At 40.4% G+C, this 144,179-nt stretch overlaps 1 protein-coding gene across 3 annotated transcripts; it reads right to left on the reverse strand.

Moving 5' to 3' along the window:
- Window positions 1-4,728: 4,728 nt before the first annotated feature.
- On the reverse strand, window positions 4,729-75,290 carry mafa (MAF bZIP transcription factor a). 3 transcript variants are annotated; one of them, XR_016114490.1, is made up of 4 exons: window positions 73,324-75,289; window positions 66,811-66,876; window positions 10,599-11,757; window positions 4,732-6,097 (listed from the first exon to the last, which is right to left on the reverse strand). XR_016114490.1 is itself a non-coding variant. In XM_088992647.1 (3 exons), the coding sequence occupies exons 1-2, from the start codon at window positions 74,346-74,348 to the stop codon at window positions 66,849-66,851; spliced, it is 1,053 nt and encodes a 350-aa protein (XP_088848773.1). In that variant the 5' UTR covers window positions 74,349-75,289; the 3' UTR covers window positions 4,729-11,757; window positions 66,811-66,848. The 3 variants fall into 3 exon arrangements, 2 of the variants coding, with proteins under 2 accessions (XP_088848773.1, XP_088848774.1); XM_088992647.1 differs by having other exon boundaries at window positions 4,729-11,757; XM_088992648.1 differs by lacking the exon at window positions 66,811-66,876 and having other exon boundaries at window positions 4,729-11,757; window positions 73,324-75,290.
- Window positions 75,291-144,179: the final 68,889 nt, after the last annotated feature.

Genomic DNA, 144,179 nt, shown 5'->3' on the forward strand with positions numbered 1-144,179 from the left:
GGTTCTTGAATTCAATTTATAGGACGGCCATTGAAGATAGAGTGTGGGTGTGTCTGAGCAGCAATCGGGGTTGCATGAAAAAGGGGTTCAAGTACTAAAAAACAAGTACAGCTGTGTACTTCAGCATGTAATTACATATGATTCAAAACATATAGGGGTGTGCCTGCACTCAAATCCTTTCACCTCACTAACCTTTCTCTTCACGGCAGCTTTTGAAGAACACATACAAGACTTTACTGAGCGACAGTGACAAACTTTTAACTTTGATGTCAAGTAGTAGGGAGCAAAATATCACCCTGCAAATTTACAGTTGCATTTTTTTTTCATAAATCGCGATTATATGTCGGTTAAGAAGATGTAGCGAAGTGAGAGGACTGACAAATATTTTAGGAAATTGAAGTAAAGCGTTTCGATCTCCTGAGATGTCTACTAAAGATGACGAAGAAGCTTTGCAGCATGTAATAAATGAGACGTCTGTGTGGCTGAATTACCACTATCGCTATAAATGGTTCGGGTTCCAAATGGGATTGAATTAAGGTTAAATTGTAAGGTCAGTACTGTTACTCGAAACAACTTTGCAGATTCGATCTCCCAGCTAGTTCCCTCCATGCAGATCACATTGATATATATACAGTAAAGTCTCGTTATATCGATATCGGATATATCGATAGTCCCGGTTATATCGATACTATTTCTATGCACGCACTGAGAAAAGGCGTTATCGTGGGTATAGCGGTCCCGAGTGATGGAAACATCAAAAAGAACGAACTTGAGAAAATCGAGAAATACCATGGGCTCAGAGATCATCCTTAAAATCCGAATATGATACAGGTCGCACAAGGCGCATAATAAATACGATCACGGTCGCATTCACCTGTAGTCTGAATCAAACATTTGACATCTTTACAAATGTCGCTGTTTGATGTTGTTGACTATATTCAATTCATTGTTCAATATTTGCCATTTTACGTATCACGATTGCAAATTACTGGGCATGGTTTACGACAAGTCATATATTGTTGAAAAAAAATGCTCAAGTCTTTAAGTTCAAGTGACACTTGATATTTACTCAACATTTGGGTAAAGCTTTATCGTGTTGTATATATTGTCTGCAAGTTGGGCTCAAACCATGTGAACCACACAGTAGTTACTCACATATCCTTTTTTTTTCCTAACCGGCTGTAGAACCCCCAGAGAGTGATTGTGATATCCGTGAACAGTGACTCCTGCATGCTCCGCTGACTCTCCATAACCAAGTAAAGAACTCTGGAGAGACATCAACAATTAGAGTTCCATATCGGGTTCCATTCCGGCTCTGGCCTTCCTGTGTGGAGTTTTCATGTTCTCCCTAGGCCTGGGTGGGTTTTCTCTGGGTACAAGAGTATTCAGGGGGGCTTAGTGCACACTTTAAATTGGACCTAGATGTGAGTGTAAGTGTGGAGGGTTGTTTGTCTCCGTGTGCCCTGCGATTGGCTGGATTATCCCTCACCTACTTCTCAAAAAGAGCATGCCTTACGGCCTTTGTGATGATAAACGATTTAGAAACTGGATGGAGGAATGTTATTGATGGTTAAGTTGGTATCGTCTTGCAATTTTTATTTCATGCTCCCTTCGTCTTTCGCAGTGTGACAATAATTACTGGGATAGTTTCATTTTTTTCTAACAGCTTTGCTCCATACTGTAATTGCCTGAGCACAAGTACAGTATATATGTACAGAATAATTGTTTCCATTTTTTTCCTCACTCTTGAAACGTCAAAATAAACATTCAATATTCAAGCCGTTTCCCAGATTGGGCACAATAGGAACCCATAAAACCTCTGCTTATTACAATTGCATGTTTATCCCTGTTGTGGCTTTGTTTTGTAAGGGCTCATTTGTGATGGCATTTATCTCCCGAAAAGACGCAAATACCTTGCTGTTGTCTGCAAGAAGAGTCATTTACAATCATCTACATTAACAAAATTGTATTTTACCATTACAATAAGTGCACACAATGGCTTATATTTCCCTTGTTCATTTTTTTGTGCAGAAAATGAATAGAATGCAAATGCTTCCAATGTTCTGAGAAAAAAACATGTGCATGCATCACCATCTGTGCTTCCTTTCTATGTAATAGATAATGAGGAGGATGCTGATAAATTTGACAATACACTCCTCTCTTCATTGCTAATACTTCATCTTCAGTATTGTCATGATTACAATTGTAGGGTATTATTTCTCATTCAGTGCCTAACAACCATTGAACCATTGGCAATTCAGAAGAAACCTCAGATTACTTGGGTGGAGCATTGAGGACAATGATAGCTCTTTTCGGTAGCTGCTGAAAGAACGACTCAGCGACAATTACATTTTATGATTGTTATTTTTTATTCATATTTTTTTATGCAGAAATTGCCTGAATTCAAACGGATGCTTCTACGAGGATGCTTGCTTGGTGCATACGTGTTACATAAAGATGGCCTAACTAGCTATACACACCTTTCAGGATGATGACAGGCAGACAGAATCTAATTGTCATCAAATAAGTAATCAAAGACGTCAAAATGAATTTATAGGATTTCATTAAACAGTCTGTTAACTCTTTCCTCCCTAGCAGGCATTTTGCATTTCTTCCCCCACAGCCTACAGAGCCTGCAGCCTAGCTTTGTAGTGTGTCCCTGAGTGGCTTCAGCAGGAAATTCATAACTAACATGTGTGTTCAAATAACCTCTCTATTTATTGTTCAATCTTTATGAAACTTTCAGTACACTTTCATAACATATAATGGAATAAGATAACGTTTTTTTTTGTCAAATTGTGTGAAGTTTTAGAAAATTATTGCAATGTTAATGAAGATTTTTTTTCTTCCAAAACCTGCAAATTACAACAAAATGCATTCACAACAAGTTACATATGCATGAAATAAACCTAGAATGCATTTAAAATAATTCAGGATGTTTTCATTTGTGGTATGGTTTAAAACATGGAATGCATAGGTTCACCTTGCATTGCTCACAACCTGTTCTTGGCTCGCGACAAATTTTCTTCTTTGCACACTCTTTACATGTTCTCTTTTTATCCAATTCTACTGTCAAATGAAGGAGGGCAACAGTGTCATTCTCCTTCATGCATTCTCTTTTTCTTTTCCTTCTGTAATTGCCAAACAACTGATGAGCCAAGTTTGTCCTGAATTCTAACTGAGTCCTTTTTCAAAGGCGATCTGTTCTGGTTTTCACTTGATGGTTTCGAGAGAGTATAATCAGTCTAAATCCATTGCAAATACAAATATCCACTAGAAACCAGAAGAGGTATTTCCACCATTTCAGTGATTTCCTGGATATAGCGTGTGTGTTCGACATACTTGGCAATAAAGATGATTCTGATTCTGACTCAACGGACAGTTAGGACGGCGGAATAAATTTATTACCGCCCTACCCACTCTCGAGGACTTGCACACTGCAAGAATCCAAACAAGGGCGCGGAAAATGCTACTGGACGCTCCAGCTACTCCCCTCAGGCAGGCACTATCGATCCATGCGCACCAAATCCAGCAGACATTTAAACAGCTTCTTCCCCCAAGCCATTAACTCTTTAAACAGTAAATTAGTAAATAGAACTGTATAGTGCCTCTTTGCAATTTTTGGATGATGATACTAGTGCAGCGTGTTCTACCGGAAATACATTCCTTGTGTTTTCTACATACTTGGCAATAAAGGGGATTCTGATTCTGATTCTAAATATGTTGGCTTTTATAGGTGAAACTAATTGTTCTTAGATCCCCTACCTATTCTTAGCATTCGAATGGGACCAGCAAAGCTTACGAAATGGCATAGTTTCACAGTGTCTGCACAAGTACTTCTCATTTGCTTCGTTACGCCTCCTGCTTTCATTCTCTGTTTCACCATACACCTTTATAAGCACCATCCCCCGTTCAACGCTCTCCACTCCACTCTTGCCTGGAGAGACCCATACTTGCATGCCAAGAAGCACCCTTCAGCCCACGACAGCCCCCACCCCCATAATTCACACACACATTGTTGTTTTTGAGTTCCTATTCAACTGTGACACACACCACTTGACAGGTGACACCGTACACTTGATGTTATCGGGTCCGGCCCAGAGATTTATCCTCTTGAGTGATGAGAGACTGTCACTGCATTGTTTATCTGCACTGCTGAGTGAAAGTGGGGAAAATGACAGTGAGTGAGATGGTTCCTTTGTTGGTTTTTGAGGGAAGATAAGTTATCAAAATCCCACATTGAACAAAATCAACAGGTGAGAGATTTGGAAAATTTTACATCTGATCCAAAGACAAAAGGTATAATCTTTTGTGATGTATAGAATCGTAAATGATTCGCATTTTTGGTGACAATTTGATTGATAAAAAACAAATATAGATATAACAAGCACATAGGTAAAAGGGCATACATTTTGAAGTTTGTAAAATGGTGTTTTCATGTTTGAAGATATCAGTTGACATTGAATTAATTTGAAGCAGCGTTGCATTAGCCTGTGTTTCAAATGAAATATCTTTTCATTTTGTGTTGACCCATCAAAAGCATTTGCTATACTGCTCTGAATATTTCACCTTACGGAAAGGCTCTGTGTATGAAACTGCTTTTACTGGGTCATGAGAAACTTTTCTTTCAGTCTTTTACATCTGTATTGCACACTCAAGTGGGGTTTGTGCAACCTGAAAGGACAACGCAGAACAACATAGCTTCATGTTACAATAAGTATTTATTAAAGTTAAAATATATTTTGCACCGGTTAAAAATTACACAATTCCTTCCTCCATGAGCGCCTTGGATTTAATGTGTTTTTTTACATGATTGAAAATAAACTTTTCAACTCATTGAAATCAAACATTTTCACCTGACATTCCCTCATTGCAATCACATTAAAATGTGACATCCAAGTTACCAGGGGAGTAAAATTTGACAGACAGAAACATGGTTGAAAATTAAAATTGAAATAACAAACTCTCTTGACATTTTGTTTCGACTGCCTTCACTTGCAGCTTTATTTATTTATGTATTTATTTATTTATTTATTTTACATTCCTGTATCAGAGTTTGCCTTTTTAAAAATAGCAGCACACTTAACAGCTGGTGATTATTTTTGTTCCGCCAAAAGTATTTAGCTTTTGAGCTAAACTGTATTCCATGGCATTTTATCATTTGCAAGAATCTAAGCACAAACAATTAAACACCCTTTCGAAGCATTTGTAGACAAATGTGGCTTTTTCTCACCCACACAAATTTTAAACAAAAAAAAAAAGATTCATGGTCCTTTCTTGCCTCAGCGATAAATTTATGAAACATACAAACATGGATTAATAATACAAGCAGAGGACTGAAAATGTCAGACCAATGCATATTGTAAGAAAACATCAACTGTAAATACATGTTTTCTTGTTTCAATCATTTACAAACCATACACTTTTACACTTTTCAACATTTCCTTTTACCCCTTTTTCCCCTGTCCATGCCATATGAGAATTCTGGATTACAAAAGTACCTGAACAAATTGCTTGTATACTAGCATGCATAGCTATTTGAGATTTACACCCTATTTACATACGTGTACTATGATGATTGGGATCTGCCTTTAGTTTACCTTTTAGTTATGGTTTTTATATGGTTTTAAATGCAGTTGGTACCGCTACACCCTCCAGAACATGCACATTCATTCAAGAGAATGTTTCGATGGGCTAAACATTTTTTATTCCGTTGTTGGTGTAAAAGGAATAACTTAATTCTATAACAGGCGATATATGTGACCAATGCCACAACATTGCATAACATTTTTTTCCTCTTTTTTATTATTATTATTATTTTTTTGTTTCTATTACACGCTGGTCTATGTACACGGGGTACTTGGAAAAGTTAATTTATGATGCTAACTGTGCCGTGAAGGGAAAAGCAAATAGGAAAGAGCATGCACAGCACCACCAGGGAAGGACATTAAGCTGAGGCCATATCTTTCTCCCTCTGCCTGTCCAGTGAAAACATGATGTAAGAAGACACATCACCATCCATCATCGTAGACAAATCAAAAGGGTCTTTCAGTGGTGATCCGACTCCTGGCAGGTACACACCTCTGACACTATTCGTCTATTGAAACACAAAGCAAGAAAAAAAGGCATTCTTTGGAAATTTGTATTTACAAAAGCAACGGAGGAAATAATTTTATCATTTAATCAACAATAACAGGAAAATATATTACAGTGGGTTATATTGATATGTACATTTAAGCATAGGTTACCATCTCGGTAAGGAAGACATGGATATAGTTCATCTGCAGACCGTGTTTATGATTCATGGCTCGGTCACCTCATGGGGTATTGCAGTCACAAAAGATATTGCTCAGTAAGGAAGAAAAACATCAGAATCATAACCTCAGGTCTCCTCACAAGTACAGGTCCGTTGTTCACACTCTGCCTCTCTGAGAGGCAGTCCTGTTTCCTCACTTGAAGTCCATGTACACTCGATTTCACATAACCACCTTTGAAAAAGGAGGCAAGTGACTCCAGGAGCATGTTAATGTGTTTTCCCATGAAACTTATCTCAGATGAGGGTCACAGAGGCCAAGTGGCAAGGGGCTGATCGCCATTGCAAGAAGCCGTTAGTGCAGTTTACGACCCCTCTGACGATAACGGAGTTAGCCCAGGGCCTACTTTTTTTGAATAATCAAAGTCTTCATTCAAACCCATGTGGGAAATAATATCCACCTTTACAACAGTATAGGGCGTACTCAAATTAACTCTGCTAACTGAGATGAGGGCCATTTTGATATGATGTGAGGAGGCGTAATTGTCGGCCTGCAGCAGTTTTTACACTAAATACAGTCCACAATCCCAGTGACCCCTTAATCAAAACTGTTTTCATGAAATTTGAAATAGAGTGGAACACAAAAGAAGTGTTAAAAGTAAAATTAAAATACACAATGAATCTACAACACAGGTGTCAAAGTCAAGGCCCGCGACTCAAATCCGGCCCACCACATCATTTTTTTCGGCCCGCGAAATCAAATCAAACTTGTTAAATTCCATGATGATTGCTAAAATCTGAGCCAAAATTTCATATTTTTGGATGTCAACCACAATAAAAGTCATTATTCTTAACTTCAGATTTGAAAACGAATTATTCATTAATTTGCTGTGTGCTCTATATGTAATATTTGAAGGGATTTAAACATTCTAATGGGTTCCCCAAATTCATAACGGCCCTCGAGAGGAAACCATAACTACAATGTGGCCCGCGGCAAAAAAATGACTTTGACACCCCTGATCTAAAACCAAACACAGTTCGATCCACCCCTCCACGTTTTGATGTAAATTGTTTCAGTCATTTTTTCATAATTCTACTCGCCAGCTATCATGATTGAAATTGAAAAGAACTCCCTGGCTGTTAGAACGAAGCAATTCCAAGGAATGTGGTAGTCATATCACATCACACGTGTGTAAATGTATATTCCTTTTTCCAGTCCGCACCACTTTTTTTGTCAAATCCGCTGATGGTCAGTTCATTAAGTAGACTGCTTTGTTAGCATGTGGTCGTCCCCTGCTGACCTCTACTTTCTGTTGTATCGCACAGGAGTAAAGGATACATGTATCTTGATTGCTACAGACGTTTCACTACTCTCAAACTGAAGGATTACGGCTTGTTCACAGCATGGAGAATAGAGCGCATCTGACCCACTACTCTTAAGCCATTTGCCTCATTCACATTGTGAATCATGAAGTCTGGTCAGCAGTTCTAACATCCTCTGATACCTCCGACTGAATAGGAGCAAGGTGTCTATGCATAGCTTTAAATAAGCCAGTCTCAGCTGCCAGCAAGTCCATTTGATATTTTTAAATACATTAGCTTCATCAATTGTGCTTTAAAGCATGCAAATAGCATTGTAAATCAACCCTGTCAGAAACCAGACTGTTACCGCTAACCATTCCAGGGTGGAACACCACCTGTCTGCTACTTATAGCCATTTATTTTGTTTCAACAGCAAGATTGTACATATTCATAAATCCGTCCGTTTTTGCTTTGAACAAAGTCAATATGTTGTCCTTGATACTGTAGTTTTCCTTTATAGCGCTTCATAAAACAAAGTTAAAAGCATCTGCTTTTCAGCCCCTTAAACGATTTAGAGGCTAAATATTTGGTTTACAGTATTTAATCAATGACATTACTTGCAGGTTCACTTTTTTTATTTTATTTGTTATCTGATTCTCAATATCCCTCCTTAAATCTTCTTGGGCAACGACATATCAGCAAACGGCTTGATGGGTAACCGTTCATAACAAAGCTCAAAGTGTATGTGCTGGCGAAAATAAGGAGGGAGGATGGGCTTTAAATGCCCTAATACACATCCCCGTCATTAGCTGTACAGTGTGGTCTAAAGCGGGATGCTCAGTCTTAGCCGCTTCATGTAACTAATCTAATGTCTATATGGCTCTCGTCTGTTTGTATCATGATCTTGAAAAATATCATATTTTTATAAGCAATTGCAAAATAGTGTCAAATGTATGTCAACACACTTATATAGCCTCGGAAGCCATCTGTTTTTTTATTTTTATTTTGCCCAAGGTAATGGTTAAAAGCAGTGCAATTGCCATTAATTGTCACCTTTGACCCAAACATGTTTGGCTTGACGTCACTGTTAATTGCGACACCCCACCAGCCACCAGACATTTAGCGTCCATGTGAGAGACAATATATTTTCATTACAATGCAAGGTCATGGTTTTACAATTATTCTTGTAAGTGAAACAAATATGTTGTTAAAAACCCAACCAGGGGAGTTCTTGAGTACTTGGATTGTCACACTTATTCTGTGACTTCCGCTCTGTATTAAACGTTTTTGAGGTTGCTGCGCCCCTGCAAATCAGTTTCCGTGTTCAATGAACCCAGCGGCATTGTGATCTTTTGATTGATGTGATGTTTAGACACATACTTTTCAACTTGATGAATGAATAGGTAAGATCTTAATCAATCCAATAAAAGCCACATAAGTTAATTAGCTGACCGTGCACAAGGATAGACAATATCCTTCATGTTAACTGACACTTATGGACTCCCTGCACGTAAAAGTGCAGCTACAACGTGTATCAGTAAACCCATCTTTAGTAAATATAATTACACATGAGCTTGTTTGAGGGGAAGATTAATTGATATGTTTATTTACTGATAGTTAAGAATGATACAAATTGTGTTGAAATTGAGAGTGTAGAAATGCCAATCAAATCCAGAAACATATGGTCAAGAGATGGGTGAAGATTCCGTGGAGCACAAATGAGAGAAAGGTCGACTTGTGTTTGACTCTACATCGAAGGATGCCTATCATTTACATGCCAACCTCCCACCCACATATCCATCATGTTAATACACCTACGACATCTGTTCTGTTTACATACTGTACCGCCTTGCTTTTTAGATTAGTCTGTGTGCATGTGTGCGTCGATGTGTTTGTCTGTCTGTAAATTTTTCAGATTTCAGTTACTATATATTGTTCTACATATTTTTCGCTCTACCCTTTTTGATTGTTGACATATTGATGCTTGCAGGGTCTTGCTCAGGCAATTCTGCCAAATGGTCACGTCAGGAACCTTCTGTAGATACTGTAACGTACTTTAAAAGACAGTGTCTTTAATTCACCATTTACTGACACCAATCATTATAATGTGTAATCTGACAATGTGATAAACTGGCCACCGGAGTGACCACCATTCCTGAAATAGTTAAATGGTGGTAGGAAAAACAGAGTGTCACAGTTTGGAATCACATATGCAACATGTGGTTGAGTTAATGACTGTGCTAATTGTCATGACAGCCTTAGATTGTTCGCAACACAACTTGCTCACAATTTAAGTTAAATGGGGAGTTGAGCTCTTCAATATTGCTGTTGATATGTTGCAACATTGCAAACAATTATCTTTCGGGACAAAGTTGGATGGATGTTGGATGCTGTTTCACTTTAGAATTCTACATTGGTTATGGACTGCTCTGGCAGTATTTCGACTCGCTGAGATGTACAAATCTCTTTGATGTTGGATGAATAGACAGCTGCTGGCAGAATGCCCTGAACCACTTTGTAAGCTGCCATTTAATTGACGCGCCCCAGTTCACTTCTCTTCCCCCGCCCACGCTCACTGTGACCAGGTTCTATGGAACATCAAAAATGAGGTTATGTTTTCTTGAAAAAAAAGGTCAAAGACCTAGGTATCTGCTGCTGCCTATTTGAGTGCATAGCAACATTCACAATTTGAATAGGTGAGCTGAAAGTGTATGAGTTGTGTCACTTATGAGGAGACGTGAAGAGACCAACGGTCTGTAGTGATCAAGTTCCCACACAACATGCAGCATCTCTGGCTACACATTGTGGAAATACTGTACATATATACAGTGCTATATTTGAGCAGTACTGTGTTTAGTTTGTGAACCTATCCTCTGCAGCTTATTTCATTGAGCATCCAAGTGAACTTTTGTTTTACTTCCTGTAGTCAAATGTCCGCTTGTAGCATCCAACAATGAGCATTGTTCTCATCGCCTCATGCAGGAGGGAAGCAGATTGAAGGAGTCGGAAATCAGTGACAGATGCCTCTGTGCAGATCACTTACTGAGGTAGGGGGTGTTATTTGATGGACCTGCAATGTTCAGGTTCCCTGTTGACCGTGTAAAGTCTGTCTTTCGTGATCACTGAGGTTGTCCGTCCACTGGCCAGGCATTTGATCTGTCAGGCCGTTGGGTTGTCATAATAGTCCACAGAAGACAGAGGTGTCCTTCTTTACATTGCAATCAAGGATGTTTTCTTTGCCCCATTTATTAGGTCAGGATCAGAGCAACGACATCCATAAAAAGAAAAAAAGTTGCTACCTCAATGGTGGCTTGGGCAAAATAATGGCATCATCTGAATCGCACCAGCATGAAGAATTTTTTTCCAACCCATGTTGAACAGACCTTTTCCTTTCACTGTGGTCTCATTTTTACAGGTGGAAATTGTTTGTGACTTTATCTTGTAACGTCACAAGCTTATCAAGTTTTACCTCTATGTAAGATCTTAATGCAGTGTTTGTATTCAAAAACAAGTTAACATTTTCTTGGAAATAATGTCTTCAAATATCCACATATGAAGATTGACATCTAAAATATAGTACTGAAGAACTGCTGTGGATAGCATTTCATGCTTTTGTCTTCATTCCTCTCAATTTACATGTCCGAAAGAGTATACTGAAAGGGGAAGACCATGCTCGTGATAATTAGAAGCAACTTTTGCTCTTTTGTTTTCAGTTTCAATAAGCCAGCGAGAAATGATACTGGAAATGATAATTACACGGTGTCTGGAACGAGAAGCATAGTGGCTTAATTTGGAAAATGGTGGACCATGAGGACTCTACACAGTTATGAAGGTTTATGGGATGGTGAGAACGACTTGGTATGCGGCCTACATGAGGAATGTGGATACGGTTTTATTATGATCTATTTACACAAGCATGCATTAGTGAGGTTCCTGCCGAAAGGAAAATCGTCCTCCTGATGTCACTGTCTCTTGAATATAGTCTTATTTTCTTGTTCTTTATTCCCCTTTTTCGCGTTTTGTAAGAAAAAAAATCTGGAAGCAAAATATCAGCAAAAAGTCAAAAGTCATAAATTGCGGGCGATCGGCCGGTAAATCTTCCTTCCTTCTGATGAAGACATTTCTGAATGTTGTGCTTTGTTGGTGTCTTCATGTGATCGGCCGGCCGCTCTGATGTTCTCACTGCTCACTTGTGGAGTTGTCTGGAAAAAAAAGTAAGAAAGGAGAGAGTGGGAACACACACAAAAATAGTGTAGTTACTAACTGTGATTCAGACAACCACATTGTCACACATGTGTTATAGTGCTTTCATACAATACAATTCCATAATGTTGAGTTTGAAAAAGTGAAGACCACATTACGAGCTGTATGGTACATTTGTCTCAGCCCTGCAGGAACTGTGGTGACATACAGTGAGTCACAGTCACATTGTATGTGGGATGGGGAGGGCTCTGCTGTCACAAATGCTGGTGCAAAAACAAAGGCAGACTGACCACCCTGTGAGTGTACACGGCAAGCCCACTTGGCAGAGATGCAGAGCGACAGTGTCGTCTGCATGGGGGTTGACTCTTCATTCAGCTTCAATTAAGGCCAAAGGTAGATGAACGATCTTAACATTGGCATCCCTCCAAGGTGTCCGCGTAGCATGTTCAGATTAGTTTGTTGTTGTGTTTCATGCTATACATATACAGTAAAGTTTATGAAAAACACAAACGGGCTATGTGATATTCACTGCACTGCCTATTCGTGGCGTGTTTTTTTTGTCAGTTCTTGTAACCTTTGACACTGATCCTTGCTGTCAATGCAGGGTTTCTTTCCAGCTTGGCGGAGGTTTCCGCTTTATTGAGGGACATCCCAGGTTTTTGCTGTGTCATAGATACAGCCATATCAATTGCCTCACTCCACGTGGTAATCCCACTTCTAACCACAAATTGCTAGAAGCACTCCGTCGCTGCAATGTCCACGTTTTGCACTGCAGAGAGCCAATAACCTCACCACAGGGATCACAGCTATTGCCCCGGGCATGCTCCATCCACTCTGAGAGAAAAAGCAGCAGTCAGGACTCCGTAGCTCTTCCAAGAGTCAATGTGGTCCCAGGGTGTGTGATAACAGAGTATGTGATGGGAATGCAGGGCCATTTGGACCTGCAAAGCCAGGTGTTAGCACTTTAGCTCACCGCCTCATCAATAATTGACAGAGGCAAACCAATCAGAACAATTTGCTCCCCGCAGCGAAGTGCTAGAGACAGCCTAACATCAGTGAATCATTAATGAGGCAATTAGCAGAAATGGTACGACAGTTCGCCCTCACTGGCGACGCTCTTGTGACGCAACGACGTATTGGCACTCCGGATGATGGAGTGATGTGCACACCGACGCAAGCACAAGATTGCTTCAAGACGGAAACCAAGCGAGCCATCTTTGACTGCAAGCATAGCTTGCGGTAGTCCCTGTTCACCATCTGTTGACCACAGCTCAGAGCGGCAATAATGTGAACAAACCCAATTGGCTATTACCATGGGAGATTGACCTTTATTGGCGGTTGTTACCATTGTACAGACCAGCAGATGCAGTCTCCTGGGTGATTCAAGTGTGGGAGAGCCCTTATGGACATGGATAAAATCGACCTCGGTGACATCACTCAAACATGCAGGGGAGCAAACAACAACAACAACAACAATGACATCAAAGATGACGGTTGCGTTTGAAGAGCAGGGATCCCAGACTGTTGTTTGAGTGGAAAATCAAAGCCCCAAAGGAACTCCTCACAAAGCCTTATTGATCGACTATATTGGAACCATTTTATAGTTTATCAATGCTCCTCTGTCCGCTTTCTCAGCTATGGGTCTAGTCCACGCTCAATTAAACCAGCCACCTTGATCTCAAGAAGAAACCGTAAAAATGCAAACTGCTTCAAGGATATTTTGGTGGAATCATAGTCTCCATCTTAAATGAAGAAAAAAAAACAATGCTGCATGGAGTTCACTCAAATTTACTTTGTCGTTCCGTTACACACACAAAAAAGAAACATAGTAAATATGTAATGTTCTTAAATGGATTAGTATTCAGGTCATTTATTTCGTTCAACCACTTGCAATAATAAAATTACGCAGATTAAAAAAAAATAATTGTGTAACATCCCACATTGACACGCCATAAAAAGAGTGTTGTGCCTTAAGAATGGCTCCTCATCCAAAGTTACCTAGGATAGGACATTCCTTCTTGGTACATTCGCGTTATAAAGTAAGAAAAGGGGAAAAAGTGTCGGTGGGAGGATACATTTTGATGTCGTAGTTGGTTGTTAATAATGTGCTTCCAACAATGTAAAAATGAAGATCTGCTACTAATAATAGTGGAACTGATCCATGGATCCAAGTGGCTTTATTCGGTGCTATAATTTGACCAAATAAATTTGAATCAATTCAGCAAAAACCTTTTTTTTTGTTAGACCAAAATATCTGCTCAGAGGAGTTGCACAACATGGACAGAGACATCAAATTTGTACATGCTCAATGCTGGCATCCAAAAAGTTCAAAGAGAGATTATCCTATCATATTGAATTTTTTAATCACTTTTCTGTTGTCTTTGCATTTTATGAATGACTTTGAAACCCAGCCGCACATTATTGATAAGAAGCTTGCTATAGTGCTGATATTGACATGTGTCTTTTTAATGGTTGCTATCCACGTTTATAGCCCTCTCCGCATGTCATTGGGGAAAACAGGAAATTTAAACTTGAGAGAGTCATAACCCCGGCGCCTTTGTGTTTTGAGATTAACATGTAATTAAGATAGTAAATCCATTTTTATTAAACAGGTGCAAAACAAAGGAGTGCTGAAGTTTGTCATAAGGCTTTTCAATAGCCACCCACTGAAGCTTGTCTTTGCTATAGGTCAGGGGTCAGGAACCTATGGCGCGAGCCATATATGGCTCTTTCTATGATTGCATATGGCTCGCCAATAAAACTAAATACATATTCTCGTTTTTTCGCTGTTAATTTCCTGTTGGGGCTGCAGTTGGGGGAAAGCGCGACTTTGATTGGATGATACTGGCCGTCAAGTTCAAACAGGTAAACGCCCCTTTAAATGAGCCCAACGAGTGCACTTCAGCTTGACTGCACCGGAGCATTCGCCTTCGAGGAGAGAAAACGTTCTGATTCTAATTTGGAATGAAACAATACCATCGATGAAACAGTTGAATGTCAGTGACAATTTAACAAGCCCCATGTTAACGTTAGCATCAATATACTTCTGCAAGAAGTATATTGCAGATAGCAAGTGTGGAAGCTTATGAGCCGTGTGCAGGCTAGCTAGCAGTAATTTCGCATACGAGGAATGGAAAACCATTCAAGTTAACGGTGAGTACTATCACAAAGTTATTTTAAATAATACATTCTGACATTTGGTTGAAAAGTATCCGCGCGTGCGTGTATGCGTGCGTGTTTGCGTGCGTGTTTGTGTGCGTGTTTGTGTGCGTGCGCGTGCGTGCGTGTTTGCATGTGTGTGTACGTGCGCGCATGCGCGCGTGTGTAGGTCCGCGCGCGCCCCGTGACTGGGTGCGCGCGCTCGTGTGTGTGGCTCTCACTGAAAAACATTTCTAAATATTTTACTTTTATGGCTCTCTTAGTCAAAAAGGTTCCCGACCCCTGCTATAGGTGATGACTTATTTATCAAACCTTGAGAAATTACCACTTCAGACTTCAGTCTGAAGTGTATAATGTTCTTAGTGTTCATAATAATAATAATAATAATAATAATAATAATAATAATAATAATAATAATAATAATAATAATAATAATAATAGTTTGTTTTTTTTTTACATTGAAAAGATGCAAGTGCATTGTTTGGAGCCCAACTGGATCAGGAAATGGATGGTTGGATATATATGGAACTGTCAAACTCATTCAAATATCTTTAAAAAATACAACAAAAAGGTAATAATTCATTCCTGCACCATACAGCGTTGAATCAATTCGCAATCCCACTCAGTCCTGCCAAATGAAATCATTCCACAAATTAAACCGAATTTTTACCCACCCCACCTATCGAAAACTGTACCCAGCATTATTTTGTGGAGAGAAGGACACCCTGATTTTTACACACACACCCCACCAGCTTTCTTTTCAGTTTTCCCATTTTATTCAACCCTATTAACCCCAGACCCTATTTTAAGCTTTTGTACAATGCTTTGAAACAAGAAGAAACACTAAGTACCTCTCACACAACAAAATCAACTCTACATGTTTTCCAGCATTTACTAGAAGAGAACAAGGACGAGTCATGTAAAAGCTTTAATAGCTTTTTTATTGTTTGCATTTTACTCAACAAATACACCGCTGAATCAAACATTGGTTGACCTCAACCATGCATTGAAAATGAAGTTCTGAGCCAGTGACTTCATAATTAATGCTGGCTACCAAGAGCATGCGGGCAAATGGTTTTGACTCTTTTGCTGATGTTTTATCTTGTATTGATAATGTTTCATCCAACAAGCCTGCAAAGTCTTGATCTGTGAAAGATGGAAAAACGCATCAGGGGTATTGGAAATCTAATCCAATTTTATAAGAAGTGGAAGCTCCATGGGTTCATTGACAGCCATAATGGGAAGATGAAAACACCAGTAACATGCTTGGCGAGATGATTTATACACTCCTATTTTTTTCCACAGTGAATAGCTATGTTGGCATAAAGTAAGATGCCATGCACACACATGCACACACATCTCTGAATCCACCAATTTTCTTCGGGCATGTGTCATTCCGCTTCATATTTTTTCTTTAAAAAAATGGCTGGGAATAAAAATTAAATAGAAAAATAACAGTAACATTCATGATGAGATCCAATTTAAATGCATGTTCATTATTGACGAGTTTATTTCTAAATGTTGCCTTAAAATCAGTCAATTATCTATTTCTTGTTAATTTCACCAAGGGTTACCACAAGTCCTTTGACAGAATGAAACCAAAATAAATGAATAATATAATTTTCCTTCAGACATTGTAGAAACTTGCTTTTTTTGCACCGCTGTGCAAATGGGAATCATCTAAAAAGCCATTCAGAACGCGAACGAGTAAAAACTAATATTTTCAGGAAGCACTGACCACAGTTATGAGTCCATCACCCAACATAAAGTTTATGGTTAAATGTATCTGTCATGTTTAATGCCTAAATATGATTGTTTTCCATTCATATATTTTTGATTGATAAAGCAAAACATTTTATAATATTTGAATTATGTCACATTGTCCCAATTTAAATGCACAGCTGGAAAACATTTGAGTGGGTAAATGTTATGATTCTTTCATGAGTTTTCTGAGAGTATTTTTTTTCTTCTTTGTCCAAAATAGTAAAAAAGAAAACACTGAAATTGAAAGAACGCACGAAAATGCTTCATGGTGCTTGATGGGCAATAGTGTTTTTATTTTTATTTTTATCCAAATGACGTACAAACTTGACTCTTTATATACTTCAGGCTTCTCAAAGAAAAAAAAATCATTGTGATCATTGGTTCAAGGAAGCACAGTTTTACAGGTCAGCAGGTCAAGTGGGTTGTGACTCAGTGCGCAGCACTGTGGAAAATAGTCATCATCATTTCTTTCATCGCCGAGTAAAAAGCCCTGTGGTGAAAACTGTAATCAGATACAACGCACACACATCGTCATTCATCACTTCTTGATAATAAAATGTGTACATTATGATGGACTGCTGTGGAAATTCTCCAATAAATGAAAGGGGTTTTTACTTGTTAGTATACGTTTGAGTGTTAGACTGTGGAGAGACCCAGACTGGAGATCGCATGCACATCTTATCACAAAACATTGTGTTTTTTTTTCATGGAGTGTGTCACAACTCTCCCCTTAAAGAGGTGTGAATGTGACTAAATTTGGAAAATAAACTTAAAAAAAAAGTGTTCTGTCTTGCGGTGGGGGGGGCGGGGGGGGGGGGGGGGGGTGACAAATGTGACCGAAAATGCGGATGTGACATTTTAAAAGCTCAATGTCGGCTTTAAATAAAAACAGATTGCGCGAGACAGACAAAGACATGGTGTTCAAAGGAAACAGCAGAAAGATGAAACTCAGGCTGCAACGAGCAAGTCTGTGAAAAACTGTATGCCCATGAAGCCCCATGGCGACTCTGAGCCAGCAACCGGACATGATCAAGTACCTGAGAATATCTTTTTAAGTGGACAAGTTACGCATTATTTTTTATTAGGTTGCACTTCAAAAAGAAATAAAGGACATTCGGTCAAATAACCACATTACACTTTATTGAATCCTTTTCTGATTGGCACATTCCACCCGTCTTTTAAGGTTGTGTCTTTTTCACCTGCAAATAAACAAGTGGCACTCAACAAACCAATGACCGTCCTTCCCACTCCTTCACAGGGAGTGTTGTCACGTGTGGGTTAAACGCGGCGGCCTGTCCTCTTGTCTTCCAGGGTCCCATAATGTTCGCCTCTTGGGATCAATACCCATCAACCCGCTAAAACAAATACGTTATCAAAGCCTGATAGGTGTGCGCTGTACCTCGTAGGTGCAGCGTGTTACATCAGATTGCAGGCCCTGATACTGAGGAAAATCCAACAGCTGGAGACGCCCATGACAGCCTGCGGTCTGGCGTTTGTGTTAAACTGGTCACATAACATGCTGCATTGTTTTTGAGCAAGATGATGACAGGCATTATGGCTGTGAATGGCAAAGAAGAAATGGCTGATCTATCTGCGTGTTTTCAATCAAGTCAGCTGTGTGGCATTTAACATTTCATCAGAGCGAAATGTTCCTTATGTCCACCCTCTGCTGCAGATAAAGAACAGGCGTTTGAGTAATTACGCTGCATTATCACTAAGGAACATTTCATTGCCACATTTTAAACAGTGTAGCGGAGCGGTGACAAACAAAGGGCCATTTTAAATCCTATCAGGCGGGAAAAAACATTGCTGGAGCCAATGAAGTCAACTCTCACATTCTGCCTCTGACTGAGACCATCTTGGCCAAATAAAAAAAATCCCCTTTGAATCAACATCTGTTGAAAATTAAACAAGCGACACTTAATCTCAATATGGTCCTTCTTTTATTTTTCTATTTGCTCCAAAGTCAACTGTATTTGTTGTGCACTTTTTATGGCAAATTTGATCACAGAAAAAGTAAAAACATTCAGCCGTGCATAGCTTTCTACAATTGAAAGAAAAAAAAATCAAAACAATTCTCCAACACCTTAAATCGGAGGTCATTTACACAATTAATGTACATGGCTGCATATCACAATTCAATTTAATTTCCCACCATTAATGTGAACTCTACTCAGGACTACTCAACCATATATATTATAAATAACAAATCCAAATCCATCTTTACGGTAATTTAAACAATCCTCAAATGAACCAAAAAAATTGACTTTTTAAACATTTGATTTCTGTCATAAAGGACGTCCAAGGGAAACGGTAACTATAATGTGGTCTACGAAAATGAGTTTGACACCCCAGGTATAGGTCATACCACACCAAAACATTTCCTTGGCCCAACCACACTTGAACTACAAATCAGTTGAACAACTTTTCGTGTCATCTTTTTGACAGAGAAAAAAAAATGCAATAAATGATACCTGTCTATTCGTCATAGCAATCCACCATATGCTTTCTGTAGTTCCATAGATCTTCCCCTCCTCCTTCATGTCTCTCTCTCTCTCTCTCTCTCTCTCTCTCTCTCTCTCTCTCTCTCTCTCTCTCTCTCTCTCTCTCTCTCTCTGTCTCTCTCTCTTTCTCTCGCCCACGTGATCGACAGCCCGACCGTGTCTGTCAATCTGTCAGCAGCTGAGAGTTTTACAACATATACAATTTTGCGATGGTGCCATCACTCGGTAACGATTGAGCTCAGCACTGAAATCTAAATAAAGAGTGAAGGAGGCGTAAAGGATCAAATAAAGTAGAAAGAAAATTACACTTTATGTAAAAAAAAAAAGATTGAAAAAGGTCAACTTGCTCATCTCGCTTCTACATTAGAATGTACCATGTGAGTTGTTCAACATTGACAACATATTTTGAGCTAACCTTTCCACCAGTGGAGGTGGAATCATTGGTATTGTGTCTTTCCACTGCCACTGACTGAATAATTTGTTCCATTGCAGAGGTGAAATTTAACATAATCGCGCACTACAATGACAAAGGACAGAATTATTAGATTCTGTCCAACCAAATGGAGAAAAATATCTGGCCGTAGCTTCTTAATTTATTGTGCTGTTTTCTGCAGTTTTCCTCTTATTTATTACACAGGGAAAATGTACAGTGGGATGACTTGTCGATGAATGACTGGATATTTTTTGTGTTCCACTGGCAGGTTTGACCATGAAACAAGCCCGATGTCACACATGCTCCATATCCTTATTGGAATTATGATAAGTGATACTTAGTATGTAACAAAAAAAGTAACAATGTTTTTTTTGTCTGAAATGATGAGACCATACTGTGCACATGGCGTTATATTTAATTGGGCAGCCAAACAAACGCTTTAGTTCTCTGTAACATGGCTTGATTGTTTTCAATGTAATTTTCACCTGGGTTAGGGATTGCTTTTCAAAAAGAATTTTAACTCATTCACTGCCATTGAAGAATTTTTTTCAGGAATTGAAAATATAACATAGAGTGCCATTCCTGAATTTGTTTGGGTTTAGTTTTTTTCTTGTTTGGGTGCCGATAAAGCGCTGGCCATGGCCTCTGGCAATAATTTTTCCGTTCCACAAGGGGCAGCATTCCTTTTTTTTCCCATGTCAGCGCTTTGTTCCAGCTGCAGCTGTTGTTAAAGCGCTATATAAACCAATATGTATGTCGCATTGTATTTTGGACAGCTGCCCTCATTTCAAGCTCATATGACTACAGAACCATATAATTTAGAAATTAACTAAGGAAACTAAGGTTTCTTACGCTGCCTTGAATGTTTATGTAGTCCGAAACTCAATATTCTCTGCGTACTGGCATTCAAGTGACAATCATAAAACCCCTGGCACTGGAGTGGACACATTTTTGCACATGTCTGGCAGTCAATTATAAGTGAGGTTTAAGCATTTGAATTTGATGAGCAATATGTCTAATATGTGTAAAATAAATCAGAAATTTCAAAACAGGAGGCGAATGCTGTGCCGAGGAGAGCGGAAAAGGAGCAAATATGCTGCTCTCTTTGCAACAAAAAGAAACAGAAGCATCCTGCCACCCCGTGCTGTCATATGGGAGGTAGTTTCCCGTAAATGCATGCTTAATGACTCAATTTATTCACTCTGTCACCATCTCTTTGTTATTTTTCACTCTCCTTTCGCCAACTGATTAAACTAGACACACTTCATTTTCTCTTTTCAACAAAACATGCAAAGTATCATCGAATCGGTAAATGAGTCCCCCACCAGCTGCCCAGGTCATGTCCTAAAGTAGTTCTCAATGATAAGGACACATTATTATTAGTAGTAGTATTTTTTTTGTGGCCAATCATGACACACGATTAAATGTTGTTCAAACATCGATCGTACGGTTGCGCTGGAAAGTCTCTTAAATGTTATATTCTCAAATACATACTGACAGGTGATGACATGATGGAGGTCGGACTGCACAATTGATTGTGTCGACTTCCCTTTCTCTTCTGCTTCGTCTCGTTGTCCAATCATTCTCTGCCTTATACATTTTGCTCCCCCATCACTTTCTCCACTCGTTGCTGCCATGAGTTGAGCGTGAGATGTCAGATTATTTCCCAGCAGACACTGCACAATGTGACAGAGGACTGGAGCATTATATCACTGGATGACACCTCCTCTCTCTTTACCCCTCCGCACCTTACCACACTGCTCCGCAGACAACATCAAATATCACAGGCCCTTTTGATCACTTAAAAGGCTTGTATTAGGAAAAGAAAAAGAAAAACAAACACTGCGTTTCGACTGTCACATTTTTCAGTGTCCCATAGGTGGCGTGTGAAAAAAGATTCTGTCTGAAAGGCCCTAAACTACATAATGTCACATGTGGAACACCAAAGATTCTCGATGAGAACCGGAAACCTGTATTATTGAGTAAGACAGTTTTACTGTTAAATATTAACCAGGCCACACTACTTCATACACACACACACACACACACACACACACACACACACACACACACACACACACACACACACACACACACACACACACACGCACGCACACACACACACACACAAACTGTATTGGGTAAGCACCAGGAATTAATGCTGTAGCCTCTCACAGGATTTATTGAATGTTAAGAAAGATAGAAGAAGCAAGGAGTAAAGCATAAGACAAACAAATAATGCTCATCAAATTGATGGGCTCCATAAAAGAAATCCTCATGCATTAGTACTGTGGCAATTATTACCGTGTTCCTCATCACATAATGACTTGGAACAATGTCGTTAATGGTATTATTGGCTGGCCCCCAGAAGAAAGTGTGGGTTGATGAAGCTTTTTTTAAAAATCCATAATTATTTCTGATGCATTTGTTTTGATCTCAGTGTTGTAATGTAACAAAACATGTTTTTATTATTATTTTTATTTATTATTAGTAGTAGTATGTTATTATTTTATTAATGACTTAATCAGTGTCAGGGTGGCTCGGTTTTCGACTGGTTTGCGTTTCAGCCTGACAAAGGTGAAGAGTTTGATTCCAGCTCTGCCCTACCTGAATGGAGTTTGCTGGCTCTCACTGTGCCTCTGTGTGTTTTATCTGAGTACTCGGTGATGAACGTTTATAAACCCATCACTCGGCTTACTCCAATATTCCAAATACATGCCTGGCAGGCTAGTGGGACCCTCTAAATTGCCCCTCAAGTTGTTTGTGTATGTGTAAACGCATATGGTTCTTCGTCAATGTACCCTCCAATTGGCTTCCCACCAGTTCAGAGTGTCCCCCGCTTACTGCCTAAAGAAAGCTGGGATAGGCTCCAGCTCAGTCCACGACCCTCGTGAGGACAAGCGGATCATAAAATGCATGGAAAAAAGTTGCATCTTAAATCAATAGATCTGGTGATGCATTTGAGAGTTTGTGATAAGGTTGCATATTTACACACTAATTACATGAGCATACTCTGACATTTTTCAGAAATAAACCTAAGCAGTCAAAGACCATATAGAAAGAAAAGTACATAAATAATAATCGAACAAACCACGTGATTAGTTGAATTAAAAAACATCTTAGAATGGTTTTAATTGATAACTCTTAAAGGACAACCGACGTCACTTTTTTGTTTTTTAACTGACATCAGAAAAACGTTTTATAGCATCTGAAATACCCAAAACACGCAGTATATTTTTAGTCAAATGCAAAACACCAATAAAAATGACTTAAAGTGTCCAAAATCTGCAAAAAAAATTGAGCTGCGAATTGGGCATTTTCAGAAAGCCCCACCCCCAGTTCGTGACGTCATGCCAAGACATATTGCATTGCTGGAGAATAAAAACAATGGCTTCAGATTCGGATAATATGCTTTCTTGTTACTCATCCAGTTATGAATATGATTCAAATAGTTCTTTAGAGGAAAGCATACATGTTTGCCATCGATTAAAGAAGTCCTTCTGTGTCATTTTGAGGCATCTGGACTGCAATGTAACGTCCCACAAAAGAGGCAGAAAAATGGCGACCAGCTCCTGTGAGGAATGAATCATCCCGTTTCCACAGGATGATATATTCCTTGCATGGAGCTTGGACTCCCTCTGCTGGCGGCTTTTGGATGTAACACAAGATTTTCAAAAAAACAGTACGGCAAAATACATTGACGTGACGGAAAGACGCTACAATCCGTCTTTTTTACGGTCAGGAGGCGGTCCTTTTCTGACGTCACGTGAGGACTCGTCACCAACTCAAAAACAAGACTTCCTGAATGTTCAGCGCGAGTCTTAAAACATAAAATATATCTATATGCTGTGGAATCTGATTAAAATACGCCCAGTCAAAGTCATTTGAAGCCATTTTACAAATTATGGACACAACTTGTCCGGAGACGTCGGTTGTCCTTTAAGGCGCACATACTCCTCAGTTTCAACTGTCACAATACAACTCTTCTGTAATGTAATGAGAATGATCACTCTCGTCACGTTTAGAGCCAAAAATATGCAGCCGCCACCATTTTACAGGCTTCTGAGAAAGAGGTCAAATTAAGTTAGCTTCACTTTGTTTTGGGCGTCCACACCGACCTCCCCGAATGCTCTTCTTGCTACGATGCCTCTTCCAATGCCTTCTCTCTCTCCCGCTCTGATGGCTCAATAACAGGTGCCATACTAAGAGAGCTGTTACAGCCATTCCCTGAGTGGTTGTGTCAGCACCAATGTTGGGCTTGAGCTTTCCAACCTGCTAACCGTGTAGGGAAATGGAAAAGGGAGAAGGAGGGAAAAGAAACACCCCAAATGATGCCTGCTGGGAGCCATCGTGTGCTAAATTTCGCCGGGTGGTTGTGTGCTGTTTTCTGTCTTTTGGCTCGCGGACTCTGATTAACAGACAAAGCCATATTGGGCCTTTCTGCATGACGGAGCCCCAGCAGCTGCGTTCAGCAGAATAAAAATGGCTGCACATAATAAAGAAACATCAAAACCCCAATTCAAAGCTTCTCACATTTTTCATGGAACCAAACAAAAAGTTGAGTGATTCTAACTTCTTTCTTCCACAACGCTCCCCGAAAAAACATTTGTAGATAATCCATCATAAATAATTGATGTATTCAAAAGCAACTTAACTAAAAGAGGTGATATAGTGTGCGCTGATAGGCATATCGTAAACCTTTATCACATACAGAATGATCCGTCATCGTGATTGTTTTTTTTTTTAAACCTCACCTTCAAGTGCATTCCTTGAGATTTGAGAGGTACGTTGCTAAATCTATGCAAATGAAGCTACTTTGTGAAAAAGACACATCAGCACACATGAAGCCAGGAGCGGGAAATAATCACAGAGGGATTGTGTGCAAACAAGAGCTACTAAGCACCTCTGAAAGCCACAAAAAAAGCACCGCAGCCGCTTCGAAAATAATTCAGGCAGGTGATTTTTGAGTTTTTTTTTTTTTTTTTTGCCTGATTAGACATTTAGTTCATTCTAACTCCTTAAAAAAATGTCAGCCTTATGGAAGTGCATTACTCTTATAACATGCACAACTATGAAGAAGTACTGGTGCACTATATTTTTTTCAATTCTGCACGCAGAGGGAAATAGCACACTTAGTATCAAACAGATAAAGATATATTGCCACTCTGCTGCGTGGCATTTTAGTTATTTGGAACTATTATTACTGAATTTGTTAAAAAACAAATCTAAAGATTCACATTTCTTTGTTCAGGACTCAATGTCCCTGATCCTTTAGGAATTCGGTTTTCGTAGCAGGCAGAAGGATAGGGGATGTTGGCATACATGTAATCTAAATTTAGCGGACATACCATCGCAGGAGTGCCTCATTTTACACGCACACAAAAAAAAAGATAAATTTCAAAGGTGACCTGATGTCTGCACTTATAGCTGATTGATCGGCTTGTGTTTGTGAGGGTGGCACAAAATGGACAGGGCAGACACACAACACCTTTGAGATACTGTACTTGGAAGGATGTATAGGCCATCCGGACACTGCATATATACCGGACATCTAGGATATAAGGTGCCTGGAACCCCCCACACCCCCCCAAAAAAACATTTAAAATGTTGGCAGCATTTTGTGTAGTAATGGGGTAATATATTGACATGCAGCAACAATTTCTGTACTGGCAGAAAACCATCGACAATATCCAATCACAACTCTGAAACTCAAGAGGAAACCTGTAGAAACACATTAAGTATACTGATCACAATATAATTTGTGGATGATTTTTAGTGTTTAGAATTGATTTACAATTCACACATACACACAAAATAGCTGTAATACTCTCCAATTATTTTACACGGAGCTATATCTTTCAACACAGTAAGTTATTTGTATGGCTTCTTTTGTGTTATATTCGAATTTTTGGGAACAAAGCGGCGATGTAAGAACCTCTTGTGAAAACATAAATAACGCAGGTAATGCATCTTAAGAACGCAAAGGAAATGTCAAGGGCACAGGAGTCCCCGCCCCACCCCTTTCTCACGTCGAGGTCACACACAGAACATAAACAGCAACAGACATGCACAAATATGCACATTTGCATGCTGCATTTGTATCCCGCCGTGCTACAAATAAGTTATGGCATTGACAAATCACTGAGAGCTCTAAGTGGGGCCGAGGTGCGACTAATTGAAATGAACTTTAGTGAAGGGTGTGTGTGTTGGTGTGGGGGAAAGGAGGTGGGGCTACCTAATTAAACCTGAACTTCCTATGCTGTGGTTGTGTTGACATCCCGCAGCCTAAATTTAGGTTCATCTTGTTTAACCAACTGTGGCAATGCGGGCAGAATGTTGCTTTACAGGAAGAAAGAATAAGGTCACTTGCTCTCCAAAGCGGAATCCTTTTTTTTTTGCGTCTCTTTTCAAGTCACTTGCAGCACTTTGATGAGCTGATCATGTATTTTATAATCGTGTTGTCTTTATTAGAAAAACTGTTGCATATTTGGTAAACTGCCTCTATTTACTTGCCGGCATACAAACAGCCACACATGAGTGTATACACACAAGTAGGAGATATGTGGATGTCTTGTTTGGAAGAGATGAAGTTTCCCAGTAAGAGCCCAATTCCTTAGTGACTGTTTAGAGTGTCTCGAGCAGTGCTAAGTGGTCTTCCTGCGCCCGATCGGTTTGTTTAAGGTCCCCTGAGTAAACTCTTGCATCCTACTTGGAGTCGTTCCTTTGTTTTCCTTTTAGCTCACGCTCACTGCGCCATGTACAACTCACTGAACATTGCAATATAGATCAGACTTGATGTGCAAATCACTGATGATGTTTTCTATCATTGTATTGTCATCCATTTTTTTTTATCTGTTATAAATCTTTCATATTGCAATCATCATACCGTACTTTCCGGCTCTTGGTCGTTTTGGTGCTAAGCCAAACAATAAGTCAATTTGTCCAACTTCAGTTTTCGAATAGACTGTTGTAATGTATGCTGAGAGTAATTGCGTTTGTGGCATACTGTCCATTGACTATGTATTACATCATAAAACATTTCATTACTCAATCATTTACCAAGTAAATTCTGTTGATGTTTGTTTGCAGTCATTTCTGTCTTTGTTCGTACACTTTTTACCCACGTTTGTTTTGTACGTGGTTTTTAATCCATTTTGTTGGACTCTTGGCTGTGTGTGTGTGTGTGTGTGTGTGTGTGTGTGTGTGTGTGTGTGTGTGTGTGTGTGTGTGTGTGTGTGTGTGTGTGTGTGTGTGTGTGTGTGTGTGTGTGTGTGTCTATCAAATAGTGTGGCCTGGTTAATATTTAACAGTAAAACTCTCTTACTCAATAATACAGGTTTCCGGTTCTCATCGAGAATCTTTGGTGTTCCACGTGTGACATTATGTAGTTTAGGGCCTAAGTGTATTTAAAATGACCACTTTACGGATTCAGAAGTCAAACTATTTTGTGCGCCAACTCACATAAACCATTGACAACAATGACTTCCAAATAGATACGTACAATACCATTTACAGTTGTGGATAATGATACAATGTTGACTACTGATTCGTAAGAATATGTATGCCATATGTATGCCATATATATGGTCTATGAAGCTATAGAAGTTGTATCGAGAATAAACTGACCTAATCGTCCGGGGAAACTTCCCTCCACCGTGCAGGAAATCAGGATGTTGCTCACTTTCGGATTACTGTTGTCATATTTTTTTTTGCTAGTATAACTGATGCTGACTCAATACAGCAAAAAAATAATAATCATTTGAACCAATGTTAACATGTGCGAACATAAAATAAAAGCAAAACTTTAAAAAATAAATCACAACTTATTTTATTATGACCCTGTTATTATGACTTCCTGGCACCCGAGCCAGACTTTGCCCATGTTTGATAGATAACAATATTCTCCGACCCGAGAACATGATCTTGATGAGCTCCCAAGGAGTAAAGGAGAAAGAAACGTTTCCACCAGCGAAAGCAAAATAGTCTCATAATAGCTCACAAAATGTTTATTTATTTATTTATGGTTTTAATAAAATGATTTACTAAACCATCTTTGTGATGCTCAAGACAAAAGAATATAAAGAAGAAAAAGAAAAGAAATAATGGCCATATGTCCTTTAAAAAATATTTAAAAAATAAAAAATCCCATGCTTCCGCTTCATGTATTCTGTGTGTAAACAGTGTCATGTTGTACCTCAAATAAGTACTTATCAAAACAAAACCTTTTTCGATTTGAGTCCTTCTCTCGAGATGGGGAACTTGTATGCAGGTTACCCAGCTGACTTTGTGGCTAAAGGAACTCAGATGTTGAGCGATCATTGTCTTAGTCTTTCAAGGCTGCATGCTGAGTCCTTATCGCTGTTGCAGCGTAAATGATACGGTCTCATGCTGTTGAGCTTAACAGAGCCTCGCTGTGGCCTAGCGCTCAGATCTCGCACAGCTGTTGGGCTCGCCGCTCACATAAAATCGCGCAGGCGTGTGTAGATGCGCACACACCCACATCCACCCAGCCGGCTTGTGCTGAGATCACAGCCAGGGAGATCCAGCACGGGTCTGGTTCGGCGGACATTAATGGAGATGAGCTGCCTGGTTAACTCAATGGAAAATTGAGCAGAGTTGATGCTCATTTCATCTCAGCAGTAGTCCGCTCCCTCGGGAATACAACTGATTTTAAAGCTCTTGAAAGAAAGAGGAAAAAGTGTTGGGGAAAACGCAGTGTGAGTCGAGGCTAGATGGTGCACTACAGAAAAAGCTTTATCATGTAAGGTATAATATGAAACTGGATGTGATAGATGATTGTCTCCAAAGAAACTTGTTCAAAGCACACATTTGTAAGAGCGTGCTGTGTTCAATCAGTGCTCCTTCACTGACAAGATGCTCCTATCGTTCGCCTGCTTAGTAGCAAGTGCATTAAGTCATGTCACTCGTGAGAAAATGTGTTTCACACCTGAGTGCATGTGTCCTGGCCAGCAGCACTGTAGCGTAGTAAAAAACTACAGAGGTTCAGCGGTGAGCAAGAGGTGGTCCTCTACTTTTATCCCACAGCCTGACATTCTGTGACATTTAAGAAGTCGTTAAAGGTGTCAGCATGTAGAGGAGAGTTCCTCAGGCGGAGAAAGACCCTCAGAGCTTTCACCAAATAAAACCTTGTTGGATGAACTGATTATGGTGTTAGAAAAAAATCTATTACACCATTGTCATAGTTGTCTTTACACATTGTTTGCTTCTGTGATCTTTAGATGTGATTGGAGGTGTACAAATCAGAAATAAACCATGTTGCACACAAAACAGAGGCTGTACGACTAACATAGCCTGTGGTCCATTTCTGCTCTGGGCTTGCTAGGACAGTTCAACAATGGTCAGCAGGGTCTGTGACACAAAAACACACAGGGTCTACAAAAGATAAGAGTCTCCACTTTTATGAGGCACTTCCTCCGCACCAACAAACAGCGATTAAACAGCATCCAGGCCTGGCTCCTGCTGATGTCGCTGACCGCTAATATCCCGCTATTTGTCCATCTCTGGCCTCAGTCTTCATAAAGGGCATTCTGTAAAGAGCCGAACTGACCTACGTCGTTAGGGCCCGACCTTGTCTTTACTGCAGGAAATGTTTGTTTAGGGGAAGCCCTCACCTCACCCCACCCCCCCGATCTGAAGTGGTGCTTCGCCTTTGGTGGGGAGAGTAACCCACAGGTTCAAAGCTCTTTTTTCCTCTACTGAGAGGCCGTCACTGCTAACATACGTCACAGATACTGAAGTGACGTCACTGAGCTCATTTATAATCTGCTCAGTTACGTTTCCTTTGAATCAAAACAACCGTGACAGTCAACAGAATACTTTTGTTTTATCAGGTTGTCTCTATGAATAATTATACTAAGCCAAAATAAACTTTTTTTAAAGCTATCAGAGATTCTTCCATTGTTCTGTCAAGATGTTCTACATTGTTTTGGAGTGGGTCCTTTGGGATAATTATTCATTCAAACTGAATGAATGGGGTTGTGAGGCAATAGTTCACTGATATTGGACTTTGTTTGGTCACACCGCCATGGATTATGCGGTCTAACCCACATTTGTAATATTCATATGGGTTGGATATAACACATCAACAAATACCATAGTGTCCGTTATTATTCACATTAGATGCACTTTCTTCAGTTCATTCATCACAAATCACATCCATCAACAATTAAAAAAAAACTAATTTTATCATTCACCACTCAAGCATGACATACATCCATCTTCCATAGCAAAAGACATGAATCATAAATATAGATCAACATGTATCAATCTAATTAGAAAAAAATTGGGTACAATACTCTTCAGATTGTACAATTTGTTGAGGGCCTTCAAGTCCAATTACACCTTATATTAACGAGTTCAATTTCTTCCTGAACGGTTCTGTTTCAATCATTGATATCAGGGTGTATGTTAATTGTCATTCTGAGTATTCTTTTACACAGTCAACCATGCTGTATTTAGAAATATTTATTTTTATTGATCACATGAACTTGGGCAGTATTTACCCAAAGCAATGTGTGCCCTCTGATTTAAATTTTCTAAAGTGACAGTTTTCAAAGTCAGCCAGGTCGCACTCAGACCTTGTCCATCAATCAATTGTGACGCCAGAAGTTACGTTCTCCACATGGGGAGGCCCTGACATACCTACCGTGCACGAAGAAGTCATGGAGTCCATGTGCATGAGGGTACTGACAAAGCAGTGAAAAGAGATGGTGACTGAGTGGCAATAAGGTATTATGGCCTGTTAACTCATGCCCTAAATACGTGAGTTACAGCCTCAAATGCTTAGAAATATCTCCCGGTAACTCCGGGTCAGGTCCCCCCTTAGCCACATCACGTGGGAGGTACCAGGTGGCTTTTTTGATGGATGTTAAAAAGCTGATGTCTTGAGGTTTGGGAGTTGTCTCTGGGACCACTTTCTGCGCTGTCTTTTTATGGAGACTGCTATTGCACTCATAAGAAATGTTTCCCCCAATCATGTGTGAGCCTAGTGGATGACAACCACTGGCCTGCACAGTTTAAAAATAGCTCCAGATTAAACTTGACAAATAATAAAAAATGGCAGATGTTTTTTCCGTGCGTCAGAAGCTCAGTATTTTTGTATCCTGGAAATTCATTTGGAAATATTATCGTGCCAGACCAAGACAACAATGTCTATCAGTAAATATTTCAGTATTGAAAAAAAAGAGGGTTTTACATACCTTCATAGCGATTTACAATGACATCCCCTACTTAATACTTTAATGAGCAGTTTTGTGTGAGAGAAAAACGGTGTTGAATTCTATCACATACATTTCTTGAGTGAACACTGTGAACCCGGTGTACTTTTTGTTTTCCACAGCACAAACATAACATATTTAAAGGCCCGGTGGACCTGAACTCGTCTGAGCTAAAGATCCAAACTAAACACTCAGACATCTGGTCAATGTAATCTTCTTACAATTGCCCACACACGTTGTTGTTGATGGTAAATCGGTGGTGACTCTGACATTGTACCATGGAAATTAACTAACTTATGTCCATTAACTATCCAAAAGCAGCTTACGCCAACAAGGGTCAAGGAACAGACTTAAGTTTAAGGCATTGAATAAAACTGAGAAAGAGAGGTCATGGGGTAATCACATCCATTCGGCTATGCACTCCAAAATATTACTGCATCTGACATACAGTAATCTGTGATAGTGTGTGAACACATACCATGGTAATTCAGAAGCCGGATACATTCACAGTTGCCAAGGTAAGCCATCGTCCATTTTGACTTTCAACATCACGGTCATTGTCTTTAGATTTGTCAGTTAATTCATCTAACTCCTGTCTTGCAAACCAAAATATGTGACCTTTGCCTCTGCATCGCGGCCTTCAAGCTTTGCATTTTTATTCAAGTTGCTTACTTAATACACAGGCACACACACACACACACACACACACACACACACACACACACACACACACACACACACACACACTCACACACACACGCACACACACATGCACACGCACATGCATTGCCCCCAAAGTTACCTGCCCTGGCTCCACCTTATGACCGTGTTGTCATTGTTCATTATGACGCTCTTGCTCGCCTCGCTTACTTTCTAAATTATTCCATGTGCCACGGATTAAGTGTGTGAACCTTGTATGTAATTTTCACTGAACCAAATGATCAACAAATCTTTTTTTCTTCCATGGCAGAGCATTTAGGACTTGCCATAAATGCTGTTTAAAAGAAACAGGACAGTGGTGGAGACTGCGTGCTAAATGACTTACGGCTGTGATAAGAGTAATACCAAGCTCAAACAAACCTAATGTGACTAGTGAACTTCAAAATTTGGGAAATTACACTTGACACAAGGGATATACATGTAAAGGAAGCATCCACTTTGGGCTTTTAATATTTGTGGAGAAATGTGATAATAATTATACTTAAATGGTCTCAGACATCCAAGAAGTCTTATGCGACTCAAAATTAGCTATAAAGAAAAATTAAGATGCAAAAAAATAAGAAGTACAATTCCCTGAAGTGCTTTTGTCAAAGACTTTTGCAAATTTGGTGCGTTGGAGTAAAAAATTGGAGCGGTCCACAGAGTACATATTTTCCAAATCTTCTCGATTCAAGGCTTAGCTGTGACTGTTTTTGCAATCCCTGACGTTGTCGATACTTGTTGCACAACCATGTTCTAGGTTCCAACTTATTCTGAAGTAGCAATACATTCAACCTGTCACCACAAAGGTAATTTGTACCAGTGTAAGCACGGAGTACTGATTAAATGTATTGTACTGAGTACAATACATTAAAAAAAAACAGTGAATGAGGTTTTGAAATACCACAAATCTAGTCACGGGCATTTAAGTAGTTGTACTCAGATTAAAAAAATAACACAGTTGTTGAAGTTTGAATCATAGTCATGCCTTAGAAAAAAAAACATCTGAAATATACATGTATCACTGTTAATCCGCACCAGTGTCATCCCACCAGGATCCATTTCACTTGCTATTTTTCATCAAAATTCTGGCCACCGCTTCTCCCTTACTCTGTGTGCACCTAAATAGTTAATGGGGCGGCCGCTCACTAAGCTTCATGTTGAACAGCTGAATGAGGCAGGCTGGACGACTTCTAAAAAGTTTTTGCCATAAATCAGAAAAATATCCACAACTTTTCAGTTTTGGAATATTTATTTTGGAACTCTAAGGGTATACAGAAGAAAAGAAGGATAACTGGTTTTGAAGTTCAAGTACGACCAGATCTGTGTGTTTCTCAAAAATCCCAGTCCACCGATGGTAACTGGGCACTGGTTATAAATGCACATTGACTACTCAACCCCTTGTACAGTCTTCATATATGCATGAAAAGCCATTTTGCGTCTGAGTCTTCATATCATCATATCACCATGCTCATTTAAAGGACAACCAACACCTAATTTGTAAAATTACTTCAAATGACTTATACTGACCGTATTTTACAGATTCCACCGCATATATTTTACTTGTAAAAATTTGCGCTGAATATTCATGAAGCCCTGTTTTTTGGTTGATGTCGATGCCTGAAGTGACATCACATTGGGTACACGCCCCTGACCGAGAAAGCAACACACAGTGCATTTTGGGTACTTTTATCATCTGAAAACACTGTGTTGATCGCAAAATTAGGAGGAAAACTACATAAATAACATGATGGTGAATCGTTGTGTAGCAGCCAATTGCGGTAACATGCAGTTTACACAAATTCCCAGCGGACAAAAGAGATATTTCCAACGGACCAGAGCAGTAGAGCACCAGCGTAGGCGGATGAGGAAGCTAACCGGAGTTAGCGATTCGGCGCTTGGATAACTGCTGCCATCCTGTCAGCCTGTGACAATGGGGAGAAAGTAGCTTCCAGTGGTCAAAGAGGGCAATCGCCATTATAATGGAGCAAACCGATCAGACAAACATCCACTTTCTACCGTATCATTTGTTACTCTGTAGCGCTGTCGAGCTCTCTCTCCTCTCACCATCTCTCCAGTTTGTGTGCTGCTCGAAGTGTGCCGCTGTCTCTAACCCTTTTCCTTTTGTGTGTGTGCGTAAAACCCACCCCTCTGTCTTCTACCACGGATTTTAACCAATCTCGGACGGCTCCATATATAAATGACATGTATTATAATTATTATTATTATAGTATTGGAGGAAATGCCGCATGTGCGCCATCTTGTGCATTTTCTGGGCTGCTACATCGGAGTCCAGATCTCCTTCACCGGTTTCATCGCTTGCAGACAGCTCGAATTGTGACAGGACTTCTTTCAATCGCAAACATTTATGCTTTCCTCTTCAGAATTATTTGAATCATATTCATAACTGGATGAGTAACAAGAAAGCATCTTCTCCGAATCTGAACTCTCTGAAGCCACTGACTTTAAATCATTTTTATTCATGTTTTGCATTTGACTAAAAATATCAGACTCTCATGTTTTGGGTATTTTAGATGCTATAAAATGTTTTTCTGATGTCAGTTAGGAAACAAAAAAATGGTGTCATTGTCCTTTAATGATGAATGCTCATGCACCGAATGTGGTGGACTGTGTTTGACAGAATAATTATGCCTGTAAATGTGATGGTTAATTTCAGTTTATCCTTCAACTCTCATGCTAAATCTAATGCTAAATTTTTGCCAAGTATAATTTTAATTTCAAAATCAGTTGGAAGTGCCAATACAAAAAAAAAACAAGGTAGGCATTTTCGAACCAAGCTAAAGAAAAATGTATGGGAGTTTGATACTAGGACTTGCCTTATGTTTCCCAATTCATTGTATAGTCATTGTTCCAGGGAGATAAGCTGTGTTTAAAGTAGATCAGTACAGCAGTGAAGCATACCACTGCACAGGTCCGAGATACCAGAAAGACAAAATCTTAATCCCACACCGAGATTTGAGTCGATGCAGCAGGACCTCTTTGAAGAAAATATAAAATATTAAGAAGTGGAAACTTCACCCGGCTCAATGTTGTCATGGGTCAAGCCACACGTGGGGGTCCTAATATATATTTTTTTCTTGTGTTATCGCTACATGCATCTGATTGTTTCCACCATTGTTTATTTTTTTCTCCCCCACAAAAAGGCATCATCGAGATTTCAAGTGTGTACAATATACCGCATTGAATGTAGTGAACAGGCACATTTTTTTTTACATTTGACACTATTCAGTTACATAATTCTATATGTAATTTGAGGGAAATGCAATTTCAAGTAGTGCTTTGAATCATTATTGAAATAGGTCTTGTATATTGACAGCAACTGAGTTGACATTGCTAATACTCAGTAGAAACATTAATGTACCCATATTTCAGATCGTTGTCCTCCCGGGCGTGCCAGAGCCTATCACAGCTGTCTTCAGGCAGTTGGCGTGGCACACCCTAAACTGGTTGCCAACTCTCAAACTTAACATGTATGTTTTACGGGGTGGTCAGATAGACAGTTAAAGCGTGTACCATTTACATTAAACACTGCCCAAATCCTTGGTATTAAATTTTACCGTCAATGTGAAACAATGGGTGGAGTATTTAATGGTACAGTAAAGTCTTGTTATATCGATATCGGTTATATCGATAGTACCGCTTATTACGATACTGTTTTCATTTCCCTTGCACATTTCTAGTCTTTTTATGTATAATTAGTACCGTTTAGTACGATACTCGGTTATTATGATAATCCGGTTATTATGGTGCTCCTTTTCATCCCCCGCCGGCCATTTTTGTTGTTTATATCGATATATCCGTCGCGCCATTGGTCAACTTGGTCACGTGTCTTGTTACGTGAGCCGCCATCGGTCGCGCCATTGGTCGACTTGGTCACATGAGCCGCCATCGGTCACGCTATTGGTCGACTTGGCCGTGTGACTTTGTCACGTGACACGCCATCGGTCGCGCCATTGGTCAACTTGGTCACGTGTCTTGGTTACGTGTCACGCCATCAGTCGCGCCATTGGTCGACTTGGTCAGGTGACTTGGTTACGTGCCCAGCACCCGTGTAGCAGAGCCATTTTCATTTTCAGACGCTAGCTCGTGTGTAGCAGACGAGATTGAAGTGTTTGTGTTAAAAGGTAAAAATGGGAAGCAGAAGAAGATTGATGACTTTTTTAAATTGTACACATAATACAGTAAGATGTAAGCGTTGCAGTTTCCCTGTTGTGTTATGTACATGCCCACTGTACTGTATATGAATGCAATCGTTTTTTGCAACAATGTTTCTTGTTTTGTCTGCTGAAGCGCGATGATTTTGAAAATTATTAACATTCCATACTGTGTATTAAAGGACAGCCGATGTCACTTTTTATTCAAATGCAAATAAAAATGACTTCACGCCAAGACGTCTTGCATTGCTTGTAAATCCAAACAATGGCTTCAGATTCGGATAATATGCTTTCTTGTTACACATCCAGTTATGAATATGTTTCAAATACACTGTAGTTATGAAGATTAAAGCATACATGTTTACAATCATTAAAGAATTATATGTGCCATTTTGAAGCAACATTGGGGGAACATCTCTGACCCAAAAAAAAGGGAGCTAATGGCCAGCTCCGTTTCTTATATGGCGCTTGGCTGCCCTCTTTTGGCGGCTTTTGTTTAATGCAGTTCGGCGCAGGATCGGATATATCGATAGTCCCGGTTATATCGATATTTTTTCGTACTCCCTTGAATATCGATATAACGAGACTTTACTGTAGTTTCAGACAGGTCACATTTTCTCATGACTTGAAAAGAGTCAGCCTTCAGTCTCTAGATGCTATGCCAATGATTGATCTTAACCATCATATTATGTTTGAAAAAAAATCACATTGATTATGTTGTGGGTCATTTTTGCCCGTACGTAAAGATCCACACAAAACAGTCAAATAATTGTTTTGTGTTTCTGAGATGTTATAAACATACTTGAAAAGAGAGACACCATATTTTCTACCCTACCGGGATATTGTAAAACTGTTTTGAAGAATAGAAAAAAGGGAGATGCAGTGATTTAGTCAACACAAAAACAGAAACGGGTAAAATTGACCCATAACAAAACATGAGGGTTAAATTAAGGATGGCATTTGAAGGATCAGGATTGATAAATGAGTAGAAAAAATAACCATCAATGATTTAGTCCCTGAACAGGATAAGCAGTAAAAAAAATAAAGAAAAAAAAACTGTTATAATAATAATAATAATAATAATAATAATAATAATAATAATAATAATAATAATAATAATAATAATAATGGATTGATGGATGATTATTTATCCTCTGTCTGTTTTGTATTTGACAAATCATACAAAATATCTCTCATCTCATCTCATTTTCCGTACCGCTTATTCCTCATTAGGGTCGCGGGGGTTGCTGGAGCCTATCTCAGCTGTCTTCGGGCACGAGGCGGGGGACACCCTGAATTGGTTGCCAGCCAATCGCAGGGCACACAAAGACATACAACAGTCACTCTCACACTCACACCGAGGGACAATTTGGAGTGGTCAATCTGCCTGCCATGCATGTTTTTGGAGTGTGGGAGGAAACCGGAGGACCCGGAGAAAACCCACACGGGTCCGGGGAGAACATGCAAACTCCACACAGGGAGGCCGGACCAGGACGCGAACCGGCGACCTCTGCACCGTGAAGCTGGTGTGCTAACCACTCGACTACCGGGCCGCCCCCATACAAAATATATATTTTTTAAATCGTCCCATTCAAGTTGAAGCAACCACGCATAGTTGGCTGTTTCAAGGACACCACAGAACTCAGGGCTGTTAAGTTCCTGTGACAACCCGAGTCACATCCTGGCTCCACCTGAGCAGTAGGGTGTGGCCGAAATGATCCCTCTGTGTGAATGATCCATACTGATTCGACCCAGACTGTCAGCATAGACCAGATGTTCACATCTGCCTGTTATCTGTCACAGCGGCAACCGTAACTTTCCAAATCTCGTCACCTTAATTCACAGTCTACTGTTGCTGAGATGAATCAGCCTTGACATCAAGCCAAAATCTTGTTTAAAGTCAGGTGTAACTTTGCTGAAAATTAAGACCGAAGGGAGGCCGGTTGGCTTATATTGCATTAATAGGTTAAATCTATGGTGACCTTATTTTTGGTGGAGCAGTCTGATAATTGGAAGTCCTGTACAGCGTTGGGGATTATCGTGTTTATCCTCCTATAATCCTGATAAACATTAAGACAGCAAGCTACATGCTGATTAGCTTTAGGCAAAAGCGGTCAATCAGAGGGTGATAAATAGCCCCTTCCTCACCGACTTTCTATCCTCATGGATGAATACCAACCTTTTACCTTGGATTTTTCATAACCACCTTTGGCACCTTGTGAAATGCTTTACAACCTCATAATAAGAGACCAATAACGTGTGGTGTTGACTCCAAATGCACACATAAATTGTTTCATCTGTATTTTCGATGAAATTTGTAACTTTAAATTGAAGTGTATTTCCGATGAAAGTCCTTCAAATAAGGGCCTAGTTCTTTCCATAACTCCCAAGTTGACAATCAAAAGTGTAAACATTTATCACAGGCCTCAGGCCTGTAGTAAATGGATTTCTCCTTTGGCGCACAGTAGTCTATTCTGCCATGTTGCATATTTGCAACATTCAGAAAGGGGAATGGCCCAAATTCCTCAAGCAGAACACATTTAGGGAAGCCCATTGTGGGGACTTCATGTTTGCAAATGACTTTCAACTACACACATAAAACCTGCTACATGTCCCTGATAAAGTGACTTGTTGAAACCCAGACAAGCACCACTGCTCAAACTCCTCCTGCCAAAAGCAGGATAGAGAGACGAGCTTTGCGCTAAGCGCAAGATAGAGGTATGGGTAGAGGGGGAGGGGAGGTTGAGGACATGTGCATTTTCCATGTACATGTGACGCCACGATAAGGAGACACTAGAGCTTGTTTACATGCAGCAATGGGAAAACAAATTGAAAATTCCTGGCAGGCCGCAGATGCATATCAAAGCCGGATTATTTTAGAAATAATCACCCTTGCCACAAACTGTCACCCGCTAATCTCCATTTTGTTAGAATTCAAATTACTTTCCCATGTTTACATTGCCATTACTGGAAGGGCAGGGGCTAGACGCTGTATTGGGGCCTTATTTGCACAAGCGTAGCAATAAAATACTGATAAAAATAAACTTCCCATAAATATTCCAAACATAAAGAATGCTAAGGTTCTGTTAGACCATCAGGAATTTTGAATAGTGGTAGGTTGAGCAATAATAGAAGCCGAAAGCCGCTATCAAGGGGAGACGGCAAGGATTTCAGATTTAAGTTGTGATGGAACCGTGATTGATGGCAAAAGCAAAAGTCAGTCATGGAGTCATCAAAACCCCTCAAGTTTGGAGCAAGCGTTTGTCTCAACTCGTCAGCAGTATTGAACTTTAGCATCAACAAGCATAGCAAACTGTTCGCTACAATCTGGTTCTCGAGTAGATCAAGTATAGTCGATCAACCTATGAAGAAAAATAGAAGCGCATTGAATTTGAACTCTGTCAGAGTCAAGAGGTGCCACTGGTCACCGGATTAAGTTGTTAATGTTAACAAACACCAACGATTCATCCAAAGAGGCCGATAAATATTCTACAAAAAAAATAAAAATACATATTCAAAACATGGAAAAAATGTAAGTAAGCAATAGAGCGAGAGAGGTAAAAATGAAAATCCACAAACACATTTCAATATGCAGTGGTTGACTGTAGTTTGAAGTTGTAATATCACTGATCACCTGTAGATGGCAGACATGTCATGATTGCCCTTACAATGGGTCTTAGACCATCCTTTACCACAATATGAGTCAGATAATTTTAGGTAGATTTTGAATGACATGCAGGAAGAAAAACATCGCATTCCAATCAATGAACATTTTGAATTTATATTTTGGGAAAAAATGTACAAAATGAGTTCTTACACTTACACTGTTTGGTTCAATCCCTTAGTTTTTGGCTTTGACTGGTGGATATTCTATAAATGTTTTTTTTTCTGTTATTAGTTATGAAATATATTTATGATGATGGTTCTCTATGGCTCCTCAGTGGTAGAACAACTGTAGCCCTTCCAGCATTTCGGTTGCCACTCCTTGTCTTACATGCAACCAAATGGAAGATACTGTAGCGTCTTGATTGGACTGTATTCCATTCACACTGACAGTCAAAATCATTTGCGGCGATAGAGCATGGAAGTGGTCCTTCATGAAACAAGGACAGTGATACCATTAGTACCTAGGTTTTTCCTCAAACTCCTTAGTTGCGGTCAGACTCTATTTTTTGCTTGGTCGTACAGCCATGGGGGATGTGCCTATAGCTCCCTGAAGAATAGAGGATGTGTCTTGTGGTGAAAACCACACTGTGGACAGACACAGAAGAGACACGAAGAAGGCCGCTGTCTTTTGTGTTCAACTTCAGCACTTTTAATCTCGAATTGCTTTCTCTTCTCAAATTTACTGTGGTCGCTTTCCTACTTCACAAGAAAAAGAAGTATACCTGATGGGTGACCATACATTAATGAGAAAAGTTATTTGGGTCACATTGAGGCGACCCTCCGTGTGATGCAAATAATGTAGTCTGCATGGAAACAATGGTGGTGTCTCTGCTGTGACTTTGCTCTTATGTTCCCCAGCCCTTGCCTGAGGCTGTAAACAGCTTTGCTCACTTGGGGAAGGCAGAGCGGGGGCCCGGGGTGGCACGGAAGGGAGTAGACAGGGTAGGTTAGATTAGCTTTGACAAGATAAGGCTTTGAACTGGAGGAGGTTCGATGATTTATTCTGCAAATGCCTCACCTTAATGGACTTAGCGGTGCTTTTGTTCAATCAGATGACAATAGTGCACAGACATGATGGTCTGCTGTTTGTTTGTGTGTTTGTTTGTTTGTGTCTTTCTTTCTTTCTTTCTTTCTTTCTTTCTTTCTTTCTTTCTTTCTTTCTTTCTTTCTTTCTTTCTTTCTTTCTTTCTTTCTTTCTTTCTTTCTTTCTTAACTCCTTCACATGCATAAACTTGATCACTTTTTGGCCAGTTTACACCCCTGTGGATATTGCAGACACGTTTCTTGTTCTTATAGATACATTGCCTCCCTGTCTTTCATTTTAACTACTCTAAACAAGAAGTGTATCATTTAAGCAATAGCAGCAGTCACACCAACTATAAAGAAGCTTTGTTTCAGGCATGTGCGCACCAAATCAAGCAGACATTTAAACAACTTCTTCCCCCAAGCCATTAACTCTTTAAACAGTAACCCAAATAGAACTGTATAGTGCTTCCTTGCAATTTTTTGATGATGATACTAGTGCCGCGTGTTCTACCGGAGACAAATTCCTTGTGTGTTCAACATTTTTGGCAATAAAGATTAATCTTCTTCTTCTTCTTCTTCTTCTTCTTCTTCTTCTTCTTCTTCTTCTTCTTCTTCTTCTTCTTCTTCTTCTTCTTCTTCTTCTTCTTCTTCTTCTTATCCATTCATCCATTTTCCGTACCGCTTAATCCTCAGTCGGGTCGCGGGGGGGTGCTGGAGCCTATCCCAGCTGTCTTCGGGCACGAGGCGGGGGACACCCTGAATTGGTTGCCAGCCAATCACAGGGCACACAAAGACGTACAACAGTCACTTTCACACTCGCACCTAGTGACAATTTAGAGTGTTCAATCTGCCTGCCATGCATGTTTTTGGAATGTGGGAGGAAGCCGGAGAAAACCCACACGGGCCCCGGGGAGAACATGCAAACTCCACACAGGGAGACCGGGGTGGGACGCAAACCGGCGACCTCTATACTGTGAAGCTTCTTCTTCTTCTTCTTCTTCTTCTTCTTCTTCTTCTTCTTCTTCTTCTTCTTCTTCTTATTATTATTATTATTATTATTATTATTATTATTATTATTATTATTATTATTATTATTATTATTATTATTGTTATTATTATTATTTATTTATTTTTATTGTAGCATGCATGACAGCATCGGTGTGGATGCTTCTCATGTATCAACATTTCTTTATGGGTCTAAAATCAGCACATTAAGGGCAATTCAATACACCCTAGTTTATAAGGTTTATTATAACAAAAAATGCGATGACTATAACACCTCTTAACTGCATCCACAATGTCAAACAACTACACAATTGGTAGTACGCTTCGTAAGAACAGCCTGGCGTATTGAAAAATATTACAATAAACCAACTGAATACATTTCCAAGACAATTTTCTCTGTTGCTTTTCAGTTTCCTTCAGTTTGATAAAAACTGAACAAACAATCATGCGTGCGATCTTATGTTCTCGCTGAAAGTTGCACAATGTATGACCTAACACTCAACATATTCTAACCCACAAGTACCCATAACTGTGAACCTCAATTTGAAAACCTCCACCACACATTTTCGTCGGTACACTGCGGTTAAAGTGGGAGTGTCATCCGCGCACTTACCTTTGCCTAATTGTACTTTTGACACAGATCTTAACATCCTATTACTTATATAAAACATTTAAGCTTTTTACTGATGTATTATTCCCGAGCAATGTGGAGCAGCCTTGGTGAGGGTGGTGGTTCGGCAAAAAGAACGAATTGCTAGAAAACAGGGCCGGAGCGGTCACAGCCCTCATGCTGTGAAGGAGGCAGAGTGTGATGATGATGAAATGCCGGATGATTCACATTTTACTGTCAGAAGTTGTAAAGGAAACGCTCACGCCTCGAAGAATATAGCACACAGCTCAAATACTCAGGCTTCTATTGACTCACGTCTCCTCCTCTGTGTTGTTTTGGTAGTCAGCTTTTAGTCATGACAGCAAGGAAACACACTACATCATCCATGAGTTTCAAAACCTGACAGTGTTGTTTTGGGATCTGTATTTGGGATTTGTATTTGGGATGCTGTCCTTTTCCGCCTTTGCCAAGTTTTCATGTGGATTATTGTAGCCAGGTTTCTATTAAACTGCACTGGATTTGGTACAGTAAATTTTTCCAAAGTTGAATCCATATCTTATTATTTTTTGATATCCATCATTGATATAAATTGAACTGTTATGGGAGAGTACATCTCATTCTATGTCAAGTCCAATTTATTTACATATACCTTAGTCTGATAAAAGTCTCGAAGGGTACCACAGTATATTAATGAATTCCCCTGATCTTACTCCAAATGAATCCAAGGAAAACCCCATCTGGGGAAAATATGAGAAACTTTGAGAAGGGACTGCAAATGGGAAAATCCGCTTTCCAGACTGTAACATTTAACACATAATATTATGCATCAAAATATTTGTAAAATACTGTGAAAGTTCCTTCAATCAGTTGCAGGAAGGAAGACACCTTCAGCAAAGTGCATCCCGACCCAGTATGCCAATGTGGAAAGTTCACTTCCCCGTGTGAGCGAATTGGGAAAGGAAAAAAATGCAAAAAATCCACAAATACACACCGTGGCACACACATTCTGTTGTGTTTTACATACAGCTAGCACAGCTTTTCTGCCAACATACATAGATTATCGGTACCACACAGATGGTAAAGTCAGGGTCCGTGATCAGTGTCATTTCAGTACAGACAGGTTTACAAGTGTCCCCATTGTGTCTAAACCTGTCTGTGCTGGTGACCTTGGTTTAAGTCTTCAAAACCTGGTCTAATTGACTCCTTGAAGCAAGGGAGTGCAATATCCCTTTGGTATTTGTTTGAAATTTCTTGCCAATTGGGCCATTTCACATACGATGAAAACAACATCACATCGAGACACACACATTCAGAAAGCATTTAAAGAAAGCCTCTTCATAAAACATTTAGCAAATCATTTCATTTTTTCATTCTCATTCCTAGAGAGCGGCTTTGACTTTCCTTTGTATTTGCCAAGGGAATATCTGTCCTTTTGACTTGGCAAATGCATGTGTATTTTTTAGGCCAAACTATATCTGTCTAAACACTGATACCGTGATTTGGGAGTTTCCTTCTGCCAAGACATCACTGCTAAAACAAACATTTGTCAATCCATCTGTCAGTGACATGCCACAGGTACGTGCACACCAGGAAGTAATCCATTCCTCAAGTCTACCTCTACTACTACATTGTTGGTTGCATTATTTTTAGTCTTTTTACAGGTGCTGTTTAAAATGTCCTGTCGCTGTATGTCATTATACAGTCGTTAACTTTCCATTATATGTTTAGTAGTGGCCTAACCCACTTTTTTTTGCATGGGAAAGCACATCTTAGATAAGAGTGAGTTCAGAACAAACAGGCATCCTGTCACTGTCTCCTATGCTTTTCTAACCTGAACTCTGGGTGCAGCCGAGGGTCTGGAAGCCAGTATCTTAATGGTCCCCCAGGGCACATAAAGCTGCCAGGCCCATGATGCAGGACACGCTTACTCCGTTGACCATGTCACCGGGGGCTCTTCCTCACCCTCTGTTTGAGGATTCGCGTGTGAAGTAAGGATGCTGAATGTTTGATGCTTGTCTCTCGCAGCTGTGCGTTAAGATAACAAAAAAGGTGGTGGGGAACATTAACTTTGCAAATGCGAGACAGCAGTTGATGGAATCATAATGGCCAGTGTATCATATACAATTGCTGTGATCCCATAAATCCTAATTAGTCTGTGGCTTTCTAGTCTTCACCTGCCATTAGAATGTAAACTATGACCTCCAATGCATTCACGCCTTTCACAGTGGCCACAGCGGCCTTGTCTTCTCTGACATTTCTCTTTAGTTTTCGGACGGGCTGAAGGAGTAGCCCTGGAGGCTAAAATGCATCATTCGGTCCAGTCTTGGATGCCAATATGTGCCCTCCTGGCTTGTCCTGTCCTCATGTGGCTTGTATTGGGCCCATAAATATGCTGGGACATAATGTGAACCAGTCCACACACTGTAGCCTGCTAAGAGGATAAAGTGTACCGTAAATGTGGCAGAAGATGACAACATTTTCATCGGTCAGGAACACACTTAGAGTCAAGCAGGCTATTTTTGTTCTCATTTTACCACTTTCTGACCATGGACACGAAACTGACAGTCTACGGACTTCCACAGTGCATCCAACAAGTGGTTGCTCTGTGAATCAGATCCAACTAATAATTATTCAAACCAAACACATCTGGAGATCAAGTTCAGCATCCTCCCAAGGCACTGAGCAAAAAGGATTCAGGCGGGAGTCGTCCACGCTCAGGGAAATGTGCCCAATGCCGTTTGTTCATTGAAGTGAACTTACAACGTAATTGCACATGTATAAATGAAATGCAGTACGTGCATTTAAGAAAATTTCCCATCTGTCGTGCAATTTAGAAGTTGGCCAATTTGTGACAAAATTGTACCTCTGAAGTCACATAACACGTTGGATGCTTTAGTGCCATCATGTATGGCATCGCTGAAAATGACAGCAAATGTTGTCAAACTGCAATTTATTCCCAGAATATTGACTGCAATTTGCTTTGCACGACACGTTAAAACACAAGCTGTCAGAATACTACTACTACTACTACTACTACTACTACTACTACTACTACTACTACTACTACTACTAATAGTAGTAGTAGTAATAATAATAACATTGATAAAAATAATAATTATAATTATAATAATAATAACGATGTTGACCTCCACGGAAATCACAAATCCGTTTTCAACCTCACTCTAATTTTATAAATAGAAATGAGTAGATGCCGAGTGGTGTATAAACCACTGGTATTCCCTGAAAGAGAACATAAAAGGAATAAAGATCCATGGTCTTGGAACTCTGGTGATCGATACGAACAGATAGAACTGATCATATGATCCTACAACATAAATCTGCAAAATAAAGCCTTTGACTTTTTTCATTCAAAAGGATAGCAAGAAATGTAGTAACACCACACAATGCGGTGTAAATGTTATCACGGTCACACGCACGATTGATCATCCATTGAAATTAAAGAATATGAGAGCGCTATAATTTACCCCCCGCCCACACACACACACACACACACACACACACACACACACACACACACACACACACACACATTCACACACAAACGCACACACGCATACACACACACACACACACACACACACACGGGCGCGCGCACACACACACACACACGCACACACACACACACACACACACACACACACACACACACACACACACACACACACACGCACACACACACGCACACGCACACGCACACACACACACACACACACACACACACTGCTGTGTAGCTGTGCTTGTTTATTGCTTTTGTTTAGGAGATGACAGGATTTATGAGAAATCTGCACATCAGCAGTATTTCCGGTGGATATGTGGACAAAGCGCTCACTGGCAGAGGGATACAAAAAAAGTGCCTGTGCAGACTGCCCCTGGTGGTCAAGTGCAGCATATTTCCCCTAAAAAAAATAAAACAATGATTTATTTTTCTTGCATTTTGGTTTCATTTTAATTGTCTTTTTGTCAACAACTGTATAAACCTATTCATTCATCCCAAGTCGGTCAGAAGACAAATATCCAGTGATTAGGAAAACTTAGCATATCAACTGGGTAAACATTCAAAATGTGGTTAGGAGATGGTAGGTCGAATAAGAGGTACAAAATGTGGAAAAACAAAAGTGCTGTGCTTGTACTTTATGAACACAAAGACATGTAGCGCACCATCCAATGGATGCATCTTGGGCACATTTTCTTCAATATATTTCTGTGGGGTAGTTAGAAAAGACTTCTGAATATGTATCCATAACATCGATACACATACGTGGAATATCACACAGACTGTCTAATGAGCATTAACATTATACCAGAGAGGCTCAGGTGAAAAGACTGAAGAAAGAACCTCCTGAGGATATTTTCCCCAAATACCTCTCTTTTTTTCTTGCTCTCCCCTACAGACTATTAGCCAGCCATTTCTCCTCGTTTCTTTCCATCTGTGAGGTGCAATTAGTGCTCTCAATGAATATTGAAGGTATGGAGAAGAATGAGGCTTTTTAGCTGTTTCTCTTCCGTTAAGACCACTGCTCCACTGAGGGATGGCTGAGGGCTTTGACGAAATCAGGATGCTGCGCTACAGCAACACCACTTACAGCCGAACAATCACTGATCATTTATTTTAAAAGATTTATTTATCCATCGCCGTTTGCTCTTGCTTAGAGCTGTGATTTTCTCGCCAAGGATTATTCTCAAGTGATTATTCGACCAGAGGAGAAGAACAATGAGTTCTTCAAATTAATACAAATACTTCAGCTTAGTTTACCAGGATAGATGATTTGATCAACTGGACTTTTCCAGCTTGGGAGTGGGGGTGTGCATAAAAACAAAAAAGAAAACAAAACTTTAGATTACTCAAATTTAGATCACACAAAAAGTGCTGGTAATGTTCCACAAATTGGAATTCGACCAAAGTTTAATTAAAAATATACAGTCACCCTTGCCTACATTAAGAATCAAAGAATTGAATAGTAAATTCCGCTGACCTTCAGAGATCCCTTCTCTCTCCTTATGTGTATCACAATAGTGTAATTGAATCTAATTTCAATGTACACAGCACTTACAGTGTTTACATTATCAATCATAATCACCCCACTTCTATGGTCCCTCATTAAATGAACAGTAATTTTTCAGCAGTAGGCTGGATTCACCCACTTTCACATTTATACTATAGTTTAAGAGATGACAAAGAGTGATCGACCTGAGAGATTTAAAATGTGTAAAACATTGCTTATTCAGCTCCATTACTAAGCACAAAGTTGACTTATTGCACATAAATAGGCAAATTTATACATCCAAACCAACGTGATGTTTATTATTAACACACACACAATAATATATGACATTGTATTCACACACGTGCCTGATCCCACACAGCTCCTATTTCCCTTTATAAATACACACATTGCTCTGACATGAACATCCGTAACAGGATGATGGTTATTCAAGATAGTATTTCTGCTCACCCTCAACTCAATTTAACTAACTAACTAACTAACTAACTAACTAACTAACTAACTAACTAACTAACTAACTAACTAACTAACTAACTAACTAAGTAACTAACTAACTAACTAACTAACTAACTAAATAGATAAATAAATAAATACATAAATAAATAAATAAATACACTGCCCAACATTTAAACGGTTAAAAGACTAGTTTGGTAGCAATTCAGATCACTCCACATATACGCGGTTACAACAAAAAAGAACCCTGCTCCTTTTTGTATTTTTTATTCTACGGCTGGGACCGCTACGGTGGCAGCCCGGCAACGCTGTTGAGATCTGCAGCGTGTTTGCGATGCATTTGGTAGAATAAAGATTCGAGATGGTCCTTCTTGATTAGATTGAACAAGAAGGATGCTTATTTGCCGAAGCACAGAGAGCAACCGCTTCTCTCAGCATTGTATTCAGAACAATTTTTTTTAATCGCTGTCAAAGGACCATATGTAACATTGCGGCTGCGTTACCAGATGCGCTCAACATTCAGCATGCCCCATGGATCTTTAGCTCCTTAGAGAATATGACAGCATTGCACAAAATGAGGATAAAAAATAACTATAATTATAAATAACTAATAATTTCTTCACAAACGTGTACGACAATTTTCTGATGGCACCGGCCGAGTGGACTGTCCACTGACGCCGAAGCGGATGGGCCCCGGCGCTCGGGTCAAGGGTCGGCAGACGCCGGCCAGGGCAAACGCCAAGGCGGAATCCGCGCGACAAGAACGCCGCGTCGGGTGCATGCCACCACCGCCTCTTTGAGACTTTTTTTCTTCGGCGTCCGCCTAAGTCCGAGCGTGTGTGTTGGGCGACCTCTTCTAGCTTCTCCGTTAGCAGGGAGAGTGATTTTGTAACAGAGCTTATGCGTGGGAACCCGTGCGTATTTGGGTCAGCAGAACGACACAGTAATAAAAATCGATAACACGAAATATAAAATGATAAAAATGACACTAAAAGTTATAAGATTTATAATTGAACTGTAAGCAGTTTGGTGTAGAATAGTATTCAATCAAAAATGTTCTTTAAAAACAACAGATTGACATTGTATACTATTCTGTCGTATAAACCTTGCGTCGGCCATTTTGAATGCCTTTCGATTTACCACCGTTTTGTCGGAACGGAACCCGGTCGTAACTCAGATGTTGCCTGTATATATATTATTTGCTTTGACTCCTAACAATCTTGAGGTTATTGGACACGTTACACTTTGTGAAAAACCAAACTGAAAGAAAACATTTTTACTAAAAAACATCCATGCCTTATCTGTTGTGAGACACACTGGTGCGGGTTTCAGTGTTTCGAGATTGGAAGCAAGAGGCCTACCACAATGTTACGATCATATTGGAACATACACACACGTTTACACACATCATACGTGCTGATAAAGGAAGGAAAGTATCGGTGTCTCCTACCACTTCCTTTCATACTGCCGCGCCGTGTGGTCAGAGTCATAATGCAGAACATAAATGCACCTCACATCGACAGTGATGCAAATACAGGAATTGAACACATAGTCATTTCCAGGAAACCGTGGCAGCAACAGTAGACTCTTATCTCTCTCATTTTTGAACATTTCATGTGTCTCAATGAAGACTGAAAAAGTATGCAGCTCATGACCGCTGCTTATTGGCGTGTGTAAATAACTGCAACATTAGAACAGGGCAATTTAATCTCCTAAAGAGAATTCATTTAACAACAAAAAAAGATCTCTTGCAACCAGAGAAGGGGCTGTAGGCAGACACCAGTGCAAGACAGGTTCACGCCTTCACTTTAAGGCCCATCAATGTTTAATGTAGTGGGGCAGCCAAGGGGGGCAAGCCTGAGCTGTCATCCTCATAAAGGAGGTCAGAAGTGGAGTCATCAGGTTAGAGTGTGAGCGCAAGTCTTGTTAAGGATTGGCAGAGGACACGTGAAGCTCCCTGTGCAAACACATTCGAGGTCACAATCTTTTGTCAGGTTTAACTCGGTCAAGTGTTATCTCCTTTCACGAGTGACGTGTCGGTCATTAACGATCTGGTTTTTCGTGGTCATCCCTGAGTAAACGAGAGGAGCCCGGTCTTTTTCTCACCTTTTTTTTAACGTGTAAGTCACATGTGATTTAATCAAGATTTGTGGCGTTGTTTGGCGAAGGGGCAAAGTAGAAGTTCGAGAAATACGTGGCACATTGTTATTTAATGAAAGACTGCACACAGCTAAGGTGAAAATTTACGTGCAAATATAACAGGAACATTTTGGATGCATTTTAAATCTCAAAGTTCAAGGACCAAGTGTAGACTTTGCAAAATAAGCCTTCATATTAAACATGCTCTTCAAACAACCTGAAATAGACAATTATTTCAGTTTGAGTATTATTCAAGGTCAGGTATTGTCAGTGCATCAAAAGTCAGCATAGGAAGATTGCCACACCTTTTAAGTACATTATTGGAGGTGTGTTGCTTACAACACAGAAACATGATCAACAAACAAGTGTGTGAAGTCACCTCACCAAATTAAAATAACTCCCTAAATATAAATGATCCAATGGCCACTCTGAATTTTCTTCAAGGCCCTATAAAAGTTGCACAGGGTAAAGTTAAGTTGTGAAACTACATGGATCGTTGACCACAATAAATTTTGCTGAATCAAATGTTCATTCGTATTGTTCACAAATCACCCCGGCATCCTACACCGTCAAGAAAATACAGCCCAGCCATATGTCTTCTGTCAAAGCCAAGAGAGTGTTGATAAAGTTTATGGGGGAGCTCAAGCCTCATAAATTTGAGGCTGTTTGTGAAAGGACATCCTGCCATGATAAACACGCAACGGCAGCCTGTGGTGTGACAGACGTCTGCTTTGTGATGGGAGCAGGAAGAGTCTGCTCTCTTCAGGTCCACTCTCGTCACAGTGGGATACACTTCACATTCTCCGGTTCCATAGTTGGAAAAAAAAACAAAGACTAACGGGAATAGTACTGTTGGCTGCACATGTATTATTCTCACAACCTATGATTACTAGCAACAGTCTACCTTTACTGTCATTGTGGTCATGGTGGTGTGTATTTGAAGGGGGACGGGCCAATTTCGCCACCCTTTCACGGTGACCTTCTTGTGCAGTAGCCGTGCTGTAGATTTTTGTTGGAGGATTCAGACAGTATGAATGACTGTGTGCTGTGATAGTGGGAATGTTGAAAAAAGTGCAATGAAACCTATGTAAATTTGAATACCCTTGAGGTTTGACATGACCATTCATCTGATTCAGAATATGTGAAATTCTTTGAAGATGTCTCTCAAAGTGCAGAAACTTTTGAACCGTTGTCAAAAATCTGCCCTAACTTCCCGGACCAGATTGGGTTCGACCTTTGTGCTCATAGTGGTCTTTGTCAACACGTACAGTTGCAGCTAAGAACATATGAGCTTGGATCGTGCGTCATTAAAGGATGTCAGACATAAAGCATCTGTGGTTGGCAGCGGAGGTGGCAAGACTGAGAGGGAAAAGGAAAGAGAGGGAAAGTGCTGACTCTGACACCATCTCTGTGTTGCTAACACAGGAACCAATTAGCTAGAAGCCAGCTTCCGTTTCCCGTGCTGTTACAGGACCTCATCTGGGAGTCCCCAGGCCTTGACTGCAACATTGGTGGCACATACTGTACAGCAAAGGCACTCTGCGAATGTGTTACAATATTAGGAGGGCATGCTGAATTGATTCAGCAAATGATACATTGTTGATACTTTATCAGTTGATGTGTGTAATCAGTGGAGTCATCGACTGGGAACAATTGAGGCGTACAAAATACATTTAATGAACCAACAGAATGTGTAATAAATTCATTGTTATTTTCCATCTGAATACAAACAACATTATTTTGGTTTTGAAACACGAGATTGAACTTTGTACTGTTGACGGACAAGTAGAAATGTGTTGGTTACTGAGGGTGAAAACAGTTAGCATATTAGATATCTTTGAGGTAATTTCGTTCGTATGTACTTATTTATGCATGTAAGCAGCCAGAAATCTACACCCACACACACCCCTTGACCCAACACACACAGACATTGTCCTGCATGAAAAGGGCGATGGGTGACACAGTCTTTTTATGACATATATTGATCCTCTGGAGCGCAGTAAAGACTATCCCCAGACGTACAACAGAAATAACTGTAACCATATAACAGCTTCTTGCCAGCGGAACAGATCCCACTGAGCAGCCATGTGACTCAACTATTTCTGGACCTGCAGCACCGTAGACGGTCCACGACTGGCAACCTCCTATATGAGATGAGAGAGATACTGAGCCTTATAGATGTGGGGCTGATTTCAATTATCCGAAGCGTATTATCCTGTGAAATGTAAATGATGCATAACATTGGCACAATTATTTTGGTGGGGGCTTTGGAAACACCTCAATCATGTCTTCTAAAGCAATGTTCCAGAGGGTCAACGTTTAATTCTTGGCCCTGCCTCTGTCCTTTTCAAAGTTGAGAGCTCAATATCAGGTAGCATTCGCTCTTAATAAGGTCAGTGTGTTGGGAAATTAAAATGAGCAATGGAGTTGACAGCGTTTGGACTCAAAATTCAAACATGAACACAGGAGGAGAATCGGTGAGTGCAGCAAGGCTTTTTGAGGTGACGTGATGTGTTGAATAATAATGCTTTCAAATTGGTTGACAGCGCACCATGATTAATTCCAAGACGCTATTTCATTGTCGTTGGTCACAGGGCGCATTTCATTTCCGATCATGGACCTCAGAGAGCAACAGAAAGTATCCCTCCATATCTTTCAATACAAACATTCCCATGTTTGCCATCCAAGCAACTAACCAGCCAGCAATGACACCTGTGCTTCGCTAATTCAAGGCATATGATCAAAGTCTCACACTTGTCGTGGTTGAAAAATGACAGTTTCATGTACTTCTATTCAGTGAGAGGCTTTCAGTCTGATTGTTTATGAGCGCTTCCTCTCTCTCGCCATATGGTGCCGTTCACTTTTAATTATGATAATATCAACGTCTTTGTCTTGTAGAGTCCATTTGTGTAATAACATTTCCTCAGTGCAAAACTCAACCACACTCACTCCCTCACACACATATTCCACCCTGAACATGGCTTGTAAAACCATCTCGATTTGGAATGTAAAAATTATTTCTATCTATCTATCTATCTATCTATCTATCTATCTATCTATCTATCTATCTATCTATCTATCTATCTATCTATCTATCTATCTATCTATCTATCTATCTATCTATCTATCTATCTATCTATCTATCTATCTATCTATCTGTCTGTCTGTCTGTCTGTCTGTCTGTCTGTCTGTCTGCACCTTGAACCGGTTGCCAGCCAATTGCAGTGATCTCTATCCAGTATATGTTTAAAAAAATCTAATTAATGTTTGTCTCCAAAAAATAATGATGAAGCTGTCGAACAAATACAATTAGACAGAATGAAAGTGTGGTAAACTGCCCAAAAAAAGGCAAAGTGAAATTGAAAACACATCAGTTCTTTGTTCTAGATCCTATTTCTGCATGCCAAGCCTTGTGCATCTGTATGTGAAATTGATTCATTTGCTATTCACAGTCCTATTACACATGCTATTTGGTAACAATGTCCCCAAATATAAGGATGAAGCAGAGAAGAATCCATGCAGATTAGGTCGAGCATGCAAGGGATGCACCTTCTCCACTGGAGTTGTTTTACCGAAGGAAAGTATTTTGAGTGAGTTGGAAGTGAAGCACTGCAGGGTAATCCTATTCTGCACTGTCTGCAAAAAATAATAAAGATGGGATAATTTCTGGAGGAGTTTCCCTTCTTTTTGTTTCATTTTGTTGAAAGACAGAGGCAAAACCGGGAGGCAAAGACTAGGAGGCAAGAGGAGGAATCAGTTCGAGGGCTCCTGGGGGCCTTTTGTAGCTGATTACTTGTTTAAATAAATCGCTGCAAAACTGTGTGCTGTTGAAGGAAAACAAACAAGAAGTTGGAATTTAGGGGGAAAAATATGTTTCAAGAGGGTAAAACAGAGAATAAAGAGCAGCTACATTTCTCTTGGAAAGTACTTTTTGAACTCGGAGAGCTTCAAAAATGTCAAATTTATTGCCGGATGATAGAGCAACATCCACAAGGTAAAGTATTAATTATTAGACTGAGGTTGTTGCCATGAGGCTGTTGCCATGATAAATAAATAAGTAGTACAATTCACCTAGACACAAAAACACTAGTGGTCAGTCCTTGAATCTTGAACCTTGGCCCAAATGGCAATTTAAGGGGTTTGTTTCTATAATAAAATAGAAAACTGCAATGCATGAATGGATTGTGTGAGGACAATAGATTTGTCCATCACAGAATTGTCCATAATGCCCGTTCCTCTCAAAACAAAAGGTGCCATTCTGCAAAACTGCCAGCTCATCAAAACATGTGCAACAAAAGGTATCAGCCCTGGTGTGACCTTTTTTATTTCCTTTTATGGGCTAGCTATTAAAAACAACAAAAAAATAAATAAATAAATAAATAAATAAATAAATAAATAAATAAATAAATAAATGATGAATGAATGAATGAATGAATGAATGAATGAATGAATGAATGAACACCTTTTTACTTTACATTTCTGTTATTTTAAAGCAATTGTGTGCATGACTTTCAAATTTTACTCCTGCCTGGATAAACGATAGCAGGGGTGTCTAAAAGTTGAAACTCCTCACAAAATCACCTGTCCTGCTCAAAAGTGTCCGGTCATTGTGACATTTCTGCCAACTATCTGCTCCCCTACCCTCACTCCCCTGCATTGCTTTTATTTTAATTTATTTATTTTTTGCAAGGTGTTACAAGATCAAGCTGTCAGAATCATAGAAGTTACAATGGTTCCAACTCACTATCAAGTTTATGTAACATTTCAACTGGAGCCAATTTCCCGTTAAGTGTCATTACAGTGTTTCTGCACACTTGTGTGCCTGCAAAGAGTCACAATTAATTGGAGTTCATTTCCAGGAGATCATTTCCGACTGTTAGGCAGGCTGTAAAAGCACATGACCATGCACATAATTACACAGTGAAGGAGAAGAAGCCTCCAACATTTATCTTTCAGCTCAAATATGAGAAGCTGCTGAAGAGGTGTTTGAAGCGGCCTGTGTCCTTATGCTTAAATTAATTTGACCAAAATGTTTAGCAGGTTAATGAATAATTGACTCACACCAAAAATACAGACCAGAAGAAAAACAATAATTCAATTAGATCCAAATTAAACGTCAATTCAGCAAGAGCCCTCCAGCTGTCCTGTGCAGCAAAAAGCAGAAATCAGTGTTGTGAGTAATTGAGCTCCCTGCTCAAGTGAACCTTTGCTTACCTTTTGCTTACTGTGCAGATGCTTTTGACACAAATAGTATGTTTCTTTTTAGCTGTCGCAGGATGTAAAATCAACCTGGCACTGCAGTTTTTTTTAATGGATAAAGAAAACGATTTTGGGGAGGGGCTGTGGACATTGAGTGGCACTGTGGGATGCTTGTCTCTCCAGGGGTTTGTCAGATAACTAAGTAGAATTGTGAAATGAAATATGCACCAAAATAAATGATTCCTGGAAGACTGCTTGTCGAATGATGCGCTGGAAAGTTAATAAATGGCACCATATATGAAAAGTAGCAGCCATTTGTGTGACTCTGTGTATGTATACATGTGTGACAGAAGGTTTCGGGGCTGCTGTGGGTAGGACCGGTTGGCAGGGTGACTGTCAGGATGGCCGTGTTTCCTGTGTCAGCTCCAAAATAGGTCCAAACACAGCAGTGATGCGCTGCGCTCTATGGCTATTTACAGCACACGCGGTGCATGTGCAGGATGCTGCCAAGGTGTCTCATCTCTGAGGCTCTGTGATTGTTATAATATAAACTGACTTGAAGTACACAATTTGGAAAAGGTAAAGATTGATTGGATTTTATCCCCCCAGACATTCTTTAAAAAATAAAATAGCGGAATAAAGATTTATTTTCTACCAATTAAATATGTACAGACGATGTGACTTTTTTTGAGTATGCGCAGACGACCTTGACCGCTCCATATGTGACAGTGTTGTCCGAGTAAAGGCACTGTGTCCTTCTCGTGTCGTGACATAGACCTTCTGTTTACTGGAAAGTTGCCCTCCCTCCTCTGGTGTCAGTTGCAAGTCGCAAACCTCATACTTGGTGTATCGAGTATAAGATGCCATCATTGATTGTTTGCATCCGGATATGACCATCATACTTTGAATCACAGGCAAAATAAAAACAACTCTGACATACTGGCTGAGAAAGACTTCAGTGGTGTTTTGTATGGGATCTGGAAGAGTTCCTTGATTTAAATGTAAAAAGTTATTTTACATGGACGTGGGGCTCAAAATTTCTTGTGCACACAGATATATCTTCTTCTTCTTCTTTTCCTTTCGGCTTTTCCTTTCAAGGGGTCGACACAGCAAATCAGTGTCCTCCATCTTTAGAGGTTTGATCCGTATTTTTGCGCACACAGATACCTCAAACAACTATAATATGCATTCAAATGTACAGGTATGTAGATGCAGGTGTGCAGGTGTGCATTGCTGCGTGTGCGTGTTTTGAGCTCACAACTGCTCTGAATGGGCCGTGTGTGTGCGTGTATGCATATCTATTGTCTTTTCATCCTCCAGTGGCCACTGTGCCTGTGAGACAGCAGCAGCCGAGGGAATGGAGAAGGATCCGGGCAGTCCTGCCCATGACCTCCCTCCACTCCGACACAAGGGTAGATAGAGATAAACAGGGGACATGAGGATCGCTTACATTTCTCTCAAGCAGGCAAACACAATAGGTCTCTCTCTGTCACAAACACACACTTGCAAGCATTCACAAACTGCACTGCCATCTCTTTACAGCCATCGAAGGTACGTGTTTGCACCTGACGTGCTACTGGGAAGGAGTTATATTAAAGTTACTGTCAAGAGACATAAAAAGGAAATGAGAGTTCGTATTCCGGTACTTTGTGCATCAAGTGTTGGAATTGTATTTGTGTTTGGTGTCTATGTCATGATCACCCAAGGGATCAAGTCAGGGCATGCAAAAGTAAACCATTGATCATGTTTTCAAACGATTGGTTCCGTCGGAGATACCGTGAATAGAATTACATTGAAAGTTTGCATCGAACTACATCACGGGTAAGAATCAGAATCAGAAAACCTTTATTAATGGCATTAGGAAGAACCTTAACCCCAACCTCGCCGGGTTGGGATTAAGGTTCTGCCTAACGCCATGAATGTAATGCATGCAATAGGTAAACAGTTAATTTTGAGAAAAGTATGCATTGTGCTTGTTTCTTTTTTCATTTTGTTTCCGTATTTGACCTCATCAATATGCAATGCTTCCGATAATGTCACCCGACACTGCTTTCCGTTATTCGCAACCAGAGACCATCAGCTGGGAACACATTGCTTCTGCCACCCTCCGTTTATCATGACACATGCACTGAACTGTTACAGAAAACATTTTTTGGAACATCAAAAAAATTGCAAAACCAAACTAGCCATTCTCATGAGCAAATTATTGTCTCCCAAAAGTCTCCAAATGTAACTTCAGTTCAGAATTGAAAACCTGACATGACACGGCATGTCTGGCTACCATACGTCCTCCCATTACTCTACTCATTACTCTTGTAAAGACATTTTTTCTTCAGGCGACTGACACTGTCCAGCTTATACTGATAAACCCACAGTGCGAACATTCCCCGAATGGTTAACCAGAAGCATTCGAGGAATTGGGCGATTCACTATTTACTCCCCTCGGCTCATACTCCTTTTGTTCATTTGTACTCATCAGACTCAGCCCCGTTATTACAAGTTAACAATAAGAGCAGCTCGGCCTTGTAAATACAGTCGTTGTGTTGACATTCGCGGAACCTTGTTGCAGACATGCTGCACTTCAAGCTCGCCTCAACTCCCTTTTTTTCATTTCCTCATTCTTGTCCATGTCATCGAATCCATCCTGTGTTCTTCCATCACCGTTTGGTTCGGGGCCGCCACAAAAATGGACAAAATCCGACTTCAACGGACAGTTAGGACGGCGGAAAAAATCATTGGCACCGCCCTACCCACTCTCGAGGACTTGCACACTGCAAGAATCCAAACTAGGGCGCGGAAAATCCTACTGGACCCTCCGCACCCTGCCCACCACCTTTTCCAGCTACTCCCCTCAGGCAGGCGCTACCGATCCATGCGCACCAAATCCAGCAGACATTTAAACAGCTTCTTCCCCCAAGCCATTAACTCTTTGAACCCTTTCAACAGTAGCCAAAATGGAACTGTATAGTGCCACTTAGCAGTTTTTTTTTTTTTTTTTTTTTTTTTTTTTTTGACGACGATACTGGTGCAGCGTGTTCTACCGGAAACAAATTCCTTGTGTATTCTACATACTTGGCAATAAAGATGATTCTGATTCTGATTCTGATGTACTCCATTTTCCTCTGCTCACCGCTCTTGTTATTTCGTTTACACACTTCTGCTTCTTCCATCTTTTTTAAAATGTATTTCCTTCCTTTTATACAATTTTCCGTTGTACTTTTCTCTCCATTCCGTCTTCCTCGTTGGCCTCCACTAATTTAATATTGATGTTATGTTCCTGTCTTCCAAATAATTCTCTTTTTATTATTAGGATAGTTTCATCTCGACTGGGGAATAATAAATCATGATGATATGTATTAATATGTGCTCAAGACTCTGTTTATTAACTGGGAACTCAACAGACCATTTTATCATTTTTCTTTTCTCATATTAGAGGTTGTAGTACCTGGGCCAACCCTGCTTATTCAGCCACGCTTCAGGTTTCATTTATATATGTATATTAAAAAGTGCAACATTATTTCCATCAAAAAGAAAGATGACGGCGCAATGTCTCTGAGGCAATGACTGCTTATTCATAGCCATTTGAAGAATAATCTGGTTTAATGGGCATTTTCATATCAGTTTTGGTTCACTGTTGCCAGGTTTCTGTGCATCCCCCTATTGCCATAATTTCTTTTTTTATTAACACAAACACATCTGAGCTGTTTCTATTGTTTTGGGTTACAGTCTGCAGGGGCAGCAATGTATTTATTTATTTATTTATTTATTTATTCATGTGTTTGTTTGTTTGTTTGTCTGTTTGTTTGTTTGTTTGTTTGTTTGTTTGTTTGTTTGTTTGTTTGTTTGTTTGTGTTGGTTATCTGAAGTGTTGTGAAAATCGGAACCCTCCAAATGCAGGCCTGGCGTCTGCAGAGGGTGAGTGACTGCGGATGCTCCGGCATGGCAGGATGAAGTGTGTTCATTTCCTTATTTATCGACTCGCTTGCTTTTCTCTGAGTGTTTGAAATTAATAACAGCCAGCAGAAATCAGACAGAGGGATGAAAATCAGCACTTTCCCTGCAGTGAAGCCATTCATCAAGCTAACGAGGGGGAGAATGGAAGTGGAGTGTGTGTGTGTGTGTGCGTGTGTGTGCGTGTGTGTGTGTGTGTGTGTGTGTGTGTGTGTGTGTGTGTGTGTGTGTGTGTGTGTGCGTGTGTACGTGTGTGCGTGTGTGTATGTGTGTGTGTGTGTGTGTGGGGGGGGGTGTGTGTGTGTGTGTGTGTGTGTGTGTGTGTGTCCGTCTGTATGTGTACAGGGTTGGAGGGTAATGGGAGACGGAGCAAGCAGGTGTAACGTAGTAAGCTTCGGTCAGAAGTGAGGTATACTTGATTTTGGGATGGAAGGAATAAGTACGTCATTTGTTTTTCAGGAGTAACATGGCATACTAGAGAGCCATAATATGATTTTTGTATGAGTAGGATGAGTTTAGCAGATCAAGAGGCCTCACTTTCAATTCAATGCAGTTTGGAAAACAACATGTACAGTGTATTTTAATTATATATCAAACATAGCTTTGGTTAGTGCTTGATAATGATTCTTGCCAGCTCATACACACACCAATTAATTGAATGCAAATACCATGTATCCACTTTTATAGAGTAGCACTCTATAATATAATATGGAAGTTTATCGTACAATACACTCACACAGACTAAAACAAATAAAAGTTCCACAACTAATGTCACATAGTTCACTGAGTATTTTTGTAAATATTCTCTAGTAGACAACAACGGGAAATGGCGATAAATGGTGACCCTTTTTTAAGAATTATTCACAATTTCCCAAAGTGCTCCTTGTTTAGTTGAGATACTCTAGGGTCACTGTCACCAAACAGTGCTCTTATATCAAGTTTTCATTTCAAAGTGGAGGAAAAAAATAATATACAGTCAAATGCTCATGTCTCTGGCTCAGACAATATCTCATAAACCACTTTTTTTCAAAAGTGAAGTGCTTCTATTTTTTTTCATTGGAGTGAGAATATCCTTCTAATCGTGTCCAATAGGAAGCGACAAATTGTTGAGGACTCAGAAAATAATTAGCAGAGCGGAACGTCGCCCAAGCCTGGTAGTCGAGTGGTTAGCACACTGGCTTCACAGTGCAGAGGTCGCCGGTTCACATCCCGGTCCAGCCTCCCTGTGTGGAGTTTGCATGTTGTCCACGGGCCCGCGTAGATTTTCTCCGGGTCCTCCGGTTTCCTCCCTCACTCCAAAAATATGCATGGCAGGCAGATTGACCACTCCAAATTGTCCCTAGGTGTGTGTGTGTGAGAGTGACTGTTGTACGTCTTGTGTGCCCTGCGATTGGCTGGCAACCAATTCAGGGTGTTCCCCGCCTCGTGCCCGAAGACAGCTGAGATAGGTTCCAGCACCCCCCGCGACCCTAATGAGGAATAAGCGGTACGGAAAATGAATGGATGGATGGATGGAATGTTGCCCAAGCACGCTACACTAAACCTAGCACCCCCTCACGTACAAATGAAGACCGGCGTCCTCCCTTTCGGCTCCTTTAAAGCTCAAATTTATATGTCTGCCTAGTATGTGATAGTGACGCAAACCGCCCACATCTCACTTTACATGGGCATCTTTATTTTTAGCTTTCTAATGTTTTTTTTTTTGGGGGGGTGGGGTCATCAGCCCTAAAAATAATGAAATCCTCTTGAGAGGTGTCCAGTTTCTCCCTCCCACCTGGAGAAATAGGTTGAAAGCGGTAAAAAGGGATCCCGCCCAATTTTGAATTCATAATCCAGAGCGTTGTTAATGGATTTCTTCATGCCCCCCTTCAGTTTCTCTCTCCGGCCTCCTCCCTTTTGTATGTCTCGTTAATTTTCCCCTCAACACGAGAGGTCAATCTGGATCGATGTCACCTGCCCTCTATTGCGGAGAGCAACATCGTGGTACCTAGAAATAGACCTCGCTGTGATAAAAGAGCCTGGCTGTAATGACATGCAGCTCTGAGCATATGTGACTGACATGAACCAACTGTTATGGTTTGGCAAAGGACTGAGCAAACTTTTGTGTGCGCCCCAAACTGTGAATCTACCGATCCCGCTGATTTGCATCAAGATCACAAAGCAACAATGTGACACGGGCCTTGACATGTGGCTTTGATGACAACATTTCTCGGGTGATTATTGGCTTGATTCCAAAATAACATACCGGGTTATTGTAAATGACAAGTATCACTCAACACGGTGATGCTATATGTGCCACTCATGCACGTAACAGGAATATGCTTAGTAAAATATGGTGTATACTGGTTTTCATCTGTTTCTCGAGTCAAAATAAAATGTTGGTGTGCATGCATAAGTTGCTGCATCGCTCAATCAGCATGATGTGTAGTAATTAATATCTCACCTTTCTTAAGCAGATCACATTGAAACCAAACTAAATTGATACTGAGTAAAACTCTTGAATGATTCACGTATCAATCAGTCACTTGACAGGCTAGTAGCCGGGGTGCATTTGAATGAAACATGGGCAAGAGCTGCACTATGCAGACAATGGGCTGAGGGTAGGCCATTGTCCATCGATCAGTGGTCTGAGTGGTGTGCTTTTCCAGCTGATTGGGCCTGTTGATTTGATAGCCGTGTTCTAATCGGCAACCTCAATCAATTATTTTTGAAGAAGGCAAAAACGACAGTAAACAAAATTTGGACTGAGAAAAAGCTTGATAGCCATTTTCTCTTTTAGAATGTTTACATGTCTTGAGAGCCATCAGCCTATCTAGCAAGAATTCATCAAAAATGTGAAAAAGATCTTTTGAAAGTTTCTGTTGTTCAATAGTCGGCACCAGATTTACTAGAAATTTACACCAAACTTTGAATGCTGCTTTTGTTCACGAGGAATAGCCTTCACATGGACATTGAAAGCACAGCATAGAATTGCCCAACAGCTTTTGAAGGAACCCTGATAGTGTGTATCGATGGTGTTCCTCAATGTGTTGAAGTGCAACACAGATGATGTGAGGGGAAACTGCAATTGGACTCCTACAGCTATTTCGTTGACGTCAGTTGGGTTTGGATTTGCTCCTCATAGAATGCTTATGTAATCACACTCCAGCTGGTTGGAATCTATATTTGCACGCATCCATCTCACCTTTTTCTTTGCTCTTTATACACACACGGACACACACACACGGACACTTGTATATGGATAGAGAGATGGATGGATGGATGGATGGATGGATGGATGGATGGATGGATGGATGGATGGATGGATGGATGGATGGATGGATAGCTATAGATATATCCGTGTGTGTGGGCTTGTGCGAGTGTTTGTGTGTGAATGTGTAAGTGTGGACGCTTACACACCTGGTGTTTTGTCTATGTCAGCATATGCTGAGTTCCGTACTCTCCTGACTATCTGAACTCCAGCATTTTTGTCTCCTGTATTCACTTACATAATAGATATGAGACAGTTGGTCGGGTTATCTGAGGTTGTTACCCCAAAATCTTACTGACTCATGGTCGTGCGCAAGATACAGCGATTTTGGTGACATCCATGTGATCCTGGTCAGAGTCACATATACTTTCCACAGGCAAGGACGCCAAGATCTGGCTCTCCATCTCCATCACTCAGCTTATCCCTCCAGACTTACGTGGTCAGACTGCTCATAGGCCCTCCCTCTTCTCATATACTTTGATTTGCATGAAACAAATATGCACCTTTTGTATGGTTTAGAGAACACAAAGAAGAGAACACACCGACCAAACGCTGCTCTTATCTGTCAGGGTGTAAGAGCGCCACATTGGCCACAAGCAGCAAAAGCCACAGAGCCAAGAATTACGATTCCGCTTGAGATAGACATCCTCATAGTTCTCCTCTTTAATTTGTTTAACATCTGTTTCTTTAACATTGTTTATACACCCCAGCCCTCATCCGCGAGCAGAGGGCGCCTAATTCACGGTGATGACGTGTGGAAGGAGGGTATCACTTAAAACACTTAATCTGTACAATATTTGTCCTTGTCTCTCCTGATGGCTTTTATGCTACCTCCCTTTTGAAGTAAGACAGAGCTGGAGAAATGCCAGCTACTGATTATACAGCCCACATAGACATAATCGAGTAAATAACCCTACACCCTACATATATAATGACCAATGACTCATCCATCAGTGAAGTCTGTATGTCTGTATCTGGATAAGCATTGAAATGCAAAGCTTTTGTCCATCCTTTATTTGTTGTGAGCTGGCACATTCTGAATTTTAAAATATACTGTAAGTTAACTTCAGTTTGTTTTTTATTCTGTCCTTGTGTATTGATCCCAGGAAGCCACTTTACCCCAATTTCTAGCTGTAGCTGCTATTTCGTCTGCTGTGGGTCAGTTCCGTTATATGACTGAATGTTGCATCATATCAGTTTTTGTTTGTTTCAAACAGATTAAAATTCGTCGAGACACCGGCATTAGCATCAAATTGTAGAGAATGTTAAGGCCCGCAGTGGACCGTTAAAGGGAACATATTTTGGAAGCTGTACTTTTTAATTGCTTAGATACAAGTTGTTGAGTTTACGGAGTCCCTGCATGCTCATTTGGTGTGAAATGACACAACCAAGTAAATATTGTGTGTCTGGCCGTCATCCTATTTTCCAAACCATTCTAAACTTTGCCAAATTGTCATCACAGTGTATCTGATTTACCTAATACCGCTCCCACAGTTCGTCTGCCCATGGTCTGGAACCATGGCTGCAATTTCAAATCCATGTTTAACTATGTTGTCTGAAACACAAAAGTCAAAGCCAAAATGTGTCCATCACGAATAGAATAGTTTTTGCGAAGCATTAACAATTTCATTGGTGAACAACTTTGTCGATGTGTCTGAAGGGTATTCGAGTGCAGTGACGTGTCCCCTGCATGTGGCACCTAAATGGATCCACACACTCACTTGACTAGTGTAATTTAGTATCTCGGTGATAACTCATTAAATGGCACCTCTGATTGCCCATCTCGGGGAATTGATCGGCAGATGGGGCAATATTCTAAAGTTTCAGAAACATCTTCTAGTCTTATTTTTGTTCCACTCTTGTAATGCAAAACACCAACACCCCAGGTAAATTTCAGTGCCAGGCACCAAGGTAGGAAATGATTTAATATCACATTGTACAAGCTGCTAGCTAGCGCTAAGCTGAACTCGTTTCCTTTGCTCCTCTGACGGCGTGAGGCAAGTAACACTCAAAATAAAGGCAAACTGTGGATGGACTTTAGTGACTGCTGAACTGTTGAATTAAATTCTAATGATAACCGGCTAAATGTTCCAGCCATGCGCAAATGATTCCGTGTTTTGTTGTTGAATGTAGCGAGTTGTCACACGCCACATTCACTTCTCCATCATACATTTGTCGCACATATATGTGATCTGTGTGTGTGTGTGTGTGTGTGTGCATGTGCGTGTGCGTGTGTGTGTGTGTGTGTGTGTGTGTGTGTGTGTGTGTGTGTGTGTGTGTGTGTGTGTGTGTGTGTGTGTGTGTGTGTGTGTGTGTGTGTAAATCTAACACGCATTCGATATTCATTCTTAACGGCTAATTTGCAACTCAATTCGAGTCACCACCAATCCGAGTGCTCATCCCTGTTTATATTCTGTTGTTCACTTGTTAGTGAGACATCAGTACAGTTTTCATTTCACCGTTTTCTTACACCAGAATCCTGTTCAAACATCCACTACCAGCGGCCGCCTATATTGATTAAGATTAGCCTTTAAGCAATGGTTCGTCATGGCTTCGCTTCCTGCGTACCAAGAAGGAGCAAGTACTGTATGTCTGTGTGTTAGCTGCCATGGCATCTAAGGCAAATAGATCTTGGCAGTTATTACAAGCTTGCTTTGATACAACCAGTGTATTCAAAACACATTTGGATGTAATTTGTCCGAATAAAATACAAGTATCTTTTTCATCTAACAAGTATTTTTTTACAAGCATGATTGGTTTCACAGGGATTAACGTCTCTAGCAGCAGCTACAGCTGGAAGGCAGCCTCTGAACTCCACTACTAACACTAGATACATTTGCCTGACTAGTTGCTAGTTGTTTTGTGTTGTTTTGGTAGATATACATACACACCCAAAACAGCTTGTTAACACCATCCTCATGCTCGTCACAAAAGCAAAAAAAATGTGTTTCATAGTTCAGCCATCATATGTCTCAAATCAACCAACATGGTTGTGTTTGGACAATCTGGCCGGCGCAGATTACCAAATCCTGATCGTCCAAAAATTTCATGGGGTGAAGGTTAGTACTGCGACCAGGACATTCCATCCTTTCCATTCCCTTAATATAAAGGTGGTTTCTGATAAAGTCCGCTTTGCCTTGCGTGGGAATGTTGTCATCTTGGAGGAGATTCAGTCCCAGACGATGGAGGAATAGCAAAGAAACTGGTTGATTCTTCAACCTCATCTCCATATCTCTCTCAATTCTCTCTCTCTCAAGCACATCCGACTGAGCCTTGTTTTTTTTCCAGTGAAACAGACATTATTACACCACAAGAATACTCAATTGATGCAGGAATCAGCACGGCATTTTCGATGTCATCTCATCATGTTGACCCCGTGACATAAGTGAAATAGGTGGAATCTAAACTACCCACTGAACATAACTTTGCTCCATATGCTCAGGTTGCAGTGCAAGTGTCGCAAATAACACTGCAAGCAGATTGTGACAGGCGATTATCGCTGCATCACGAAACTGAAGATTGGTGGTGTGCAATCAAAATTACAGTATCTAGGCGAAAACTCTTTGGGCATGTTGTCCTGCAACACATGAGTGTAAATCTGCTGAAGACAGCCCAAGTCGTGCCAGGGTGGGCAAGCATCTTCTTGGGGTGGCTTCTTCACACCTACTCATTCCATGTCATGTGAAACTTGCCCTTCAGTTAGGGATGGTAAGGGCTCACTCCACCACCTGGTTGAATTTCCTCCTATTGAATGAGCCCTGTCCTAATCAGTCAAACACATGCCAGCTTTTAGAGCAAACGCATTCCACCCACTGTACCCTAGTCCATGATGACCCTCATGCATCGGTAGGTAAAACTAGTCACGAGCAACAGAAAACTAAGTTGTTTGGAAGTGGCAGAGTGAATGTCAAATGAGTCACGGGCATAACTCACATTTGCAGCTGCGTTGCTCTACCCTTAAATGCAGATTCATTACAAATCTAAAACCAGTAAAAAGGGACACAAACAACCTTTCCATCAGTATGAAATGTATTGCCAGGACACACTTTTGCATCAAAGAAATAATCTTCCCAACAGAAGTGTCATTACATCTGCCTGACATACTGTATTTATATTGTAAATTTCAAGACTTATGTCCCCTTTTTATTGTTGTTTTGAATTGTGCATTTTTTTCTATAACAGTGCGATTATAACCCTCATATTATATTAAGTGGTCAATTTTACCCGTTTCCATTTTTGTCTCGTCTAAATCACTGGATATCATTTCCTTTTATTTTCAGTCTTAAAATATCCTAATGGGATACAAAATAAGCTGTCTCTCTTTTCAAGTATGTTTATAACATTTCAGAAACAGTTGTTGCTGATGTCACCTATTATTTGACTGTTTTGTGTGGATTATCACATACGGATAAAAATGGCCCACAACAAAATCAACATGTTTCTTTTTCAACATAATATGAGGGTGAACATTTGTTTGATGATTTCCTTCCACCAAGAGTGCATGCATGTGTGTAGTAAATCTTAAAATCCTGACTCGGAATTGGTAATATCACAAAAAAGGATGACATTTCAGTCAGAATAGGCACTGTTGTGCCTGTGGGTTCAAAATTGTCTCTCAACAGTTTATTACATACAAGACTTTGATATTATGATACTATTGAGAAATACAAAGGTTGTCAGAAAACTTGACTTTTTCAGGACTCTACACTCTGTATAGAACAAGAAGAAAAAAAAGCTGAATGAAACTTTTTTTTTTACCTGAGGGAACCAAGTGTGAGCAGGAACGGGGCTTGAAATCACAGATGGAGGAATTTTCTAGATGACCTAGAGAGGCAGATAAGATTGAAGAAAAACACAGGAGAGGATAAATGACCATCAAGGTATATACACACTGTGCCATTTGCTCTCAGTCCTGTGTTTCCCCCAGCTTGTGTCATTCTCTGCCACCTTGTCAAGCACACACAAATAAATGCCCTGCACAATCACAAAGAAACAAATAGTTGCACTCTGAGCAAGATTCTCCCTCGCCTTGTCTGTCTGGTTGTATGCATGGATCACACTAAGTGTTTGATACAGAGGGAAATGTAAAAATTTGCATGCAAATAGACTTTACAGGCATAGCCTCATGCATCAAAACATTGTAACCACCAAAGACGAAATATGGTATCTAAGCATGCAATGTGTCGCTGCATGGAGAAGACAAAATACTCCTCCCCCTTTTTTTACCTGCTCAACTCATGAAATTACACATCTAATCAAAAGGGGACTGTATTCATCACACAGAGAAATGTACTGTGACGCATGGCATTCTTGGACTTTGTCGTAGATATTTCACGAGAGACACTTTCTTTTTCAAGTGGTGGAGCAGGTGTGTGCAGTTAGTGGCACGATAAATGTGTAGAAATATTAGCTCCCTGTTCTGGGATGCCAAACATGTCGGTGAGCAGGATTGTCTACACTTAAAAGAAAAAAAGGACATTTAAAATCAATGATGCAAAAATAACTTTTAAAAACCATCTACATACAGATAAGCTAGTTTTGTTTTTGTTTTGAAAAATCCTCAATATATATTTCAACTACAACCTGAATGACCATTGTGGACAAAGGGCTTTGAAAGTGTGTGATTTTTTTTCCTCTACACATTTTTAACAGTCTTCAATATTACTTGCAAAGAGATTGCCGGGGAATGATGTCGCGTTTATTTAAAAGTCACTGTCTCTTGGTCTGGGTCCATTTACAGATATATAAAAATACCACAGCAGGTCCCGAGCACCTCATTACCAACATAACCTGCAGCCAGTCTTTCAAGGACAACTCTCTCATGACTCCGCACATATCCTCTTCATGTCTATTTGAAGTAACAGTCACTTCCCTCTTATAAAAAAAGATGAAGAATAAAAGGCAGGGATTTATAGAAAAAGCAAAACCATTCTCGGATTGAATAAGCACCTTAATGGCTCCCTGATGTCAGTTTAATTCTGAATACGTTTAATGTTTCCACACTATCTTGCTCAGATAGAATGACAAGAGACCTACTTTTCTTGTTCTTCTTCTCTATCCTTTCACTCCCACCCCATCCCTCTTCAATTGCTGCTGTGGACTGCAAATTTCCCCATTGCGGGACGAATAAAGGTATTCTGATTCTGATTCTGATTCTGATTCCTGCTAGAAATCTGTATCAGATGTGAAATAAATTTGTGAGAATGTATGTAAAGTATAAAATGGCATGAAACAAGTTTCAATCGTGATAAAAGCTGGATTAGGGGGATGTAGAATTGGTCATTAAAGAAAACAATAATTATTCAAGTGGTTATAAAAAGTCTGTACGCCCTTGTTCACATGCCGGATTTCTGTGAGGTATATAAAAAAGGAGATCAAGATAAATAATGTTTAAACATGTTTCCACCATTAAATTAACCAATGATCTTTATTGAAACAATCAATAATTTTCAGGGGTGAAGTTAAAAAAAAGGGGGGGGCACCAAGATAATGTGGTGGGACAAGTGTACACACTAAATTATCACGAAAATGTGGCTGTCTTGAGAATTAAATACTCACATTCAAGTTCATGATAAATGCAAGTCACCATGAGCAACATTGAAGGAGCTGCAGGAATTTCTGGCAAACACTGGCTGTTTAGGACACGTGACCGCATTCTCCCATGTTCATATGTCCGAGGGTGGCAGGACGGAAGTCGGATAGAGAAACACATCTAAGACCAGCAACATTATATTTAAAAAAATAAAATAGATAAAACCAATTTGTTAAAATGCATTATTGTCAAACAAAACCAAAGTTTAACTTTTGGGTTGTAATTCCAAAATGCGTTTTTTAGCAAACAAATACTTCTAAATGGTTGCAGATGCATGTTGACTTCCATTTAACATGAGTTTGAATAGGATTGCCGAGTTCGAAATACAGTCACATTCGACCCGCGACCCTAATGAGGAATAAGCGGTACAGAAAATGAGATGAGATGAGATAAATATGAGATGAGATGAGATAAATAGATAAAAAGATAAATAAATAAATAAACAGGTAAAATAAATAAAACATTCAATAAATAAATAAATAAATAAATAAATAAATAAATAAATAAATGCATACTTGTTTGGAAATGACTGAGTTGTGTTGTACGTCGGATATGCTCATTTCGTTGTTTCAGGGCAGAGGAAATGAGTGTGGTCTCGCCAGGGTAGAGAGATTACACTAATGACTTTGAAAGCGGCCTCGTGTGCCGCTCCTTTTGACCTCAACTCATCCTTGGCCCTAGAAGGTGACAAGGTGATACTTACACATGTACATGGGTACAGAAAAACACTCGTGTTCACGTCTGCTAACGTCTCCTCATCGTGCATGATTTAAAGACAAAAAAAAAATTTCCAAACGCACAAGCCTTCTCCAGTTACTGTAGTTTCTTCCGAAGCTTTTAATGACTTAATAATTTCACTTTCCCCACATTTTGACTGTGAATTGCAATATCGCGCCACAGATTCAACTCTTTTTCTTTTTCAACAAGATCAGTTTTCAGGCTTTTAAACGCCGCAATGACGTAAGAGTTATTGGGCTTAATGTTTGTATATGTTCAGTTCCAAAAAAGTGTGCATGTTTGTTGTTACTTTCCCTCAAACAGTGTGTGCCAATGAGGAAACCACCAAAACGAGAAAGCAAAAAGAGTTGAAAGAGGACATTTTAACCAGAAACCAGATTGTAATTTTTTGACATAGCACGAAAAACCCACCGCAAATGGCTATAAAATAAATGAAAGAAAACCCAACTATTCTAAAGATTCCTTTGCGTTTGCCTCTCTGAATGGAAACAAAAGAGAACAAATATCCATCGATTCAAAAGCCTTATAACTAAACATTGAAAATAGCAGCACTGCATCTCTGATCAAATAGATGTAATGAGATACAGTGAGGAAGAAGGAGAGCAACTTGGCCGTGACTTGCCTAGCATGTGCACGCATGCAAAAGAACCGACAGCGGCACAGCTGCACGGAGCTACACTCTCAATTTATCATCCCTACATCGCAGGAGCTAGTGGGCCACACGACTATTAATCATCAGCAAAACCATTTAATTCAACACAAGCCCAACTATTATCTCAGTCCCCCCCCCCCCCTCCTGCCGGCTGCTCAAAGCAGCATACACCTCACTGGTATAAAAGCAGACATGCAAGTGTTGGTTTGTAAAAATGTGTGATTGCGAGTGATGCACTTTTTTTATGACCAAATTTTGACTAATATAGTGCCTCACATGCAGCCTTGCAGAGGCGCATATCTTAGTTTTCATGAAAAAAAAGTGCAGGACCCAAAGTGGTCAAAAGTTTGCACAATAATGATAAAAATGAAGGACTAACTGACTGATAGTTGGTTTATCTGACTAATTGTCCCGAAACAATGGAGAAAAACATTGCCCATCAGACTTGCTTTGTTGCACAAGTTGCATGAGTTTCCCGCATGTGAGAACAAGTCCTTGTAGAGAATTCATGCTGGGTTACTTTTATAGGAACCCCCCCCCCAAAAAAAAATAAAATAAATAAAATAAAATAAAATAAAATACAAATAAATAAATAAAGTTGATGCCCAAAAATTGACAAAAATACAGGATTGTTTTTTTTTATGCCTGCTATTATTGGCACATTTTGCAGCGCCCCCTCCCATGACATGTCCATCCCCTCCCTACAGCCAGCAAGCCCCCACGCCCACACGCTCGGACTCTGCTCCGAGCCATCCTTCAGGCTTCTGACAAACAGGATGGAGTGGAATTGAAAGATCCATAAATAACAAAATGAATATGGAGTACACACACTGGAACCCCCCCCCAAAAAAAAAAAATAATAATAATAATAATCTGACAACAATCTAGCAGCAAGAAACATGACGAGAGGGAATACGCAAATTACATGTCTCTAAAATAAAACACAGTACATGTATTATATGCATGCTTAATTAGACGCACATACACCCCCCCCCCCCACACACACACACATCCGTATTCATGGGGGCATGCAATTAAAAAAATACTGACACCCGATATGAGAGAAAAAAGTTACTGTATTTACAAATGTATAAAAAATACTTAGATATAACTATGCTTTTTTCTTCAATATATTTTGATTTGTAGACCATTTCCATTGATGTGAACTTCTAAATGGACTTGCTCTTAAAGAAAGAGTTTTCCAGAGTTAATATAGAATAGGAAATGTCTGGATAAAACTGCCACATGTATCATTAAACAACAATAAAAACCAGTCCATGAATTAATCATTGTGGTCTGTGGTTCTCTTGTGTGTATATTTAAATCCTGACATGCAGGATATCTCTGTTTTTAATCAGTTTAACGTGTACGGTGTTCGCATTTTTTTTTATTGGGGGGGGGGGGAATAATTTGGGATAAATACCAGCTGGTAAAACCATACTCATGGGTGAGCAGTGGGAACAACAATACTTTAAGAAAATAACTGTCTTTGATTGTGCTGAAAAAAATTATGATGTTTATTTTTCCTTTCTTTGATCACAGTGAAAATTTAAGGACCGGTTTCCAAAAAAAGTGAGAAACGTATTGAAGGCAATTATACATTTATTGCATATCATTTAATTGTATGAAATGACAAAACGAGCACATATGAACATCACATATGGTTAGTTGAGTGAAATCATTTTGCGCAGCAAAATATTTATTTATATATATATATATATATATATATATATATATATATATATATATATATATATATATATATATATATATTTATTTATTTATTTATTTATATGGATGTATGATGAAAGAATAAATCACATATTTTCAAAAAGAGCTCCCTCTTATTGTTTTTTTCAAATGCAGGGTATCAATCCCTGACCATCTAACAATGTCCAGACATTATCAATTGTAAGAAATATTGCTTTTCAAATATTGAGTTTGTTGAATTCAGCACATCTTCTTTCCTGAAGTGATAATGAAAGTATTGCAAGTCACAAAATACCTCATCTGGGCCAAATAACTGGAAAAGTGTTGTTCTTAACTCCCTATAATCATGATGACAGGCCAGGGTGTTTAGTGCACTGCACTCATTATACTTCAGCCTCTTCACAAATCTCCTTTGAATGCATGACAAGCTCAAACGTTGAAACAAACTTTGATTTTTGAAAATAGTGGCCAAAGCAGTTCTCTCTCATATGTTGCACGTGTACGATCCAATTCTGCTCACGGCATCCGCTTAAACAGAGCCGGTCACATTTAAGTAAGTCCAAATGTTTTGTTTTGCCAACTATATGAGTCATCTGCACACTTCAACTAGTGTTACTTTTTTTGTCGATTCAACTTCAATTTATAAAACTTTGGACTTTATATTACACTTTTATCTGTTGTCAAATGCAGATGTATGCTTAAATAATATATATATTTTTAAATGATTTTCCAACACCTGTGAACCATGAAGGATCTCCGCTCATCCACTTCCGTCATATACATTGCACCCTTAAGACATTTTGTAACGGTGCACTTCAACACAGCTGAAACACCATCGCACAGTATACAGGTGGGAAGTCCTGTCACTTTTTTGGTAGAGCTGTGCCAAAAAAGTGAGCAGGCATAAATGAAAAATATGAATGCCATGCTGGAGTCATCTTGTAAAATAATAACACTTTGAAAAAAAAGACATAGCACAGAAAAATAAAACAGTATTAAAAAAAACAACTGACATGTCCAGCATGCAGAATAGTTCAATAACTCTGAAAATACAATGAATACATAAAGTCTCTGAAGAACCAAATGCATGAAATGGCTGGCGACCCTCCAAGTTTGGCAACAAAAAAAAAAAACAAATAAAAAGAACGCATGAATGCACTTTAACAAATATCTGAACACTGTTTTCAAACTTAAAATAAAGACATGTTAAAGAGCAAGGTAAGTGCATGCATGCAGTTGCTGAACTAAGCTGGTTCCAAATCAGACTCTGCAAATCTAATGAGGGTAGAGAACTATAGTGACAAATGGGATATTTGAAAATATAAATGTAAACTAAATGAGAATTATGTGAACACACAAACACACTGTGCTTCATGGATAAACCCAAAAACCGGTTTCAATTGTGGATTGGGGATTGGCGGGGGCCAAATGGTTCTTATTTGGCATTTGCACCAAAGTGGGGGAAAGAGGTGAAAAAAGTTCAAAGTTTTAAAACGTGGCTGAGTAATTCGTCATATTTTTTTCACCTTTTCTTTACTTTTTTTGGAGGGTAGGGGGTCGCGAATATGTGCAGACTCACATGAAAAACTCCGGAGATGAAGGGTTGTTGTCGCTGCTCGAGCCACTTTCTCTGAAGCCGTTGCCGATGAGCTTCTCATACTTTTCTTTGTACGCGTCCCTCTCCCGGACCAGCCTGGAGATTTCCTGCTTGAGGTGCTCCACTTGCTGCACCAGTTGCGTCTTCTCGCCCTCCAGGACGTGCCGCTGCTGGACGCGCTTGAAGCGACACGACTGCGCGTATCCTCGGTTCTTGAGGGTCCTCCTCTTCTGCTTGAGCCGGATCACTTCTTCCTTGCTGACCCCGCGCAGCTGCCGGTTGAGCTCCCGCACGGACATGGTGACCAGCTGCTCGTCTGAGAAACGGTCGTCCAGGCGCATGTGCGGGTGGTGATTTGCCCCGCCGTTGGACTGGACGCCCGGCGCCTGGTGGTGATGGTGGTGGTGGTGCCCGCCACCTCCACCCCCGCCGCCTCCTCCTCCGCCACCTCCCCCGGTCCCGCCATGGTTTTGATGATGGTGGTGGTGGTGCTGAGCCCCGTTCTGAGCAGCAGCCGCGGCGATGACCGCCGACACGACGGCCGCGGCTGAGCCCATCTCCTCCCCGGCCATAGCGCCCCCCGGGCCGGCTGCGCCCGCGAACTGCTGGCCTCTGGCGTAGCCATCGAACGACTGGAGCTGGTGGCTGCTGTTGATGAGCGCCTCGACCGCGTCCTCGGGGCTGAACCCCAGCGCCTCTGGATTGAGTTGCTGTTGGTAACCGGACATCCAGTAGAAGTCCTCGATGTGTGTCTTCTGCTCGCTCCCCGAGCCCGGACTGGGCGCCGAGAAGCTCGGGGAGGGGGGCTCAGAGCTGCAGGGCGTGCTCATCGGCGTGGAAGACAAGGATCCCCCGGCGATGAGGCGGCTGCACTGGCTGATGGTGCGATCGGGCTCGACCGGCTCCTTTTTCACTTCAAACTTCATCAGATCGAAGTCATTAACATATTCCATGGCCAGGGGACTGGTGGGCAGGTCGGAGTTGCTCATTGCCAGCTCTGATGCCATCCTCTTGCTGCTGCCGCTGCTGCTGCTCACAGTCCTCCAGACCGGCTGAAGAGCGGCCGTTGCGACCGGTTGGCTGGCGAGAACGTGAGCCACCTTGAGAGACTTTGTCAAAAGCGTCACAAACAAGAGTTTCTAAGTCGTCCTGGTTCGGACTACTTTGGCCGTCGCTCGGCGGAGGCGCACACACACCGGCCTGGGTGTCGCGCACACGAGGAGCGAAGTCCCTTCTCGGCGCGCGTGTTGTATTTGAAACATTTAACACAACTTTTTACGCGCTTTTTTTTCACGGAGACATCGCCACCCCGACGAAGCCGGCTGCAAGCAAGCGAGCGGAGCCTGGACACGGGAGCGATTTTTTGAGGCAGGCATCACACATCAGTTGAGTTTAAGAGCTTTCCAGATCACGTGACGTCAGGCTGCAAGTGGGAAATTGTCTCGGACGAGGAGCCAATGGGGTCGCATACTCGTATATCTAATTAACATATTAGTCGACTACAGAAGGCAAACTCCCCCCGCCCCCCTCGTGTCAACTGTCAAATGGCCGTCAGCTGGCACTCAGCTGGCATTCTGAATACCCAAACAACTTTTCTCTACTACAGTTGTTGCATTGACCTCAGTGGAAAGACGTGGATTAATTCACATTCCGAAACCGATGGATCACTTTTTTTATTATTTACCGTTTGAATGTCGGACGGCTGTCATCGTTTATAGTTGACTTTTGTAACTTCTAAACTACTGTATGCACATACGTTTAGATATGTTTTACTTTGTTAACGTTTTTAATACAGTAAAACATTTGACCTATATGCATTTTTTGTATTGTTCATATTGCAAAAAAGAAAGGGTTTTAGAAAAACTGTCAATTCAGCAGCGCGCTGCTTGCATTTGTGTACTAACTCAACACTGCCACCTTTTGGACATATCAGGGATTAAAATATTTTCACCAAATTCCCTCACATACTCCATCCATCCATTTCCCAGACTGCTTTACCCTCATTAGGGTCGCGGTGGGCGGGATTGCTGGAGGTTATCCCAGTCGATTTCGGGCACTTCCAGCCAATCACAGGGCACACATAAACAAACAAACAAACAAACAAACAAACAAACAAACAGTCCCTCTCATACCTCAGGACAATTTGGTGTGTTCAACCATGCATGTTTTGGGACGACCCTGTAAAAACCCACACAGCCCCGGGGAGAACATGCAAATGCCACACAGGGAAGCCAGGGTGGGAATCAAACTCACAACCTCTGAAATATGAGGCCGGTGTGCTAACCACTCGGCAGCCAGGCCACCCCTCACATACTCATTAATTAAAAAGAAAGACCAAGAAAAATGTAAAAATATTTATATTACAGTTTGGCTTTCTTCAATGCAAAAGCCATGTTTACATGTTGGCATTATTGGACTGTCAAAGATGAATATATATTATTGTGCATGAACCCGGTGTTCCATCCAAACTGATATCATGGCCCATGGCCATAAAATTCTTTATCTAACCACTGGCTCGTCGTGTTGCCAAGCAGTCGCATAATCTGCTCACTTTCATTGCACTTTATCTCAGTTCAGAGGTCTCTGACTTTGACTTGACTTGTGTGTAAGACAGCCATCAAACTTCTGTATGGTTTGTGGCACTTATTATATTCTCACCGCTATGTCCTCAGCCATGAAGTGATCATTCGACACATGTGGATAAAGTTGTTGGCATTTCTCTGTTGATGGAAAAAAAACATAATGATCAATGGGTGAGAATAAAACCTGTGTCTATTCTGGAGCGTCCTAAATTAAATACTGAACATATGTTAAAGAAGGCAAAATTTATCACTCAAAGAACTCAACTCAGCTTCGAAGGTTAAACAGCTTACACCTATGCTTTGATTGAAATGATCCACCCCGACAACCAGTGTACTGGAATGAAATATTAAGTAAAGATAATCATTATTTTTTCAAGCCTTTTTCGTGACTTAAATGTGATTCTGTTGCACCACAAAAAAATAAAGCTGCCTGATTTTCAGTTCCAGTATTTTTTTATTTTCTACTTTGGCGATGATTGTGGGTTTTTTCTTTTATTCAGAGTTGGGTTGTCTGCCAGAAATTTTACCCAGCTGTTGCAAAATAAGCTGTCAACAGTTATTTGTTGAAGTGAATCACTTGGGAGTTTCAGCGACCTTGAATGGGGTTTACCTAATTAATAAATAAATCTCAGTGGAACAACTTTGTTGCCTGGCGTATACTGGCTTGGTGCTTGAGATTGCGCAATGCATTTTTTTGGATACAAAATTTCCTCCTTCACTCTGCTTATTCTCACGCAATAACAGGACCAGGAAGGCATTACATTCATGTGGAATGTCGTGTTGTTTGCATGAGTTCCCTATTGTGTGCGACTTAATGGCAAAAATGCAATAAACGGCCTGCACAAGGTGCATTCACGAAGAATGCCGCAGGAGAGAGGAAGTGACAGACATATAATGCTTTTAAACTCTTATTTCTTTACGATGGGAGAGAATGCGTTATTCACCACCCTCTCACTATTGCGGCCGGTTATGTTAACCTGTTCCTTTTGGTAGGTAGCAAGTGACATCTTCCCACTTCGATATTAACTCATTCACTGCCAGACCATGTGAAAAATGTAAAAAATACAAAGTAGCAACAGAAAACCAAGTGTAAAAGTCCGCCAAGGTTAAACAAACACGTACACAATGCATGCTGCAACCAAGCAGCAAACAAACAATGAATCGGCACTGGATGATCGTGCCAGGTGTCATTTTAAGTGTCATTGATTATAACGACCAGCACCTGCGAGGCTGCCGACAGGGCTGACGTCGCTACCCGCTGTTCGCCAATCTGATCGGGACGACCAGCACCTGTGCAGGTGCAGGCGGGGCCGACAGCGCCCCCCGTTGGTCGCCAACCAGATCATGACAGTACCCCCCCTTCAAGGGGCTGCTTCCAGAAGTCTCAACAGTCTCCCAAAAAGGTCCACTCGCCAGGGAACGGTCGGTGGAGAGGGCAACCGCTGCCTCTCCAGCATACGACGGGCGGCGGCCTGATGGGAACGGGACTCGGCCTGGGGTGGACGAAGACGCGGCACGGATCGTCGTGGGCGTGAGTGCGATCCCTCTCGCACGTTCACGCGACGGCGCATGGCTCTGCGTGGACGTCGAACTGCCAGGCGCAGAATGGCACCCCGTACGGCCGTATGGGACCAGGTCTCGGCCGGACGCCGACGTGGGCGTGAACTGCTCCGGGGGAACGAGACCAGTCCAGAGCCGCTCCGGGATCCAGCGGTGAGTGGGGTCTCGGACTGACATTGACTCGGACGTTGCACGGCTCGTCGTGGATGAGACTCAATTCGTCATGCACGACGACAGCGTGGCTGGACGTGGGCGTGCAATGCCAGTCACCCAGTGTCACCCTGGACGGCCACCTGGAAGGAGGTCTCGGCCGGACGTTTACGTGGACGTTGCGGCTCGTCGAGTGACGCGATTCAAACGCGACGAGGCTTTCGCTAACGTGGACGTAGCATTGCCAGGCACAGGGTGGAAATGAGACGGGTCCGATGTACCTGCGGGATCCGATGGTTGGCCGATTCATTCTGTCACGGTTTTGCGGGGTGGTGATGGCGGGTTCGGGTCCACTCCAGTGCCAGGGTGTTTGACATTGTCACTCAAGTTCCAGGACCCACAGTGGTACCTCGGTTCTCGACGATAATCCGTTCCAGAACCCTGTTCGAAAACCGATTTGTTCAAACACCGAAACCATTTTTCCCATTACAAATAATGTAAATAATAATAAAGTTTTCATCCGTTCTAACCCCCTGAATGTTTACCTTTTTAGTACAGTATTTTATACATTCTTTTATGTATAAAATTGCACATTAAAATGCTGACCAACACATAAAAATCAATGTCTATCTCAGAAAATGTTAAGCAAAATGGCAAAGACATAAATAACATAGACATGTAACCCAGGCTAATCATACGTTCGTAAAGAAAAGAATTATGAATAGGATTTTTTACCCTTGTGGTGGTCAGCAGAAGGCGCAGGTGGACGGAGGAAGGAAATTTGTTGTTTGGAACGAGAGTCCCCTTCCATAAAAATTTCGAGGAGCTCTTCTGTCTCACACGGGTGCTCACACATTCAAATCTCTTTGCTACGGATGACTCGGCTACAGGATGTTCTTTTCTCTTAAAATATCTATCCAATGACACTTGCTCTCACTCCCATAGCCACATCACTAGATTTCACAGCCTCCCTATTCTTTAATATCGTACTGATCGTAGATTTCACCATGCTGTATTTCCTACCAGGGGTGTTCAATACGTCGATCGTGATCGACCAATCGATCTCCAAGGTACTATTGGTAGATCGCAAGACAAGGTGATGTGACATTGTCAGGAACTGACATTAAATCAAGTGGAGTTATTTTGAAAAAAACTCGACGTCAGCCAATCAGCCATCCCTTTATTTGATTGATACACCGGAGAACCAATCAAATGACATCTCATTGAGAGACTCCCTGCGAGCTCAAACAACACCCCTTCGTTGCAAAGTGAACAAGGATGTCGTTAGTTACATCCTAATTTTTCGCTCGTTTTTTCCCCTTAAACGTAAGATAGAGTATAAAAAAGTGGAAGAGCTGGACCAAGTAAGAAGAAAAAACGTAACACTTTAATACGGAATGAGAGGATGACTTTTTTTCGCGATGCCATTTTCAAGTGCGGTTGTCTCGTCTGCCAGTTATCACAGTGAACTCAGGTAATGGCAAACAATTTACAGAATTATATTGTGTTGTGCAACATATGCGGATATACATCAACATAAATTACAATAATCTTCACTATATTTCTCAATAAATATAATGAGTAGATCATTTTGACTTGATCATTTCAAAAGTAGCTCCCTTGCTGAAAAAAGTGTGAGCACCCCTGCCCTAGCCCGATCAGACACTCGCACACCTCCTTCATATTTTGCGATTATTTCTTTCTTAAATGCAATAGTTGTACGCACTACTTTTCTTTTTTAACTTGTAGCAGCACTTACTTTCTTTGGAGGCATGATGATTATGGGCTAAAACTCTTCATACCCCTGTATTAAACACGAGAGCAAAATGCAGAATGTCCGCTAGCGACAACAGTTGGTCACGAACAGAGCGATACACCCGTACGCCGCTCAGCATCCCACCCTCGCGTACGCACTCACGCGTCGTAACGGCGTTCGAACTCCGATTGTTGTTCGAACTACGAAGCAAGAATATCTGGAATATTTTGTTCGAACTCCGATTTGTTCGAACTGTGAGTCGTTCGAAAACCGAGGTACCACTGCATTGAGTTTTAGGACTAAATAAGCATTCAATTCAGCGTGAGAAATAATAGACTCTCCTCTTTCATCAGAAAAAAGAGTCAATTCCTAATTATATGGGTTTGGCGTTATCTGAGGTATTATTATTAAATGCTCATCACGTTTTCTCTTGTCTCAGTTTGTCCCATGTTGCCTTCATGATTTTATCTCAAATATTCTTGGACTCTTTCATTTGTAAAGTTTACCATATTGGTTTTGAGTACCGGTCAGCGCCAAACTTAATCAACAATGGTGAAAGACGTACCCTGTGTTTTTGTGTTGCCTCGTCAATACAATGCCCCGAGTTTTGGATTGCAACACAATTTCCGATAAAAGCCTATTGTTTCTATTTCCACTCGGTTACCCTGTCATCTGTTTGGGCTTACCTGCGCAGCAGTGCCCCCGCTCCCTGGGGTATGACCACAGTACAGCGAGACTAAAACAAAAACGAAGGTTGTGCTCATTAGTCATGACAGTAGAAAGTGGTGGGCCTAAATTAGCTGCTTTTGTGTTGTTGAAGTTATTGATGATGCTGGGCGAGATAGATGTGTATGGAAAGGAGAGGGACGGTATCGAGGCACTGAATTCATACGATGTGAAAAAAAGAGAGTTAACAGTGTTGTATTCTGCACAGTATCAGAAGTGTCTCAGATTTTTGTCATTTGAGAAATTCAAGTACAGTGATACCTCGGTTTACGAACGCTTTAGCTCATGAACTGTTTGCCTTAAGAACATGTGCGAGAATCTAATCTTGGCATACAAACTAGTTTCCGGTGGATGAACCAAACCACACAGCGCCACGGTGGCTGGAGGACTAGTTTTCCACACTCCCTTTGAGTGCAGACATGGTTTGTTATCAAGTGGAATACTTTTGATATTATGGGACTGAAAAAGACCTCTCCACGGGTTAGTGTTCAGCCGAGAAGGACACAAAAGAAAATTACGGTCGAGCAGAAGAAGGGGATCATCGAAAAACACGAACGGGGTGTGCGTTTGTGCGACTTAGCGTCCCGGTACCAATACGCTATGTCGACCATTGCTACGTGTGGCTAAGGGTGTTTCTGTGTTGTCCAAGCAACGGTCTCAGGCAATTAGAAGAGGTTGAAAACCTTCTGTTGATTTTGATTAACGAAAAGCAGCTACCAGATGACCGTGTGAGTGAGGGTATTATCGCCGAGAAAGCATGGCAACTTCACTCGGATATCATCAAGAGGCAACTACAAATAAAATGACTTTATAATACAGTATCGTTTATGTCTTTAATTACAATACAATATCACATTTATTACACATAAGATAAGGTAGATTTTGAGTAGTTTTAAGGCTTATTCATGAGAAAATTCTGTTTTATTCAGACCTGGAAACGGATTATTCTCATTTTTTTATGTTTTTTTAATGCGAAATAAATGTTTGGCAGCCTTACACCCGCATTCTGGGAACCAATTAAGTTCGTAAACTGAGGCATCACTGTACCTCCGAAATGATAGCAACCACGTTATCTCGGAGAATATTACTCAAGCACTTCACCTTTCCCCCCTCCTCTTTGTCATTGTTTCCGTAACCATTTATCACAAACTCCAGAAGGAAAACACTGTAACTATTAAAACATCTGCAAAATAGGAAAAATAAAAAACTAAATACATACTGAAACTGAATCCAAAACACAAAAAATGTCAAAACACAAATTCTAAAGCCCATGTACTCTTTCACCATTGATTTTTTGGTGTGTTAATGGGTAAAAAAAGAGAAGATAAATATAGTTGCTTAATATTTTGAATTTCTGCTTTGTTTTAATTCTGACAGTCGCATTGTCATATGATGCATATGACAATTTTTTTGAATTTATCTTTATCTACAGATTTTAAGCAAATGGAGAGAGCATTTAATGGAGGATAGTCGTGCTTAAAATCTTTTGGAATTCCAACATGATGTCACTCTATTCGCACACTTCTGCTATCTTCTCCAAGGCTACATTTGTGTATTCATCCCTGGCTGCAACAATACAAATTATGAAGCTGAGTTTGTATCCCTTATGTGTGAATACCCTTTGCAATGAATAAAAAACTTACACAATTAATTTGACTGTGAAGACTGTCACTGAAATGTGAATTTGAGGCCCGGTCTCCTTAACAGTATTCGATGATATACGTGATTGAATGGAAAGAGCAGAGGTCACGAGTTGTTTGTTGTATGGTCGGTAGTCAATCTCGATGCGTGTATGCGTATGTGTCTCCAAACAACTATCTAATCAGCTCCTTTGCATTCCATCACCTTCGCATTCAAGCCTTAACACGAGCCCATTACAATATCAGTTCTGAAGACAACCCTCCAGCTGATAATACCACTGCACATATAAGATTAAACATCACTCAACTTTTGAAGAGAACACAACTCCCGTTATGTAGTTGTGCATAGCTTAAAAAAGACACAACTTGTATTTGTGCCTGCAAAACATTGCTCCCTTCCTGGACAATTTCATCAGCAGTCGAGTGAGAACAACAAAGCTGCAATATTAATTTTCACCTGAGCAATAGAATGTGGGCACAGTCATGTCATCATGACCCAGATCCATTAGTCTGAGGCAGGGTTAGGTTGAGGAGGGAGCAACAACGGATCGAGCGGAAAACAGATCCTGGACTCTCAACTGGATTTTAAGATGGCCTATTCTGCATTGGCTCTGTGTGACGGAAGGATTTTTGTTCCAAGATTTTTGTTCCTCATGTTAAGTGAGCAGACCCGCACAAACAAATTACACATTTACACCCCCACTTACCCACCAAACCAATGTGGACTAAGTTGCAAATGTATAAGCTTGCTCACAAACGTGGCCTGCCAAGTCTGATCACCTGTTGAATAATCAAACACAATGAGTCCATACTGAGCCATAATTACACTCAAATAAACATAAAACATTGGTTTACTGTCATGTGTAAGTTAATGTGTTTCGAACGTAATGATATATGAACCCTTGGATAGATTTCCAAGGTTATCACCTCAGGTCCTATGTGCATTCACGTGACTTAGACTTCACAACAGAAGGCATCCGTGTGTGTGTGTGTGTGTGTGTGTGTATGTGTGTGTGTGTGTGTGTGTGTGTGTGTGTGCGTGTGCGCGTGTGTTTGTATGTGTGAATGTGTGTGCATGTTTGTGTGTATGTGTGTTGTTTCCACGTTCACCCACGTGTACATCTTTCCGCATCATATTTGCAATTTATCACAAGTATATATATAAGTATATATATGTGTGTGTGTGTGTGTGTGTGTGTGTGTGTGTGTGTGTGTGTGTGTGTGTGTGTGTGTGTGTGTGTGTGTGTGTGTGTGTGCGCGTGTGTGTGTGCATGCGTGTGTGCGTGTGTGTGCATTCGCGGGTTAATGCTTAAACAATCCCAAAGAGTGCATGTCCCTTTTCAGTGGGGTGTATCAAATTATTAAAATAGTTCATAACTGTGAACAAATAAAGACAAACGGTGTATTTCACAGTTAGCTAGCTAGCGTTTAGAAATGAAGGAAAAATGATGCCCATTTCAAGGTAAGACAAGAGCATTGTCATCAAATGGTCTAGTAGTTTAACTTTATTTGAATTCATTGTGCCAATGACCCATTTTATGTTTGCCTTAGTGGTGTACACTTCCACTTCTGGGTTAAGTGCAAGCTTGCGCGTCTGGCTTCCACTGCTCACCCACAGAATAAAAAATCTTCTTATCCTGTGACTGTAAAGCGTCCTTGAGAGTTTTGGAAGGTGATTATAAATTACTATTATAATTAAATGCCTTAAAATGATCTCTCACTTGTAATAGCGGAAAAATAAATTAATTTGACTTGCATTGTACTGTAGTTACAGGAAATAACGGCCACCATATTTTGTTGAAAGTACATGTAGATAGAAGGACAAAGATGAAGAAAGTGTTTGGCCCAACAGTCCACAGATCACATTGTATAACACAGGGGTCACCAACTTTGGTCCTCAAGTGCCCATGCCCTGCCTCTTTCCCAGCTCTCCCATGAACAACACATTCATTCATTCATTCATTCATTCATTCATTCATTCATTCATTCATTCATGCATTCATTCATTCAATAATATGATTGTATGAATGCTGCTTCAGAGCTGCTTGATGAGCTGATCACCATGTTTTTGGAAGTGTGGGAGGACACTGGAGGACCCGAAGAAAACCCACACAAGCACGTAGAGATCATGCAAACTCCTCACAGGGAGGCCGCAGCCAGGATCACATCTGCACTGTGAAGTTGGCGTGCTAACCACATACAACCTGGCAGCTTTTCAAATAACATGTTTTTTTTTTTTTTTTTTTTGTTAATGAAAAAGTATCCTGCTGGCCATAGATTTACCCACATTCTCGTCACATCTGACCAATAAAAACCAAACGTGTCACAGTCAAACAATGAAACAGTTCGAATCTGCCCTCATTCTAAATATTCGGCCATTTGCAGTTGGGGTGCGCACACCTGAAGTATGTGCGGGCCGCCTGAGATGGAAGTTTTTGGCAAGAGATTATTTGGCAAAGCGTAATGTGGCTGCGTAAGGAGCAACTGATAGTAAACAACAAAACAAGAGAGGTTGAGAACGGCACAGGAGGCTACTGTGTAACTAGTTGCCTTGGGCATTGTTTCGCGGTGAAAAAAAAGGCTTCTGGTGGTGTTTCGATTAAATAACGTGAAAGCTTTTGTCTTGTTGTATTTTTATTTTTTTTTTTCTCTATCCATTTGGTGACTGACCTCTTCTGTTGCAAATATCTCATGTTGTCACATGAAGACCTAGAGTTAATATGAGCTAATATTTAGCGGTCGGAAAGGTTTGGAGGATTTAGATAAATCTGCACGATTCGGAGATTGACCATTTTCTCATTGTGGTGAAATTTAGATTCCACGGTACTATCATCTGCTGAATGATTAACTCACAGACATGGTATTATCTTTGGTTTTCATTCTCTAAATGCATTAATTGGCGCTTATAGTCAGGACACTGAATGGGATCACCTCTTCAGTGTATTTGTCGATACCAAGGCAAGCGATTGACCGAAGAAATATATACAGAACAGTTGCTGTCATTGAACAGAAGCGACTGCTCGGCTTTAAAGAATTACCACCTTAGATAATCACTGACAAAGTCTTCAATGTAATGCACAGCATCATGATTTTGTTAACTGGAGCGATATCAGACAGATTCCCATTCGTAAATCGGTAACCTGCAGCTCACTGATGCTCGTGGTCATCCATGTCACATATGCGCCATGAAACAACAATAACTACGCTATGATGATGAAATGTGCGGCCGTTTGTATGTGAGCTGATTCTGAGATGCAGATGAGCATGCCTGAAGCCTAATGAGAGATTTTCTGACCTTTCTCTGTGCATCCCTGGAGAATATTGATGAATCCCATTTTAAAAATAACTCGCCTTATAGGGTCATTAAGTGATTTACAGTTATATTACAAACACATAATTATTGCATTTATTATGCTGGGAGTGTACGGGGTCAGGACCGGACCTAGTAGCGCCCAAAAGCGTGATTAAAAGTTGATTTACCCAATCGGGGCACAGTTTCACATGGCCACGATGAACCCGAAACTATAGAGTATATTATGCCGTTATTGTTGTTTTAATAACAGAGAAGCCTTAGCATTCAGGTCTAGTCAACCGCTCCATAATATTTTCCAACGTAATGTAATGTATTTTTACATTCCAATGTAAAAATATGTTTCTAATTGTAGTTCTCGCACTGACATTTCAGACTTAGATTGTTGTCGATTTTGTAGTTTTAGGGGGTAAACTTTGGCCTGATGAAACGTGAGTAGATTGATTTTGTCCCTTCTCAGATCATCACTGTTATCTTTGTCTAATCACACTTAATCTCAAACTGTGATTTAAAGTGATTAGAACTCATGTCACATTTGGTTCAGTGGTATAAGGCGTAACGAACACAACGAAATGGAAGAGTTAGGGAATTATCTCATTCAGAGACATCTGACCCATGAATGTGCAGCACCTCCATCGGTGTCTGGCCAGGATAATTAACATTATAAAGGCCTTTGTCTGTTTTAGTCTTGCAGCCTGTAGCTTTCCCTGTGAATGATGTTATCTCAATTGGTACATTGGCAAATCTTGTAAAATGTCAACTGATTGTAAGTGTGAACAAGGTACTTTTAAACCTCCTTGTGGGTAAAAAACTGGGTAATCTGAATTTATCTAAATCCAGTGTTCGTGGTCTACAGACACATTTTAGGAAATGAGATGACAAAATATTTATTTGGCTGTTTAAAGTGGAAATTCCAGTTACAATTATCCCATTTTACTAATAAAAAATGGGGTATGCATGATTTTTGATGAGAAAAATACTATATTTTAAGTATTATAAGAAAAACTCAGTTTCAATGGATACATTATATACCGCCTCCCATTATATTTATTTTGAACCATAAACAAATGCACACACAAATAAAATAATTATACCTTATAGGTTCAGTACTGAAACAGATTTATTGCATTGACATTCAATGGCAAATATTTCTATGATTTTTTCAGGTTACAAACAGACTCATGGATCCACTGAAGTTTATAACTTGAGGTGTACTTTTCCAGTCTATCTTCAGCTGTTGAACAGTCTTGTTGCCGTAGTTTTAATGCACCAGAATTTTCAATGGGAGACAGGTCTGGACTGCAGACAGGCTAGTCTAGTGCCCATAGTCTTTTGGTATGAAGCAGCACTGTTGTGACAAATTAAGACTGTAGATTGGCATCGTTTTGTTGAAATAAGATGGGTGTTCATGAACAAGATGTGGCTTGGTTTCTCTATAACCTGTATATACCTTTTAGTATTCACAGTGTCTTCACAGATGTGTAAGTTACCCATTCCACTGAGTAACTAACCCAGCCCCATATCATCATAGTTTTTGTCCAGATTTGTAATCCCTCTTTGGCCCAGGGGGCATGATTGGATTGGATTGGATTTGCCTTTATTAGTCTCGCAGTGGAGAAATTTACATTTCACAGGACATCCCACATGCGCCGTTTTTGCTCTGTTCTTTCCTTTTTTATGTAACGTGCACCTGAATGGGAAGTAAAAAGTCAGTGTTGCAGTCCATTGCAATAGGTGCTCAGGTTCACGCTGGCGAGAGCAAAGATGCTCTTCTCTCTATTACAATATTCTATATCCTAAAAAGGCCTGCAAAAGTATTTAAAACTCAAATTTCGACAAACTGTCAACTTCAATATCTTTAAAACCTGGACACTATTCAATTGGCGAGGCAGAGTTGTTCATTTTCCACATAGTTCAGTCAATGCATGGAGTGGTGATGACATGAATTATCAATCGGAAAACCAGTGGGTTGAGGCAGTAATTATAGGCCAAGTTCTCATGCCGAGACAGTTAAAAAAAAAAAAAAAAACTTCCTTTCAAACCTTTTAAAGGACAACCGATGCTTTCGGACAAGTTGTGTCCACAATTTGAAAAATCACTTCAAATTACTACTGAGCATATTTTACAAAGATTCCACCTCATATAGCTATATATATATATATATATATATATATATATATATATATATATATATATATATATATATATATATATATATATATATATATATATATATATATATATATATATATATATATATATATATATATATATATATATATATATATATATATATATATTTTTTTTTTTTAAGACTTGTGCTGAAAATCAGCCCATTTCCAACCCAACTTGTGCGCCCACTTTCTGGGACGCTACACATCAGTCCTGATGCCTCAAAATGACCTCTTCAGAACTATTTGAATCATATTCATAACTGGATGGGTAACGAGAAAGCGTCTTCTCCGAATCTGAAGCCATTGTTTTGATTCTCGAGCAAGGCAAGACGTCTTGGCGTGACATCACGAACTAGGAGGCGGGACCTTCTGAAAATGCCCAATTCACAGCACATTTTTTTGCACTTTTAGCACACTTTAAGTCATTTTCATTGGTGTTTTGCATTTGACTAAAAATATCAGCCTGCATGTTTTGGGTATTTTAGATGCTATAAAACGTTTTTCTGATGTCAGTTAAGAAACATTGGTGCCGGTTGTCCTTTAAAGTGGGCCAAATATTCCCACCACCTCAAACCTGCAGTACTCGCAATAATGGGAGTCTTGTATGTTCACCTTTGCACTCCAGCTGTGTGTTAGAGACAAAGTCAATGTCGAGGATAAAGCCATGTCAGTGTATGACTACAAGAGACAGTATCACCTGTAGTCATCTCACTTCCTGGAAAATGATTGGCCTTGATTTGTTTTTAACATTTTAGCTTGTTGGCTAGAGGCAAGAGTGTCAAAACAAAAATACATATTTCAATTTCACAATTTCAACTCTCTAAATGTTACTTTTGATTGGAGCGAAAGACAAGTCTTGTCTCCTACAAACCTTGAGCTATTGTATTTTGTGTTGTTAACGGCTTCAATGTAAAGCAAACAGATGTTCAGTGGTTCAATACTATGACACCATTGGTTGAATCTAGAGTACACAAACCTACAGTTTGTATGATGAGAGTGTTTCCTGCAGAACAATGAGTCTCGAAACTTCTCTGACACAGCCAGGGATACTGTGTGAATGTGCATGTGTACTCTGAGTATGTGTGCTCACAAAAACAGTCATTATGCTTAAAGTTTTAATATTTTATATTAATTATATTAATATTTTTGAAAATGCAGTATTTTGTTATATATACACACACACACATATACTCACAGACTAGCTACTTTATCATCACCACAACCTTGTTTAAATTTGTTGCAATGACTGTCAATATGTTGCTTTAATTTTGTGATGCTTCTTTTGAGTTATTCATAAACAATAATCATGAAGATAGGGTTATATTATAGATTTTAGTTTAGTTTAATATGGTGTGCGCAATTGAGTGTGCGCATGGTTGTCCATGATTGATTGCGCCATTCTGTTTTGTTGAATGAGATTACCAGTATGGGAATCAGCCTCCTAAAAGTAACACTCAATGGCACTGTCTCAAAACGTTATTGGTAGCGTGTATCTATGCATGGAAAATTGCTTTGCTAAATGAGATGCCCAACGACTAAATAACAAACAAATGGATGTCACCTGCTGACAAGCCCTGAGAATCACGTCCTTTCTCCACACATCACATGTTTTCCAATGAATTTACAATGAAATTGGCTAATAAATGCTCATCATCCGAATTATGATCTGTCGCTCCAGAGCTATGGCATCAGAGTTCACATGGACAATGACACCCAGTAGTCTGAGCATATCCTTGGACCCAACTGACATTCCAGCCAGCAATTACACAGCTAGGCTGACCAATCCGGAGCCATACACCTCCTCACCACGACAATACACACCATTGTTTGCGTACAAGAGAAACGTGCTGCATTGTTGTTCTCCTCCAGTCTTGATAACAAACTTAACTGGATCATTAGAGCCATTGGTCAGCCATTGCAAACTCTCACGTTAATGTAAAAACAATGACAATAGGTGAATCAGTATCGTTGTTGCCTGGAACAAGGAATTGTTTAGCAATTAATTTCTGCTTATGTTATCCAAAAATAAGTGGTCACATCTGGAGAATATCTGCGATGCACTACTGGAGTGTGCAAGTGCAGTGTTTGTGTCTATGTCATATTTCCCTTGTCACTGCGCGAGACCACTGCCCACCTTTAATAACTGAATAACTGACCTGACATAGTCCTCCTTTCTTTTGTTTCTTCAAGTCCCATTTAAAAAAGTAGAGACAGTCCATGCCATGTACTGTATATCATACAGCTGTGATTCACACTACATATGCGGTAATGGCCCGAGTAGGAATTTTATGAGTGAAATGGTGTTTGTAATTTTGTGTGAAAGGAAATATTGAATATGGAATGGAAATAGCATCAATCCTGCTAAAGTCTCCTTAGACTTATAGAGTATTTACCCTGAGAGAATGCTTCATGCAGTAGGCGTGATTGAAGTTAATTTCACGTTTTCCCATCGAGGCAACAATAACACAAGGTATATGCACTCACATTTACATAATTAGGTGTGTATAACAACAATATTCAAAATATTTAATACAATTAAAAAACTGTCAGTTAATATTCAACTCCTCAGGTCGTCCAGTTAAGAATATAAAAACAGAAAATCATAAGGCTGAATGTAGGAACCACATGTTAAGGTCAATACTGTAATGTTTCGAAGTGTTTGGCCACAAATGTGAAAAATACATTCAACCAAATATGCCCCATTTTTACTTGCATGACGTTGCAGTACTGCGCAGATGGAAGAAGTCCCATGCCGCTATTTGAAATGTCTGCGGCAAAGGTTTGCTCGCCACGACGGCCGCTGTTCAGCAAGCATGTCTTGTGCAATTTTCCCTCAAAAGAAGATTTGTCCACCATCTGTCTACAACTCCCCCTCCATACCGATCTGAAGCCAAGACACAAGGCGATTCACTTTATTCTAATGTAGAATAGCTTGCTACGAGATGAGGCCATCCTCTCTCAAATGACTGAAATAAAAAACTATAAATAAAAAGAGAATTACAGAATACATTGAACTCTTTTGCAGTCACCAAGAACTCTGGCTGCTGTAGTTAGGATGACAAGCACAATATGTGTTTCCTGTTCTGTTCCGTTCAGGCTACAAATGGCTGAGGCTTTATCCCAGACTGGAAACATTACAAGGATGCCAGTTAGTACCACAATTCAAAGCATAAACCGCTGCATTTTATTTAATTACTTTTCATGATTTAAGTTTCTACTTTATATCAGTCAGAAATCCAGGACAGGTGTCTTTGTTAGTTTCTGTCTCCCAAGTTATTATTATCACCACCAACACAATGCTTAGCTTGAAAATGGACATTTGATTTGATCATCAGAACAACAGATAATGTGAAAAGTTGCCTTAATGCAAGATAGTATGACATCATGGATGTCTAAATGCACTTAAGCATGCATGAACACAACTTGGTGTGATGAGGGGTCAGCGGGGGACGGGAAAGCCAAAGCATAAAACATCCTTCATTCCTTTCGTCTTCCTTTCATAACTTTGCTGCTGTGAAAAGTAAGTGTCTCCCCTGCGAGACTTATAAAGGTGAATCCAATCAAATCCTTCATTTAAATTTTAAAGAGGTCTATTATTGATATGCAAAAATAAATAAATAAATAAACGTGTACACCCACACACAATTATTTATACAAGGCGCCCACTTCCGGTTGCTTAAAAAGCACCCTAAAAGTTGATTTAGTTGTGATATTATTTTAACCCAGAGGAGCAGTAAATACAAGAGACATGGAAGCTTTTACCTCAATCCCCACTATACAACCTCATGTAAAATGTTGCAGCCTACACAAGCGATCTTGCAAATCAACATGCGCATTGTGGTACGTACAGTGTTGCAGTCAGAGCACGACATAAATAAAAGAAAATTGGTCTACTTTACGGTTCTAAGTAGTGATGTTATTGTAGCATGGATACAAAGAGCTAACATTCTGTCTCATTCTTTTAGCATGTCCAGTTGCTGTGGGAGCTGTCAGTTGTTCGGTGGCTTTCCCCTTTTGTTTTCTCAAGCTGGGGCCCACCCTTTGCTTTGTCCGTTTTTTTTTTTTTTTGTTTTTTTGTGAAATTTCTGACCAGTTCAACCAAATAACTATGGTCCACCAAAGAGTAGCTGTAACTTGTCAAGGGCCTGGAATCGCAATGCGAGCAAACAAGCTTTGATACTGGAATCAATCATCTGTCAAGAAAACAGAGAGAGGAATCTATTTATCTGGATTGGAGACCGAGTGATGTTTTTATTTCAAAAGTCCTATCAGTGAGCTAAGCTGATATGTGAATGAGCTAAAAAAACATCCAAAGGTCGCTCATCCTCCAGTATATTGACTATTTGATTATTAGATCGTCTAAAACAGGGATGTCCAAACTCGGTCCTCAATGTCCATGTCCTGCCTGTTTCCAAACGGCACTGAATTGCACATGAATGTAATGCAGTTGTTGTTGGTTGCAAGCTACACCAGTGAGTCGGACAACTATTCCCCTTGTCATAAAAGACCGCTTCAGTTCAGGAAGAATATGCTAAATGTATTTACAAAGAGTGGCTTCAAAAGGAGACAATAGCTCCAAAGACAATATTGCATTTACAAGAGCGTCGTCCATCACCCTTTGTTAAATTCAAGCAAAATATTGGAGACAATTTTTTCAAACCAGAGTCCCATCTGGGCCAATACCTAGTTACAGTCAAAGGGAACAAACGATTAATTTGTCTGGAGGATCAGCGTGGGGAGGAAAGGTACTATTTTAATGGGAGGTCAAAGGTTGCGTTGTGTCAAAACCCACCCTGCGGACGACATGTTTAATACGCCGCCTCAGGGGAAAAAGGGGACATTAAAGTGTTTGACAAGATAAACAACGGCCTAATTAGAACAAAGCGAGCCACAGTAAACAAACTAAATATCTCTCAAAGGTGGATTTCTTCTGTGGTGCTACGACAATAACTTATTTACAATAACCATTCCTTTCCCAATTTCAGTTTGTGTCGTTGTCTTAACAACCAGCAAGGATTCACCGTCTGCAGGGTAATTTGGAGGAAACAGCCACATCAGGGAGAAAGACAATTAGTCCTTCAGCAAACAGCATGGATCAGTTGCTTTAATTAAACACCCTCCCCCTTCATTGCCTCTTCCCTGCCGCTCCTTGCCTTCTCTGTCATCTGTTTTTCCGTCTCGTTTTTTTATCACCGTTGACTGTGTTTTAGTAAAAAAAGACATATATATTGTTCACCGGAGAGATGACACCCTAATAATTTGTTGTAGGGCTTGATGAGCCTCTAACCAATCGATTAGATGGATATCAGCCAGTGGAATAGTTTGTGGAGTTAGCGCTAACAGGATTTACCATCTACCAAGTGTATCAAAGGCAAAGTCTTGTGCTAAGCACGAAGCACTTAACCAAATTAAAAAGTGACCCACAGGTGGGCTCGCTGTACTTTTTGTGCCGATGGGCCATGACGCTAATTGCTTTCTAACTCTGTTACCAGAGCCATCAAATTACACTTGTCAATTAGAGTGAAGAGGACTGTATGGAGGGTCTGAGAGATTATCCGGCTGCTGTGTGTTTTACTTTTGTCTTTATTGCACTGTGGGCACTGAGTCAGAGACTTGCAAAACCGTTCTCTGTCTCAGGTTACCATTATCTTAAATTCTTTACTTAATTCAGCAATATTAAATTAAGGCACATGATGAGGGGCCGAACTACAACAGCTCCACCAACGCGCGCGAGCGTGCGTGCGTATGTGAGAGTGAGTGTGTATATTTTTATCGACAGAAACGTACAGATGGTAATTCTGCATTGGCTTCTTCAAATAGTCCCAACCTTTGTATGTATTTTATATTTCTTTCTGTGCACTGTAGTTTTTATACTTTTGTTTTTGTTGTTTTTTTCTCTGTGTATGCATGACCGAGTAGGGAGGAGTGTCATTGCCCATATAGATGGTAGGCAGTGCAACACCCCTTCTTGGTTTGTTACTGGAATCATAGGGTGTACCTTTCCAGAAAATTCTGCAGTCTCTCAAGGGAGAAATCCACAATTCACAGCAGTAAAGTTATGAAGGGAAGTGTCTCAGCATTTAGCCTCGTGTGACTCGACAGGTTGAACAATTTGAATAGGAGAGATATCAAAAACAATGAAGATGTATGTCGGTGTTTATGCTCATGATCCATTGTCACGGTGCATGTACAGGTGCAGGTATGTGTATATACTGACTGCCTTCACCTCTTATTGCAGAAGCACGTCCTCGTCCGGGATGGCTGCCAACATGGGACATTGTCACTTTAACCCTTTGCGCGCTGAAGTATAGTTAATCACTTTTATTGCAACAGAAGATATTGAGTAAGAGGGACTGTTAAATAAGGATATTGCTTGTCGGTTATAACCATTATCCTTGTCAGCCTCCTGCTTGTTCGAGCATCATGTGTAACCCAAGAGTGACATGCATCTCATTGAAGAAGACACAGTGTTTGTCTTCGCTATTTGGGCCCAAGCCAAATGCTTAGCATCAGGGGTCAGGGTCCCTCCAGGCCATGGAGGTTCGAAGATTACCTCCGTGTGCTAGCTAGCGCCTTCGCTCACTTTTCAGCCTCCCCCTGCCTCCCACTGCCTCCTCTCGTTTCTCTTTCTCCACATGAAGCCAATTTGTTGTGGCAGGCGTGCGTCTCAAGGTCCTGATCTTGTTACACAAATTTGGCTTTGCTTAAACATTTTGAACCCATTCCAGACCTGATAGACGGGAGGCTGTTGAAGACTCAGAGAAGTGCCAGACTGAGATGACATAGGGTGGGCTGTTATATTTGATTTCACACGGTACAGCATACGCACAGCCTAATTTGTGGTTTTGAATGTAGCAAAGAACTCACTGTCACTGTTTGTATAGATAGAAAGACAGGCCGAAAGATTGTTGTGCATCTGATTCCATTTAACTTTCAATCCAAATTACTTGTGATCCAAGCTGTCAGTACATCTTCGATGAATATTACCTCTTTTATGACAGTATCATAGTGGTCTTAGACTCATACGTAGGCTAATCCCACCAAGACCGCAGAAGTAGGATTAGCTAAGTGACTACTCATCCTTTCCTGGATGAAATCCTGTTGCCATCTCTACAACGGGAAGTCGTGGCCAATGGTTTTTTTTGTGCTTTGGAGGAAGAGGGGGTGTTGCGGTTTACACAGTTTTGTTTTTATCCCCTCCTACTGTTGTTTTGAGGATTGGTTAGTTGATGAGGCTGAGCTATAGGGTCAAAGTGATGAGCAGTGATGCCTTGTCGTGATAAGTGTGTCAAGTCTGAGGCCATCAGAGATGGAATAACATTTCTGTCATCATTACCTTGGTTTACATTTTATCTTTCTGGCAATACCGGATCCTTACACATGTTAGTTTTCAGCTGTATCTTATGTTTATATTCATTACATGATACAATGTATGTATCATTGATACATGATTGTGAATTATCCTCCAACAAACTTGTAACAAGACATTCTTCTGCTTGTTCATAGTTTGTTGCAGGATAATTGAAACCTTGGTTTTGATGATGAATGACTAAGACAATAAGTTTAATGGCCTGGTCCGACTTTTTGTCATGGGGTGTCGTGTTATAATATATTTATTGAGCTTGCAATTCAACATATCAGTGATGTGCGGTGAGTTTTGGATTGGATTGGATTGGATTTGCCTTTATCAGTCTCGCAGTGGAGAAATTTACATTTCACAGCAGCAAATTGATGAAAGGAATGAAAGTAGAAAAACAAAATTCATGAGCTGCTGGAAAGGCAGCCACTCTCACGGCGCCATTATGAAGTCAAAAGAACAAAAGAAGAAGAGGTTCATGGCTGGTGAGGTACTGACGTAATCACAGTCAGATTTACAAACATCTGAACTCCACACATTAGTTTATTCACCATTTGATTGGCAACAGTTAACGTGTTTTGTTTAAACTGTCACGTCAGCATTCTTTATATACTGTATCAATGCGCAAATAAATGATGGTAATCCATACTGTAGCATAGAAAAAAAAAACAATTAAAAAATGGTATTATCGTGTTACCTTTACTTATAAATGAAGTCCATGCGCCGCTCCTACTGAAGAAAGGCATCAATAACTTCTTTGTAGACGCCATCCTCATCTTTCTTCAGTTTTTAAAGTCTCTCTGTCTCAATGGAGATCACTGCCAGTGAAGAAAGTCGTCCTTGATCAGTCCTGTTCCGACTGTATGTTTTCAGTCTTTTCAGTGCTGAAAATGACCGCTTCAGGAATAGTTTCAATGAGATCCTTCTTGGCCAAAAAGCTGAGAAGCTGTCCAGGAGATTTACATTCATCCCTAACCGTTTGTGAGCTATACTGTCCGGTGTTGGTCTTCCTTTAATTATTATCTCCTGCTTCGATTGAAAGTCCAGTTTAGAACATTATTTCAATTTATATGTAATCCTCCATTCTGAAAATAAGGGCACGCAACACGAAGAAAATGACTGGATGGTTGCACTTAACTTGCTAACTGCTTACTGTGGCTTGCTGTCACTAATTCTATTATTCTGCAGCCAAGGAGTCGCAAGAAGAATCTCTGGAATCGCCAGTGCCACCTGTCATTGAGGCAGGAGAACTGTGTGCCTCACCTATGCACACAGTTTGGATCAAAATAAAATAAAATAAACACTGCAGTACAGTGTTTATAATGTACAGTGACACTACCTTATATACACTAGCTAAACTGTAGAAATTTAGTTCATATACTAAAAGCTTTTCAACACTTTAATTGCGATATGCAGAGGGACAGCAATGCGGTCTCACTGCAGAGCAAGCCAGCACAGTTAGCATAGTTATTGCGCAATCCATGGTGAGGCTCAGCCGGCTGCTGCCTCACCGCTCGTCTCCACTTAGTATTTGAACGGTAAATGTGAAAATTCAGCCATTTTGAAAGGAAAATCCAAAAATGGTGAAGTTAAATGGAAAAGAACTTTAAAGTACAAATCACTAAATAAATATAACTGTTTAATTTATGTTTTCATTTGATATTTCCATGATGACAGGTGAGGCACAGCCTCACCTGCCTCCCCTGACTGCCCCTCACTGCAACATATGCAATTTCAAAACAGGTCTTTTTTCATCTGTTGTTCTGGTAGAATTCAAGGGGTTGCTCGCTGTGTCGGTTAATTTTTTTCTTTGTATGCATTTGTGTTACTCTGAGGCACTCCCAAATGTGTTTACTTGAGTCATTAGAGCCAATCATGTTGACCCCTCTAATCTTACATGTGGCACCTGACTCTAACAGTAACATGTTCTAAAATGTACACTGTGTCCCACTTTTAGTAATGCATTGTCATTACCATCAAGTTTCATGTTTTAATGTTTTTTTCAGCAGTTAAAATGTATCATTCTGTCATGTGTCTTCAATATTTCATTGACAATTATTGAAAGACTCCAATAGGAAATAATTTGACCCTGGATTACAGTAATTCATATCCTTCAGAATTTTATTTGATATTCCAAAGTACATGACACTATTATCTTTCTTTTAAAAGAAAATATATTCTCTCTTTTGATTTTATTGACAAAATATTAGATCCACAATATCGTTGTTCACAGAATAATGCGTTTTGGGATCCAATATACTGCAAACTATTTCACCATATCATTTTAGTCACGTCTTCATGCATGTGACATGCCACCACCTTGAAAAGGAGGGTCACTCAGGACATTCACACATTTGTGAAAGTGTTAGTCTCAATTCCTCTCCTACAGAACAGTGGGAAGTGAGGCCGAGAACAGAGGGCAGAAAAAAATCATTTTATAAAGTAAACAGTCACAGGATTGAAGCAACGACGAAGAGGGAGGCATCTGAAACATGTGCAAATGATGTGAAAGTCACATTGGATGGACAAAGGGCAACTGTGATGACTGCAAACTGAAATGGTCCATTCTTTTTTGAGAAAATTTACAGGACTGACACAAGCCTTTTTCACTCAGACCTTAGGTAAGGCATTCTGTGGGCATTTTAATTTTAATGGTCAAAGTGATGAGCAGTGATGCCTTGTCGTGATAAGTGTGTCAAGTCTGAGGCCATCAGAGATGGAATAACATTTCTGTCATCATTACCTTGGTTTACATTTTATCTTTCTGGCAATACCGGATCCTTACACATGTTAGTTTTCAGCTGTATCTTATGTTTATATTCATTACATGATACAATGTATGTATCATTGATACATGATTGTGAATTATCCTCCAACAAACTTGTAACAAGACATTCTTCTGCTTGTTCATAGTTTGTTGCAGGATAATTGAAACCTTGGTTTTGATGATGAATGACTAAGACAATAAGTTTAATGGCCTGGTCCGACTTTTTGTCATGGGGTGTCGTGTTATAATATATTTATTGAGCTTGCAATTCAACATATCAGTGATGTGCGGTGAGTTTTGGATTGGATTGGATTGGATTTGCCTTTATCAGTCTCGCAGTGGAGAAATTTACATTTCACAGCAGCAAATTGATGAAAGGAATGAAAGTAGAAAAACAAAATTCATGAGCTGCTGGAAAGGCAGCCACTCTCACGGCGCCATTATGAAGTCAAAAGAACAAAAGAAGAAGAGGTTCATGGCTGGTGAGGTACTGACGTAATCACAGTCAGATTTACAAACATCTGAACTCCACACATTAGTTTATTCACCATTTGATTGGCAACAGTTAACGTGTTTTGTTTAAACTGTCACGTCAGCATTCTTTATATACTGTATCAATGCGCAAATAAATGATGGTAATCCATACTGTAGCATAGAAAAAAAAAACAATTAAAAAATGGTATTATCGTGTTACCTTTACTTATAAATGAAGTCCATGCGCCGCTCCTACTGAAGAAAGGCATCAATAACTTCTTTGTAGACGCCATCCTCATCTTTCTTCAGTTTTTAAAGTCTCTCTGTCTCAATGGAGATCACTGCCAGTGAAGAAAGTCGTCCTTGATCAGTCCTGTTCCGACTGTATGTTTTCAGTCTTTTCAGTGCTGAAAATGACCGCTTCAGGAATAGTTTCAATGAGATCCTTCTTGGCCAAAAAGCTGAGAAGCTGTCCAGGAGATTTACATTCATCCCTAACCGTTTGTGAGCTATACTGTCCGGTGTTGGTCTTCCTTTAATTATTATCTCCTGCTTCGATTGAAAGTCCAGTTTAGAACATTATTTCAATTTATATGTAATCCTCCATTCTGAAAATAAGGGCACGCAACACGAAGAAAATGACTGGATGGTTGCACTTAACTTGCTAACTGCTTACTGTGGCTTGCTGTCACTAATTCTATTATTCTGCAGCCAAGGAGTCGCAAGAAGAATCTCTGGAATCGCCAGTGCCACCTGTCATTGAGGCAGGAGAACTGTGTGCCTCACCTATGCACACAGTTTGGATCAAAATAAAATAAAATAAACACTGCAGTACAGTGTTTATAATGTACAGTGACACTACCTTATATACACTAGCTAAACTGTAGAAATTTAGTTCATATACTAAAAGCTTTTCAACACTTTAATTGCGATATGCAGAGGGACAGCAATGCGGTCTCACTGCAGAGCAAGCCAGCACAGTTAGCATAGTTATTGCGCAATCCATGGTGAGGCTCAGCCGGCTGCTGCCTCACCGCTCGTCTCCACTTAGTATTTGAACGGTAAATGTGAAAATTCAGCCATTTTGAAAGGAAAATCCAAAAATGGTGAAGTTAAATGGAAAAGAACTTTAAAGTACAAATCACTAAATAAATATAACTGTTTAATTTATGTTTTCATTTGATATTTCCATGATGACAGGTGAGGCACAGCCTCACCTGCCTCCCCTGACTGCCCCTCACTGCAACATATGCAATTTCAAAACAGGTCTTTTTTCATCTGTTGTTCTGGTAGAATTCAAGGGGTTGCTCGCTGTGTCGGTTAATTTTTTTCTTTGTATGCATTTGTGTTACTCTGAGGCACTCCCAAATGTGTTTACTTGAGTCATTAGAGCCAATCATGTTGACCCCTCTAATCTTACATGTGGCACCTGACTCTAACAGTAACATGTTCTAAAATGTACACTGTGTCCCACTTTTAGTAATGCATTGTCATTACCATCAAGTTTCATGTTTTAATGTTTTTTTCAGCAGTTAAAATGTATCATTCTGTCATGTGTCTTCAATATTTCATTGACAATTATTGAAAGACTCCAATAGGAAATAATTTGACCCTGGATTACAGTAATTCATATCCTTCAGAATTTTATTTGATATTCCAAAGTACATGACACTATTATCTTTCTTTTAAAAGAAAATATATTCTCTCTTTTGATTTTATTGACAAAATATTAGATCCACAATATCGTTGTTCACAGAATAATGCGTTTTGGGATCCAATATACTGCAAACTATTTCACCATATCATTTTAGTCACGTCTTCATGCATGTGACATGCCACCACCTTGAAAAGGAGGGTCACTCAGGACATTCACACATTTGTGAAAGTGTTAGTCTCAATTCCTCTCCTACAGAACAGTGGGAAGTGAGGCCGAGAACAGAGGGCAGAAAAAAATCATTTTATAAAGTAAACAGTCACAGGATTGAAGCAACGACGAAGAGGGAGGCATCTGAAACATGTGCAAATGATGTGAAAGTCACATTGGATGGACAAAGGGCAACTGTGATGACTGCAAACTGAAATGGTCCATTCTTTTTTGAGAAAATTTACAGGACTGACACAAGCCTTTTTCACTCAGACCTTAGGTAAGGCATTCTGTGGGCATTTTAATTTTAATGGTCGCTGTCTCCGTGTCCATGCTTAGCGGGAAGAGAATGTTGAAAAATTGTTGTTGACTGTTTATAATGCCTGTCTGAATAGTTATGAATTTGCAGTCATAAAGGTTTTTTATTTGATGGGCCTTGTGCCTACCCATTTACCAGTCAAACATTATGCACAGCTCCATGTATTAAAGCGGTGAAAGTCTCATGAAAATGTTACATACTCTATTGTATGCAGTACGCTCCGAACAATTTTATCACAGTAGACTGTAATGCTATTAAAACACTGTCTGCCAAGCAGAGGATTTAAAGAGAGCTGTATGCATCTGCCAGATTCTTCTCCATCTCCTTTTCCATTAACATGAGACCGAGAGCAGCATGCGTCACGGACTGACATAAATTTCCAGTTTCTCTTCCCTTTGACTGGCCCCCACACAGTAGCCTCTGGGGAAAGAAAGTGCACTGCAACAGAAGCCTTTACTTAAGACCACAGTATATGAAGACTTTATCCACAATTAACGTGTTTGAATGTAGCCACATTCAATTTAGTACACCAAATCATACATGGAAAAATCTGTGGCTCAAGAGAAAGTCATCCTTCACCTCAGAGCTCTATCGCTAAACTGTCATTAGCCTCTCATCCCCTTCCAGAGGGGTTTCAAAAAAGAAGCAGTGATGGATGACTTGGTTGTTTCTCTTGTGGCATTCTGCTGCTCTATGGATTATACTGCTTGTATTCTAAAACACCCCAGGGAAGTATTGTGTACTTTTAACCATGCAAAGAAAACGAACAGGCACGGGCATCTTCAATGGGCATCTCACTCTTTTTCCTTTGGACACAAAGAGCCACAAAATTTTACAGGGTCCACTGAAGTGTTGGTTAAACATTAATTGTATACTTCAATCTTAAATTTGAAAAAACAGAAATATTGTGAAATAATACAGACATCGTTGAAAGATAGAGTCATAGAGAGAACACATAGAGAGGAGCCACATGAGGTGTCTCGGGTATCTGATTATGATGCCCCCTGGACGCCTCCCTGGTGAGGTTCTCCGGGCATACCCCACTGCAGGAGATCCCGGTGACGACCCACGACACGCTGGAGAGACTATGTCTCACAGCTGGCCTGGGAACGCCTTGGATCCTCTAGGATGAGCTAGAAGAAGTGGTTGGAGAGAGGGAAGTCTGGGCTTCCCTCCTGAAGCTGCCTCCCCCCGCGACCCGACCCCGGATAAGCGGCAGAAGATGGGTGGATGGATGGATGGATCATTGAAAGATATCCCTCAACCCTGCTCCCCCACCGCTTAGCTGTCTTGCACCACTCAGCTGTTTCTTGGGCAGCTGTGTGATGTAAAACGTCACAGAAGAATGTTGCACTGTAATGTTAAGATAACAGATCTTACGTTAAATTCAAATTGGTATTTTCTAAAAACTCACTCACTGCTATCAGTGGCATGGATATTTGGTGTTAAACATGCCTGTTAGCGTTTGTGATTTTGAATAAGCGCATGAAGTGTTTAAGTTAAGGGAATGTTTTGGTTGCTTCCCCAAGTAATAGAAAATGACATTTTGAGAAACGTGCTCACCAACAATATGATATATTTTTATGGTAACATGAAGCCTATGAATGCCATCCATGAAATGCTGATTTAAAGATTTGATGGCCTCATTTTCAGACTGCAATAGATTCATTTTGAAATGAAAGTACTTTTGTCACCTTATTTTTTGTTTCATTATAATTATAATTTTTATGAGTTTATGAATGTCAATCTTATATGGATTCATTCATTGACTTATAAATCCATTCAGAAACGTACACAATACTTGACCATTTGCATTCAAGCTGAAGTGCACTCGTTGGGCTCATTTAAAGGGGCGTTTACCTGTTTCAACATGACTACCAGTATCATCCAATCAAAATGCCGCTTTCGACCAACCTAGGTCAGTCTCATCCAATCAAAATGGCGCTTTCCGCCAACTGCAGCCCCAATGGGAAATGAACGGCGAAAAAACCGAGAATATGTATTTAGTTTTATCGGCGAGCCATATGCAATCATCAAAAGACCCATATATGGCTCGCGAGCCATAGGTTTCCGACCCCTGATTTAGCGTATTCTCATTGGTGGTAAATAGGTCTTGATCAAGGGCAAATTCACACAATCCATAAGATATGCTATCAACATGGAATGTATGTAGGTGGAAGCGGGAGTTTACCAGACAGTCAATGAGAGTATTAGGATAGGGTTCTGTCACATCCTCGTCAACACCAGGAGCGTGCCCCTCCCCTCCTGTTTCTTCCTCCTCTGCTCCTGGAGCGGGCCCCTCCCCTCCCTGCTCTCCGGACTCACGCACCTGTTCCCCATTTCCTTGATTGTGCCTTCTGGCTATAAAAGCCACCCTTATCGTTCGGTTAGTGCCGGTGTATTCCAGGAAGTTCCCCGTCACCCAGCCGCACGCAGGTCTGTTTTTTCGTTGCTCTCCGACCTTGCCGGATTTTCTGTTTTTGCCACATGTGTCTCAGTAAAGACTCTTTTTGAATCACTGTCTCCACCGTGTATTTTGGATCTGACCTTTACTACCTCCTTCGCCCGTCGAGTTCTGTCACCACTCCTCGTGCGGACGTGACAGGTGCTGGCGAGAGGGTCACGTTTTGGCACTTTGGCCTCCTAATGAAGATTTCATTACCTCTGACAGGATCAGATCTTTTACTCACTACCACCTACACTTCAATAATAATAATATACTCCTGCCCCCCGTCCCTCACTCACGATGCCCCCCCCCCCAAAAAAAAAAAAAAAGTACAAAAAAACTAGAGGGTTACTTGCCTTTTAAGAGGATCCAACCGGTAAAAAAAAATAGCAAACAGCATAGAATCCACAAAGCATGTTTGTGTGAAACACGAAACTGAGATACCAACCAGAATGCATCTTGGTGTGTCTGTGGTATTTGCTTGTATTTGAAATGACTCACGTCAATGCTAATAACTGCATGCACTTGGAGTAATGCAAAAAAATGGCAAGATAAAGTTGGTGTCATTTTGCCTCTCCTCTGCGGAAGCATCCCTTTTGATGACGGTGCATTACAACCTGTGAAAATGTGAGGTAATGCAACACATGTACCAGACATCCTAAATTACAGCATAAAATAAATTATTTTCATTCTTACACAATTCTTTATGTTTTGGTTCTTGACACTATCATGACGGATTAAAAATGAAATGAAGTAGATCTGATTGAAGGCAAACTTTCATCTTTAATTTGCTGGTATTTAAATCCGAAACAAATAAACAACGGTTGTTTTTCATGTATATTTCCCAGTTCTTAACAATGGGGCCAGATAGCTATATGCTATCTGTACATATCCTCGGGTTAAGAGACGTTTCTCTCATCATCAAAACGCTTTTGTCACAAAGGTAGCAAATTCCAACGAGTTGTAACTCCAATTCATTCATTCGTATTATGTACCATATAGCATTGAAATATAAAGACTGACTTACAATGTTTGTTTTTTTTAATATTGTTGTTGTTGAAATTGTGAAATAGATTTAAAAGAACTTTTTTCCAACTCATTTTTCCAAACTAGTTCTACAGTCTCATGAGCTGACTCTTTGCTAGCATGCTGCTCCATTTAAAGCTCAATAAGGTTTGGTAGTATTGTACTTTGGAGGCTGATCGATTTCACGCTTGTGATTTGGTCCATTTCCTACCTGGCCTCATCACATAAAAATATTCAATATACTACCTATTATAAAACAATTCTCAAGACTTGTAGGTGGTAAAATGGTCATGGTCTTGGAAATACAGACAGTAAAGTCAATTGTGCGTGGAAGCCAGGTCCCAACTTATATGAGGTGTGAATGGAAACAGGACAGCCTCATAGTAATACTGTTAAAAAGCTGAAAAAAAGAAATAAATAAAAGTTTGGTAATGCGAAGCTGTCTCCAGCTCAGCCTGACGTCACAGCAGACTTTCACAGGATTCTCAAATATGTATCTTGATTGTAAGGTACATGAGACTTGGTGCACTGCCAGTATCCATCATCAAACACTTAAACACTCGTCTGAATTAAGAACCACTGCACATATGGCCGTAGCCAGACGAGTGGTTGTGAGTTTCTGCCAACGACCAAGTCAAAAAGAATGAAACTGAACGAATGAAGGAGTTAAAATGGATCAGAAAGTTACATGCTTTCACGTGGCCGTAAGAGCCAATGCAACGCAATGTAGAATCCACACTGAATCCTACTGATGATCTTTCAGTAGTCACTAAAATATTGAAATGTTGCAAAATGCATCGAGTGGCCTAAAAAGCATTGGTACAGAGGCAACATTTGTGAATACCAAGAGACACAGATTGTTATTGCAAAGCTTAAGTGAAGATGTGTACTGAGTAAAATATTGTTGCCGTCCTCTGATTGGCCATTTGCTGTCTTTTTTCATTTAAGCCACACTTTGCGCAATGCTCCACAGCGTGGTGAGTGTGGCCAGAGCAAAAACGTTTTTATTTTGCATTTCCTTTTAGTGGGCGGTTCGGTGGTTGACTGGTTAGCATGTCGGCCTGACAGTGCAGATGTTCAAGGTTCGATTGTGGCTATAGCCTTCCTGTGTGGACTTTGCATGTTCTCTATTTTCTATACCGGTGATGCTGCACAAGCTCCAGGGGGGAGCTTCAGCATGTTTTAGTTGCCTTGACGTGACAGGGAGACTCCACCTTGCATTGGTCACCAGTAAGTTGAAGAAATACAACCGTGCAGTGCCCCTCCATTCACACGGTTGTTGAATGGTTAACTGAACCCATCCTGCCTGCTCAAGAGTCACGCCAGTAAAACACAACACCAGCATGCTGCAGAACAGACCATGCACAGAAAAGCACTTGTAAACATCTTCGAAATCTCCACGTTGGAAAGGATCGAGAAATGTAAATGGTGCTCGAGTGGAGGACATGAGTAAGGACTTGCAGTCTTGGTTCTCAGAATAATCCACAGAGACGACACCACAAGTGGAAACCGGAAAAGCCTCTGCAAATGCTCCAATCGCATGCATTCATTTAAGTACTTACTGTGCCATCACACAACCACAAATATGAAGGAAAATATGAACATCTCAGTGCCATTCTATTTATGAGGATGATCTTAAACCATCAAAGTTCTGTTTCATTCATGGTGAGGTTTATTTTATTTGACATCACATATACCATGATGTCTTACAGCTATAATGTTCTGATAATGGAGTTGTATATTATGTCATCCTAGTGTCCTACTTACAACACCATATTACTTTAATCTGTAATTAACACAACCATTCAAAGTTCTTTCACATTCTTGGTGGATTATAGAAATGCAAACAGGCTGTCTATCCAGGAAAGTTGATTTTCGTCCAATTGTATTTATTTTTTGAAAAATAACACTTTTGATCAAATGTTATTCTTTCCACTTTTTGTCTTGTTGTGATCATTTAATTTGTCACTGATAGAAGTGCAAAATAATTGTGACACACCATAGATAGCAGTGTCGAATTGAGTATTTTGGCTCTTTTTGATGTGCAATAAATCTGTCTGCATGTGTATTCGTTTATGCTGATTCATGCCTCTTACTTTATGTATCTAATGGGTAGTTTGTGTGACGCCCCAGATGAAACTGTATGAAAAGGAGCATTGTGTCGAGGGAGTGTTTCCCCAGTGGGCAAAGCTTGTAAGCCGTTCTTCACGGCACGGGGCTACATTCGCGGCTCACAACTGTTGTCAGCCTGTCCCATGGAACTGTTTCTGAAACAAACAGCACATTTTGAGGCTACACATCCATCACACATTACTGTATTATTTCTGGTTGAACTTTTATTTATTTTATTATTTCTGGTTGAAAACATTGTGTGATTCTCAAAGAAGTAGCATATACCACAAATAAGAGGAAAGATGGATAAGAAGAGCATTTTGCTCTTGCGTCAGGTTGTTAACAATGATTGATCGCCTCATTCATGAACGGCAACGGTAAATTACTGTAACATTGACACCAAAAAAATGGAGTCTGAAATTATACAGCTACAGGAAGTAAAACAAGACTGTACTGGTTTGGCCCTGGCAGGGATCACACTGCCTACAGTACTATGCTTTACACTTGGGCATGTATGTATGTATGTATGTATGTATGTATGTATGTATGTATGTATGTATGTATGTATGTATGTATGTATGTATGTACAGTAAAGTCTCGTTATATCGATATTCAAGGGAGTCCGAAAAAATATCGATATAACCGGGACTATCGATATATCCGACCCTGTTTGCATGTAATTTTCTCCATGCGTGCATAGAAATAGTATCGATATAACCGGGACTATCGATATATCCGATATCGATATAACGAGACTTTACTGTATGTATGTATGTATGTGCGTGTGCGCGCGCGCGTGCATGCGTGTGTGTGTATGTCTGTCTGTCCGTATCTATGTATGTATATATGTACGTACATACTTATTTATGTATTTACTTATTGCCTTATTGGCTTATTTACTCATTTACTTATTTACTTATTTACCTTTTTGATAAAAGCCGATGTGTACTTTTGATGGCCGTTGCATCATGCAATTAATTAATTGCTGCAAACAGGTATATGCAGGTGTGGATTCCTGCACACTGCATGGTCGGTGTCAAGAGAAGGCTTTAAAGTTTACTTCATTATTCGGTCTGAAAATGGACAAATTCCCTTTGTAACAGAAGTATGACAATCTTGAATGAAATTAGTTTCTTTTGATTTTTTTCTGTATGACAATATGAAACTTTGATCAGTGTTTCATCATCTGTTTTTGAAACCAGTCTTATCTTATGTCATGTCCTTCTCTTATCTGCAATACAAATGTGATACTATTGGATGTCAAGATTGTGTTAAAGGTAAAACACTGACTGGATTTTAGCTGGGGGCATAATTAAATTTACATTGTATGCGTGGAAGTGAATGCCTTTGTGTCAGTGTATTTTACACACTGCTTGCTGAGCGTCACTGCGACTGCGGCACGTGTGATGATAAATTCAGTGCAGAAGACACCCTGGTTACGGTAGGTGAGGATTGATGGTCTGCAGAGACTGGCAATCTATCACCATTGCATCGGGATTTCACGAATCTGTTCCTGATCACAGCCCGTAGTGAGGGCCAGGTTGTAACGACCCCTCTCAGTGTGACACCACAGGAAATCGATAACATGCACTCAAGGTCAATGTACTGTTGGAAAACTACTTAAGGCGTGACGGATGAGGGCTTCACTGAAGATGAGACAAGCCCCTGACATGGAATGTAATGTCGGAAATGGAATGTAAACGCAAATGTTTAACTGAATCAAATCAGGTACGAAAATCGGTTAACAAGCATGTGCCAGTGTGCTACATGTTTTTGGAATTTTCTGAGTAGAGGTAACACAGTGAATGATATGTTAGAGTACTGTACTTTTGTTGGACAATTCCAGACCTGCAAAATGAATGCATGACCCTGCTGGATAGCCAAGTGTGTGGCATTACTCGACGTTTCCTTCTGGATAATTCACATGACGCATTCTTAAAATTTGATGCTCAGTATTGTTTATCCTGACGTAAGCTCTGACTTATACTTGGTTATATTGAGCTCATCTGGTCTTAAAATGGTGACTTGTGGATATTACAGCTTTTAGAAGGTTTATTTATGCTTTGTTTTTTTTCCCTCCTCATACCAATAAAAATAATTCAAAAAAAATAATAACACACTTGTCAAGATTTATTGAGTGTGCTCCTATTGAGGTTTGTGCAGCCATAAAACATTCATGCAGGGTATTTAATAAATTAATAGTGGACTAAACGGTTTCTTGTTTGACCAGTCCGAACACTGTTTTTTCCATCTTTTCCATCTCTTGCTATAAATGCCTGCATGAGTCTCTTTCAGCCCGTTTGTGTGTGTTACAACAATCTGTTATAGATACCGTGAATTAACAGACTAAAATGTGGGTGAATTACTGTGTTTGTCTCTGGGTTGGCAGCGACCAAGAAGCCACAAACCCAGAAGTAGAGTGACTATCCTTTCTTTTTCCAAACCCCTCTTTAAGTTGCCCTCTTTTGCGTCACATTTGCATTAGATTTCCAGCCGCTGGCATAAACACAACTCTATTACTGGGTCTCTATGCACAAGCATTGCCAACAAGAAACCTGTTCTTCCCATAGTCCAGCCACATGTATCCATCTGCACTTCCAGCATTCTGCATAGAATTTTCTGAAAACCGCATATTGGAACAATTACAGCCATCTATCTAAACTAAGATATTCATTACTTCTGAATATAACTGGTTGCCTTACTTAGTGCTTTACCATCGCTCTTCTGAGATTATTACTTCCATTTGACTTGAGAGAAATACCACAAAGAAAAACCAACAACCAATGAATGCAAATAAAATGACATTGAAGGGCAAATACAATCAGTTCCAGCAAGCTGTTTTATGTTGACTTTTTGGGGGGAATTTTTATAGGCGGTTTCCCAATCAAACATCATTCACATGTATAAAAATGTACAACAGCTATAAAGAGCAAGTCGATGACTTAGGAAGAAGCATTTTAAAGTAGGACTTTCCTAAAACCTCGTACTGGCATGGATGTCACATTTGTGTTGGAACCTCATAACCAGGTCTTTACTAAGAAATATATTTTCATATCACATAATAAGTAATATAGTGTTAGGATTGTACAAGGAAAGGAGCTGTTGAAGAACAGATGCTTTCATACAAAAATTACTCAGCAGTTAAAAGCAAAATATGGTTGGTTCAACTTTACACTGATTAGTGGATGACCAAGCACCTGGCTCGGTCATCCATAAGACAGTCCGTGGTGTGAAATGGGCTGATATGCAGAAACTTTTTAGTAATTTGCTCGTAAATAAGAAAGTGACCGAGATTTCTTTGTATTTGTCAGTAAACTTTGGCGCCGCATGTTCTTATCTTCAAATTTGCTGTGTTAGAAGATGGTCGTAAAATCAGCAGAAATCAAAGTGATGAAGAGAAAGATTATTTTAATCTTGGGCAGCAGAGAAAGAGAAAATGGTCTTCACAGGAGGAGGAAGAGGGAGGCAAAATCTTATGTCTGCAGTTCAACATTCTCTTGCTACCTCAATGTAAATTATGCTTGTAATTCATCCTCAGACATCTGTATTCTTTCACTTCCAAACCCGCTGCATGATAGAAATGTGATCAACACTAATAGAACTATTTTATATATGCACATCCAATGTTTCTTATTTTCTACTCATTTGTATTTGTCTAAGTTTAGTTTAAGTTGTTACGCTATAGGTATATGTGTAGTTTATCTTATAACCTTACGTACTTTGTAGTGTGCACCGTATTCAACCATTCTTATTTCAGTCATATTTCACCCTTCTATCTCATAGCTGATAGGCCTGTTTTGAAATGATGTCATTCCCATCCTCTGTATGTCACGTCACTCGAGGCTCGAGGGCTGGGCTCGAGTGACGAAAGGAAAGCGGAGAGTGTGGATCCAAAATACACGGCGAGACAGATACTCGGATACAAAAGTCTTTACTGAGGCACGCATGAAAAAATAACAAACAGGGAAGAGTGGAGGAAGATAACTAAATGACAGCAGACCTGGCAACACGGAAGTGGAAACGGCAATGTCCAAAAATACTCCGACGGAGACGGTAGTGAGCGACAGACAGATATAGGCAGAAGGCACAATCAGTGAATGACAATCAGCTGTGGGAACCCAGGTGAATGATGATTGAAGGGGCCGTCTCCCAAGATTGGCGGAGGAGGTGACAGGAGGGGCGGGGCGCGCCCCGGATGGCAACGAGATGTGACACTGTATAACATTTCGGGTGGGGTAGAGCTGAAGCTTATCCCTCTTGCCTCCCTCCTCCTCCTCCTGTGAAGACCATTTTCTCTTTCTCTGCTGCCCAAGATTAAAATAATCTTTCTCTTCATCACTTTGATTTCTGCTGATTTTACGACCATCTTCTAACACAGCAAAGAGCCATGAACCAGAGAAAACGACCTAACAAACACCTTTACTCGGTGATGATTCATTAAATTCCATTGATCTTCAAAACATAATATGTGGCTTTACATGACACAGTCATCTATTTTTCAGGATGTCATTTTGATACGTATTTATACATTCGATCCACCAGATTATTTTTTATATGGTAGATTAACATAACATACCAGCAGTAACCTGTACCATATGTAAGGTTCATACACACACACACAGGTGGACGTAGACAGTCGTATTGCTTTAATTTGCATAATGGATTATGTGGGTCAGTGCATAGATGGACTATTTTTCTTACTCTTCCTCATCTGTGTGTCTTATTCTTTATATCCCTAAAAATAATAAATGCATCTAAACAGCACCAACAAATATGTGCGAGCTACACTTTTCCTTCTAACCCAATAATCACTTATGTTACAAAGCCTTTCTGGAGCCAACATTTTTATTTTAAAAATGGAGATGCACAGCCTCTCCAAACCAAAGGTTCCCCTTTCTTTGATACCACCCCACACTTAAACAGATGTGAGTTTATTCGACATTCATTTGTGGTGATGTTGTTGAAAGTAGTACACAATTAAGTCATGATGCTGGCAGAAGAAATAGGAAGTGAGAAATACCTCAATGGACAGAACTCCAGTGTAACCTTTGGGTTTGTGGTAGAACATACATATATATATATATATATATATATATATATATATTATATATATATATATATATATATATATATATATATATATATATATATATATATATATATATTTGGACCCGTCTGGACGTCTTCTCTGGCCGGTTCCTTCGCCTCGCTGGGGGGTAGGCAACTAAACAGCGCCTCTCTGGCATGCCATTTCTTTAGGAGGTTAACGTGATAAATCTGCTCAGGTTTCCTCTTACCAGGTTGCCTCACCTTGTAGTTTACCTCCCCCACGCGTTCGATGACCTCAAAGGGCCCCTGCCAGGATGCCAGGAACTTGCACTCCACGGTTGGTACCAAGACCAGCACTCAGTCCCCTGGCTTGAACTCTCGAGGCTGGGCAGGTCTATTGTAGGAGGCTTGCTGCTGTCGTTGGACCGCTTCCATATGTTCTCGCACTATGGGATAAATGGCCTTCATCCTTTCCCGCATGTCCCCCACATGCTCGATGAGGGTACGTTGTCGGCACGGCTGCTGTTCCCAAGCCTCTTTGGCGATATCCAGCAGTCCCCGGGGCCTGTAGGAATACAACAACTCAAAGGGTGAGAAACTGGTAGAAGACTGTGGTACCGCCCTCACGGCAAACAGCAAGTATGGGAGCAGTTGATCCCAGTTCCGGCCATCTTCTTTGATAACTTTCCTCATCATGGCCTTGAGTGTTTTGTTGAATCGCTCTACCAATCCATCTGTCTGTGGGTGGTAGATGGAGGTTCTCAGCTGCTTGACCTTGAGCAGGGCACACAGGTCCTTCATGACCTTGGACATAAAGGGGCTTCCCTGGTCGGTCAGTATCTGTTTTGGGATCCCTACCCTGCTGGCGAGAGCAAACAGTTCCTTTGCGATCTGCTTTGTGGTAGCCTTTCTGAGGGGGACAGCTTCTGGGAACCGGGTGGCATAATCCATCATTACTAAAATATACTGGTATCCCCCAGCACTTTTTGGTAGAGGTCCGACTATGTCCAGCCCAAGCCTTTGAAAAGGGGTCTCAATGATGGGTAAGGGAATTAGCGGGTTTCTGTATGTGGGCTTGGGCGCCACCTGTTGGCACTCGGGGCAAGAACGACAATAGTTCTCCACATCCTTGTGCACCCCTGGCCAGAAGAACCGTTGCAAGATTCTCTCTTTTGTCTTATCCACCCCTAGGTGTCCCCCGAGCAGGTGTGTGTGTGCCAAGTCCACTACTGTAGCTCGGTGTGGTTGTGGTACAAGAAGTAGCTCACGTACTTCATCATTTTGCTTCGTAACCTGGTATAATAGCCCCCGATCAACCGCAAAATGGGGGTATGTGGGGCTTGTCCTTTCCCCCAGTACTACACCCTCTAAAACCTGCACATTCTTCATGGCGTTGGCAAGGGTAGGATCCTGTAACTGGGCTGTACCATACCAGCCTGTTAGAGGAAGCAGCTTCTGGGTCCCTGGGTTCTCATCACCACTGGATGCCAGGAGGTTTTCTGGCGCTTGAGTTTCCTCGGCGGTCTCTGGGCCAGACTCCGTCTCCGGTGGTGCATTTGCTGTCCCTAGGAGGGCACAGGCTGGGGAGAGTGAATTAGAGGGGTAGGCTTGAGTATTCACTGTACGCGTCTTACCTCTTCCCTTCCGAGGTAGTCGGGCCAGTCTTTCCTGGGTTTCTCTCCACAGTGGGTGAAAGGCCGGGCAGTCACGTCCAATCAGGAGGGGGACAGGGAGAGAGTCAACCACACCAGCTACCGTGCGGATGATTCCCTTGGTTGTGGTCATGGTGAGTTCAGTAGTGTGGTACTCTCTGGTGTCTCCGTGGACGGAGGAGACTGGAAGGGTTTTCTCTGGAGATAACCTGGTTGGATCGACCAGCGTTTGGCGCACCAAGGTGACCAGGCTTCCGGAGTCCAGCAGGGCTTCAACATCCTGTTGATTCACTGTCACCGGACAGGTGGGGGGCCTTGTTAGTGAGCTTTCACTACCCCCCAGGAGGGAGGCATAGTGAGCAGGGTGGGCACTGGAAGAGTCAGCGGTCGGCATGGACTCTTCCGCTGGTTTTCCACACTGCCATGAGATGTGTCCCGTCTCTCCGCATCTGTAGCCACTGCCTGGGTGGACTTCTGACACTACCTGGAGCAATCTTGGCGGGCTTGGGCAACTTTGGGCGGGCCATTTCAGTCCGGGATGGGGGTGTGTTGCCGGTTTCCCTCTTGGTCGTTCGCAGCATCTCCGCTGTGGCCTGGTACTGCTTCACCGCTGCCACTGTTTGACCCGCAGTAGTCAGCGACTGCTGACTGATTATCCTTTATGCCTCATAGGGCAGGGCTCGTAAGTAGCGATCCACGACAATGGCCTCGACCACCTCAGCTGCCGTGCTCCTTTCCGGTTCCAGCCACTTCCGTGTGATGCGGGCCAATTCGTGCATCTGTGCCCGTGGAGGTTGGTCTGGCTGGAAAGTCCAGGTGTGGAAGCGCTGTGCTATCCCGAACTTGGTGAGCCCATGTCTGCTGAGAATTTCAGCTTTAAAATAGTCGTAGTCTTCTGCTCTGTCTGCGGTCAAGTCCAGGACAGCATTCAGTGATTCCCCTGTCAGGAAGGGTGCAAGCAATCCCACCCACTGCTGCTTGGGCCACTTTTCTCGAGTGGCGGTTGCTTCAAACGTATGCAAGTACGCCTCAACATCACCCCCCCCCCCCATCTTGGCTAAAAAATCCCCCGCCTTCACCCGGGGCATGTTCTTGGCGGCCATTTGTTTTTGCAAGAGCAATTCCTCTGCCTTCAGTTCATTGGCTCTCCTTTGCTCCTCCAGGAGAGCCAAATTGGTCTGATATTGGGCTTCCTGACTTGCAAGCAGGGTTTTTAAAATGTCTTCCATTTTTGTAATTGAGGATTTTTCAATTTAGAAAAAACATAACACAAACCATCAATGTCCGTGCACTTACTACCGCTTGTCCAGTGCCCGCATCCTCCGCCATATGTGATATCATGAGAGGCTAGCTCTCAGCGGGACGGGACAAGAAGTGCAATGGACAACAGGTTTGGATACAAACAAAATGTTTTAATCAAGGGTTCCAGGGGGAATTCACAAGCAACAAAGGTTTGAATAGTGTCTCTTCCAATACTTATCAAAATAAAGTCTCTTCTGATACTTAAATCCAAATAAAGTCTCTTCTGCTACTTAAATCCAAATAAAGTCTCTTCTGAGGTAAAACTGAAGACGGAGTTCTTTACAAGAGTCTCTAGGCCTCACCCCTCTTGACGTCCTCGTCATGTAGCCTAGCCACCTTAGCTAGGTTCAAATCCAGTGTCCAGTCGTGTGGTCCCAACTGGCAATGAGTTCCACGCAGCAATCAACTTCTCCACAGAGCACAGCAATCGAGCTTGTCTTCCCCCAAGCTCCACACTCAGAGGCTCTCTGCCTTAAGAGCCCTGCTTTCCAATCAAGCCCTGATCAGCTGCAGGTGTGTGGGTTTAATTGCTGCCTTCCACCAGGTAGGGCCAAGACTCACTCTGGGTGGAGCCATCTTAGGGGGATGTATTTGCCCTCCAGGACACAGCCTCTCGTGACATCACAATATATATATATATATATATATATATATATATATATATATATATATATATATAGATATATATAATCCCCGTCTCACACCCCATGGGTGGTGTCTGTCCCCCATTTCAGCTCGGTTTCCTCTACCAGAGGCCAGGAAGCTTGAGGGTTCTGCGCAGTATCCGTGATTTTCCCAGCAATGGGCTTTTCTGGACCGAGATATCCGATGTTGTTCCCGGGATCTGTTGCAACCACTCGTGCTGCGACCACCACAAGCACGACTGTCACCTTTACCTTCCAGGCTCTCTCCAGCTCCTCTCTGAGCCCTTGGTATTTCTCGATTTTCTCATGCTCCTTCTTTCTGATGTTTGCATCACTCGGGACCGCTACATCCACGACAAAGGCTTTCCTTTGCCCCAATATCTATCTATCTATCTATCTATCTATCTATCTATCTATCTATCTATCTATCTATCTATCTATCTATCTATCTATCTATCTATCTATCTATCTATCTATCTATATATATATATATATATATATAGAGAGAGAGAGAGCTATCTATCTATATATATATATATATATATATATATATATATATATATATATATATATATATATATATATATATAGAGAGAGAGAGAGAGAGAGAGAGAGAGAGAGAGAGAGAGAGAGAGAGAGAGAGAGAGAGAGAGAGAGAGAGAGAGAGAGAGAGAGAGAGAGAGAGAGATCGTTTCTTTTTCTGAGGGGCACCTGGTATGATCAAGAGCCAATCAATTCAACAACTGCACTGGGATGTGTGTATGGGACGGGCGTGGGGCATAATGCCTCTAGTGATATTTAGTGATTTCATTTAATTTTTGGTATTAACATGTCAATTGATTGTGTGCTCTTTGTTTTAGCGATCAAGTATGTGCGGACTAAGTTTACAAATCTGTCACACACATCTTGGTATGAACTGTGTTGAGAGATCAGCTGCTCGCTGCGCCATGTTTTATAAGCCCTTTAGGGCACAGCAACCCATATATTAGCCTCTGTCTGGGCCAAGGAGTCAGTCGCCTGTTTGAACATGAAAAATTAGCCAGGCCCTCAGACACCAGTCATTATGTGGTTGCCACTCTGCTTTTCCGCCTTTGAGATGCCAAATGGAACGTGGTGACAGCCCAGAGAGCTAACCTTGGAGGCTGGCTATTCATGGGAAGAGCCTCCCCCAAGAATGGTAACGGCACATTGAGAACCGTGCAATTAATGGAAGATGAGGAAGGGTGATGAAAGCAAGATGACTGGGAGATGAGTGTAATGGAGAAAGGCATAAATGGAGATAACTTCATTCAAGTACAACATTTGGGGCCTAAGAATCCCGAATTCTAAATTCCGTGTTCATTTTGATTGACTGCGCGTGCTTGGTGACAGGTTTAGAATTGGTGAATTCCATGTTTTTAATAGAGGGTTTAACGCTTTTGTTTGCTCCGATGGCTTTTACCATTGAACATTCCAGACAACACCACAAGCACAAAACTAAATTTGAAGAGTGGAATTGGAAGAGAAACAAACAGAGAATAAATTAACCATTCCGATAATTTCTGGGAAGTCAGAAACTGCATAAAAGCCACATATTTTTTCTCGAATGCCCGTGATAGGCATGTATGTCCCCATCCTGCGTACGATGTGGTTTAAAATTTGGGGCAGTACGCCTAGATTAATGATCTTGGCGAAGTGTCAGTCGCTGTGCACTGAGATGACCCAGACATAAGTAAAACGGGATTGGAGAGCAGTTTTCTCATCGTGATATGGTGTTACTTCTTGTGACAGCCTCCAATAAGATCATTCAGAAGCTCCCAAATTGACAAACAGTACATTTTTTCTAACACTATTTTTTTTTTCATGTAAATAAATCATTAAATATTGTTGACTGATGTGATTTGCATGTTTAAATACAATTCCCCACTTAGTTTTTGGTCTTTCACACAGTCAGAGTAGCGGTTTAGCCTGCAAAAAAAACACTTGTGTATCAGGTGCCATACAATACATTGTAATGGTAAGAGTCATTTTTAATGTCCATCAGTGATTATACATCGAGACATTGTTTCATGGCTGATATAGGTATCAACACATTCTGGGAGTTTTTCTGAGCACCATTGTTTTCCCCCACATTCCAAAAGTATTGGAAAGTTGGTTAACGGGTCACTCTGAGTTGTTATAAGGTGTCATTGTGAGTGTGGATGTTTGTTCATCTATGTGTGTGCTGGCAGCCAGTTCTTGGTGCACTACATAATCAACTGCAACCCTTGTGGATGGACACATGTTCCGAGAGGTGGGGTCTACATTATTTGTTACTTGAGGAGAATATTCATACTTTGTGATGTATGTACTCTTTGCATAAGTATGCCAGTAAATTCACCAACACTGGTCCTTTTATAGATAAACAAATAAAAACATGCACATAAACCCAAGATTTGTCATACACAACTTTAACATACTTCTGCTTCACTCTGATGGAATCAGTGCAAACACCAAGTTAGCAAGGGGCAACTGGTGGTAAAACACAATTAAAGAAATGGATAGTTCTCTGTAGACTTCATTTTGAAATTTTTCACACGCAGTACTAACGTCATCAAGAACCTTTTAAAAGCAGTTTAATTCTAGTTAAAACACACCATGCCAAGGCAAAATGAAGAGTTGGGTGTAAATCAGTAAAAGTTGTTGAAAAAAAACAGGATCAAGCACATGGTCATTTATGCTTCCCTATTATGAGCCCATTATGAGCCCGAGGTATTTCACTTCACAAAGTAAATGCTAGACGAGGCCCACACAGTGAGAATAACAAGACCCACAAGCAAACACTTTGAATGAGTGCATTAAAATAACCACACAGAAGCATTTACTGGGAGAAGCATTTGTCTCCTTTGTATTCATGAAATAGTGCATTAAAAGTATGTTGACCTTAAAAACGGTTGAACAAAAATTGACACGTTCATATTTGTAATTTGTAATGATGGATAATATACTGCAAATAATTTGCCCTCTAAATGTTAAAAAATCCCACCAACCCACACATAAATGCACTCATACTGTGTGTGGCTTGGGGCATTGAAGACTGCTTGTTGACCACAACACAGAGGCAACTACTTACCCCATTGTTTGACACACGAGGGCAAATTACCTCAAGCCTTTTAAATTGTTTTTACAACACCACGTGACTCCACTGAATGAGGCTCTCCTTTGTGTTTGTGTGTAATAACAGCCTCCTGAAATGTTTTATACAAGACAGTTAAGTATTGATAACAGATATCACCTGGAGATTGAGCTGAGTAGTTGGGAGACAATTGGAGCCCTCTGCCTTCTAGACAGCATCTATGTGCAAGCTGCTGTTTCTCAGGTCTAGATATCTTGCTCCAAAATGAAACAATAAGACACAATAGATGGAGATATGAGGTGAAAAGCAAAATAAGGATTGAAAAAATATTAGACTGTGCCTTGAGGGTGCTTCTTACCTCATTTACCGTAATTTCCGTTCTATAAAGTACACTGGATTATAAAGCGCACCTTCATTGAATATCATATTTTAAAACTTTTTCCACATGGATAAATACAGAGGTTTGTTTCAGGAAGAGCATGCGACGTAAAAGTTTGGCCAAAATAAACTTGTGAGTCAAACCTCTGAAGATGGAGGATACTGATTCGCTGTGGTGACCCCTGAAGGGAAAGTCGAAAGGAAAAGAAGAAGAAAGTGCACTGGATTATAAAATGCAGGGTCATCTTTTGAAAAAAATACGGCTTTTAGGTGTGTTTTATAGTGCGGAAAATAAAGTGCCTTAGAAGCACCCAAGTTGGTTGATTTTAACATGGATGTGTGGATATCGAAACAGAAGTGGTCAACCAAACTGAGCTGATAGAAACTGGTAGGATTTGTTTGCAAGATAAGTTTGAGGGTCTTTGTTTTGAAAAAAATTATCGAGCATTTTTCAAGGTTATCTGGGTATTTTCACAGACTGAACCTTTGACAACATTCAGGCATATGCCAAAGGGAGGTTTTAATGAAGACATAGTATATCATATTTATCCAAATCCTGATCCATTGGCCATTTGTAAAGCACTGGGCTAGACCAAGTATGATAAGCCATAGGAATTTTATTATTATTATGATTTTTTGAATGTACATGTTCATGTTTTCTTCACCGACAGGTGAGGTAAAAAGTTCATATCTGTAGTTGACTTCCTGCCATGCAAATTAGTTCACTTACCTTGACTCCAAAACTTTGCTGATTGTTGCAGCCCTGTGGCGGCCTCCATCTCCAGACAATGTCATATTTTGGCATGACAAGCACACACAGCATTTCGCTCCTAGCCCAACGGCACCAAAACACAGGTCACTTCTCACTTAACATCAAAATCATAAAGCCATGATTGAATAATTTATGACATAACAATGACAACGAATAAGTAAAAATTGTTGAGCTAGTATTTCTCTCAAACTTTTTGCAGTGTGCAAGAAAAAGTGGTCGCGGTAGATCAGAAGTGAACTATCCCGACGACTTCAGCAACATGTTGCGATGGGAAAAAGGTTGCTTGTTGAACTATCTCAAACTGAGGATAGCGGGTATGGTGAAAAGATAAAAAGACTATGTTTACGCTCCTTGTAGAATCCAGGGAGATCTCTCATTTATCTCTTCCCTTAAACAGTGGTTCACCCTGCTGCTAAAAGCCGACCTCAGCAGTTTCCCTCCCTCTCCTTACCCTTTAATATTGATGATTCTCACAGGATAAAATAAGTTAAGTGGAGATATGGTAATCCCTCCTCTGCTTGCTGAACTCATTTGTTTACTCTGGGGTGACTCCGGTGATGTAGCTACGCCTTTCTAGTCGCATATAATTTCACGTTTAGCAAATGCCGCCCTCTTTAATGTGCCCACTATCAAGGTCATGAATAGCTACATTTTCTTAGCTGCTAGAATTAATTATTCACAGATAAAAAGAAATGGAACACCTCGACCCTCTCCAAACCCCGCTCTCCTCTCTGGAATGAACCGCACTTATGTCTTTGTCCACAATATATTTGACCACTTACACATGCAAAAGTATGTAATTAAATTGTTATTTATTAATTTGGTTGTTTACTGTGACGATTTTATCACCACATTTTATTTTTTTTATCAGCAGCAGAGTATGCCCACTTAACTAAAAGGATGTGTAAGTTGGTAATCAAATCTTCATCAGTTAACTGTTCAAGACAAACTTTCAGTGAAGAACAAACAAGTTCCATTTTACCTAGGAAACATCTTTACGTGATCATGAAATATGTGGCAGGTGGATTTATCCATCCATCCATTTTCCCTACCGCTTTATCCTCATTAGGGTCGCGGGGGGTGCTGAGCCTATTCCAGCCGTCTTCGGGCGCTAGTCGGGGGACACCCTGAATTGGTTGCCAGCCAATTGCAGGGCACACAGAGACAAACAACCAGTCACGCTCACGCTCACACCTAGGGACAATTTTTGAGTGTTCAATCAGCCTTACGTGCATGTTTTTGGAATGTGGGAGGACCCAGGGAAAACCCACGCTGGCCCGTGGAGAACATGCAAATTCCTGTTAGGGAGGCCAGGCCGTGACATTAAAATATTTAAAAAGATAAATAGCAACCACTTGTGATTATTGTGGGTTGTAGAGAAGCTGTGAAAGCCTTTTTCATGCATCAAAAATAAAGTCTCGTCAAATGCAAAACCCTCACTATTCTATTACCTTCTGCATTATCCATTTGAATTGTTTCACAACAGCCGCAACTGTTGTACAAGTGCTGTATACTTTCGCAAATACAAGTGGCTAGTCTGTAAGTAATAAATGTGTTCCTACTCAAGGTTAAAGCAGTGATAGAGGTGGACACCCCTGTGGATCCTCTTTGACCAAACATTGAAAATAATCTTTGAATCCTTGTGCAGTCTGTTTGATAAAGGATTAAACTCGTAAAATCCGTCACTTTGTGGGCTTCTTTGTTGGAGGTGTCACTGCATTATTCTGATGTTAATGTTCTCCTCACATTTTTCCCATTTACCATTTTCCACATTGACAAAAAGAACAAAATACACACAACCATAATATTCCAGTTACAGCACTAAAAATACTTTATGAATCATATTTGAATACAGTGGGCTATTACTTTAATCAGAATAAGAATCATCTTTATTGCCAAGTATGTAGAACACACAAGGAATTTGTTTCCGGTCGAACACGCTGCACTAGTATTGTCGTCAAAAAAAAAAAAACTGCTAAGTGGCACTATACAGTTCCATTTTGGCTACTGTTAATTAACACAACCATTCTAAGTATTTCACATTCTTGGTGGATTATAGAAATGTAAACAGGTTGCCCATCCAGGAAATGTGAATTTTAGTTGAATTGTATTTATTTTTTGAAAAATAACACTTTTGGTGAAATCTTATTCTCTACACTTTTTGTCTTGTTGTGATCATTTAAGTTCTCATTGACAGAAGTGCAAAATAATTATGCCACACCATAGATAGCAGTGCCGAATGAAGTTCTGTTTGTGATATTATGTGGGGAAAGAGATGCCCATTTCATGGTAAGATCAGAGCATTGTCATCAAATTGTGAGTACAGTTTTGCCATTTTGAATGTTGCTTTGCCGATGACCATTTTTGAGAGCCTTTTACTGAGCATCTTCATCTTTATTAAGTTCATAGTGTTGCTTGTTCTGTAGCCACAAGGGGACATAACCCAGTGTCTTTTTGTGGCGGTCCCAAGCCCGGATAAATACCGAGGGTTATGTCAGGAAGGGCATCCGACGAAAAAAACTTGGCCAAAACCAACATGTGAATCAAACCTCTGAAGATGGAGGACACAGCTTCTTCCCCCAAGCCGTTAACTCTTTGAACTCTTTCAACAGTAGCCAAAATGGAACTGTATAGTGCCACTTAGCAGTTTGTTTTTTTGACAACGATACTAGTGCAGCGTGTTCTACCGGAAACAAATTCCTTGTGTGTTCTACATACTTGGCAATAAAGATGATTCTGATTCTGATTCTGATTCTGATTCGCTGTGGTGACCTTTTGAAGGGAAAAGCCGAAAGGAAAAGAAGATTTGAATACTGTGGGCTAACATAGCATCCGTTACTCAGTGTCAGTGTCTTGTGCTACAAATAATACCTTCACTTGCTGTTTGTAATTGTTGAGCCATTAGCTTTTTACAATGGTGTTCTAGATATTGGCTGCAAGGTTGTGATTCACTGTTTGAAAGCAAAAAAAAAAGTTGTGCAAAAAGAAAAGGAGTCAAAAGACTAAATGTTTCCCTCTCAAATTACACACATTTCAGCTATGTTATTAAGGCATTGTAATAATAATAATAATAATAATAATAATAATAATAATAATAATAATAATAATAATACATTTAATTTACAAGCGTCTTTCTGAACACCCAAGGACACTTTACAACAAAGACAATACACAAAACAGTAAAATCATGAATAAACAATAAATAATAAAACAGAAGATTAAACTACACCCTGAAGGCAACTTTAAACAGGTGCCAAAAATTGCAAAGATATCACCAAGGGGAAGAAGGTATGTAATAAAGAGAAGGGGCCCCAGAACAGACCCTTGGGCCACACCAGAAGACACAAAGGGACGACCGTGAAGTGAATGAGTTAATGTTGATAAACTGTGAGCGGCCAGTGAGGTAGGAATGAAACCAACTAAGTGGGGTGTGTATCACGCCTAGAGTGGAGAGTCGGTTGAGCAGGATGGGGTGAGAAATGGTGTCAAAAGCTGCAGATAGATCAAGAAGGATGAGAATAGAGAGGGAGCCGGTATCTGCTGCTATGAGAAGGTCATTAGTGATTTTTATGATTTTTTTTTTGTATAGTGCATCGTTCCCATTAAAAAAAAACATTGTTACACTTTACGCATTGTTGTTTTTTTTTTTTTTTTTTTTTTTTTCATTTGTTGATTTAGAAATCTTGTGTTCCTTCATAGAAGTTCTAGTGTAAATTATATTTCATAACAGACAGCGGTAGCCTAGAAGTCAGAAAGGCCAAAATATTTTACTAGTTTATTTAAGCATAAAGAATTGTACGTGCTTCCACTGACAGGAAATGTAATCATAATCCATATCAAGTTCCAGATGTCAAATGTATTTACTGTATTCGCTCAAGTAAATACACAGATAGTTATGGTCTCACAGATTGCTTCTTGGTATGATTTATTTGAACGAGCATTCTTAATGAAGTCTCATCTTTTCTGCAATGTTGTCATTTTTTGATACCTTGTATTTGAACGAATCACCTGCACAGTTTAATTACCAAATATTTTTTCCCAAGCTAGCTCAGCACTAACCAGCCTGCCTGAATTACCTCTTGCTGGCTTCATCATCTAACGAAGGAAGTCAATCCCATACCTCAAATGCACGATAGTGTTAAGCAAGACTGATGACGGCTGATGAAAGTATTTGAGTGATACGCTATAAATGATATGAAACTATTTGGAATATGCAAACGATGGAGCATGGATGAGCCTACAATGTTTTAAAGAGATTGGCTTGTGTTAGATTAAACTGTGTGCTGAATCAGCCTGAATATATAGTCGGATCTTCTTTTGGGAGCTGTGATATGACTGTGATAGATTAGACATGTCACAATATGACTAAATACTACATATACCCACAGGTTGGCTTAATCATTTAAAATGTGTCTTTTTTCCTCTGGAAATATGTGACAGGTCTGGGCAAGTGACATGTTTCATTTTGACTGATGTGTTCAGTGCAATAGGGCTTGGACAGTTTCACGGCAGTATAAACTTGAGACGAACAGTGCTGAGCTGAGCTCGAACTGCACCCTCATAAAACTGCAATGTATGACGGGGATCAATGTACTATATTTCAAAAGATAATGACAAAATATGCAAAGCAGCATTGATATTTGTTGCACTCCCCTCTGCAGCCTTTGGTGGAATTGTTTTACATGGTAATATTACAAAACAATATGATCAAGTTCTTGAACAGTTCCGCTATTTGGCCTTCATCCCTGTCCTTCCGACATGGAGATATCCCTTAAAACTGCGCTCGTGGACTGAAGAGGAACACTTTTGCCCAACAGCTCTGTACTCACCAGAATGTCACTGCAGTCATGAGCTGTGCCCATTTGCAAGGATCGATTGTGCTCAATCTGGATTTTATAGAAGTAATCAAGAGAGTCTGTCTTTCGCTGGTACCTTTGTCTTGTGTTGTCTCACTTCATGTGGAGTCTGTTGGGATGCATCTCACTTTTTAAGCCTCAAGTCCTGGTTCTCCAGGCCAAATCTTTGGTGGGTAGCCACGTCTGGGTTTAGCACATCGCTGAGGCTGGCTGAGGTTTGCTGAGGAACCACAGCTTAATTCACCCAGCACACTGAGGAGACGGCCCGTCTACAGCCCAGAGCCATGACCAAGTAGTGGCTTTACTGTAGGGATGCATGCCAGAGATATTATCAACCTTTTCCTCTTTTTTTGTCTTTGCCTTTCAACAGTTGTGTATTTCAGTATTCTTCGAATGCATATTCAGATATGTGTGTGTGTGTGTGTGTGTGTGTGTGTGTGTGTGTTTTTTTTTTATTTTTTATATATTCACCAACACATTTTTTTCCTATCAGAGCCTCACTTGCCAAATTTACACTGTCTATGGTGTAGTTTATCTCCTGCATAAATAAACAAGGTTCCCCTACCATATGTCATGAGAGATATACGCAGGGGGGACATTTTAGTTAAGTGTTTTACCATACATGAAATGATAGTACTTGTTCAATTAGAGAAGAGGTGCAGTGTTATAGAGTTTTGGGTTTCACCCTTATAATACCGGCATGGGCACACTCCCTCCCCACCACTTACTGGAGATATGTGGATGCGATAACGGGGAATAAATATACCTAGGCAGCATGTTCCGCACACATACACGTGCCTCTTTCAAATCATTCCCTGGTGCCACCGCAGCTACTTTACAAATAATAGCCCCCATGTGTGTTCCGGGCTCCAAGGCTGTGTGAGGCAGGGCGACTGGGCGCTGTGCCTAGTCTGAGACCCTGTCAGAATCACTATAAATTTCTCCTCGTTTTCAGCAGCTGTAATTTAACGGCCAGATGTACGGGAGACTTGAGGACTTACTGAGATATACAGCTTACTACATTATTGTTTTTTCACTCTACTCTTTTACATGGAAACCCATTTGCTTTATTTGGCTGTCAGCAAATTATTTAGAATGGGCGGTTTATGCCAACAATACAGAACACAATATTGAGTATCGGGTTATGTTATAATTACAGTGCAAATGCAATTCGCGGAACCTGAATGACTCAGCCAGTATACACATTTGATTATCATGATTAGGATTTGTGTTTGTGCTGGAAGTAAAACATAGTGGCTGAAAATGGATTTGATATTATTTTCGATACTACTTATCCTCATGAGGGTTACAGGTGAGTTGTGGCCTATTGCAGCTGACTTTGAGCTTGAGTCAGCCTGGACAGACAGCAATGTTTAAAATCATGTTATTGACAGTCATAAGACATGATTAATAATTCATGAACCAGTGTGTTGATTTGTGGAATTGATTGTAGCTGGCATCTGTTAAAAATTGAATATTGTCCACTAATGGTTACATTAAATTGAAGTGTATTCTTTTTTTGCCAAGTTAAACATTTTATTTTTTTTTTTTTTTGGGGGGGGAAAGAATAACTTGTACTGACAGCTGACAGTTTCAGCTGACAGTTTCAGCTGTCGCTTCAGCCTTCATCAGAGCTCCTAAAGATACAAATGTAAGAAAAGAAAAATAGTTAATCTAGGAAGTGTTTTTTTTTTTTTTTTCACAAAAATGTAATAAAAATTGATGCAAAAATATTTCTTTTTTAGCACAAACACAGATCTATGTATTTATGTATTAATTAATGTTATTTATTTATTTGTGTGTTTGTTTATTTATTTATTTGTGTTTGTTTATTTGTTTATTTTTTTAATCAAATGTCACACCGCTCAATGTCGACTTAATACAGTCACAGTGGTAGCTTCAACATTATGCAGTATAAGACAAAATGATTTTAATTCTGATGACTGCACTAATTGGGAATATAATGGAGGGTGAAGGCGTGCTGCTGAACCTAGTGGGATGCCTGTTGAGTGTGTGTGGACAGGAAATGTAGAGGAGTCTAACTGTATATTGACACAGGCGGGCAGCATTGCCGCTTGGGTCTTCTGTGAAAAGTCACTATGGATCAACCATGCTTGAAGGTGGCATGCAGTTTTCAAGTCATGGGGTGAGTGCATTTAGGGCATGCCAACATCTCAGTCCCCTCAATTTCGCTTGAATTAAAGTGTATTAAAATGAAAGAATCAACATATTCGAAAGCCAAAAGGTTGGTTGTTGAACAACCAGAATACTTCAAAGTTTTATGAAAAAAAGTACGGTATGTTGAGGAACAATATTCAGTGTGTCATTAATCGGTTCAATGGCCAAACTGACAAATGAAGATACAATACATTAGAGTACCGTATTTTCCGGACTATAAGGCACGCCCAAAAACCTTCATATTCGCCGGTGAGCCTTATATGTGAAGTAATATTGAGCCACAACAGGTCTTTCTAACTATTGTCAGCAGCCACCGACTCCATTTCCCCCCGTACAAGATGTAATGTGTAAGCCCAGGCTTTACTGTAGTGCCTTACAATGTGGTGTGCCTTATACAGTGATATCTTGGCGTAGGAACTTAATTGGTTCCCAGAAAGTGTGTGTAAGGCAAAAAGTGTGTATTCCAAACGTTAATTTCCCATAAGAAACCATTAAAATAATCTGTTCACAGGTCCCATAAAACATAATTTGTACTAAATATGCCTTAAAACAAGCAGAATACACCTTATTTTATGTATAATAAATGTGCTATGGTATTGTAATTAAAGAAATAAACTCTACTATAAAATAGTCATTTTATTTACCTTTGTGATTGTTGTTGATGGTTTGATGATGGAATGAAGTGGGAGGGAGAGTCACATTCCATAAGGACTGTAGGAAGAAGGGTTAGCCTATCTTTCATAGACTTATGCCCAGGGACGGACTTCACTTCCTGTGTAATGAAAATCCGGTTAGGCATCTTTTTCCAAAAAAGGCCGGTCTCATTAGCATTAAACACTTGATGAGGAATGTAGCCTTCTTCTTCCACCATCTTGAGGAATGATACCTTGTAAGCTTCGGCTGCTTTATCGTCTGAACTGGCTGCCTCACCATGACGAATGACACTGTGAATCCCAGTACGAAGTTCTCGAACCATCCATCGCTAGCCTTGAAATCATCAATAGATGATAAACTTCCAGGTTGCCTCTTGCATCTGAGTGAATTTGCCGTGCTTTCTTGCTTTCGTGAGCTGCTTTTCGTAAATCCAAATTAGCAGAAGTTTTTCAACCTCTTCTATTGCCCAAGACCGTTGCTTAGACAACACGGAAACACCTTTAGCAACACACGCACCTTTCAAAGAGTCTTTGTTCCGAAGGATGGTAGCAATGGTCGACTTAGCATACTGGTAGTGGGCCGCTAAGTCACACAAATGGACACCTCGTTCGTGTTTCTCGATAATCTCCTTCTTCTGCTCGACCGTAGTTTTGTTTTGTGTCCTCTTTGGCTGAACTTGAATGAATCAGCATATTCGAAAGCCAAAAGGTGATGGTTTTTTTTCAGTCCCATAACAGCAAAAGTATCTGTGATAACAAATCCTCGAAGACAAACGACGTATGCTTCAAAACTAGTCCGCCAAAAACTAGTCCGCCAGCCATTGTGGCACTCCGTGTGTTTCCTCAAAAATAGTTTGTATGCCAAGATCATATTCTCGCGAATTTAATGTTTGTAAGTCAAAAAGTTTGTTAGCTAAAGCGTACGTAAACCGAGATATCACTGTGTATGGAAAACACTTTTAAACATTTAATTCATTGAAGGTGTGTAGTCTACATGAAAAAAGCTTGAAAATACACCATTCATTGGGGGGACCCTTATAGTCCGGTGCGCCTTATAGACCGGAAAATACAGTAATACCGTCCAACAAAATGGCTCGACTACCAAAACTTTGTACTTTGGTAACACTGTCAGATGTAATCTCTTGGATCTCATATGACACATTAACCCTCTACCTCTCCCCCCATGTGATCATGCTGTGCATGGTAGGCATTAATTGTCTATGTGTATATATCCCATCAAAATGCTTACTGTGTTGGCCATCGGCACGAACAGCCGTTGGCCACACATAGAGTAGCAGTAGGAGGTTGACACCCCCTGTTTTACAACCCTTTGAGGAAGTACAATCATTCTGACCCTCCTCTTAATTTTACTGCGTATGTATGAGAACATGTATTAATTAGATCAGCCACGGCCTACGCTCGATATAAAGCATGTTTCCTTACTCATAAAACTGCCCTTGTAATTGTCGGACGGAAAATGTATCTTCTGAGAAACTCGGGCTAAACTGACGGAGGCAGTTTTAATTAGATTCATGCAACTTTCATGAAAGTGAATTTCGTCGCCCGCAAACCTGATGATGAATTCTGTTCCAGTTCAGACTATACGGCACAGTACCCTCTTCATCGGCTGTTTTAACATAGGTAATTCACTCCATATGTGGATATAAATTTTTGTACGCTTGCAGGTGAGCAAATATGAGCACATACCCTTCGAGGCTCACCTGCTGCGTTGGTTACAAAGGCCGTGGCTATATTAGCCCTCGTAAGAATTCCGCACAGGATTCAACAGTGCCACAGGGATTCTATAGCCGTATGCTGCCTGCTCGCAAGGTCTTTCACAGGCAGGACCCTACTGGTATAATCCCTTAATCCCCCTGCACAGGGGTCCCACAACTGGTTTGGAAAGTAGCCTTGGGTGGTGTGCTTTAATTAAGATGTGAAAAGGGGGCAAGAATGTGGTTGAACAGATGAATGAAAGTTGTGTAAAAAGTTGTTTGATAGAGAAGGGACTAAACTTTGTGTAGTTCTAACAATAATGCGTAATTCTGTTGTTAAAGGATGCTTTTACACAACCATTGTATCCAAGTTCAAGTGTGCAGTAATCTTCATAAAATGTTGCAGAGGAAAACACACAAGCTTACTTTTTTCTGCAAATTGTGGTCTGATTTATTTTTCATTTTTTGCGTCAAAAGTTTAATGTGGTTTTTAGTATTTGTGGTTATAAGATAGTTATAAGATATAATAGTATATGTGGCATAAAACCTGTGAGACTCCTATATGATTTTTAAAAAATCTTCTCAAAAATAAAATCATCTTTGTAGATAAGATCAATACCAACAAAGAGAATAATGGGATGTCATAATTGACTCACTTCACTTTTAAACCATGCTATTCTGGGTTGACTTTTTTGGGAGATTTTTTTTTATATATAATGGTTCATGACCTCGAAATATATTGTTATCATGAAAAAATATATATTACTTAAAAGACTTGTGTTTACCAGTCTTAAAACCATGTCAAGAATGTGGTACTTTGGAAACATGTCAGAAGTCCTCGAAGCAACAGGAAAGAACCAAATGTCCCTTGTTTGGTTTTTAGCGCTCTAATCCAATTCTGTTTGGGCAGCAGGGCAGCTTTAGGATCTCTTGCTGAATATTGTTTCTCCACTTGAGTTTTTGACTGTTTCATTTGCTTTTCTGTAGGCCACACAACCTGTATTTCTCAATTAGCCTCTAAGATCCAAAATATAAAAGAATTTGCTGAGATTGATTGAAAAAGGATTATGTTGTGTATGGAGGATATACACACACATGTTGCCTCTGTATTAACTATAAAATAAGGAACTTAAAACACACATGCGAGACTGAACACATCAAGTCAAAAAATGAAAACCGTGAAGGACATCGTAATATTTTATGACGCCATCTCTTAATCGTTTTTAAGTCAAAGTCACACCACTTTGAATGCAGTGGGTTTGAAATGGGAACAATGTGGAATGAATCCAGCTTTTCGGATGCATGCCACCATATCTCGCAGGGTGACAGCCTCCAATGTCACCCGAGTTGAGCATCAATCTATTAATTCACAGAGCATAGAATACCGTCGGCCATATGAGTGTTTTCAGTTTTGCAAGGCTCGGTTTGAGTACAGACATACAATATTGGCTACCACTTCCATTTTTTAAAATCTTGATCATTCACAAATAATCACCCAGAAAACAGGTCATTGCAAAGGCACAGGTGTCCTGCATTTTCCCTCTCCAGAATTGACTAGCATAGTGCATAGCATAACATATGCCCTGGAAAGGAGAGGAATGAAGATCAGTCGCAGCAAGACGGAATATATGTGTGTGAATGAGAGGGATCCAAGTACAAGAGTGATGCTACAGGGAGAAGAGATAAAGAAGGTGGAGGATTTTAAGTACTTGGGGTCAACTGTCCAGAGCAATGGAGAGTGTGTAAAAGAGGTGAAGAAGCGTGTCCAGGCAGGCTGGAGCGGCTGGAGAAAAATGTCAGGTGTGATGTGTGACAGAAGGGTTTCAGCTCGGATGAAAGGAGAAGTGTATAAAACAGTGTTGAGACCAGCCATGATGTTTGGACTGGAGACACTGCCACTGAAGAAAAGACAGGAAGCAGACCTGGAGGTAGCAGAGCTGAAGATGTTGAGGTTTTCTTTGGGAAAGACCAGGTTGGATAGGATCAGGAATGAGTACATTAGAGGGACAACTCATATTAGAGGCTTTGGAGAGAAAGTCAGAGAGGCCAGACTGAGATGGTTTGGACATGTCCAGAGGAGAGAGAGTGACTATATCGGGAGAAGGACGCTGAGCAGGAGACCGAGAGGAAGACCAAAGAGGAAGTTCATGGATGTGGTCAAAGAGGACATGAAGGTAGCTGGTGTGAGAGAAGAGGATGCACAAAACCGGGATAGATGGAGGACATTGATTCGCTGTGGCGACCCCTGAGGGGAAAAGCTGAAAGGAAAAGAAGAAGAAGTGCAAAAGCGATGATCACTATATTAACGCTTCTTTTACAATTTCTCTCAAATTGATGCGTTTGAGGCCTCCGCACCCAGTATATATATATATTGTATTTTTTCTGTTTGAATGACTTTGATGTTTTAGATTTTGTTCCTGTTGACTTTATTTTAATACAATTTCTCAAACACAACCTGCTGCTACCTCCTGCCTGCTTTTTGGGATTCACATCTGCCATCACCACCTTGCAAACCGTGGCACAGACAGTTTGAGTCACTGACCTGTTGTCACTTTTTTGTAAACCAGAGTTAGGGTCGATTGAAGAGGACAGAAGGGTAAAGGCCGTGTGTTTATACTGAAATACCTCCTTATCAGAATATAATACCATAATCACATGACATTTACAGTTGACACTGACACAAGTCTATTTTTTTTTACTGACTCATAAAATCTAATTACATTCCAAAGGTTCCTAAAGCAGGCCCAACAAAGGGAAACACCCTTGATACCAACATGATACTTAAACACGTGTAACTGTCTTCCTCTATTGATGGTGCAAGGATGAGAGAGCCCTCTGTAGCAGTGATCTCTTGCAGCAGGGGTTTCATATGGAGTCTTTCCGGTTACACACCCAAAACACACACACACACACACACACACACACACACACACACACACACACACACACACACACACACACACACACACACACACACACATATATATATATATATAATTCAGTGATGTGCAGTCAGCAGGAGAGTCATGGAAATATAAAATGCTAAAATAAATTAAACTGTTATATTTATTTAATAATAATAATATTTAGTGATTTGTAATTTAAAGTTCTTTTCCATTTAATTCCGTTTTTGGATTTTTATTCAAAATCGCTGAATTTTCACATTTACCGTTCAAATACTAAGTAGAGACGAGCGGTGGGCAGCAGCCGGCTGAGCCTCACCATGGATTGCGCAATGACGTGCTAACTTTGCTGGCTTGCTCTGCAGTGAGAGCGCATTGCTGTCCCTCTGCATATCACTATTAAAGTGTCCAAAAACTTTTAGTATATGAACTAAATTTCTACATTTTAGCTGGTGTATACAATGTACAGTGACTGCACATTATAAACACTGTACTACAGTGTTTATTTTATTTTTATCAAAACTGTGTGCTTAGGTGAGGCACACAGTTCTCCTGCCTCATGACAGGGGGTGATTTCAGAGATTCTTCTTGTGACTCATCGGCGGCAGAATAATAGAATTAGTGACAGCAAGCTACAGTAAACAGTTAGCAAGTTAAGTGCAACCATCCAGTCTTCACCCTGCGAGGTGTGTTTCATTTGGGAAATTTTTACTGGTGGTAAAAATCTTTGTACTTTTCTGTTCGGATGACTTTGATTTTTTAGATTTTGTTCCTGCTGACTTTATTTTCATACAATTTGTCAAACACAACCTGCTGCTCCCTCCTGCCTGCTTTTTGGGATCCACATCTGGGATCCACATCTGCCATCACCACCTCGCAAACCGTGACAGAATGACCTGACCAACCATCGGATCCCGTAGGTAAAACGGACCGGTCTCATTTATACCCTGTGCCTGGCAGTGCAACGTCCACGTCGAGCCATGCGTCGTCGCGTGATTGTGTGAGAAGGGTCGCACTCACGCCAACGCCAAACCGTGCCGCGTCCACGTCCACGTGAGGCCTCTTTCCAGGTGGCAGTCCAGGGTGACACTCAATGTCTGGCAGTGCAACGTCCACGTCGAGCCATGCGTCGTCACATGATTGTGTTAGATAGGGTCGTACTCACGTCCACGACGAGCCGTGCTCTGTTCGCGTCCACGTCCGGCCGAGTCCCGTTCCCATCAGGCCGCCGCCCATCATATGCTGGAGAGGCAGCGGTTGCCGTCTCCACCACTGTTCCCTGGCCTTTTGGGAGACTGTTGGGACTTCGGGAAGCAGTCTCTTGAAGGGAGGGTACTGTCACGATCTGGTTGGCGACCAACGGGTGGCGCTGTCGGCCCCGACTGCACCTGCACAGGTGTTGGTCGTTCCAATCAGTGGCAGTTAAAAGGACTCCCGGCATGACCATTCCGTGTCGGGTCATTAAATGTGTTTGCTTCACCCTGCCAGGTTTGTTTCATCTTGGCAGATTGTTACTCTTGGTCTTTCTTTGATACTTTTTACTTTTCTGTTCAGATGACTTTGACATTTTGTTACTGCTGACTTTATTTTAATACAATTTGTCAAATACAACCTGCTGCTCCCTCCTGCCTGCTTTTTTCGGGATCCACAACCCCCCTCCACCACCTCGCAAACCGTGACAGTTATAACATCAACATACTTTGTTAATATGTAGACATTTAATTGTCCAGCTGATATCTAATGCTTGAATGCATACTATTTCAAACCTACAGGGGAACAACTCGAGCAGGGGTCAGGAACCCATGGCTCGCGAGCAATATATGGCTCTTTTGATGATTGCATCTGGCTTGAAGATAAAACTAAATATTCTCGCTTTTTTTGCTGTTCATTTGCTGTTTGGGATGCATTTGGGTGAAAGAGCAATTTTGATTGGATGATACTGACCAAGGTGGCTGCTGATGTTGAAACAGGAAACATGGTTTCCGACCCCTTAACTAGAGGGAAAGCAGAGCATGTCGTTTTTTTGGTTCTCCATCTTCTAAACTGTGTCATTCAAAACACATACATGCATATTAACCCTGACTTAATCTAACACGCCGGTCACCCCCCGTGTGGTTTGGAGGCCAAAAGAAATAAAAGATGAAATGAACATAACCTTCAATTTTTCGGTCGTGTTATTCTCTGAAGCTGCTTGCGGTTAAGAAAAAAAAAGAAAAACATTGAGGGAAGAACCACCTTTCGACTTTGCCATTGTAATGACGCGCACCGCTGCGGCGGCCGTTTGTAATGCAAACCTACTAGACTACTTCTCTTAAAGTCTTTGCAAAACCACAGCTAAACGGATAATAGCTCAGCCTTAAACTGAAACTGAGCCTCGGAATAAAAGATATTTAGTCCGATTGCTCCACTGAATACAGAAAACTAAGTCACATTGGTGTAAATTAAGAGACTGCTTAATTACACCGACTGCGAGCGCAAACCGGTGAATAAGTGCAATTTGAAGAGTGGATGATTCCCAGATAAGCAGGCTGGATTACCTCTGTAAGCTCTTCTGTCACATATAGTGATGCCCCAAATCTCCCTTTGCTCTGAGCGTTCGAGCCGTCAAATGAAATGAAAGAGACCTTCATGAACACCTCGCTCCCACTCATGGAGTCACTGTTTAAGATGGGCTGCAGCCCCTCACAATGGCTGTACGCTAAAGCTGGGAGATCAGAGCCCGCTGATGTGCAGGCTGGCCTTGATTCAAGATTCAAGAATCTTGAACACTTTTGGCGATCTTACATGGCTCTCAATCGATTTGTTAGATCGGCCAGCATCAACAGCATTGTATTCTATTACGTCAAACGGTCATTTGAACTCATTTATTAGAGATACTACAATTATATAAATTTGTATTACAAAGTACATTTAAGTTAAGTTTGCTCAGATCTACCAAAAATATACCAATCGTGATATGTTAATGTTCCAATTCCCAGTTCGAGTTACGGGCCCTGTTCTCTTTTGCATTATCATAAATCATAGCAGGCCTATTTAGACATTCAATACCACACTGTCCCTCAGGACCGTAATCTGTTTACAGGAGCACTGCAGCTTTGCATAGTACTCTCAAATCCATACCAAATGCATTTTTAATTGGTAAATAAATGCAAAACGCATGCTAACAGGCAATCGCGGCAACAGTTCTGAATACTTAAATATGGTTCCGAGCATGATGTTCGCATTATGGATTTTGCATCGCCGTGTGTTTCCAAGGTGATTTATAATCATCCAAGCGCCCATTCTCTGTTGTGGCAAAATGGAAGGTCTCGAACTTAGCTGGTCCTGAACTTAGCTATGACTTCATCACATTTCAACATGAATATTGAAGATTCCATGGGAAGCCTTCAGACAGAGAGTAGGTTGGCTAATTCTTATTTTCATCAGCAATCGCAATAGGTCAACACGATTCTTTATTACACCACATGGCAAGAATGAAAAACATGGATAGCCAGTTGACCTGTTATAACTAATCAGTCTATTTTGTATGGAAAACGCATTACTGTCATCGTTAACGGTCATGTTTTGGGTGTTGTGGCAATGTTAATGAGTTCAAATAAATCTAAAAATTAAATTTTCAATAAAATTACTCTCATAAAATTTATTGACCTAAACATACAGTTTGTCTTTGGAATTCTCTCCAAGATGAAATCTCATGATTGGTGACTTCTACAAATGTCTGCATGACAGGGAATTGAAGGTTTGAAGCATATTGTTCTCACAAAGTTGGTCAAACACCAAATGTTATGATTTCCAAGACAATTAACTGCAATAGTCTATGACGATATGAGTTCTGTTTGTTTTCTGACCACTTGTAAAACTTTCATCCCAAATCCGCAATGAAATGAATGGAAGTAGCAGCAATCCGTTACAAGGTCAAATGTTCTGGTGTTATTGAACATTATTAAGAATTCTACAGTTTGCCACTGGTTGCCAGGAAATTTTTGTCATGCGTGGCTCAATAAGCCGCCGTAGTGTTTGTCATTTTTTTCCACAGAGGATAAAAAATACAGGCCGATGAGAACTATTATGTTTTCAGTCTATATGTGCTACTGTGCTGTTTGTGTTCAAATATATCTTGCTTAAAGCTGTCCTGTATGCTCTTTGTTAACCCCTCAATAGTGTTTTGCATATGTGCCCGCATTCAATTAGTAGAATTTAACATGAAGTTTTGTGGTCATTTAAATAATATATAATAGATGAAACACATTTCAAATAATGAAAAAAAAATACTCTTGCAATAGCAAAAGTTTCAGTGACAGTTTTGAAGCTATCCCACTTTACCATTGTAGGTAAAGTGGAAGTGAGTTGGTTAATTGTTTTCCGCACGTCCACGAGCATGCTGTGAAATGTGACTGCTGTTACTGAGCCACCCAGTGATCAAAGGCCAAGGCACACCACCATGTGTGGAAACACATGATTCTGTCGGTTAAAGGCGTCAGGAACATCTGTTTGATTGCACAACACTTTGTTATCACAACCTCTGCAATGCTCCGATGTGTTTTTGGGAGAAGGATAACAACACGGACAGGCCACCTGCTCAGGTTTCAGTTTGAATGCATAAACCAAAAGAAAATGAGGTGCATACATTGCATTTAAGATAAATATGAATGCATTTAATCAACAATGAGCGACTACAATAAATGGCACCATCCGGTCAAATAAAATCCTTATAGAGGGAGGAAGGACTGTCAATTGGATCCAAAGTTAAACTGTTGTCATTTATGAGTTTAATAAGGTGCAAATGATCATTGACATTTGTTGCAATACAAACCAAAGAGAACAGGAAAGAAATCATTACGTATGATCTATTTTAAACTTGCATGATTCAAATGGACAGGTGTTTGGACTTGGAATGTTCCAAGTCATTTTTAATGTGTATGTATTGTGTGATGTCACGAGAGGCTGTGTCCTGGAGGGCAAATACATCCCCCTAAGATGGCTCCACCCAGAGAGAGTCTTGGCCCCACCTGGTGGAAGGCAGAAATTAAACCCACACACCTGCAGCTGATCAGGGCTTGATTGGAAAGCAGGGCTCTTAAGGCAGAGAGCCTCTGAGTGTGGAGCTTGGGGAAAGACAAGCTCGATTGCTGTGCTCTGTGGAGAAATTGATTGCTGCGTGGAACTCATTGCCAGTTGGGACCACACGACTGGATACTGGATTTGAACCTAGCTAAGGTGGCTAGGCTACATGACGAGGACGTCAAGAGGGGTGAGGCCTAGAGACTCTTGTAAAGAACTCCGTCTTCAGTTTTACCTCAGAAGAGACTTTATTTGGATTTAAGTAGCAGAAGAGACTTTATTTGGATTTAAGTATCAGAAGAGACTTTATTTTATTACTTTATTACTTTATTATTTGCCCCCTCTCACGACCAGCTTTCCACAACCAACATCTGCCCTCCCAACCGTTGCCACACCCTCAGCCGCCACTCTGCCTCCTGGTTCCTGCCTGTCTGTCACAACTGCGCAGGTGAGGAACCAACTGAGGAGGATGAAGGTGAGGAAGGCAGCAGGTCCGGATGACATCAGTTCCCGACTCCTCAAGACCTGCTCCGACCAGCTGTGTGACATTGTCCAGCACTTGTTCAACCTGAGCCTGAAGCTGGGCAGAGTTCCACAGCTGTGGAAAACGTCATGCCTGGTCCCAGTGCCCAAGATTGCCAACCCCAAAGAGCTCAACAGCTACAGACCGGTGGCGCTGACGTCTCACCTGATGAAGACGCTGGAGAGACTCGTCCTCGCCCACCTGCGACCGCTGGCAAGCTCATCGCTGGACCCGCTGCAGTTTGCCTACCAGCCCAGCATCGGTGTGGAGGATGCCATCATCTACCTCCTCCATACGGCGTTGCTGCACCTGGAGAATGCTGGGAGCACGGTGAGGATCACATTCTTCGATTTCTCCAGTGCCTTCAACACCATCCAGCCCAGTCTACTGGGGGACAAGCTGCAGCATGCCGGAGTCGACCATCACCTCACATCCTGGATTACAGACTACCTCACAAACAGGCCACAGTACGTGAGGGTAAAGAACTGTGAGTCGGACAGGCTTCTCTGCAGCACCGGAGCGCCGCAGGGAACAGTCCTGGCTCCATTCCTCTTCACCCTCTACACCTCGGACTTCAACTACAACACCCCAACCTGCCACCTTCAGAAGTTCTCTGACGACTCAGCTATTGTCGGCCTCATTACAGAGGGAGACGATAGGGAGTACAGGGGACTGACAAAGGACTTTGTGGACTGGTGCCAGCAGAATCACCTCCAGATCAACACTGGCAAAACCAAGGAGCTGGTGGTGGATTTCTGCAGGAAACAATCGTCACCTGCACCATTGAACATCCAGGGTTCGGACATTGAGAGGGTGACCTCCTACAAGTACCTGGGTGTTACTCTCAACAATAAACTGGACTGGACAACAAACACGGATGCCCTAATCAAAAAGGGACAGAGTCGCCTCTTCCTCCTCAGGAAACTGAGGTCTTTTGGAGTTCAGGGGTCACTCCTAAAGACTTTCTATGACTCTGTGGTGGCATCAGCCATCCACTATGGCATTGTCTGCTGGTCAGGCAGCATCACCACCCGGGACAGAAAAAGACTGGAGCGCTTTGTCAAGCGGGCCAGTTCTGTCGTGGGCTGCTCGCTGGACTCTCTTGAGGAGGTGGGCAACAGACGGACGCTAGCTAAACTAAAAGCTATGACGGACAGCCCCTCCCACCCCCTCCTGCCCGTCCTGACAGCTCTGGGTAGCTCCTTTAGCCAGAGACTATTACACCCGCGCTGCAAGAAGGAGAGGTACCGCCGCTCGTTCCTACCGACTGCTGTCAGGCTTCACAATTCCCAATGATCACATGTGAAAAAAAAAAAAAAAAAAAAAAAAAAACTGGACACTTGTAAATATGGGTTGTTGCAATATATCTAAATGCATCTCTTGATTCTGCACTATGTACAGTCTTGTTTATAGAACGGTTTTTGCACATCTACATTTGCACAGTATACAGTTGATATTTTTATTTTGTTATGCTTAGAATATCTTGTTTTCTATCCTTTCACTCCCACCCCAACCCCATCCCTCTTCAATTGCTGCTGTGGACTGCAAATTTCCCCATTGCGGGACGAATAAAGGTATTCTGATTCTGATTCTGATTCTGATTTTGATAAGTATTGGAAGAGACACTATTCAAACCTTTGTTGCTTGTGAATTCCCCCTGGAACCCTTGATTAAAACCTTTTGTTTGTATCCAAACCTGTCGTCCATTGCACGTCTTGTCCCGTCCCGCTGAGAGCTAGCCTCTCATGATATCACAATTGTCTATGATTTTCTTTCACAATTAAAAAAAATCCACTTTGATTTAATCACATCATCAGACATTTTTCCATAAGAGGGATATTTTGTTCTGGCCCATTGAAACCAACTTTGACATGTGGGGCCATAATTGCAATTTGAATGATGCAAATATAGCACTGCTCATCACTAAAACAACAACACACCTTTAAGCGAACAGCTTTATAAGGGAAGCCCAGACTTCCTTCTCCCCAGTCACTTCTTTCAACCCGTACCATTGGTGACCCTACCAGGGGCATAAAACTCCAGGCAATGGAGCACCTCGGATCGTTGGGGCACGCAAGACCATCCACCATGCTAAAAATAATAATACATTTTATTTCTAATCACCATTCAAAACTCTCAAGGACACTAAGATGAAGGCTCATGGAGGGTGCAAAGAAATAAATAATATTCAATCAAAAGTCACTTGTAATGTTGCTCGGAAATTATGAATGAAAAAAAAATGTGTTATAATAACAGCAGCATAATGTTCTAGCCTGAACTAAGCCCACATTTTTAATGTTATTTATTTATTTTTTGTGCTGCAGCTCACAGACGTTGAGTGCTGACTTTAAAAAAACGTACTGAGGAGATACTTAATACTTTTCACATAAATACAAACCGTATCTTACACTTACACTATATCGAGAAACAAATGTGTTAGACGGCACAACAATTTTTGCTTTTCCAGGTTTCTGATTGGCTAAGTGACACTTCCCAAACCACCAAATACGTTTTCCCAATGCAATATTTATTTTATTAACGTACTATTGTGTGTTGACATAGATTTTTCTGAGCCAGCATTGGTGAAGATAGAATTTTACAAAAATACTCCATCATTTATTGAGGATGCCAAAAATGAAAATGGCAGTGGTCATCATGGTGCTTGCCATTTTTTTACTCAGAATCAGTAAATCAATACTTGAAAAGATTTCAGATAGTGGCCTTATCGTGTTTTATTGTATCCTTATCAAAATGCAAGCTCCTCCACCCCCTGTGGATGAACGGACATTCCTCCTGCTACTGAACGAAACACAAGGACATCCTCTGTTTTGAGGCATCTTTATCAAAACAAATTATCACCTGGCTATAATCCATTAGTTGATCAGTGGCCACAATTTTCTTCAAATGTCTTCAACAAGAAGCCTCATCATCTCAAAATGCTTGACAAATAAAATAAGAGGAACATGGTGAAGACACAAGTTGTTTTATAAAAAAATGCCAAAACTGGTTTTCATTGTAGGTTTTTAAAATTCCACGGTCACTCCTCGAGTGAAACATGACCGAACTTGATGACATTCTTATCAGTTGTTGTTATCTCTGGCAGTGTAAAACTGGTGTCAAACATCAGGCGCAGGTAAATGATTAACATCAAGGATGTGACACCATGATTCTTGTTGTAAATAACCATACAAAAGTGTGTTTTCATGACATGGATATGCATTTCATTTTTGCCGCATGTAATAGGTCTTGGTGAAGGACTTGTCACTGATCGCAAATGTTACATTGAAACATTTGACTTTTACCAATATATTGACATTTAACTTTAAAAGACATTGTTTATAATTCAAATGAGGTTCTATTAATGTCATACCAATGTAAGTATACTTTGATTTTTTTTAAATCAATTATTATCATTTCATCCTATGCCTTTTATCTTGAAGTAAAATATACTTTAATATTTTCTACTGTTTACACTTACAAATTATTGTATGACTTTTGTAGAGTCCACAAAGATAAGATTTTTGTGGCCAATATTGAAATTCAAGCAACAAAATAAAACCAATATCATGTCTGCTGATATCCGATGCATAGGATGATAACCGACATATTGGAAAATACATGAAATAAGATTTTTTATTACAATCTATACTGCTTACATGCTATATAAAAACCTTAAAATACACAAAATGGGATTAACTCATTCACTGCCCTTCCCGAATTTATGATGATAATTTTCTCTCCCAATGATTATCTTTCCCATGAGTGGACAGCATTGGCCTTTCGTACAGCTGCCCCAATTTCAAGCTCATATAAATCCAGACCCATATAATTTAGGAATTACCTCTTTTTTCTGATGAAAGAAGAGAGTATCAGGTTTCTTACGCTGCATCGAATGTTTATGTAGTCAGAAAACTCAATATTCTGTGGGTAATGCAATTTTAATGAAAATGACAAAAACCCTGGCACTGGAGTGGAAACATTTTTGCACATCGTCTGGCAGTGAATGAGTTAAAGACAAACATGGAGAACACAACCAATTCATAAAAAAATCTCATTTTAGCAATATAACTTTGTCATATTTCCTACTAGCATAACATAAAAGTTCAATGTGTGACCAGTGAGTATTCAAACATCCCAAAAGTACAAATTGAAGGCAAAAAAAATATATATTAAAATATTTCAAAAATGTTGTCCACAAACAAAATGTGAAATAAGTTAAAGGGTGACTGTAATTTGAGAAGTGAATGGCTTTACAGCAGCTCCTGTATGTTGTTTTTGTACTTCTTCCTTTTCTTTACTCTTACTTTGCTGCTGTGAATGTAAATGTCTCCGCTGCGAGACTAATAAAGGCTAATCCAATCCAATCCAATGATAATGTTACATAATATGTAATATAAATACAGTGGGGCCTCGGTTTACGAACACCTTGCCTTACGAAATTTTCAGTTTACGAACGTTAAATTTATGAAAATTAAACCTTGGATTAAGCACTACTCTTCACTATACACATGCCCCACCACGGCTGGCGGAGTAATCTTCAGCAGAAGAACACCAAAGCACATGACTGTACAGCGCCCCAGCCGGCCTGCCTTTCCACACCCCCTTTCTTTGAAGGCACACATCGAGAGAGAGAGAGAGAGAGAGAGAGAGAGAGAGAGAGAGAGAGAGAGAGAGAGAGAGAGAGAGAGAGAGAGAGAGAGAGAGAGAGAGAGAGAGAGAGAGAGAGAGAGAGAGAGAGAGAGAGAGAGAGAGAGAGAGAGAGTCGATCGCCTCCAATGAGTTTTTTACAGATACTGTTACAGATGCTGTTATGGGACCGAAAAAGACCCCACCACAGGCTCGTGTTCAGCCGAAGGAGAGACAAAACAAAATTACAGTCGAGGAGAAGATGGAGATCATTGAGAAACACGAACGAGGTGTGCGTTTGTCTGATTTAGCAGCTTAGTGGATATGCTAAGTCCACCATTGCTAAAATCCTTCGCCTAAAAGCTTTACTCAAAGGCTTTATTTACTCGATGCTTTCACGTGACTAGAGGCTTGGCATGATGTTACCCTTCGATCCTTGAAAGAAGCATGGAAGAATTTGTGTCCCACATGCATCCTTGAGAGGGACTTTGAAGGATTTCATCCTCATGACTCTATTGTTTTGGACGACATTGTTTCCATTGGACAGAACATGGAAGTGGATGCAGATGACATCGAGGAGTTTGTTGCTGACCATAATGAGGTCCTCAACACAGATGATTTGATTTGCCTTCAAGAGGACAAGCAGAAGAAAGCCATTCAGGATTTGTCATCTGAGGGCAAGGAGGAGGAGATGGCTGCAGCATCAAGTGAGAGTTATCAGAATCAGAATCAGAATCATCTTTATTGCCAAGTATGTAGAACACACAAGGATTCTGAACAGTTCCATCCAGAAAAGGCTGTGGATATGAGAATCAACATGATGAATGATAATGTGAAGTCAGAAAGCAACAGGTGTCAATTAAGAGCCATCAACGACCATCACACAAGTAAATAAAGTGACGTTATTTTACAGTGCAGTGTATTTCTTTCATTACAATAAAATATCAAATTTATTATACGTATAATAAGGTATGCTGTTTGTAGTTTTAAGGCTTATTTAGTTGAAAATTATATTTTATGGAGACCTGGGAACGGATTATTCTGATTTTAATGGTTTCTTATGGGAAATTAATTTTTGGGATACACACATTTCACCTGACACACTCTGTCTGGGAACAAATTAAGTATGTAAGCCAAGGCCCCACTCCCACTGTATTATAATTTTTAAAACACATCCAAAGAAAAACAATGAATCACCGACAAAAGACATGACTGGTGAAATATCAATCACTGCGGGATCACTCATAGCAGGCGTCACAAAGAGAAAACTAAGCCAATCATGTTTAATGTTATATTCACTGAATAATTCGAATAAGATTTTTGAAAATTGCATCACTTTCAAAGTGGATTCGGGATCACAACAGTTTTACCCTGAAATTCATTATTGACTAGTATTTTAAAATTATTTTTGTTTGGGTAAAATTGATTCTAAATAGAAACAGATTGCAAACGGATTGTTGAGTAGTGGATTGTAGAATTCCATTTTTTTAGTAAATCTGTTGCTGCAGTATATTCAATAAATGTGATATTTCCGAATGACCATTCGATCCGAGTTTATTTTCGCAACCACAGTAGGCGCAGTGTCTGCATGTGCTTTCTGTTCCATGTCCGTGTGTGTGTGTGTGTGTGTGTGTGTGTGTGTGTGTGTGTGTGTGTGTGTGTGTGTGTGTGTGTGTGTGTGTGTGTGTGTGTGTGTGTGTGTGTGTGTGTGTGTGTGTGTGCGTGTGCGTGTGTGTGCGTGCGCGTGTGCGTGTGTGTGTGTTTGTGTCTGAAAGGGTGCTAGACCCAAAAGCATATCACCATATCTGTCAATCAAAGAACAGGGAGGGTGAAGGTTAAGAAGGAGACAGGCACGCTGGCTAATCATTTTGTAATCAGGCGTCAAAACAAAACAAAAACTGTTTATCTGATCAGAACAGGCGGCTGCCAGAGCTGACATGGATGTTACTTTCCTCCTGTGTCATTGTGTCAGGCCTAATGGACAGTGGTAAGAAGGAGCGTTAATTACTTTTGACCACCTTCTCTGCTAATTTCCAATTTATATGGAGTCCATTTTCTCCTCACACATGTATACCGCCAAGTATACATTCCAAAATAATGGAATGATAAAAAACTCTTCCATAGTCAATAAACAATCATGTCATTTCACAAAATTAAATCGACCATATTTTCCGGTGATTGTAAATTGTCCTTAAGAGTTTTTAAATTATTATTATTATTATTATTATTATTATTATTATTATTATTATTATTATATGGCGCACCCAAAAGCCTTCATTTTCTTCAAAAAAATGACCCTTCTTTGTATGTGAAGTCATATATACAACCGTAGTCACAACCGGCCTCACGACTGTCAGCAGTCAGCGATTCCATTTCACCCTGTAGAAGAAGTTGTGCGTAACCCCAGCCTCGACTGTAGCGCCTTATAATGTGGTGTGACTTACATTTGAAAAATTACTTTATTTTTATTTACAGTGATACCTCATCTTACGAACTTAATTGGTTCCCAGAAAGTGTGTCTCAGGTGAAAGGTTCATCTGCCAAACATTTATTTCCCATAAGACATCATTAAAAATGAGAATAATCTGTTCCTAGGTCCCCATAAAACATACTTTTCTACTAAATAAGCCTTAAAATTACACAAACTATACCTTTAATCCCCAAAAAAAATTCAACCTCTTTTACAGTATTGCCTGAGACCATTGCTTAGACAACACAGAAACACCCTTAGCCACCAATCCTTAACTCGACAACGTGATTTGCTGCATCTCATTCGAATGGCCTCCTCCAAGTGGTAATCTCCTGAATCAGCACATAAAGTACTGTTTTTTGTTTTGTTTTTTTTCTCACACTGCTCACACTCACACCTATGGAAAATTTAGACTCTAAATTTTAGAGTGTTCCATTGACCTGCCACAAATGTTTTTGGGGAATTTGGGAGGAAACCAAAGTACCCAGAGAAAAAGCCAAACAGCGATGGGGAGTACTTGAAAACTCATCAGTCGACTGCCAGGCCTCCAGCCATTACTTCAATCAACTATTCTTTGATTCTATTTTGTGATGTGTAACAGTCATGGTTATGGTAAAACAATATTAAAAATTTCATTGATAAAACATTGTGAAGTATAACTGAAAGTGTGATGTCTGTTGAGTATGTTTATTCCACTAC

The sequence above is a fragment of the Hippocampus bargibanti genome, linkage group LG03 (genome assembly GCF_051943395.1).
Source record: "Hippocampus bargibanti isolate YZ-2025 linkage group LG03, ASM5194339v1, whole genome shotgun sequence".
NCBI lineage: Eukaryota > Metazoa > Chordata > Actinopteri > Syngnathiformes > Syngnathidae > Hippocampus > Hippocampus bargibanti.

Excerpts from the sequence above, each read along its gene's own strand:
- mafa (XM_088992647.1), bottom strand. The coding sequence starts at position 74,348 with ATGGCATCAGAGCTGGCAATGAGCAACTCCGACCTGCCCACCAGTCCC. Across the intron at positions 66,877-73,323 it reads TCATCTCCGGAGTTTTTCAT|GTCATCTAGAAAATTCCTCC; the intron begins GTGAGTCTGCAC and ends CTGCCTCTCTAG.